Source organism: Mirounga leonina, unplaced genomic scaffold (assembly GCF_011800145.1).
Source record: "Mirounga leonina isolate KUSES-001 unplaced genomic scaffold, KU_Mleo_1.0 Mir_214, whole genome shotgun sequence".
In the NCBI taxonomy this organism is placed as follows: Eukaryota; Metazoa; Chordata; class Mammalia; order Carnivora; family Phocidae; genus Mirounga; species Mirounga leonina.
The window spans coordinates 47,974-171,482 of NW_023270528.1; the positions used below are offsets into that span (position 1 = coordinate 47,974).

At 41.5% G+C, this 123,509-nt stretch overlaps 1 protein-coding gene, 1 pseudogene and 2 gene segments (V, D, J or C); 2 read left to right on the forward strand and 2 right to left on the reverse strand.

Moving 5' to 3' along the window:
• Window positions 1-16,588: 16,588 nt before the first annotated feature.
• LOC118026176 lies at window positions 16,589-18,183 on the forward strand (annotated as a pseudogene).
• A 4,884-nt stretch (window positions 18,184-23,067) lies between these two features.
• ZNF280B (zinc finger protein 280B) lies at window positions 23,068-112,245 on the forward strand. Of its 6 annotated transcripts, none has more exons than XR_004683487.1 (4): window positions 23,068-23,525; window positions 24,330-24,390; window positions 95,850-95,909; window positions 111,213-112,245. XR_004683487.1 is itself a non-coding variant. In XM_035028925.1 (3 exons), the coding sequence occupies exon 3, from the start codon at window positions 43,670-43,672 to the stop codon at window positions 45,302-45,304; it is 1,635 nt and encodes a 544-aa protein (XP_034884816.1). In that variant the 5' UTR covers window positions 23,068-23,525; window positions 24,330-24,390; window positions 43,598-43,669; the 3' UTR covers window positions 45,305-48,452. The 6 variants fall into 6 exon arrangements, 2 of the variants coding, with proteins under 2 accessions (XP_034884816.1, XP_034884817.1); XR_004683489.1 differs by lacking the exon at window positions 111,213-112,245 and adding an exon at window positions 100,558-100,589; XM_035028925.1 differs by lacking the exons at window positions 95,850-95,909; window positions 111,213-112,245 and adding an exon at window positions 43,598-48,452.
• LOC118026180 lies at window positions 91,991-92,779 on the reverse strand. The segment is given in 2 exon segments: window positions 91,991-92,612; window positions 92,734-92,779. Coding segments are annotated over 2 exon segments (434 nt in total).
• A 3,465-nt stretch (window positions 112,246-115,710) lies between the features above and the next one.
• On the reverse strand, window positions 115,711-116,497 carry LOC118026177. The segment is given in 2 exon segments: window positions 115,711-116,240; window positions 116,354-116,497. Coding segments are annotated over 2 exon segments (588 nt in total).
• Between the last annotated feature and the right edge of the window lie 7,012 nt (window positions 116,498-123,509).

Below are 123,509 nucleotides of genomic sequence, written 5' to 3' on the forward strand. Positions count from 1 at the left end.
GGAGACCCCTCGGGCTGAGCTAAATTCTGGTTGGGATTCATTTGCTGCTCCAGAGAGAAAACTTCAGCATTGAGAGGGGACAAACCTGGGGTTCTCACAGGAGGCTGTTGGTCCAGACACCAAAGAGTTGTCAAGATGAATTTAGAAAGAGCGGAAGAACAAGAGGGAGAGGTGACTCAGCATTTGGACAAGCAGAGTTTAATATAATATGATGAATGGAATATTATGCAGCCATCAAAAGGAATGAGATCTTGCCATTTGCAACGATGTGGATGGAACTGGAGGGTATTATGCTGAGCAAAATAAGTCAAACAGAGAAAGACATGTATCATATGACCTTACTGATAAGAGGAATTCTTAATCTCAGCGAATAAACTGAGGGTTGCTGGAGTGGGGGGTGGGGTGGGAGGGATGGGGTGACTGGGTGATAGACACTGGGGAGGGTATGTGCTCTGGTGAGTGCTGTGAATTGTGCAAGACTGTTGAATCCCAGATCTGTACCTCTGAAACAAATAATGCAATATATGTTAAGGAAAAAAAAAGAAGAATGTAGTAGGAGGGGAAGAATGAAGGGGGGGAAATCGGAAGGGGAGACGCACCATGAGAGACGATGGACTCTGAAAAACAAACTGAGGTATCTAGAGGGGAGGAGGGTGGGAGGATGGGTTAGCCTGGTGATGTGTATTAAAGAGGGCACGTTCTGCAAGGAACACTGGGTGTGATGCACAAACAATGAATCATGGAACACTACATCTAAAACTAATGATGTAATGTATGGTGATTAACATAACAATAAAAAAATTAAAAAAAATAATATGATGAGGCAGGACCTCAGAGGGCTGGGGCACAAAGCCACTGTCCACAGGACTTTTCTTCAATGTTTTCTTCAGTAAATCTTCCAGTCTTGAGAAAGAGCAGGGACACGGGTCCCTGCGTCTATGTCCCCTGCACTGTGGAATTGCAGGCCATCAACACTGTGGATCCTAAAGATGTCAGTGTGGATTTCACATGAAATGCACAAGTGCCTGGTGGATCCTGGGGTCTATCAGACCTCTGCAGGTGCCACTCACTCATGGTCATGGTGAGCACCTGCGCAGCCTTATTCTAGTCCACAGGCTATTCAATATTTTGAAAATTAATAAAGAGAAACCTCACTAAAATGGAGTCTGGCGACCAGAAAGGGGACCTCTCCTGCCTACCAAGGAGTCCCGTGCAGACCCAACGGGAAGAGACCTACCTTACGTTCCCAGCAGGAAGAAGAGGATGCTTCACTACCGCAACAGGAGGAAGGAAGATGCTCAGGCAACGAGTGACAGTCCCAACTCAGGTAATGAAAAGCCACTATGCTAGTTTACTCTGATGGACTTTTTGTTTCTAATAACCCCTTCCAGCCCCCAGCCCACCTTTCCTCTGTAAAAGAGCGGTCCTCTGCTTTGTTCTCCAGACTTGCCTAGGGTTTGGCCACAACTTCTTTGTTATGAATTACAGTTCTCTGCTATTCCTGAATAAACCCATTTCACCAGTTAAATAACTGAGGTTTTTTTCTTTCTTTCTTTTTAATTTTTTTTTAAGATTTTATTTATTTATTTGACAGAGAGAGACACAGCGAGAGAGGGAACACAAGCAGGGGGAGTGGGAGAGGGAGAAGCAGGCTTCCCACAGAGCAGGGAGCCCGATGCGGGGCTCGATCCCAGGACCTTGGGACCATGACCTGAGCTGAAGGCAGACGCTTAACGACTGAGCCACCCAGGCGCCCCTCTTTTTAATATTTTTATTTTTTATTGAAGGATAGTTGATGACCAGTGTTATATTAGTTTCAAGGGTAAACATAGTGATTCAAAAACTCTGTTTGTTATGCTGTGCTCATCACACCATCTGGCACCATACACCACTATTACAATACCATTGACTATATTCCCTATGTTGTAACTTTCATCCCTGTGACTTATTCCTTCCATAACTAGAGGCCTGTACTTCCCACTCCCCTTTACCCATTTTCCCTATTCCCTCATCCCCCAAATAACTGACAGTTTTATTTCAAGGTTAACAATATCCTATCTTGCTTTGACGAGATGGATCCATATTTTCTTCATTTTACTCCTAGGTAAAGAATCATACGCTATGCTTGCTTCTTCCTTCCTCCTTGCTCAATCTGGCCAATGCTTTAGCTGAGGGGTAGTCAGCTATATAATCCTTTAAAAAGGCCAAAATGGAACACGACAGAGATGAAATCTGATTGACATATAACTGCTATTGCTTAACAAACCTTCGAGCTCACTGAGCAAGGAGCCCATGCTCCACAGTAGGGTGCCTGTTCTAGTTGGTGGATGTCAAACCATAGGATGTAGAAAGAGTGAATATGAAATGTGATAAAATGTGTGCTGGTTTGCTCGTTTATACAATAACAAATACTAAAAGGTTTATCAACCATTAGCCAAATAAACAAAAGTTCATTAACTATTTCTAATATACCAGATCCTGTGCTAGGTACCAGGGGTACCTAGGATGTAAGGTAATACGGTTGCCTCCTTGGCAGGACTTGGAAGGTCACAATGGCCTCAGGAATGGATTAGTGAGGCTGAAATGTGGGTGTGATTATGAGCCACCATAAGCTGGCCTCCCACCTAAGGTTACCCTCAAGGCTTTCCTTTTCCTGAGACTGCACTATGGCAACTTCTAGAAACACAACCTACACAGCAGAGACCAGGGGATTAAAAGAGAGTCTGAGATACTATCTCCCCTATTCCAGAACTTTTAGTGTGGAGTAAGAGCTACCATTTATTGAGCACAACCTCATTTAATCCCAAGATCATTCCTCTTGAGTATATATGATGTTGTGATTTATAATGAGAAATATAAATCCTTGTTCCTCTTTCTGGCACAGAGCTCTTGAAGCCTTTGGTATTTCCCAAGGGGTGAAAGCAATAAAGGTGTCTTGTGTTATGTTAATGGGGTGACTTTTGGAAAGCATCTAAGGATGGGGGCTGTTTGCCTGTGAAGCCAATCATGTGGTTAGAGGGTTGAAATTTTCAGTCTCACCCCTGACTTCTGGGGAGGGGAAGGGTGGGAGATTGAGTTCAATCACCAATAGCCAATGATTTAATCAATCATGCTTCTGTATGGAAGCCTCTATAAAAACCCAGAAAGATGGAATTCAGAGAGCTTCCGGGTTGGTGAACATGTGGAGATTTGGGGACTGGTGTGCCCCTCGAGGACTTGGAAGCTCCGTGTCCTTCCCGCATGCCTCACCTGATACATTTCTTCCATCTGGCTGTTCCTAAGTAATATCCTTTTATAATAAACCTGCAATCTAGTGAGTAAACTGGCTTCCTGAATTCTCTGGGCCTCTAGCAAATGAACCAAACTCAGGGAGGAGGTCATGGGAACCTCTGATTTATAGCCCGTCAGTCAGAAGCACAGGTGGCAACCTGGACTTGACACTGGCATCTGAAGGGGCAGTCTTGGGGGACCAGACCCTCAACCTGCGGGATCTGATTCTGTTTCCAGGTAGATAGCATCAGAGTTGAGTTGAATGGCAGGACACCCTGCTGGTTTCACAGAAATGTTTGGTGGGAGGGGACAAAACCCCAAATCTATGCATTGTAACTGATGTCCAGATTCTGAATATTATTTCTACTTCGCTGATGAAGAAGGAGACTCCAAGGACAAGTATATGGAGGGTGCATCAAGTAATTTTGTTATTCATGTTCAATATGCCCCCTCTAGTGGTCATCCTATTAAGTGCTCTCTCAGATACGAAGTCAATGAGTGTAGTGTCTCTCGGAGGCTCAAACACTGAGTATTCAGCTTGGATGACAGTGATCTTGACTGGAAGATAAGTTTCCATTCACTCTTCAGCCGCATTCAGCACTAGAAAGTATTTTTTCCTTATTCAGTGCTGCATGGAGATTAGATAGGTATAGAATACACTCTATAATTCACCATTGATTTCATTCTCTGAGGATGAGGAAAATCAAGTATTGGAAGCAGCTGAATTCTGTTAACCAAGCTAGCTGCACAACACTTCAGGCTTTTTTTTTAAGCTTTTTATTTTATTTATTTGAGAGAGAGAGTGAGAGAGAGAGCACAAGAGGGGGGAGGGTCAGAGGGAGGAGCAGGCTCTCCTCTGAGCAGGGAGCCCGATGTGGGACTCGATCCGGGGACTCCAGGATCATGACCTGAGCCGAAGGCAGTCGCTTAACCAACTGAGCCACCCAGGCGCCCCAACACTTCAGGCTTCTTGAGAGAACTTGGTTTTTCATGATAAAAAAAGTGATTAGTCACTTAAGCGAAAAATTAGGCCAGTCTATAATATAAATTACATTGCTGACTTTTTCAAGTTGAATATTCTAATGGGCTGAATTCTGTCCCCTCAAAACTTGTATGTTGAAGTCCTAACCCCTAGTCCCTCCAAATGCAACTCTATTTGAAGATAGGGCCTTTAAAGAGGAAATTAAAGTAAAATGATATCATATGGATAGGACCTAATCCAATAGAACTCGTGTCTTTATGAGAGGAAGAGATTAGGACACAGAACCCCCCCCCCCCCCCCAGGAAAGATCACAAGAGGACACAGCAAGAAGGCAGTCATCCGCAAGCCAAGGACACGGGCCTCAGGGGAAACCGACTCTGCTGACACCTTGATCTTGGACTTCTCGCCTCCAGAACTGTGCAAAAATAATTTTCTGTTGTTTAATTGATCCATTCTGTGATATTTTGTTACAGCAGCCCTGGCAAATCAATACATGATATTTGCCGAAATGATTCCAGTCATTTCAAAAACTCCAGTGGGCACTTTCTCCCTTGACCGCCAGCTTAATTCAGCAGGGGCAAAAAACAGTTCAATGGATAGAATTTGTTTTCTATAACAAGGTACCGATGTGGTGGTGAATAATAATAGTAGCGATGTGGTAGTGATAATAATAATTGAGAACCAAACGTGACAAGCACAGCTGAATTAGTTATTATTGCTATAAAACAAAGTATCCCAGAACTTAGTAGCTTAAAATAACTATAAATATTTCTTATTTCACAATTGCCGTGGCTTAGCTAGGTGTTTCTGTTCTAGAGTCTCTTATGAGGGTGCACTCAAAATATTGGCTTATTCATCTGAAGACTTGATAGGGCTGGAAATTCTTCTTCCAGGATGGCTCTGTCCCTTGGCTGTTGGCAGGAGGCTTCAGTTCCTCGCCATGTGGACCTCTCCAAAGAGCCGCTCCTGTCCTCATGACATGACAGCTGGCTGGCTTCCACAGGAGCAGGTGATTCAAGAAAGCAAGGCACAATGTCTTTTATTACCTAGTCTTGGAAATCACACACCATCATTCTACAATATCCTGCTGGTGCCCTGCTCATAATGAGAAGTCACTCTACAAGGGTTGAATATCAGGGGACAGGGATCCTTGGGGGCCGTCCTGAAAGCTGGCTCTCACAATAGCACAAAAGCTTCTGCTGAGGTGATGAATGTTTATCTAAACTTATTGTGATAATCATTTCTCAAAATGGACACGTATCAAAATCATTACACTGTGCACCTGAAATTTATATAATGTTATATGTAAGTTATATCTCAATGAAACTGGAAAAAAATTAAAATTACAAAAAAAGAAAATTACAAAAAAACCCAACCCTTTTGCATTCATTATTCCTTTTCATAGCCACAACAATCTGGAGGGCAGTTACTATTTACCTCTGTGCCCCAAAACTTGGCATCATGTCTGGCAGATCATAGGCACTTGAGAATGTGTTAAAAGAAAGATGTACCAGAGGAATTAAGAGTTTAGGATCTAGTCTCACTGCCTAGCTTTAAAGCTTGGATGCTATCTATTGTGTGATCTTGATCATTTCCATTTTAAAAAGTCTCTATCTGGCTATCTGGCTAATACTCACTTTCTTGGGATTTGGATTAAATGAAATAAAACACATAGAGCTCCAATAACAGTGCCCAGCTCATAGTCAGTGCTAAATAAACATTAATTGCTATTATTGATACTATTATCTCCAACAATGTCTCCTGCTCCTGATGAGGTTTTTAGTAACTCAGTCATTCTTGAGGGTGTATGTGGGACCTTATGGCACTATAAGCCACTTTTGGAAAAGCCTTGGAACAGAAACTGTTCTTTTTTTTTTTTTTTTTTTTTTAAGATTTTATTTATTTATTTGACAGAGAGAAAGAGCAAGAGCAGGAACACAAGCAGGGGGAGTGGGAGAGGGAGAAGCAGGCTTCCCGCCGAGCAGGGAGCCTGATGTGGGACTCGATCCCAGGACCCTGGGATCATGACCTGAGCCAAAGGCAGACGCTTAATGACTGAGCCACCCCAGTGCCCTAGAAACCGTTCTAATAGAAATATACAACCAGCAAATACAGGTATGTCCAAACAGCATCTTCTGATATTTATACATAAGTTGCTTTGACTTTTGAGTTTGGGACACCCAAGCCTTTGTGTTAATGAAGGATCTCGTGCCTCCTTTTGTAATATTTCCCCACAAACTCCTCAGAAGAGAAGGTGCATTCCTGTTTGCCTCTGAATATTTGAAATCAAATGACAATAATCATCAAGCTCCCTGATGGATTTATCCCCATCCAACTTGAAATCATTCAGTTAAATTATGTTAATAAGACACCATTTCGATGCAGGGTATGCATACTTATTTCCATAAAACATCAGGGGAAGAAGGGACGTATGTGTCCAGATGCAGATAATATGCTTTGAAGGACACATGAGAAATTCCTAACAGTAGTTTATTTTGGAAATGGTGGCAGGTAACTATGGTCTTGGGCAGGAGGGAGACTTTACAATTGATGAATGATCTTTTGTGTTGTTTGATTTTATTTTTAACCATATATAAATATGACTTTTAATTGAAAAGTGGTTCTTAAGGCACACTGCATTATCCCTGAAGACATTGTTGTAAACCTGCTTTTATGCCACCAGGATCCCCCCAACATGTTTTATTTTGTTTTGTATTTAAATTAATAAAAATGTGTACAAGATAAAGTATTTATTCAAAGGCTGACTGAAATCTATTCCCAATCACCAAAGAAAGAGTCACATCCAATTTCAGGATTTCAGTGTTTGATTTAACTTGGAGTTTTTCTCCTTGGCATGATTCATCTATAAGTTGGAGTTTTTTAATTAACCCACCTAGTAAAGACAGCATTTCCCTAGGGGCGCCTGGGTGGCTCAGTTGTTAAGCATCTGCCTTCAGCTCAGGTCATGATCCCAGGGTCCTGGGATCGAGCCCCGCATCGGGCTCCCTGCTCGGCGGGAAGCCTGCTTTTCCCTCTCCCACTCCCCCTGCTGTGTTCCCTCTCTCACGCTCTCTCTCTCTCTGTCAAATAAATAAATAAAATCTAAAAAAAGAAAGACAGCATTTCCCTAAAGCCTGCTTCTCTGCCAACCTTGCAGTGCTAAGACTTAACTAATTCAACCTGCTCATCACAGCACTTTGCTGGGACCAGTTTTCAGGTTCTCTTCCTTGGGGGTACCCATTAGAGGTGGGAACTCCCTCTATCTCCCCCTTTCTTGCAACTGAAGGAGCTGGGGCTAACAGGGGCCACAGTAATTTATCATCTAGGAATGCCCTGGAAATTAATATCTCCCTACTGTTTTGTAAGCATGTGATATAAGTCATCATTTATTAAATTTTTTAGTGTGTCTCTTTCCTGTGCATTTTGATGCCTCTGTGCCCTACCCATGCATTTAAGCTGGGAAACCATCCCTCTGTGATTTCTTATTCCAAGAACAAGACAAAACAGAACTGAGAACAAAAGCATGAGGAAGCCAAAGGCACTGCCGTTGATTATCAAAGTCAAGTCTCTCCAGGGAGAGGGTAGGAGGAAAAAAGTTTGTGAGAACATTGGAGAGCCATGACCTCCTCTGGAGATGGAGAAAGGCAAAAAAGGCTGACCACTCTGTATAGTGTCCTAATGAACAGCGGTGCCTCCCTGGGCCGTGTCCTAGAGACCACTTTCCACATAGCTTTTGTCTGCATGTAAGGAAGCCCCTCAGTCCTGTGGACCTCACCTTCTGGGTACAAAGTTCATAGACTGTCTGAGATGCCCAGCCCTCCCTGGTGGTGGATAATCAAAATGACCATATATCACCCTCACTATCATGACCTTGGGTCCCAGAGACAATGTTAAGGTAAAAGAGCTGCCTCCTTTGATCATGAGCTGGGTTCCTTTAGCTATGGGACTACTTATGGAAGGAAAGGTGGGAGTAGGCAATTTCCTGAGCCCAGCATGCTGCCCAGAAGTATCCTGATGTTGACTGGTGACAGGCATTGGTGACAGGCTTTGATGAAATCAAAACCAGACATTCCTTTCCCTGACTCCAGGGAATCGTTGTGCCCAAGGCTCATTTTTTGGAGGCTCCTGGAGGTAGAGAGAACTAAAGAATAGCATATTCCCTCTTTCTGGCCCTCTCCCTACTCACATTCCTTTATTGCCTACAGGCCCAAATTCCTTCTGATAAGTCGGTCTTCTGTCAACCCAGTCTGCAGAAGGCATCCCGGCTTTCTCCATGGAAACCACTTCGGATAAATAGTCACTTCCCTCAGTGGACTCTCCTAGTGTACACAGAGCAGATTGAACTTAAGCTCTCTTGCTTATTCATAACTTCAGATTTTAAGTTCTTCTGTATGTCAGGTGATTAGATTTGAGACCATTCTGCTATATGGCTTATAGTTTGTTTTTCTTCCTTTTCTTAGCTACAGTAGATGGCTAGAACACAGGTATTTCCCCTCACATTTTTTAGTAGGATCAACAGAACCAACCAGGGCATCAGTACTTTTAAAAGTTCCCTAGTCCTTCCTGTTCAATATTTGGTCTGCAGCCAAGAGGCATGGGCATCATCTCGGAGCTTGTTAGAAATTCACACTCTCAGGCTCCACCCAAAACTACTCAACATGAATCCACACTTTCACAAGACCTGTAGGTGATTCCTTAGATTCATTGACACTTAAGAAGCACAGCCCAGGTTATTCAAAAGTGCTTCTCAAATTTAGAGGTTTGGATCCAGATCCCTGGGCTTTGCTTACATATCCCAGCCTTCCTGAACATTGCTGGACATTCAGAAGCCCCTGAAAAGGAGATGAAGGTCCTTCCTGGAGACTCTGAGGGGCAGAGGAGAAGCTCCTAGCTCAAGCTCCAACTTCAAATTATCTATTAGGTCACCCAACAATATGTTTGTCCTGAAATAGGTGCTCAGTGTGTCAGATCAATGAGGGAAAAAGGAATTCTTGACCCTCAACACACCCTTGGGCTTCCCTTGAAGAAGTGGGTGTATGAATATTTTAATCATGCTGGAGAGATCAAAGCTGCCCAAAGTATTCTCTCTTAAGAATCAAAAGAGGCAAAAATTGAACATGCAGACTCCCAGACCCCTCCCCTGGCCCTGGTGTAAGATGCAGCCTTGGAATCTGTCTGTTTGACTGTGTCCCAGGTGATTCTGAGGTTTGAGAAATCTTTTAGAGGCATGGAACTAAACCTGTAAGTAGTCATTTCTTTTTCTTTTCCCCTAAACTATTTTTGCAAATCTATATTCATCACCAAACATTTTAAAGTAGACATCTAAATTTTTTTCATCCTAAGTTTAACCCTGTAAAGGATGTAATTTCTGGCCTAAAATAAAAATGGACACTTTAAGTAAATCAAACTGTTAATATCACTTTTTTACATGTATCCAAAAGAATGTAAATAATATAGGGTTCTGATATTCACCATCATCCATTTAAAAAATAGGAGAATGAGCTCTTAGTAATGGACAGAACATTTACACTGGTTTCTTTTCTCATTTAATCTTCCTTTCTAGTCCACTTCCCCCATAGGATTTTATAGAACATGGTCTATTTTATGCTTGAAAATCTTTTATTGTTTACCTTCTCTGTATGCTCTTCTATTTCTCATATTTATAAATTGATATTGAAATTTAAAAAATAATTTCCTGGAAGCATAAGGCCCAAATGTTTTTTTATTGATTTATCATATAATTATTAATAATACAGAATTGATAAAACCAGGTAAATATATTATAAGTTTTTACAGGTAATTTTTAGACATAATAAAATCTTTTTTTTTTTTTAAGATTTTATTTATTTATTCATGAGAGACAGAGAGAGAGAGAGAGAGGCAGAGGGAGAAGCAGGCTCCCAAGGAGCAGGGAGCCCGATGCGGGACTCGATCCCAGGACCCTGAGATCATGACCCGAGCCGAAGGCAGACGCCCAACCATCTGAGCCACCCAGGCACCCGACATAATAAAATCTTATTGGAAAAAAATAGCTTTTATTTCTGTTAAAAGAAAAGAAAATCTCAACATGATTTAGAAGCAGGTCTGCCACAAAGACTTGGATATGGGACAAGAATCAAGAGGGTGTCTGTATGAAAAATATCCCAGAAATAAGGAACAAGTGCAAAGGTCCTAATGCAAAAAGGTCAGTGTGGCTGGAACAGAGTGGGACAGGGCAAAGTACTAGGAACCTATGGGGGGTCCAGGAGGAATTTCTCACCATTGAGACTTTCCTACTGTGGAAACCTGTCACTTCATTTAACCCTGCTTTCCTACTGGAAATGCCCGGGGCTACTTGACAAGCCCAAAAGGCAGTTCTTCCACAGCTCCCAGGCAAGATTAAGGACCCTCTGTTCCAATGCCACTTTGAGTTTCATTTGTCACATTTACACATAATGACATTTTATTTATCTATTTATCCAGCTTTATTGACATATAATATTGTGTAAATTTAAGGTATACAATATGTTGGTTTGGTAAGAAAGTATTTTTAAAGTCATATCAGGTTATGGCACTTTAGAACATTTTAATTAGCAAACTGGATTTCTGTTCTAATTCTGTGACTTGGATGCACTGGAAGGAGTGGGAATACAAATATTTTTTGGCTGTCAGGGAAGCTTGAAGCCTTCCCTTCCCCGAAGAAATCGGTAGTCAAAGAGGGCTACAAGGGCATTGGGAGGGATAGCCTGAGATTCAATTTAGAAGATGTTAAGGGAAGGGAGAGTGAAGAGGGTGAGAGGTGACCAGAGCAAACCAGCATATGACCTTTGATCCTTGGAAACGGATTCAGAAAGGAGTGGGCTGATGTCTAGAAAAAGCTCTTGGGATTAAAGTGGGGACTCCTGGGCATCCCCTGGGAGCTGATTCTTCCAGTTCAGACCACCTGAGCAATTGTGGAGTGAGACCAGCTCCCCTTGCTGTCTGTGGGGACAGGGAGAGAGAGGACAGGTTTTTGTTCTCTGTAGCTGGAGTGATCTGTAAGAACTTCTAGTGCCTGGAAGAAGACATGTGCCCTTTTAGGTTCCTTTAGCTTGAGCTCTGTTGGAATAGCTGTGTGGACTCCCTTCCCTTGCCCCTGCTGACCCTGATAGCTCAAGACCCAGCTAAACGGGAGATAAGGTGGTGGGGCTTGGGAGGACAGAGAGAGGAGGGGGCACTCCCACCACCCACCTCCAACCTGGCAGGCAGCCCCTGGACCTGGCCTTGAAGCCCCACCCACATTCTTTCCTTGGTGGGGGCAATTTGTTTTTTTTTAATTTAATTTCATTATGTTATGTTAATCACCATACATTACATCATTAGTTCTAGATGAAGTGTTCCATGATTCATTGTTTGTGCATAACACCCAGTGCTCCATGCAGTACGTGCCCTCTTTAATACCCATCACCAGGCTAGCCTATCCCCCCACCCCCTCCCCTCTAGAACCCTCAGTTTGTTTCTCAGAGTCCATAGTCTCTCATGGTTCGTCTCCCCCTCCAATTCCTCCCTTTATTTTTCCCTTCCTTCTCCTAATGTCCTCCATGCTATTCCTTATGTTCCACAAGTAAGTGAAACCATATGATAATTGACTTTCTCTGCTTAACTTATTTCACTTAGCATAATCTCCTCCAGTCCCATCCATGTTGATGTAAAAGTTGGGTATTTTGATGGCTGAGTAGAAAGAGAAATTAGAGAAACGATTTCATTTACAATAGCACCAAAAACCATAGATACCTCGGAATAAACCTAACCAAAGAGGTAAAGGATCTATACTCTAGGAACTCAGAACACTCATGAAAGAAATTGAAGAAGACACAAAAAGATGGAAAAATATTCCATGCTCATGGATCAGAAGAATAAACACTGTTAAAATGTCTATGCTACCCAGAGCAATCTATACCTTCAACGCCATCCCGATCAAAATTCCAATGACATTTTTCAAAGTGCTGGAACAAACAATCCTAAAATTTGTATGGAATCAGAAAAGACCCCGAATGGCCAAGGAGAAGTTGAAAAAGAAAAACAAAGCTGGGGGCATCACGTTGCCCGATTTCAAGCTATATTACAAAGCTGTGATCACCAAGACAGCATGGTACCGGCACAAAAACAGACATACAGACCAATGGAACAGAATAGAGAACCCAGATATGGACCCTCAACTTCATGGTCAAATAATCTTTGACAAAGCAGGAAAAAACATGCAATGGAAAAAAGACAGTCTCTTCAATAAATGGTGCTGGGAAAATGGGACAGCCACATGCAGAAGAATGAAACTCGACCATTCTCTAACACCATTCACAAAGATAAATTCAAGTTGGTTGAAAGACCTCAATGTGAGACAGGAATCCATCCAAATCCTAGAGGAGAACATAAGCAGTAACCTCTTTGACATCGGCCACAGCAACTTTTCAAGATCTCCAAAAGCTAGTGAAACAAAAGCAAAAATGAACTTTTGGGACTTCATCAAGATAAAAAGCTCCTGCACAGCAAAGGAAATAGTCAACAAAACAAAGATGCAACCCACAGAATGGGAGAAGATATTTACAAGTGACACTACAGATAAAGGGCTGGTATCCAAAATCTATAAAGAACTTCTCAAACTCAACACCCAAAAAACAAATAATCAAGTCAAAAAGTGGGCAGAAGAGATGAACAGACACTTCTCTGAAGAAGACATACAAATGGCTAAGACACATGAAAAAATGTTCATCATCATTAGCCATCAGGGAAATCCAGCTCAAAACCACACTGAGATACCACCTTACACCAGTTAGAATGGCCAAAATGGACAGGGAAAGAAACAACAAATGTTGGAGAGGTTGTGGAGAAAGGGGAATCCTCTTACACTGTTGGTGGGAATGCAAGTTGGTACAGTCACTTTGGAAAACAGTGTGGAGGTTCCTCAAAAATTTAAAAATAGAGCTACCCTATGACCCAGCAATTGCACTCCTGGGTATTTACCCCAAAGACACAGATGTAGTGAAAAGAAGGGCCATATGCACCCCAATGTTCATAGCAGCAATGTCCGCAATAGCCAAACTGTGGAAAGAGCCAAGATGCCCTTCAACAGATGAATGGATAAAGAACATGTGGTCCACATATACAATGGAGTATTACTCAGCCATCAGAAAGGGTGGGGGCGATTTTCATCAAAGGTTTTGGCAATCACTCTGGTCAACAGCCGAAAATCCAAACAGGATGTTCGGAAACCTGACTGGAGCCGCATTTGGATATTATAGATTGGATTTTAATGGTCTTATAAAAGGGGTGGGATCTCCTGATCAGACCTCACTCAGAAAGGCATTTGGAGAGCAAGGTCAGAGCTCCACTGGAGCACGACTTGGTGCAGCTGAATGCTAGGGAAATTTCTCAGGAAAGCAGAAACAAGGATGCTCCAGCTTTTGCCTCCCTTGTGGCCCAGAGTGGGAAATATGGAGGCCCACTGAATCATCTGGAACACTCCTGGGACTGGTGAACTAATAAGATACTAATAAGTATCTTCCACTTTGCTTCTCTTAAACCATGGGTGGACAAACTTTTTCTGTAACATAGTAAATATTATAGGCATTAGGAGACATGCAGGCTCTGTTGCAGGGCTGGACTCTGCCATAGTAGTGCCGAAGCAGCCACCGACAGTAGCCTTAAACCAGTGATCACGGATGTGTCCCAATAAAACTTTATTTGTGGACACTGAAATTTGAATGTCATAATTTTCACATGTCACAAAATATTCCTTTGGGTCTTCCCAGCCCAAGTTTTAAAAAAAAATGTAGTATGTACATAATAAGTGTAATATATATATATATATATATATATATATGACATGATATGTATATATAGAACATATAATGTATATAAAGTAAAATATATATATAAAGTAAAAAAAAAAACAACCTTAAAAATGAGCCATTTTAGCTCACTGGCTATGCAAAAACAGGAGGTGGGCCAATCCCTGGCTTAAACCATTTGCAAAAATGCAGCTAGCATCCTATTAGTGAATTGCAAAATAAATTTAATGGGCCGCAATAAGTTTATGGAAAAAAATTAGAATTTTTCATTGAAGCTAAGATGCCATCAACTGTAAGACACAACATTATTTCTCCTATCACCCTATAATACAAAGAATATATGCTGCCAAACAAACTATTAAATGTCACCGATGAGATGCAGTCTTATTTCAGAAATGGGAAAATGGAAACACTAACTATTCCCTAGCATCGATAAAATTTGTTAATAGCATAGAAGGTTGCATATCCATTACAGGGAAGGTATTGTTTCAGAAAACTTTTGTTACAACTACACATACACAGCCCTACAACTGGCTGGAATGTTTCCCTTGCATGATAATGTTAAATTATTTGGATTTGGATTTCACTAAATGCTTGGAGAGCCTGGAATTAGTGGGTTTGGGCCTATTGTACACATAAGTGATCATACTGATAACAGCTACTAATTATTTGTGTAGCAAATATTTAGCATTGACAGTATGCTAGACATCTAGGATGTCTGGAACTTAGGATACAGCAGTAAAGGAACCACAAGTCCCTTTCCTCCCTCCACCTACTGGGTGGAGATAGAAAACAAAAGCAAGATACATTTATATAGAGTTGACCCTTGACCAGCATGGAAAGGGTTAGGAGCACCAACTCCCTGCACAGTAGAAAATCTGTGTAAACTTTTGACTCCCCCCAAATCTAACTACTATTAGCCTACTGTTGACTGGATGCCTTACTGATAGTATAAACAGTCAACTCACAGATATTTTGTATTTTCATGTATTGTATATTGTATTCTCATAATATAGTAAGCTAACAAAAAGAAAATGTTATTAAGAAAATCATAAGGAGGGGCACCTGGCTGAGTCAGTAGAGCATGTGATTCTTGAACTCGGGGTTGTGAGTTTAAGCCCTACGTTGGGTGTGTAGATTACTTAAAAATAAAATCTTAAAAAAAAAAAAAAAGAAAGAAAATCGCAAGAGAAAATATATTTACAGCACTCTGCCGTATTTATTGAAAAAATTTGCATATAAGTGGACCTGTGCAGTTCCAACCCATGTTGTTCAGGGTCAACTGTATTGGGTGTTAGGCAGGTGATAAGTACTAAGTTGAGAAATAGCGTTGGGGGTGAGTAGGGATGTGAGTTGGGGGAGGTGGTGATTTTTGATAGCATGGTTAGGGAAGCCTTGCTGAGAAGCTGTAGGACCTGAAGGAGGCCAGGAGCCAGGATGGGGATATCTGAGCATTCAAGGCAGGGCGAGCCACAAAAGTCTTGAGGAAGTATGGGGTGTGGTGCCTTGAGACTCACGGAGTAGGTGCAGTGGAGGGAAGCAGAGGCAGAAAAGACAAGGACTGGTGGGTATGGGCCAAAGGCCTAGGGCTCTTTTTGACATTTTGTGTTCATTGACCTTTCTTCTGAGTGAGTTGGGAAGCCATTGGAGTTCTATAAGCAAAAGACTGCCTGCCAGCTCTTTTACATATTTTAACAGGAGCACTGGGGATGCTATGGGGAGATATGACAAAAAAGGTATGAGGTTGGAAACTTCTGCAATGATCCAGGGACAGAACATGGTATCTTCAAACATGATCCAGGGAGAGAATAAGATGCCTGTAGTCATGATCCAGGGAGAGAATGTGGTGTCTTGGATCAGGCAGGGGGCAGTAGGGGTAGAAGAGAGTGGTCAGGTCCTGGATATCTTTGGAAAACAGAGCAGGCAGCGTTTGCTAATTGATTGGCTGTGGGGTATGGGGGAAAGATTGACAAAGGATGTCTCCAAAGTTTGTGAACTGAGTTACTAGGAGTGTTTACTCAGAAAAGGAACACGGCAGGAGGAGCAAGACTTTTTTTAGGGTCTAAGTTTTGGTAAGATTGGCTAGAGATCTTAAATATCCCAGAGGGTACACCTGGGAGTAGGGGGAGGCTAGCGTGATGCCTAGGGTGCTAAAATGCAGGAGGCAGGTGCTCTGAGATGCTGAACCTGTGCCTCTTTAACTCTTGCCCTTAAATATTGTGCCCCAAACCCTCACTTGCCTCACCCTAGTCATGGCCCTGCAAGAGGGCATGTTGAGCTTGCAATTGCTGGAGACCTGGGGGGCTGGAGAGGTAACTCTAGGACTATCTTGTCACCTAAATACTCGGAGCCTGTTTTCTCAGGTGTAAAATAAGGATGCTAATAGTTATCTCAGCATTTCAGGAGAGGATTAAATAGGCAATGATTTTGGTTTTTGGAGTAAATACTATTGGTTTTATTCAGACAGTAATTTACAAAAAGAAAGCACTGGAAGTTGAAGGGACCTCTTCAGGCAAAAAGCAGTTGTAAAATGGCAGGTCTTTCCTTGTCATGTGAGGACAAACAAGTGCCAGAACCACCAGAGAAGAACATAGAATCCAAACACAGGAACAGAGAAAATGAAGATGTTGAGCTGATTTTAGTAGGCGTGGAACATGTAAATGAAGATGCAGAAATTCTCTTTATCAGAGCAATTTCAAATTCCAAACCAGTCATTTCAAACATTTTGAACAGAGTGACCCTGGAATGATATTCCAAAAGAAAGAAAGGCTACTGAAGTCAAGATCCTGCTTGTGCACTGCAGCCCACAAACCACATGACCCATGGGCCCTAATAGTGGCCACCCCAATCTGCATGGAGAGTAATAGATCATCCTATTATTTTTGAGCCTTCATCTAAACCTGATTCTAAAATAAGCTCACCACAAGTCATGCCTCACAGTCCCTCAGATTTGCTCTCTCCCTATCTCACTGTCTAATTGGAGTTATACTTTTTGTAGGAGGCAAGGAGAAGTCCTTGCAATTCAAAGCAACTTCCCGCTTCCAATATAAACAGTGGAAATCCCAGAAGACCTAAACTCAGTGATGGAATCCCAGGAGGACATTCCTCAGCTGTGGCCATTTCTCTCCTACAGTGAGCATGAGCACAACCTCAAAACGTGTCCCATCTTCATTAAGCCATGTTCAGAATGGAGCATTATTTTCTTGGGCTTATGTAAATGATAGGACATATTTCAATCTTATGGATCTAGACACACAAAAAAAATAGTTTGAAAAGCCTGGAAAAAACAGACTTCTTAGTCTAGCAAGTCAAAATTAGACTGTTGATCCTAAGAAAGAAAATCTGATCATGTTACTTCATGACTTTTACTATGGGCAGCATAAAGGAGACAGGCAGCCAAAACAGAAGACTCACACAACCTTTAAATGCCTCAGCTGTTTGGAAGTTCTAAAGAATGTCAAGTTTATGAGCCATGTGAGGAGCCATTTCGAACTTGAGAAGCAGAAGGGCGACAGCTGGGAAAGCCACACCACCTGCCAGCACCGCCACCCCCGATTTCCCACTCCCTTCCAGTTGCAATGTCACACTGAAAATGTACACACCACCCAGAAGCCCTCCGCTGTCTGTAAAGTTTGCGGATTGTCATTCAAAACAGATCAGGTTCTCTTGTAGCACATGAAGGACAATCATAAGCCTGATGCCCTATGTGTGCCAGGTTTGCAATTACAGATCGTCAGCCTTTGCTAATGTGGAAACACGTTCCAGAACATGCCATGAAAACACTAAGAATTTGCTCTGTCCATTCTGTCTCAACATTTTCAGAGCTGTCATACTCTACATGAATCATTTGTGGAGCCACCAAAACAAGAGTCTCTCAGTGTTCCAAATGCCGACTGCGGTTTTTGACTTCAAAGGAGAAAACAGAGCATCAAACCAAGGATCATCGGGCTTTTAAAATGCCAAAACAATTGGAAGGGTTGCCTCCTGAAACAAACTTCAGTTCAACCAAGTTCAAGAGATGCTGCATCCATTCTTGTGAGCAACGCTCACTTCTAGCTGTCACCTGTAAAACCTAAAAAGAGGACTGCCATGAACTCTAGCTATTCCAGATGTTACCACAGCTAGCATTATAGCTCAAATTATGTTCTGCCCACCTCCAGGGATACTGAAAGTCAGAATTGAGGCTAGGCCATCTGTACATCATGTCTGTGGATGATAATAGTCAGTGATAGTCAGGTTTTACAGTGACAATTCTTTTGGTCCCTACTGTCAAGAAGTAGCATAGAAGGCTTCCTTATGCTCCTTCCCAGTCAACCTCTCTCTGCAAAGTAACCACTATTTTGACCTCTACTACCAAAGATTCATTTTTTTCCCTGTTTTTAAGCTTTTTTTTTTAAGATTTTATTTATTTATTTGACAGAGAGAGACACAGCGAGAGAGGGAACACAAGCAGGGGGAGTGGGAGAGGGAGAAGCAGGCTCCCCGCAGAGCAGGGAGCCCGATGTGGGACTCAATCCCAGGACCCTGGGATCATGACCTGAGCTGAAGGCAGTCGCTTAACCAACTGAGCCACCCAGGTGCCCCTCCCTGTTTTTAAGCTTTAAGTAAATGGGAATCACACAACAGATTTTTGTCTTTGTTTTTCTTTAAATAAGTGGGATGCATGCATTCTTGCTGTATGCAAGCATAGGATGTTCTTTTTCATTGCTGGGTAGAATCCCATTGAATGAATATGGTAGAGTTGTATATGTCCATTTTACTCCTGATGGACTTTGAGGCTGATTCTTTTGCTATTTGGAATAAAGCTGCCATGAGTTGGTGCATGTCTTTTGGCAGACATATGTAGTCATTTCTCTAGAATATATGTATACTAATGAGAAATTCCAGAACTACACTGACTTAGCTTTTAGTGCAGATTTTGTCAAACACTTTTTGTCAGAGTGATTGACATAATTTACATTTCCACCAACAGTATTGAGAATTCCAGTGCTGCAGATACAATACTTGGTACTGTCAGTCCTTTCCATTAGTGCCATTCTCTTGAAGTTGTAGAGGTACGACATTGTTGTTTTCATCTACATTTCCCTGATGAGTAATGACCTGGAGAATATTTTTTTTCATATGATCATTGGCCACTTGAATACCATCCTGTTTTATTAAGTACCTATTCAAGTCTTGCCCCCTCTTATTTATTTATTTATTTATTTATTTATTTATTTATTTATTTATTTATTTATTTATTTATTTTAGAGAGAGAAAAAGAGAAAGAGCAGGAGTGGGAGGGGCAGAGAGAGAGAGAGAGGGAGAATCTCAAGCAGACTCTGCAGTGAGTGCGGAGCCCAACTCGAGGCTTGATCCCAGGACCCTGAGATCATGACCTGAGCTGACACCAAGAGTCAGATGCCCAAACAACTGCGCCACCCCAGTGCCCCATCTTTTTTTTTTTTTTTTTTTTTAACTAGACTGTCAGTTGGGAAGGGCATGAGGGAACTGCTGGGGCACTGGAAATGTCCCACATCTTGACCTGGATGGTGGTTTCACGGGTGTATATATGTGCATTAGGATTGGTGCTTCATGGTGCATGATATTTAAGAAATTATTGTCTACTAAGAACGTAAATATATTCCTCCTAAGTTTTCTTCTAGAAGCTTTACTGTTTAGCCTTTTGCATTTGGAGATTAGCATTTGAATCAGCAGACTGAGTAAGCAAGATAAACCCTCAGCAACATGGGTGAGCATTATCCAATCCAATCCATTGAGAGCCCTAAGAGAACAAAAGTGAAAGAAAAGAAATTTTCCCCTCTCCTTTCTTGAGATGGGACATCCATCTCTCCTGCCTTTGGACATCAGAGCTCCTGGTTCTTGAGCCTTCAGACTGAGACTGAATTATGCCACTAGCATTCCTGGTTCTCTAGCTTGCAGACAGCATAAAGTGGGACTTCTTGGTCTCCATAATTGCATAAACCCCATCTCTCTCTCTTTTTATCCTATTGGCTCTTTCTTTGTGGAGAACGCTGACTAATACAAATATCTGGGAGTTTAAATTCTCCAGCATTGTTGTTCAAAGTTGTCTTGGCTATTCAGGTGCTTTGTTAAATTGCAGTGGTTACAATGGCCATCCTTGTCTTGTTCTTAGACTCATATATAATAGTTCATCATTAATCATGGTGTTAGCTGTAGGGCTGTTTGTAGCTACCCACTGACTTTGGGGGAATTGAGCTAGAAATCAATAACAGAAAGACAATTGAGAAAAAAAAAAAACCCAAAGTTCAGAAATGAAGCAATATAATTAAAAACAGGGCTGTAGGGAAGCCAGGGGCCTAAAGAGCAAAGTGCCATTTTTGCACTTTCACAAACCTCTTAAATACTGTTCTCTCTGCTCATTATAAGATGGAGCTAAAGCAATTAGAAGGAATTCATATTTAAACTGCATATATTTGAAAAGAAGAAGGGTTGGGGTGGGCAAAATGGGTGAAGGGGATCCAGAGGTTCGAACTTTCAGTTATAAAATAAGTCATGGGGAGGTAATGTATAACCTGGTGACTATAGTTAATAATACCATAGTGCTTAATCCCATTGGATGAATATGGTAGGGTTGTATATGTCCATTTTATTCCTGATGGACTTTGAGGCTGATTCTTTTGCTATTTAGAATAAAGCTGCCATGAGTTGGTGCATGTCTTTTGGTAGACACATGTAGTCATTTCTCTAGAATATATGTATACTAATGAGAAGAGATTTACTAAGAGAGTAAATCTTAAACGTTCTCATCACAAGAAAAAGAATTTGTAGCTATGTTTGGTGATGGATGGATGTTCACTAGACTTATTGTGATCGTTTCGCAATATATACAGATATTCAAATATTGGATCGTTATGTTGTACACCTGAAACTAATATAATATTTATGTCAATTGTCCCTCAGTGAAGAAAAGGAGGGAAGAGAAGGAGAAGAAAGTTCGGAAAAATAATGATCTAAATCAGTGCTGTCGAGGGTGCCTGTGTTGGTTAAGTGTCTGTCTTCAGCTCAGGTCATGATCCTGGGGTCCTGGGATCAAGTCCTGCTCAGTGGGGAGTCTGCTTCTCCCTCTCCCTCTGCTGCTCTCTCTCTGTCAAATAAATAAATAAAATCTTAAAAAAAAAACCCAGTGCTGTCAACAGAAGTTTCTGCAGTGATGGAAATGTTCTATATCGGCTGTGGCCAGTATGCTACACGTGACTGCTGAGCCATTGAAATGTAGCTAGTATGACTGAGGTACCTGATTTTTAATTTATTTAATTTTGATTAATTTAAAATTAAATTTAAAGGTAAGGTAAACAAATCTTCCTTATAAATGAAGTCCAAATAATTTTTGTACTCTCAATGATTTGTGTATCTCATAGACACTCTCCCCTCAATGAGACTACATGTCCTTTCCTGAGGGTGGGCTAGATTAAGTGACTTGCCTCCAAAGAGTGGAATATGGAAAGGAGAAAAAAGTAACTCTACAGTGGAGAAATTAGTGGTAAGTCACAGTGATACCATGTATCCCTGATGGTAAGTGATAAGGACATATCACCTCTGTAGTATCATTCTAAAAACCTATATCCCCAGTGTAACCATGAGGAAAACATCGAACCCATATTGAGACATTCTGCAAAATATCTGACCCTTAAGGACTCCTTAAAATTGTCAAGGTCATGAAAAACAAGGAAAGTTTAACAAACTGTCATAGACCTGAGTAGGCTAAGGAGACACTATGACTAAGTGCAGTGCAGTATCCTGTATGGGAATCTGGAACAGAAAAAGGACATTAGTAGAAAAACTAGTGAGATTTGAATAAAGCCTGGAGCATAGTTAATAGCAACCTAATGAAGGATATTGAAGTAATTTTGAGGCCTAAAGGAGGTAATTTCCCAAATACACATTTTAGACATTGAAAATGCTTTCTCTGTATCTACATCCTCTTCATTTTGCCCATGGTATACTTCACTGAACAGAAATCCTCAAATGCAAAGGATCAATAATATTTAGACTGTGTGATCTGACCATAATACAACAAGATGAGAAATTTACAAAGGAATTGCTTTTTAAAATCCCACACATTTGGAAAATAAATACCATATTACTATATAACCCTTGCGTTAAAAAGAGAATTACCAGGGAAATTAAGACACACTTAGAATTGAAGGATAATGAACATATTATGAAGCAAAAATTATAGGATACAGTTAAATTGGTACTTAAGTAAATGAAGGTAAATTTATAGCATTACATATAAGAGAAATAACTGGGAGTTTACAAATAAACCACCTATGCATTTACCTCAAAAAATTGTAAAGAGGATAACTTCGTATGGCGACAGATGGTAACCACACTTATGGTGATTACTGTGTAATGTATAGAATGTCATATCGCTACACTGTACACCTGAAACTAATATAACATTGTATATCAACTACACTACAATTTAAAAAAAAACTTAAAAATATTGTAAAGAGGAACCACAGAACCTATAGAGATAATAAGAAAGTAAAGAGTGGAAAATATAAATGAGCTAGAGATGAAAATCGCCTTATAGTTTAACAAACCCAAAAGCTGTCTTTTTTTTTCCCCCCTTTTCGAAACATTACTAAACTAGACAGACCTCTGGCAGAAATGGCAATTTAAAAAAATCTGTAAAGGGCCAGATAGTACATATTTTAGGCTTTTGAATATGATTTCTGGCAATTGACAATACCTAAAGGAATGGGTATGTCTGTCTTCCAATAAAACTTTATTTATGGACACTGCAATTTAAATTTTATATAATTTTCACATGTTACAAAATAATATTCTCTTTGTGGTTTTTCTCAGACATTAACGAATGTAAAATTTATTCTTAGGTCGCTGCAAGCTATACAAAAATAGGTGCCAGGCTATTTTTGTATAGCTTGACTAGATGCAACATCAAGAGTATGGGCGTCAAGACTCAGTTGCGTGGTCAAGTTCTCTTAAACATGGGGCGGGCAGCTAGTGTTTCACGAAAAAGGGACCACACCTGAGGATTATGAGAACTAACCTCCAAGTGGGCAAACATACCCCCTGATGGACTGGGAGCCTGCCCTTATCCTTGAACCCTGGTCGGCTCTGCAACCTTGGACCTCCCAAGACTCTTCCAGGGACTGAGGGTCATTGCGGACGCCCTCACCCCTTTCAGCCTGACCCCGCGCCCAGGGATCGCCACCGGGGGCGCCAGAGCGCGCGCAGGCGCCGGACCGGCCTCGCCGCCAATCAGATCGCAGCGCCCAGAGCCGCGCCGGCCTGGGGCCCCGCACCTGGCAGCCAATCACAGATCGCAGCGGGCGCGCGTGCGGAGGCGGTGGCGTCGGCGGCGCCGTCGGCGGCGCCTGGGGCCTGAGGAGGCGTCGTCCCCTCAGGCTTCGCCTGGGGAGCGCCTCGGGGCGGTGCGCCTCCCGCGGCTCAGGGACTGCTGCGGACCGGGGCCGGTAAGGATGGGGGCGTGGCGCGGCCCCAGTGTTCCCAGAGGGGAGATGGGAGGGATTCCGCGGCCGCAGCCCCGCGGGCCACACCGCTCCTGGTCTCGCTCTGCCTGAGCGGCCTGTGCCTGTTGCTGCGGCCTCCGAAGGGAGTGTAGGGTAAGCGGCCTCTGGCGGGTCCTGAGACCCCCTTCGCGCACACCCCCTTACCCGATCTCCGCAGGCGCCTTTCAGGCAGCATCCCCTCCCCCACCCTGGCGGGCCGCCCCCATCCCCCAAGCCTGGGCCCAGCCTGGGCCTCCTGGAGAAGGGGCCGGCGCTGGCTCCTAGTACCTTCCCCTCCCCCGGCCCGCTGGGGTCTCTTGTGGAACTTAAGGCGTTTAAACGCCCCCAGCCAGCCTCCTCCCCGTTCTGGGCATCTGTCGGCCCAGACCCTTGAAGGCGATTCAAGCATTTGTGAATTCATTTATTGCTTCCTCGCCCCTGCCTCAGCGCCTTGTTAATTTTTCTGGTTTACTGTATCTCTGCCTGGACTCTATTTCAGACTCTTTCACCCTAGTGAAGTCCTCCTGACAGCCAGGACCCGGGGTGGTTTCCAGGCTTTGGATCTGGGCGGTTGGCAGGCATAGTGTTTTCTTTACTGAGAGAGGGTGGATGGGAGGAACAGGTGTGGGGGAAAGGACACCAGTTCTCTTCTGGTTAAGTGGGAGATGCTTAATGAACATCCAGATGGCAATGTCAGGTAGGCAGTGGGGTATAAAATATTCCTGTAATGTGTAAGTAGCCCTAATCCTCCTCTACGGTTGCCTCAAGGATGTGACCTTCTCCTGCCTGGAATAGCTCAAGTTCTTAGAAGTTTCAATGCACACCTGAGGTAAGACGAGAGGTCTTTATAAGGACCAAGACTGTACCACTTTTCTTCAGTTTTCTCTTATTTTCTTCTGTGTTACTGTTCAGACAGTGTTTCCTGAGTGTGTATGACCTGAATATGTCAGATAAATTCAAGCCAATCACTGATTTAGGTAATTCTGGAGCTCTCTATATTGCTTCCTTAAAAACAGGGAGGGTGGCATTCTTTCACCTGCTCTCTTGAAAGGAAAAGGAAAGTAAGAGGATCAGACATTTAAGCTATGTAAAACGGACTTCTTTTACAATGGTAGTAGGAGGCTAAAATGGGCTGTTTTGCATACCTAAGATTTCAGCTAATGTATTAAGTATTAAAGTGGTTCATTCAGGGTAAATGTGTATTGGTTAAAAATGATTACATAGGTTTGCTTTGTTCATTTCTACAACCTTTTCCTAAGGGCTTTATTTCATGAAGTAATTGAATGTGACTGGGTAGGGGAGGCCATATGAATTCATTTCATGCCAGTAGGCAAAACAGTAAGTAAGTTGTATGCCCAGTAACTTGTGTATATAGCGCAGTGAGACCCATTATATAGTTAGTTATCTATTGCTGTGTAACACATTGTCTCAAACTTAATGACCTAAGAAATGTTTATTTCACTGTCCTACTCTAGAATCTAGGACTGGTTTAGCTGGGTGATTCTGGCTCAGGGTATCTTATGAGGTTGTAGTGAAGCTTTTGACAGGATTGGCCGTCTCTGAAGACTTGAGTTTTGTTGGATGATCAGTGTCTGAGCTTGCTCACTTGACTGTAGTTCTTCACTCTGTGGGCCTCTCTATGGGGCTGCTCCTGTCATGGCAGCTGGCTTCCCTCAGAGTGAGTGATTCAAGAGAGAACTTGCTCCCAAGATGAAGTGCAGAGTCTTCTTCAAAAGTTGCATACCGTTACTTCTGTATTTGCTTAGTCACATAGGCTAACCCTGTGATAGTGTGGGAGAGGACTACACAAGAGTGTGAATACCAGGAGGCAAGATTCATTTGGGGCCATCTTGGAGACTGGCTACCACACCCATTTATCCACCATTCCAATTCTTTTCCATATTGTTCTGTTATTATGAGTGAATTATTTGGCTCCAGGCTAAGGGCAAAACCTCCCCTTGTGTACTAAATCCAAGCAGTTTTTGTTTACTCAAGAATATTGTTCCAGCAAGTCTCCTCTTTGTCCTGGATTAAGTTTTCAGTTTCTCTGGATCATTCTCATCAACGAACAGACTGATTGTAATGTCACCTCTCATTAAAAATCCATCTTTTAATTGCACATCCCCCTTCTGCCAATTTTATTTCATATTTGCTTTTCATTAGAGGAAAATTTCTCCAGAGTTGTCCATATTTGCTTCCTCCAGTTCTCCCATTCTCCTTTAAATCCACTCGTGTTAAGATCACCAGTGAATTCCACAGTGCTTAACCCCAATGGTCAGTTGTTACTTTTTTTTAAGATTTTATTTATTTATTTGAGAGAGTGAGAGAGAGAGAGAGAGAGAGTGAGCACCAAGGGAGAGTGAGAGAGAGAAGCAGACTCCCCACGGAGCAGGGAGCCTGTTGCAGAACTTGACCCCAGGACCCCAAGATCATGACCTGAGCCGAAGGCAGATGCTTAACTGACTGAGCCACCAGGCGTTCTGAATTGTTAGCTATTAATTTATGTGATCTATCGCAGCATTTATCAGAGTCACTCATTTCTTCTTCCCTGAAAATAATTTTTCATTTGGATTACAACATGCTTTTTCTCCATTCTCCTTTTATCATTCCCCCCCCCCCCACCCCTAGTTGGCTCTAAGTAACTCTTCCTTCTTCGTATCCTTTTCTGGTTTTTTCTCATGTTTCTGACCTCTAACCAATGGAATGCTCCAGGACTTGGATATCAGACCTTTTTCCCTAGATGACCTCATCCAGTCTTGTGTTTTAAATAACATTACATGCCAAAGACTCCAAAATTTGTGTACTTAGCCCAGGTCTTTCCCTGAGCTCTGGTCTCATATTTACTTGCTCAGCATCACCCCTTATATGTGTCATCCTTTTCTTCCCATCCCAAATCCAATCTATCAACAAATCTTGTGGACCTTCAGGTTTTGATCTAGAATTTGACCCCTTCTCAGTATCCCTGTCTTGTATTATAATAATCTTTTGTCTTTATTATTTCAGTAGCCTCTTAACTTGCCTTCCTGCTTCCAGTTAGTACTTTCTAAAGTCTTATTTTTTCACACAGCAGCCAGAGTAATCCTTTTGAAATGAAAGATCATATCACTCCTCACTCAAAATTCTCAGTGACCTATTATACTCAGAGTAAAAACCAAAGAACTTAGAATGGACTACATTAACATACTACAACAAACTCATTCTTTGATCTCCTCTCCAGTTTCTCTCCCTTTCCATTGGCTTGCCTATGTTAGCCTCTTGACCAGTCCTTAAATTTGGTAAGCATGCTCCAGTCTCAGAGCCTTTGTATTTGTTCTTCCTTCTGCTGGAGAATTCTTCCCCAGATCTCCATAACCATGCCATACAAATATCAGCCTGCCTTCATACTACCTGGCTCATTTTTGCCTTTATTTTCTCTATAGCATTTATAACCATTTGAAATTTTATATATATGTATACACACATATAATAATATAAAATGTTTTATATGTTTTATACTACATTATGTATTGAAATATGTAATATGTGATACTATTAACATTGCACGCAATAACATTATGTGTGTATATTTTCTTAAATGTATTTTCCAGTTACCTCTATTGCAGTGTCAGCTCCCTGAAGAAGGGGTCTTTGTTTCAATCACTACTATATCCCCAGTACCTAGACCAGTACCTGGCATATGTTAGGATCACCAAATACTTCCTAATACTCAAATTCCTCACAAAGACTTCTTTTTTTTTTTTTTTAATTTTTTTTTTTTTTAAGATTTTATTTATTTATTTGAGAGAGAGAGAATGAGAGACAGAGAGCATGAGAGGGAGGAGGGTCAGAGGGAGAAGCAGACTCCCTGCCGAGCAGGGAGCCCGATGCGGGACTCGATCCCGGGACTCCAGGATCATGACCTGAGCTGAAGGCAGTTGCTTAACCAACTGAGCCACCCAGGCGCCCCTCACAAAGACTATCTTGATGTTTCTCCCTCCCCTTTTCTCTGTTAGGGGTTAGGGTTAGGAGATTGTCAAAACTGTATGATTCTTTATGATTATGCTCTTGTGTCATTTCTTTGTTTCTCAGTCTTTTGTGGACAGGAATATGTTCCAATTCTACTAATTTAATATGTTTTATAGTTGTAGTTCATCCAAAATCGTGAACATCAGAACATTACCAACCTTATATGTATGACCACTCATAGAACTTATGATGATCTTTCCATAGAGTAACAATTTCTCCCTAATTTCTTAAAGAAAGGGAGAGAGAGAGAGAGAGAGAGAAAGAAAGAAAGAGAAAGAAAGAAAAAGAAATTCCCCCCTCCTCCTTTTTTTGCACCCAGAAGTTCTAACACAGCATTATTATGTTAGGGTCAATTTGATATGAAAAAAAATAATAGTGACTATCATATTTTGGTTTCATAACACTTAAAAAATTTGGGTACAAGTTATTTTAAGCCATCCTTTGTAAGTTCCGTACACTTATCAACCACAATATTCTTAGGTGCATTCCTTATTCTTTCCTTTAAATGTATAAATTAGTCATTTGATTAAGCATTAGAATTGTATACATTTGAAAACAAACTATGGATGCTTTGTGGAAGTCTTACCAGGATTTTTCCTTTGGGAGCTTTCCAATAGCAGGGAGATATATGTTACATAGAGATTCATGACAGGGCACATCTAGTGTGCATAGAATATGCTCTCACCACTTTCACAACTTCCAGATTCCTTACAAGTAGGTTGATTAATTTATCACTGAAATTGTTTTATTAATGGGGGAGGAAGAGAGAGAAAATAAGCACAACTTCCCTGTGAGCACAGAGCCCGACATGGGGCTTGATCTTACAACCCTGAGATCAGGACCTGAGCTGAAATCAAGATTCGAATGCTTAACTGACTGAGCCACCCAGACGCCCTGAAATCGGGGTATTTTTAAGAGTGAAAAGTGGCACTTTTAAAAAATACATGGGGGGGGGGGCGCCTGGGTGGCTCAGTCATTAAGCGTCTGCCTTCGGCTCAGGTCATGATCCTGGGGTCCTGGGATCGAGCCCTGCATCGGGCTCCCTGCTCAGTGGGAAGCCCGCTTCTTCCTCTCCCACTCCCCTTGCTTGTGTTCCCTCTCTCGCTGTGTCTCTCTCTGTCAAATAAATAAATAAAATCTTTAAAAAAAAATACATAGGGGCAAGAGGTCAAACTCGATTGTCCCGGTCAAATCAGGATATTTAGCAGTCCTAATCATAATTGATACCTTAGTATCAGAGTGGTGTCCACTCTACTATCTATCCAGAAGATATCCATCTATCTAGATGTCCTATCTATCTAGAAGATATCCATCCATCCCTAGGAATGTATACTTCCCCACTACAAATTTGTAAGCTGACCACTTGATACTAGTTTAACTCTCTTTATGGGCTAGATTAGTTTGCCTTGTTACCATAATCCTAATTACCTAATTCTTGTTACATGAATGGAGTCTGTTTAGAGGCTTTGAAAATTTAGTATCAGTTGTTGGGATGTGTGGGGTGGGGGGGGGCGGTCACACCAGCCTATTGCTAGGCATTTTTTTGTTTGAGATATAATTCACATACTATACAGTTCACTCAGTAGAATGCAAAATTGAATGATTTTTAGTATATTCACAAAATAGTGCAGTCTTTACCACTATCTAATTCCTGAACATTTCATCAACCCTAAAACCCTGTATTAGTTTCCTGTGGCTACTATAACAAATTACCACAATCTTGGTGGATTAAAACAACAAAAATTTATTCCCTCTCAATTCTGGAGGCCAGAAGTTAGAAATCAGTTTCACCTGACCTAAATCAGGGTGTTGGCAGGGCCACCCAACCCCAGAGACTCTAGGGCAGAATCCATTGCTTGCCTCTTCCAGCTGGCATTCTTTGGTTGTGGCCATGTCATTCCAGTCTTGTTACAAAGCTTTCTCCTACTGTATATGTGATATCTTCTGCCTCTCTTACTGGGGATACTTATGATGGTATTTTGGGCTCATTTGTATAATCCAGGATAATCTCCCCATCTCAAGATTCTTTTTTTTTTTTTTTTTAAGATTTTATTTATCTGCGAGAGAGAGAATGAGAGACAGAGAGCGTGAGAGGGAGGAGGGTCTGAGGGAGAAGTAGACTCCCTGCTGAGCAGGGAGCCCGATGCGGGACTCGATCCCGGGACTCCAGGATCATGACCTGAGCCGAAGGCAGTCGCTTAACCAACTGAGCCACCCAGGCGCCCCTCCCCATCTCAAGATTCTTAATCACATCTGCAAAGACCCTTTTCCCAAGTCAGATAACATATATATGTTTCAGGGATTAGGATCCAGTATTTTTTTGAGGTCATTATTCAACCTACTACATTTCCTCATTCTCTCCCCACCCCAGCCCATGGCAACCACTAATTTATTTCTGTTTCTGTGGATTTGCCTATTGTAGACATTTTTTGTGAGAGGAATCATACAATATGTGGCCTTTTTGTGTCTGGCTTTATTCACTTAGCATCTTTTCAAGGTTCATCCATGTCATACATGTTCAGCACTACCTTATTTGTTTTCATGGCTGAATAACATTCCGTTGTATGGCTGGCTATACCACAGTTTGTCCATTCATCAGTTAATGGACATTTGGATTGTTTGCCCTTTGTGGCAATTATGAATAATGCTGCTGTGAACATTGTTGAGCAAATTTTTGTATGGACTTAACGTTTTCAACTCTTTGGGGTATATACCTAGGAGTGAAATTGCTGGATCATATACCTCTATATTTAATTTTTGAGATGCTGCCAAACTGTTTTCCGAAGTGGCTGACCGTTTTACAGCAGTTATACTGGCGATATATGAGGATTCTGATTTCTCCACATTCTCTGTGACACTCTTTACTGTTTCTCTTTTTGATTATAGTCAACCCAGTGGATATGAAGTGGTATCTCATTGTGATTTTGATTTACATTTCCCTAATAACTAATTGTGTTGAGCAGCATTTCTTGTGCTTATTGTATTATTTGTATATCTTCTTTGGAGAAATGTCTATTCAAACTTTTTGCTCATTTTTTTATTGTGGTAAAAAACATAAACATAAATTTTACCATCTTAGCCATTTAAGTGTAAATATATTAACATTGTTTTAAAACAGATCTCTAGAACTTCTCATTTTGCAAAATTGAAACTCTGTATCCATCCCATTAAACAACAAAGTCCCTTTTTCCCTCTCTCCCTAGACCCTGGTATCCACCATTCTACTTTTTGTTTCTTTTCTGTTGCTTTGACTACTTTAGATAACTTCACATAAGTGGAATTAATATAGTATTTGTCTTTTTTGTGACTGCTTTTTTAATTTAGCATAATGTGTCCTCAAGATTCATGGGTGTTGTAGTATGTGACAGGACTTCTTATAGCTGGATAATATACCATTGTATGTATATACACATTGTTAAAATTTATTCATCAGTTGATGAGCATTTGGGCCGCTTCCACCTTTTAGTTATCAGAACAGTTCTGCTGTGAACATGGGTGTGCAAATATCTCTTTGAAATCCTGTTTTCATTTCTTTTGGATATATATCCAGAAGTGGGATTGCTGGATCATATGGTAGTTCGATTTTTAATGTTTTGGGGAACCTCTTTTGCTTTGCATAGCAGTTGCACCATTTTACATTCCAGCCACAGCACATAAGGATTCTAATTTCTTCATATCCTTACCAGCAGTTGTTATTTTCTGGTGTATTTATTTATTTTTATATATTTTATAGTAGCCATCCTAAGGGGTGTGAGTGATATATCATTGTGGTTTTGATCCACAATTCTCTGATTACTGTCATGTTGAACATCTTTTCATATAGTTGGCCATTTGTATATCATTTTTGGAGAAATTTCTATATAATTCCCTTGCCCATTTTTTTAGTTTTTATTTAAGTAATCTTCCCTCCCACCCCAATGTGGGGCTCAGACTCACGACCATGAGGTCAAGAGTCACATGCTCTTTAGACTGAGTCCCTTATCACATATATGATTTACAAATATTTTCTCCCATTCTGTGGGTTGTCTTTTTACTTTCATGATGGTATCTTTTGAAGGACAGAAGGTTTTAATTTGATGAAATCTTCTTTTATTAAATTTATTTAAATTTGATTAATTAACATATAGTGTATTACTAGTTTCAGAGATAGAGTTCAGTGATTCATCAGTCTTATATAACACCCAGTGCTCATTACATCCTGTGCCCTCCTTAATGCCCATCATCCAGTTACCCCATCCCCCCACTCCCCTCCCCTCCAGCAACCCTCAGTTTGTTACCTATGATTAAGAGTCTCTTATGGTTTGTCTCCCTGTCTGATTTAGTCTTGTTTTATTTTTCCCTCCCTCTGCCATGCTCCTCTTGTTTTGTTTCTTAAATTCCACATAACAGTGAAGTCATATGATAATTGTCTTTGAATGACTTATTTCGATTAGTATTAAATAGCCTCTAGTTCCATCCATGTCATTGCAAATGGCAAGATTTCTTTTTTTTTTTTTTTTGCTGGCTGAGTAATATTCCATTGTATATATATACCACATCTTCTTTATCCATTCATCTGTCGGTGGACATCTGGGCTCTTCCATAGTTTGACTGTTGTGGACATTGCTGCTATAAACATTGGGGTGCAGGTGCCCCTTCAGATCACTACATTTGTATCTTTGGGGTAAATCCCTAGTAGTGCAATTGCTGAGTCATAGGGTATCTCTATTTTCAACTTTTTGAGAAACCTCCATACTTTTTTCCAGAGTTGCCGTACCAGCTTGCATTCCACCAACAGTGTGAGAGCTTTCCCTTTGATGAAATTCTGTTTATTTTTCTTTTGTCATTATTCTTTTGGTACCTTGTCTAAAAAACCATTTACTTCTATTTTTTTAAAAAAGACTTACAGTTAGCTCTTACATTTAGTTCTACAGTCTATTTTGAGTTACTATTTTTTTTAATATGCTGTAAGTAGGGGTCCAACTTAATTCTTTTGATGTGGATGTTCACTTGTTCCAACATTTTTTGAAAAAACTTACTGTTCCTGACTTAATTATTTTGCTATTCTTACTGAAAATCAATGGACGATTAGTGTATGGGTTTATTTTTGGACTCTGAATTGTATTCTATTGATCTGTGTTTCTGTCTTTTTGCTAGTACCACACTCTTGATTACTGTAGCTTTGTAGTAAGTTTTGAAATCAATGTGAGATTTTCATTTCTTCTTTTTCAAGATTGTTTCGGCTATTCTGAATCTTTTGCATTTCCATCTGAATTTTAATTTCTGTGAAAAAGCTGGGATTTTGACAGATCACTATCGGGAATCTTGCCATTTTAACAATATTAAATCTTATGCATGAACATGGGATGTATGCATTTACTTAGATCTTTTTTAATTGCCTCAGCAATATATTCAGTATAATTCAGTGTTTTCAGTATGAAAGTCTAGCATTTTTTTCTGGAAATTTATTTCTAAGTATTTTACCCTTTTTAATGCTAGTGTACAGAGAACTGCTTGTTTAATTTCATTTTCATAGTGTTTATTGCTAATGTATAGAAATATAATTGATGTTTTATATTGATCCTATATTGTTTATTCTAATACTAATTCCTCAGGATTTTCTATATACGAAATCATGTCCTCTTCAGTATAGTTTTATTTCTTTTTTCCAGTCTGAATGCTTTTTTTTTTTTCCTTGTCTGATTGTCCTGGTTAAACAACTTCCAGTATAATGTTGAATCAGAATGGTAGAAGTAGACATCCTTGTCTTGTTCCTGATCTTAGAGGAGAAGCTTTCAGTCTTTTTTTTTGCTATGAAGGGTAATGCTAGCTGTGGGTCTTTTACAGATGCCCTTTGTCTGAGAAAGTTCCCTTCTCCTGGTTGTTGAGTGTATTTTTATTCCCTCCTTGCAGAAGGGTGCTAGATTTTGTCCAGTGCTTTTTGTGCGGGCCAGATGTGGGTTTTTTTTGGTCCTTTATTCTGTTGAAATGGTATAATGTTGATTGATTTTCATATAATGAACCAACTTTGCATTTCTTACATAAATCTCACTTGGTCATGGTGTATAGCCCTATTTATATGTTATTAAATTGTGTTTGCTAGTATTTTGTTAAGGATTTTTGCCTCTATTCATAAGAGAGATTGGTATCTAGGTTTTGTTTGTTTTTTGGTCTGTGATATCTTTGTTTAATTTTGGTATAAATAGTACTGGCCTCAGAATGAGCTGGAAAGTTTTCTCTCTTCTAATTTTTGGAGAGTTGATTCTTCTTGATTGTTTTGATGGAATTTACCAGGATAGTCATCTGATCTTGGATTTCTCTTTTGGGAATTTTTTTTATTACTAACTTAATCTCTTTACTTGTTTTGGATCTATTCATATTTTCTAGGTTTGTTTTTTCAGTCAGTTTGGTAGTTTGTGTCCTTCTAGAAATTTGTTCATTTCATTGAGGTTATCATATTTGTTGAAATAGAATTGTTCATAGTGTTCCCTTATTTATTTATTTTTTTTAATGAATTTCAGGGGGCTGGATGGCTCAGTTGGTTAAGTGTCTGCCTTTGGCTCAGGTCATGATCTCGGGGTCCTGGGATCCAGCCTGGGGGGCTCCCTGCTCCGTGCTTCGGAATTCCTCTCCCTCTGCCCCTTCCCCTGCTTGTGCACGTGCTCTCTCTCTCTTTCTCAAATAAATAAAATCTTAAAAAACATTAAAAAAAATTTCTGTGTGGTTGGTAGTAATTTCTGTGTGGTTGGTAGTAATACCCCCTCTTTATTTAAAAAAATAATATATTGAGCATGAAATATGCATAACAAAATCAGTCACTTTAAAGTGAAAGATTCAGTGGCATTTAGAGCATTGTACATCTGCTGCTTCTATCTAGTTCCAAAACATCTCAAACATTCCAAAGTAAAATTCTTTACCATTAAGCAGTTTCTCTCCATTTCTCCTCTCCCATCCCTTGGCAACTACCAATCTGTGTTTAGATTCTATGCCTTTATTGAATGAGATCTTGCCATTTGCAATGACATGGATGGAACTGGAGGGTGTTATGCTGAGCGAAATAAGTCAATCAGAGAAAGACATGTATCATATGACCTTACTGATATGAGGAATTCTTTTTTTTTTTTAATTTTTAAATTTATTTTTATTTTTTTTATTCTTATGTTAATCCTCATACATTACATCATTAGTTTTAGATGTAGTGTTCCATGATTCATTGTTTGTGCATAACACCCAGTGCTCCATACAGAATGTGCCCTCTTCAATACCCATCACCAGGCTAACCCATCCTCCCACCCCCCTCCCCTCTAGAACCCTCAGTTTGTGTTTCAAAGTCCATCGTCGATATGAGGAATTCTTAATCTCAGGAAACAAACTGAGGGTTGCTGGAGTGGGGGGTGGGGTGGGAGGGATGGGGTGGCTGGGTGATAGACATTGGGGAGGGTGTGTGCTATGGTGAGCGCTGTAAGTGTGCAAGACTGTTGAATCACAGATCTGTACCTCTGAAACAAATAATGCAGTATATGTTAAGAAAAAAAAAAAGAAGATAGTAGGAGGGGAAGAATGAAGGGGGGGAATCGGAGGGGTAGACGAACCATGAGAGACGATGGACTCTGAAAAACAAACTGAGGGTTCTAGAGGGGAGGGGGGTGGGAGGATGGGTTAGCCTGGTGATGGGTATTAAAGAGGGCACACACTCTCGAAAACTGTATGGAGGTTCCTCAAAAAGTTGAAAATAGAGCTACCATATGATCCAGCAATCGCACTACTGGGTATTTACCCCAAAGATACAAAAGTAGGGATCCGAAGGGGTACGTGCACCCCGATGTTTATAGCAGCAATGTCCACAATAGCCAAACTGTGGAAAGAGCCAAGATGTCCATCGACAGATGAATGGATAAAGAAGAAGTGGTATATATATACAATGGAATATTATGCAGCCATCAAAAGGAATGAGATCTTGCCATTTGCAACGACGTGGATGGAACTGGAGGGTATTATGTTGAGTGAAATAAGTCAAACAGAGAAAGACATGTATCATATGATCTCACTGATATGAGGAATTCTTAATCGCAGGAAACAAACTGAGGGTTGCTGGAGTGGGGGGTGGGGTGGGAGGGATGGCGTGACTGGGTGATAGACACTAGGGAGGGTATGTGCTCTGGTAAGCGCTGTGAATTGTGCAAGACTGTTGAATCTCAGATCTGTACCTCTGAAACAAATAATGCAATATATGTTAAGAAAGGAAAAAAAAAAGAAGAAGAAAAGAATGTAGCAGGAGGGGAAGAATGAAGTGGGGGAAATCAGAGGGGTAGACGAACCATGAGAGACGATGGACTCTGAAAAACAAACTGAGGGTTCTAGAGGGGAGGGGGGTGGGAGGATGGGTTAGCCTGGTGGTGGGTATTGAAGAGGGCACATTCTGCATGGAGCACTGGGTGTTATGTACAAACAATGAATCATGGAACACTACATCTAAAACTAATGATGTAATGTATGGGGATTAACATAAGAATAAAAAAAAAAGAAAAAAATAATAAAGAGGGCACATTCTGCATGGAGCACTGGGTGTTATGCACAGACAATGAATCATGGAACACTACATCAAAAACTAATGATGTAATGTATGGTGATTAACATAACAAAAAATTAAAAAAAAATTCTATGCCTTTATCTATTCGGGATATTTCCTATAGATGAAATCATACAATATGTGAACTTTTCTGTCTGACTTCTTTCACTTTGCATGTTTTTAGAGTTTATTCAGGTTGTAGCATGTATCAATACTTCATTCCACTTTTTAAAAATTAAGTTAATTATTTTTATTGAGGTATAATTGACCTATAACATTATATTAGTTTCAGGTATACAGCATGATTTGGTATTTATATAAATTGTGAAATGCCCACAATAAGTATAGTTAACATCTGTCACCATACATAATTTTTTTTGTCTTGTGATGAGAACTTTTAAGATCTCTCCTAGCAACTTTCAAATATGCAGTACAGTATTATTTACTATAGTCACCATGTTGTGCATTACATCTCCATGACTTATTTATTTTATAACTGGAAGTTTGTACCTTTTGATCCCCTTCATCCATTTTACCCCTCTCCCTTGCCTCTGCAATCACCAGTCTGTTCTCCTTATCTATGAGCTTATTGTTGTTTATGATTCCACATATCAGTGAGATCATACAATATTTGTCTCTCTCTGTTTGATTTATTTCACTTAGCATAATGCCCTCAGGTCCATCATGTTGCAAATGGCAAGATTTCATTTTTTTTTTTTTACTTTTTTTTTTTTTAAGATTTTATTTATTTATTTGACAGAGACAGACATAGCAAGAGAGGGAACCACAAGCAGGGGGAGTGGGAGAGGGAGAAGCAGGCCTCCCACCGAGCAGGGAGCCCGATGCGGGGCTCGATCCCAGGACCCTGGGACCATGACCTGAGCTGAAGGCAGACACTTAATGACTGAGCCACCCAGGCGCCCCAAGATTTCATATTTTTTTGTTTGTTTGTTTTGTTTTTAAAGATTTTATTTATTTATTTGAGAGAGCGAGAGAATGAGAGACAGAGAGCATGAGAGGGAAGAGGGCAGAGGGAGAAGCAGACTCCCCGCCAAGCAGGGAGCCTGATGCGGGACTCGATCCCGGGACTCCAGGATCATGACCTGAGCTGAAGGCAGTCGCCCAACCAACTGAGCCACCCAGGCGCCCAAGATTTCATATTTTTTATAGCTGAATAGTATTCCATTGTTTGTATATACCACATTTTCTTTATCCACCAATCAGTGGACACTTAGGTTGTTTCTATATCTTGGCTATTATAAATAATGCAGCAGTGAACACGGAGGAGCCTTTATTCCCTTTATGGTTGAATAATATTCCAGTGTTTGTATATACTACAATTTGTTTTCTCATCCACTGATGGATATTTGTATTATTTTCACCATAAGGTTCTTGTGAATCATGTTACTATAAACAAGCATGTACTTTACATGTACTTGTCTGAGTACCTGCTTACAGTTCTATCAGGCAATACCTAGAAGTACACTTGTGGGGTCATATGATAATTCAATGTTTAACTTTTTGAGGAGCTGCCATAATGTTTTCCACAGAAATCCTCTGTTTTTTGCAAACCTTTGGTTAATTTCTGGGATGAAAACTTGATTTTGACAATTTTTGCTGTTGTTCTCTTTGCTTTTATGAAGGAGGGAATATTTGTAGTTCCATATTTCACCATTCCCTATGACCTTTTGCTGGCATTTAACAAATTAACATTGTCCTTTTTTTTTTGTAAGTCATCTTTTTTGTGGTTCTCTGCAGCCCCTCTTTAAATCATTCACCAGTCACCTGATACTTCCAAACCCTCTCTAAACACTTGGTCTTAGAGAAAGAACTTGCTTCTGAACTGATAGGCCACTTTTAGGTTGAACTGCCACCCTGCTCATCTCTAGTTTGTGGATTCTTCTAAGATCCTGCTCTTGGGAGGAAAGGAAGGACAAGGGAAAATGGCTAAAAGTGACTGACCGTAGTCATTCTCCTGAGTCCCAGGATTGCAGGGTTCTCACATTTGCTGTAATAGTACACTTCAGTGGCTCCCAGACTTGAAAAAATTGCCTGTTCCTCAGGTTTGAACATTTCCTACTTCTTCCCTCAGCCCACTTTCCTTTGTTAAATTTATTTCTAACTCCTAGATAATCGTTTTCCTTTCACATATATTTAAGATTTATGTGCCAGGGCTGCTCTAGGAATTTGGGAGAAACCAATGAACAAAACAGACAAAAACAAACAAAACAAGCTAAAAAATGAAACAGAATTTCTCCAGTGGAAAGAACTGACAGTCCAGTGGAGAAGAAAGGTATATAATATAATATAACATTATACACACACACACACACACACATATATACATATATTTGTATATACATATAATACATTCTTTGGTGATACAGAAGGTGATGTTATGAAATTAGGAAGAATATAATAGATCAGGGTCATAGGATCGAATGTTGGGTAGGTAGGAGTGTTGTAATTGTAGATCGGGTGATCAGAGCAAGTCTTGTTCGCCATGGAGATATCTGGGAGACAAGAATTTCAGGCAGAGCCTAAAGGGAACAACAGGGAAGCCACTGTGGCTGGATTGCAGGGAATGAGTGTTAGAATAATGGAAAAAGAAGTCAGAGAGGTAGCAAGAGTGAAAATAGGTAGTGAGGGTCTATAAATTGTTAATTTTTCTTAGTTCAATCTACAGAAATAATCCTGTCGTTTGATAAAGAAAAACCTTGGTTTAATAGTTGTTCCCTTTTTAGACTCCCAGGCTAGATTAGACCCCATTTTTACACTCCTCTACCATTCTGAGCTTATTTATGAACAAATATTTATTAAAAAAATATTTATGAAAACATTATTTTAGTTTTTCTTAGTTGTCCTAAAGTGGAATATACATGTTTAATGTAGTTTTAAGGATCCTGTGAGGCTCTCATTTCTCCCAAGGATATGTTCAATGGGCATTAAATTTTAAGGTAGCAAATGTAAGAAGAGTAGTGGGAAAGAGATATGAGTGCTATGGATGGGGAAAGAGTGAGGGGGTAGGGATGGGAATTCGAAGGAGTGGTAGTGGGGTGAAGAGTGAGGATAGGTATCAAAGGAATCCTGTTAGCTTAATCTCAGGAAGCTACTCAAGAAAGACTGATGCCTGAAAAAAAGGTGGTGTGTAGCTATAACAAAGACCCATGGAGAGGGCCATTGTTTAAATGCATAGGAATAACCTGGGAGATGAATTATCACCCACTGCCATCTCAGCTATCTTTGGCATGAAATCTTCTCATTAACTCCTTCCACGGCCCTTGGCAGCTCTGTTGATGGGGGATATGAAGTGGTTTTGAGGATTAACTCCTTAGATCTAGTAGGTCTTTGGCATGTCCAACTTCATGACCCTAAGTATCTTAAGATTCTGGTAAATTGGGCGCCTGGGTGGCTCAGTTGGTTAAGCGACTGCCTTCGGCTCAGGTCATGATCCCGGAGTCCTGGGATCGAGTCCCACATCGGGCTCCCTGCTCAGAGGGGAGTCTGCTTCTCCCTCTGACCCTATCCCCTCTCATGCTGTTTCTCTCTCTCTCTCTCAAATAAATAAATTAAAAAAAAAAAAAAAGATTCTGGTAAATTGTAGAAAATAAAGGTACCAAAAGAGAAGTGATAAGAAAATTCCCGTGGTCTAATGTTATTATTTTTCTAAATGAACTCATTCATTACTCATTCACTTTGGGTTTGATTTTTTCCTTTTTTTCACTTTGAATAATTGGTTGGATGGAAAGTTAATTGGTACGGTCAACAGCTATAAAATCCTACCAAGATAATTTGGGTGAAAAATCTGACAATGTTCTTGGGACCCAGTTTATTTTTTATTTTTTTAAACAACAGAATTTGTTCTCATAGTTTTAGAGGCTGGAAAATTCAAGATCAAGGTGCTGGCTGATTTGCTTGCTTCCTCCTGGCTTGAAGACCTTCGCACTGTGTCTTCACATAGTGGGTGGGAGACAGAGAAGAAGCAAACTCTCGGATATCTCTTCTTGGTACTAATCCCATCATGAGGACCCCACCCTCATGAACTTATCTAAACCTAATTAGATGGGAACCCAAAGTTCCAGCTCCAAATACTATCACGTTGGGGGTTAGGGCTTCAACATACGAAGTTTGAAAGGACACAGTTTGGTCCATAGCATAATATAAAATGTATTCTCTAAAATTGGAGGAGTCATTTAACATGTAGGAATAGTGGAGTGATATAATTACAGGAGTGTTTTAAGATTCATCTAGTGATGGTATGCAGTTGGTGATAATTTGAAGGACAGAGAGACAAGACAATTTGGAGCCTAGTGCAGATGTACAAACATGAAGTAACTGGTGGACTCAAACTTAGAAATTGAGGAAGAAGCTTTAATAGGAATGGAAATGAAAGGTAGTTAGAATGACTAATGCTCTAAAAAGTTATTTAGAACCACTTATAACTTTCTTTGAATAATTTGATGGAGGTTGGGGGAGATTTGAACAGTTTTTATAAAATACAAGGAGATTAAAATTGAATCCAGCGAGACTCTGATCCTTAGAGACTAAGCAATTAATAGCACCATCACCAGAATTTAGACATGCATTAAGTTAGAGTTCTAGTGGAAAGAACACAGAACTAGAATTCAGGAATCGTGAACTTTAGTGCTAACTCTGTCTCCAGACTTTACATGTAAATTTAGATGAATCATAAATTTTTCTAGGCTTGAAAAGTTTATCCTCAGATAATTCTGATGATCATATTAGTTGTCAAATTAGATTTTATTCTATTTTTTATTTAAAATTTTTATTTTTTAACTTCAAGTTTTAAATTTTATTCTGATTTTTATATCAGGGAGAATGTTAATAATTTCAATTTAGAATTATTTCTTGAGAGAGGATATTAGAGCATCATGTAGAATTACCTAGAAGATAGTAACTAGAAATGTGGACGGTGATACTCAGGAGGTTAGATTAGGATAGAAGTTCTCCCATAGAACATTTTTGATGCACATGTAGGGGATTTCTACTAGCATCTCATAAGTAGAGGTCAGGGATACTGCTACCCATCCTAAATGCACCCAACAGCCCCCACAACAAAGAATTATCTGGTCCAGACATGTTAGTGGTACTTATGTTGGGAAACAGTGGACTAGGTGGCATCATGCTGGAGTTAGATGACTGAAATTGTAGAGAGACAGACCAAACCAATTTCGGTGACTCTAAAGAGCAGTGTTTTCAGATGTGCCTTATATGCTTTCTTGCATTGCATATCTCCTAATTATGTACTTGATCTTAATTTTAAGGTTGTAAATCACTATTCATGACACACTAGACTGTAAGCTTCATGCATTCACCACTTTCTACTTAGTACTTGTGTTTAGTGTCATACCAGTGTTGGGCAAGCAAAATATAGTTGTGGAACAAGTGACGAAAATAATAAATTTTTCTGCTTAATATTCTATTTCTTTTTTGACTTCTAAGTTGGTACATACATCTCAGGATTAAATATCTATGTGTTCCAAAATGATATGCTGATGTGCTAATTAAATTAATGGGAGGTACATGGCACATATTAGATGCCAGTTTAATTTTTATAGATGGGGTTTGAAGGGTCTACATTGAGCTACAATGAATTCTAACATTAGGTTTTCAGAAACTGGTGAGTTATGATCCAGAGTTTAAAGTACCTACATCTTGCTAGCCTAAAACCGATGTTTTTCAAACCACTAGTAGTGAGCCATTGATGAGTCATAATTGATTTTGTAGGTCATGGTCAATGTAAGAAAAATGAAATAGAAAATATTAGAATAAGCATCCCATGTAGTAAAGCAATTGCTATTTATATGTTTGTGTAGTGAGACTCCATATACATTGTTTTCTGTTTGTTTGTTTTTACTATGGGTTGTGATAAAAAATGTTTGTGAAAAGCTAGCAGCTTTCAGTCCTTCACAGGCCTACAGAGTATCTGACATGGACAAGGTTCTAAGAGTAAATCATAGAAAATGTGGAATTAATGGAGTACAGTCTATTCTACAAATAAAGGTTCTGATTAATGAAAGTTACTGTTAATTCATTTAACAAATCCTCCCATATTGTGCCAGGCACTGTTCTTTGTGCTGAGGATACAACAGTCAACAAAAGATAATCTCTGTCCTTTGGAGTTTACATTTTACTGGATGGACGGTAGAAAAGAATCAAGATAGATAAAGTTTATAATGTTTTAGGTGGTGATAAGGACTTGAAGGTGAGGGGAAGGGAAGAGAGATTGGGAATGTGAATTAGCAGTTGGTTGGAGTATTTGAGAAGCTCTTTGGGAAGACTTGCAACAGAAGTCTGAAGATGGTGAGGATTCAGCCATGCAGGTATCTGGATGATGAGCATTCATATTAGAAGGACAGCAAATACAGGGCCCTAAACAAGGTAAAATATTTAATGTGTTCAAGAAATAGCAAGGCGGTTAGTGTGGTTAGAGTGAGGTGGATAGGGGAGAGGAGTAGGACATAACTGCAGGGCAGTATGTAGGCTTGGAAGCATGGTCTTAACAGGCATTGAGCTATTTGAAGCACTTGGCCTTTTACTGAGTAAACTAGAAAGCCGTTGGAGGGTTTTGAGCTGAGCAGCGATAGAATGTGATTTGACAGAATTACTTTGCCTGCTATGTGGAAAAGAGACTGAGGTGGGCTGAGGGGGGAAATTCTGTTGGGTTTAAGTTCAGTGGGGAAGTTAGGATTGGAGGGAGAAATTTAGGAGACATCAGTGAATGGACTGTAATTAAAGTCTTGAGTTGGGATGACATTATCAAGAGAGTTTGTTCCCAATTTGCTAGGCATGTGTTAAGCATTTGACATTGAATTATGCTATTTGTTGACAGTGGGTAGGTACTCTTACTCTGTTCTTTGAATTTGACACTTCTTTTCTATATTAATATTACGAAATTAGTATGTATGAATCAATTAGGATATATACATTTACTATAAAATTTTCTGTAATTCAGCTACAAAATAAGGTACCATTGAATTGTTGGTGCTTTTTAAAAAAGAGCTGTTGCCTTAAGTCTAAGAAATAAGAACTTTTGCCTTTAAGATAAAACACATTTAAAAGTTTTAAACTTGCCATAGAAGATGCAGCTGGTTTGTGGCTGACTTAGAATTCCAGCTTAATCTTATCTGACTCCAAAGCCCATGTTTCTAAACACTGCCCAATGATACCTTTGTAAAATAACATATCCTTTACATATGATTTCACCTAGTGATTAGTTATTAGTGTTTCCCTCTTTTTTTAATAGAAGAAATCATAATCAGCTTAAGGCAAAGCTATGATTCTAGAGTTGCACAGACTTATAATAATAGCAGGATTTAAAGCTGTCATTTATCCTCTATGAGTTTTAGTGTCCGTATCTTATAAAATAAGGGTGTTTATAACTACTGTAGAGTTTTGGAGAGAATTAAATAAGATAATGCATTTTTCCATACTTACTGATGTATAGTGTGTTTGTACTTAGGTGGCAGTTTATATAAAGAAAGCACTGGGACTGTGGCCACACCTTCAAGAATAAAAAAAAAAAAATTAGAAAATGGAACAGCCATGTATATTATGTGAGGAAGAACAAGAGCTTGAACCACAGCAGAACATAGAAGAAACCAAAAAAGTAGATGATGAAGATGCTGAGCTGATCTTTGTTGGGGTGGAACATGTAAATGACGATGCTGAGCTGATCTTTGTTGGGGTGACTTCAAATTCAAAACCAGTTGTTTCAAATATTTTGAACAGAGTCACCCCAGGTTCATGTTCAAGGAGAAAAAAGTATGGTCACCTCAGAAAAGGTACTACTCACAAATTTCAGCCTATAAGTCATGTGACCCCTATATCAGAAGCAGTGACTGCCTTGCCAGTTTCTGAATCTGAATCAAGATCAACAGATAGTCCCATTATTATTGAGCCTTTGTCTAAACCTGATTATAAAAATAATTCACCACAAGTCGTGCCTAATAGCTCTTCAGAGTTATGTTCTCCTTTGATTACATTCACAAGTTCATTACAGCATCCAGTAGGAGCAGCACTTTCTGTAGGAGGTATGAATAAAAGTCCTTGCATATCAAAGCAACTTTCCCCTGCTGAAGTAAATGACATAAATCCCAAAAGGCCTAAACTCAGTGATGGAATTATAGAGGGACATGCTTCAGCTTTGTCCCCTTCAGGTATCTTTCATACAATGACTTCGCAGCAAAGCACATTTTCAAACAGTGTTCATACCTCATTAAGCCATGTTCAGAATGGAGCACCTTTTCCAACAGCTTTTCCAAAGGACAGTGTCCATTTTGAGCCTATAAATGCTATTAAGGAAAATAGACCGGCAAAAACAGACTTTTTGAGTCTAGCAAGTCAAAACCAGATTGTTGATCCCAAGAAAGGAAGTCTGGTCATATTACTTCGTGACTTTTATTATGGGCAACATAAAGGAGACGGTCAGCCAGAACAGAAGACTCACACAACTTTTAAATGCCTCAGCTGCTTGAAAGTTCTAAAAAATGTCAAGTTTATGAATCACATGAAGCACCATTTGGAACTTGAGAAGCAGAGGGGTGACAGCTGGGAAAGCCACACCACCTGCCAGCACTGCCACCGACAGTTTCCCACTCCCTTCCAGCTGCAGTGTCACATTGAAAGTGTACACACCACCCAGGAGCCTTCTGCTGTCTGTAAAATTTGTGAATTGTCTTTCAAAACAGATCAGGTTCTCTTACAGCACATGAAGGACAATCATAAGCCTGGCGAAATGCCCTATGTGTGCCAGGTTTGCAATTACAGATCGTCAGCCTTTGCTGATGTAGAAACACATTTCAGAAAATGCCATGAAAACACTAAGAATTTGCTCTGTCCATTCTGTCTCAAAATTTTCAAAACTGCAACACCGTACATGTGTCATTATAGGGGACACTGGGAAAAGAGTGTTCACCAGTGTTCCAAATGCCGGCTACAGTTTTTAACTTTTAAGGAGAAAATGGAGCACAAGACTCAGTGTCATCAAATGTTTAAGAAGCCTAAGCAACTAGAGGGATTGCCCCCTGAAACAAAGGTTGTTATTCAAGTGTCACTGGGACCTCTTCAACCAGGATCAGTGGAAGTAGCATCCATTACTGTGAGCACATCTGATTCTGAACCATCACCCCCCAGGTCTAAAAGCAGAATTTCAAAAAAACCTCATTAATTCTAGTTTCAGTAAATCTAAAGCAGGTATTTCAATCAAAGTCAAAAACCCCATAAAAAAAAAAAAAAAAAAAACCCATACACTATTCAATAGCATCAAAAATAGTGAAACCAATGAGTCATTTATGAATTTCTTTTTAAATTCATGAAATACAGTATTGTCTGATCGGAATTTTGAAATGTTATTTAAAAATTTGCTACCTGGTGTTCATGTACTGTATCTGGCTTAACACATAAAAGATGTTTTGTGTATGTATGTGTGTGAGACAAAAAAGTGGAAACCTATTTATTATTTTGATATTTCATGTTACTTGTAAGTTTGAAAGCTCTCATTTCTGTGTATAGAATCTATATATAGAGTTTTTTCTAAGTACTTAATTTTATCTTCAACTTTTTCCATGCCTTGAAGATTTCAGTATTCACTCTAGTCAGACTTGAATGGCTTTGTTACATTATGGTCCCATTTGCTGCTGAGCTCCCAGAAGTGTCTGTCTTGTGCTCGTCTAAAGTAATCTGACCCTGAGATCCTGAGTGTGGAGAAGTTGAGGGACAAGGTGTGGCATGAATGGGAGCCAGAAACTGGGAGGTTAGTCAGTGGAGAGCAGTGGCTTCTTATTCTGGTTGAGGGCTCACACACACACACACACACACACACACACACACACACTGTCACACTTACTCTTATTCTGGTTGAGGGCTCACACACACACACACACACGCTCTCTCACACTCACTCACTCACTCACTCTAGTCTTGGAGCCCAGGCAGAAGGACTACTGTCTCAGAGTAACTTTTCCTAGCACAAGAAGATCCAAGGAAGCAAAACCATTAAAATAAAATGCTTGGTATTTTGGCAAGGGACTCCTGCAGACATGAAACAATCACTGTACCATTGGCTTCAGATGGAAAAGCAGGGGTAATGAATAGAATGGGGCCTGGTGCCAGTGGGCCTCCTGTTGAGTGATCCAAAGAAGAATTCAGTTTGTTCCCTTCCCTCTCCCTTTTGGCTGGCCTTTGGTCAGAACGAATTAGCTGTATACCTCTAAGTCACATCAGTAAAGCAAGTAAAATTTCTCAAGGGAAAGAAGCCCTGACGTCCATAGTTTGAACTGCACTGGACCCACAGTTTGAACTGAAAAGGGTCAAACAAATGGTATGTCTCCAGTTCAAGGACTAGGCTAAATTTAGTTCTCTTACTATTAAACTGGAATGGGGTTGTCCAAGAATAGTAGGTACAGTGGATAAAAGCAGCCCATGGTGACTTAGTAGAATTAAACCCCTTATAGGGCTTTTCCTTATATTTTTCCATGTACATATATCTTAGCCCAGTTGAACATGTGAAATTTGCAATTTTGTTTCTTGCCTTAGACATGAATGTATTACAGTTAACAGTTACTCTGTTGTGTGTATAGTTTCCCTTATCAAACTAGTTGAGTTTAAAGTCGTCCTTGACACACTCCGATGTGTAAGAAATGTCCCATTTATTTCATTAGGTATTAGGTCTTAGAGTTACTGTCCTTCAACTAATCTATCCAACTGTCTAATCCTTGACTATACTGTTGGGGGGAACCTTTTCCCCTTGCCATTTCCAAGGACTCTCACATAACAGGAGTGCTCTCTGAGTATTGGTTCCTGAACATCACCCGTGGCTGTTCCTATGGGTTCCCAGGATTGAGTCTCCTGGGTATTTTCTAGTGCCATCCCTTCTTTTTCCACCTTGACTCAAGTACCTAGAAGCCTCTGTACATGACTTAAGGAAACTAGGACGCTGTCCATAGACCTGAGCAAGGAGAAATGTCTCCTTTTTATATTTTATATTCCCTTGCTTTCTCCTCCTCTTCTTTAACGGTACCTTATCTCTCCCCACTTCTTTCTTCCCTCCTCAATCTCGTTAAATTCCCTACGCTTTCACAGAAAGCTGGGACGTGATAGTCATTAGGGGCTTAGCATCCCTTATAGAATTGGGAAGGACAGATAACAAGGTAGCTGTGAGTTTATTGTCTATGGTTTAAAGAATTTCCTGAGTGTAGATTCTATTGTATTTATTTGCTCAATGCTTGATTGATTGATTTGCACTTTGAACATTTTACTAGGCCTTTTTATTAGTTTGCTTGGGCCAAGGCACTTTGTTAATATTTTAGCCTGAGCCTATTTCTTTAGGTGGAGTGTGTGTGTGTGTGTGTGTGTGTATGTATGCGCACACTTGTTTTAGTCTCAGGTGGAAACTTGTATATAAATAGATATGCAGACTTTTGCATACTTATCTCCCTTATTCTGTTCCTGTAACAGAAATTCTGTTTTGAAAACAGTAAAAATATGAAATATTTTAGTTCTGTCTTTTTGTGGTTGCTTGGTATTATCAACACTGTTAACTGTTTGCTGTTTAACTGAAGTATGACCCTAAGGAGTACAAATTGTTATTTATTGCCAACTACAGGTTCTGGTGATGTGGCCCCTGTCTACCTCCTCTTGCTTTTCCATTCCCTGCCATGCTACTCAACCATTTTCCCCACTGGTGCACTATTTTTGACACACTGGCCTTGCTTTTCTTTAAGCAAATCACATTTCTTCCTGTTCCAAAGACTTCGCAATTGCTCTTCTCTTAGAATGCTTTTCTCCTAGGCCTGCATGGCTTGCTACCTCGCTTAATTGTTTGATATTTCCTTTAGTTTGTTGAGCTTCACCAATGTTCTTAAAAGATACTGACAATGAAATCTCCATCCTCCTTCTTACCACTCCCCCTTTTAAAGGCACTTTAAGCCTCCCCACTCCCTTTTACCTCTCCAATCTGGTTAAATTTCCTAGGTTTTCATAAAAAGCTGGGAAGATAATCATCAAAAGCTTTGCTTTTTTTAGAATTGAGCTAGCTTGAGTCAATTTCCGTGCCTGTAACCAAAAGAAACTGAATATAGTGAGTTCAGTTTTTTCAGGAGCTTTCTCTGTTTTTCTATTGATACCTCTATATTTTTTTAACGCAATGTCACTTTGTTTTGTTTACAAATATATTGAATATCTGTCAAGATTACTATTTTGTTATTGCCCTTTGTGAATTTCCATGTCTATTTTGCTTGCTTGTTCTTTCAGATGAAATTTATTATTTTGTTAATGTTGCCAAAAATTGTAAGTAAAATAGCAATTGTAATAAAATGTTGTTTTGAAAAAAACCTTTTTGTTTTATTATCTTTTCACCAGTAAAGTTTAAGTTAATTTTTATTTGGTACCACTATGTGGATTCTTTGCCTTCCTGCCAGTTGTGTTTATTTTTAATCATATTGCATTGGCCAAAACTTCAAAACAGTGAGATGTAAATGAGCTTTTCTGTTCTTGGTTTTAGTGAGAATGCCTTACCATTAAAGGTAATGCTCATATTGTTTAATGAATTTCTGCCTTTAGAATTTTTAAAGAAAATTGCTTAGTTTTATTGGATAATTTACAACGTCTGTTGAGAGTCATTTACATTTTCTTTACTATCCTAAAGTTATGCTCAGCCTGATTCATGACTTTTCTATTAGAAACCTTCCTCTCTCTTTTTTTTTTTTTTAACATTTTATTTATTTGAGAGAGAGAGTGAGCAAGAGAGAGCCCAAGTGGTAGGGGAAGAGGCAGAGAGACAAGCAGACTCCGCACTGAGCAGGGAGCCAGGCACAGGGCTGGTCCCAGGACCCTGAGATCATGACCTGAGCCAAAGGCAGATGCTTAACCGACGGAGCCATCCAGGCATCCTGAAACCTTCCTCTCCTGAGGTAATATTTCCACTTCTTCTACTCAGAATCTCATTCCTTTTCTCACTTTTAATTTTGAAATGGATTTCCTTTTCCCTTCATTAGATTTGCCACAGTTTTATCAATGTTTCTGATTTCCTTTTTCCAAGGAGCAACCCTTGATTTATTATCTCAACTAATTCTGTTTTCTCTATTTTTGTCTTGATTCATTATATACCTCTACTTTCTTTAGGATTGTTTTTTTTTTTTATAAAGACCTTTTATTTTAAAAGTTTTATTTTTTGGGGCTCCTGGGTGGCTCAGTCGTTAAGTGTCTGCCTTTGGCTCAGGTCATGATCCTGGGGTCCTGGAATCGAGCCCCACATCGGGCTCCCCACGCGGGGAGCCTGCTTCTCTCTCTCCCACTTCCCCTGCTTTTGTTCCCTCTCTTGCTGTGTCTCTCTCTCTCAAATAAATAAAATCTTAAAAAAAACAAAAGCTTTTTTTTCTTTAATAAAAGATTTAAACTTTGCCTACCTTTGTTTACAGCTTTGAATCCCAAATATTTTGATAGCATATTTTCATTTTTATTAAAGTTTTCATTCTACATACTTTTCTGAGTAAGTTAATCCCAAAGGTATGCAGGCTGAATATTTTAGTCTGAATTTACAGTTTACTGTGAATTAAATTTTCCTTGGAGCTTTGAGGTTATACACTGTGTGTGGGTATACACTAAATGTCTTTATATACACACATCCTTTTCAAATTACTACATGGGTTATTAAAAAATATTTGATAAAAATATGAACTGTTTTAATTCTAGAAATCTGTCCCCCAAAATGAATATAGTATAAAAGGTAAAAGTATGAAAATACTCATTTGAAAGAAATTCCTAATGACAAAACTTGGAAATGTTAAAGAAAAATTATTCATGACATCTAGGGTGTAGAATAAGGGGTTTGATCAGATATCGAGTGTGGTCAGATATCAATGGTGGGGAGTTTTCCCTAAACTGACCCAATAGGATTCTTGCTAAAACTGGACTAAAGGCAGAGCCCAAGGTGGGAGTATATTATCTATTGCTTTATAACAAATTACCACAAAACTAACAGCTTAAAAAAACTCATCTCCCACTGTTTCTGAGAGTTGGGAATCCAGGAGCAACTTAGTTGGGTTGTTGTGGCTCCGAGTTCCATGAGGTACAGTCACCTGTACTGAAGGTGACTGAAGGCCTGACTGAGCCTGGAGGATTTGCTTCCAAGATGGCTCACTCACATGGCTATTGACAGGAAACTCCAGTTCCTTGCTCACTGTTGGGAGAAAGCCTCAGTTCCTCCATATGAGCCTTTCTACTGGGTTACCTATGTGTTCTCAGGACATGCCTAGCTGGCTTATAGAACAAGTATTCCCAGGGAGTGAGCAAGGAGGCTGCACTGTCTTTTATGACCTAGTCTCAGACATTTTACTCTGTTATTTCTACAATATTCTATTCATTTGAAGTGAGCCACAAGTCCAGCCCACATACCAAGGGGAAGGTAATTAGGCTCAACCTTTGAAGGGGGAAAAAAAATATGGGCATAATTTTAAACTACCAGGTTTCATACTTGGGCCACATTATTTATTACATACCTCCTAATGTGCAAAATACATTCACCTGAATCTCATCATCTAAATCAGGTCTAGATGTGGATCAGGTTCTAGGGTGGTATTCCTTATGTGCGGTATCTCAAGAACAGTTCGTCTAGATCTTAAGACCTGTGAACCAAAGGGATGAGTTATCTGCCCACCTACGTCTCCACCCACCACAAAGGTGGGACAGGCATAGGACAACCTTTATAGACATGCCTGTTCATAAAGGGGAAGGGGAGATGGCAGTTATTTGTCAGTAGCAATTCTGAAATCCCACTAAGTACATGTTGGTGTTCATTGATTAGGACTCAAGGCCTGGAAATTCTCTTGGCTTTGATCTCAGGACTCTTGATTCTTCCCTATGACATACTTCCTTTTATATGAAAGGCAGTACGTGGTTATAGCTGAATCGTTTGCTCAGCCTGCTTCCTGCTCATAGCAGGTAGAAGTCCAAAGTTCTCTTTTTATTTTGTACTCTGACCCTTTCAGTGTAAGCTAGAGACATTTCTTCAAGTATATTCTCTTAGAAACTTTGTCTCCTGTTAATCTTACTGGTGTTCATGCTAAAGAAGTCCACTCCAAAGCTACAACCACACATCTCAAGATACAACCTTTTCCATCTTGGTTTTGTGCTGAGACAGCTGAGGGACAACACCCTTAAGCTTAGTAGAAGCCCTATTGTGTGATTGAGGTGATCTTTAGAGGGCCTTGGCCTGACTGGATGGTGCTCTGGCGCATCATCTTTCATCTTTCTGAGCCTTAAAGAATTTTACAGTCATATTTCCAGGAATCTTTAGACCACATTTCTTCAGTGCCCTGGGTATGCTCTTCGCTTGGTAGCCATTAATTTCAGCATCTTTTGCCATCTGAAGAGACTGGAAATTTTCAAACCCTGCAAGTTCTGGCTCTTGTTTTATTTAACAATCCTACCCCTAACTGCACCCACCCCCTTCATACTGTACTATAATCAACAATAAGAAGAAGCCAGGTGGTACTTCCAGCTCTCCGGCTGGAAATCTCCTTAGCTAGATGACTGAATTAGTTAGGTACATTTTCTGCTTCTCATATAACTGAAGGTGTTAATGTTACCAAACTTTCTACCACTACATAACCCCTTTCTCAATTTTCTAATAGCATGTTCCTCATTTTTAAGCCATACTGGAGTGTTCTCAAAGTTCAGTTTTTTTGTTTGTTTGGTTTTTTACTCAGTCTTGAACTAACACTCTCCTCAGAGTCCTTCCAGCTTTTGCCCACTGCCAGTTCCAAAGCCATATTTTAGATATGGGTTATAGCACCATTCCCCTTCCAGGTGCCAAAATCTGTATTAGCAATCTATGACTGTGTAAAATATCAGGGCAAACTTGCCAGTTTAAAACAGTTTTCAAGAGTCAAAAATTTGGAATCTGCTTAGCTGAGTAGCTCTGGCTCAGCTTTTTTTTTTTTTTAAGTATTTATTTATTTGAGACAGAGAGAATGAGAGAGACAGCACATGAGAGGGGGGAGGGTCAGAGGGAGAAGCAGGCTCCCCGCTGAGCAGGGAGCCCGATGCGGGACTCGATCCTGGGACTCCAGGATCATGACCTGAGCTGAAGGCAGTCACTTAACCAACTGAGCCACCCAGGCGCCCTCTGGCTCAGCTTCTTTTCTGAGGTTGCCAGTTAAGGTGTTGGCTAGAGCTCTGGCATCTGAAGGCTTAACTGGGGCTGGAGGATCAGTACTATAGTCTGAATATTTTTGTTCCCCCCAAGTTCATTGAAATCCCAAGCCCCAAAAGTGATGGTATTAGTATATGGGGACTTTGGGAAGTGATTAGGTCATGAGGGTACAGCCCTCTTGAGTGGGATTAGTGTTTTTATAAAAGATCACACAGAACTCCCTAGCCCTTCCCACCATGTGAAGAAACGAGAAGCCTCACCTCACTTGACCATGTTGACACCCTGCTCTTGGACTTCCAGCCTCCAGAACTGTGAGCAGCAAATTTCTCTTGTTTATAAGCTACCCAGTCTATGTATTTTATTACAGTAACTTGAATGGACTAAGGCAATCGACCTCTAAACTTACACGGCTGTTGGCAGGAGGCCTCAGTTACTTGTTACATGTTCCTTGTGTCATGTCGGCTGGCTTCTAGCATAGTTGAGTGCAAGGAAGAGCAAGGAGAGCAAGGAGGAAGCTGCAACCTAGCTGGGAGATGAATAACATCACTTCTGTTAAATACTATTGGTCAAACAGACCAATCTTGGTATAATATGGAAGTTGACCACATGAGGGCAGGAATACCAGGGGGTGGGGAATCCTTGGGGGCAATCTTGGAGCTACCTCGGGGAGAAGGGAATGTTAGAAATTTTTGTGACATTCCATAGGAAATGCAGATAAAATCAAGTTAATGATCATGGTGTTACCTTCTCACTCTCCAGTTTGCTGTTTTGGCTGACACTGACCAGCTTGAGATGAGATTCTTTTAGGAGTAAGTACATTAGTTTAAAAACTTTGAATATGTAATACATTCACATTCTTCAAACATCAAAAAGTGTAACAATTCTCAGATTCTTTTTTAGCTTTCTAGATAATTTATTTTTTCTCCTGCTTTTTTAAGTTTTCCTCACCTTGCTTTTTTGTTTTTGAAAATGTAACAATTTCACAATGTCTTATGGCATATAAATTGGCAAAATCATTACCTAAAAATATGAAAGAACTAATTAAAAACTTTTTTCTGAAGTATTTTTTTTTAAGATTTTTATTTATTTATTAGAGAGAGAGAAAGTGTGTGAGTGAGGGAGCAGAGGGAGAGGGACAAGCAGACTCCACACTGAGTGCAGAGCCTGACACAAGGCTTGATGCGGGGCTTGATGTGGGGCTTGATGCAGGGCTTGGTCTCAGGACCCTGAGATCATGACCTGAGCTGAAATCAAGAGTTGGACGTTCAACCCACTCAGCCACCCAGGTGTCCCTTTTTTGAAGTGTCTCTAAAGATTGCTTAGAGCAATCTCTAATGCACTGATAGGAAATTATTGTAAGGAAAAAAAAAAAAAAACCTGGCTAGCTCACAAAGAAGAAATATAACTACTTAATAAATAAATGCAAAATACTCAATCTCAATGGTAAACATAGAAATGGAAATTAAACAATGGTATCTTATTGATGAATATTCTAGAAAATATAATGTCTATTGCCAATGAGAATATGATGAAAAGTGCCAATTGGTATAAATCATTCTGGAAGTTATTTTAAAATGTGAATTAAAAAGCAATAATGTCACATTCTTTCATAGATAGCATTTACAAATTCAGTAAAAATTCATGGAATAATGTTTATATATCAGAAATGTAGCATACAAGAAACTCCCAAGATTTTAGTTTGTACTTATAGGAAGTGGGAATAATTGCTCAAAAATTGAATGCTTTGGTACTCCTGTTTAATAGCTATATATACACACACATATACACATATTTATTAAAGATAGATTGCAGTAGTATGAAGTAAAACCAGCAGGATACAAAGTTCTGTATACATTGTGATTCGAACTATGGAGAAAATACATGAAGGAAAAAACTAAGAGTAACTTCTGTACTCATCCAACTTCTGAATTATTTAGTCTTTATAGGATACGAACAAGCACTCCTTAAAAATATTTCCAGATTTTATGCAGTGAGCTTGCATTGTTTTGAAAATTTTATTCATATAAAATGAGGAGCTTACTTTCTTTGCTCCAACTAGCAGTTGGAAATATATCTTACATGCTTTTTGGGGGGCAAGGTGGGAGGGCAGGAATTGATTATAAACTCTTCAACTAGTACAGCTTCTATTGTGCCCTATGGGTTGACAAAATAGTTGGGTTCTGTTTTTCCTATATCCACCTTCTCCCAAAATATTCACTGAATCATTTTAGCTTCCTTCCCTTGACTTTTGTCCCATATAAGTAACCAACATTTAAGTTTCCTGGTGAGTTAAAATGTCTGTCCATTTGATAATCAAGTCATATTGATAATATGTAGACCCAGGCTCAGCCAGGTGGCAGGTTCATGCCACCATTCTTCATCTGGGTCTTTCATTGTGCCAAGCACCAGGATAGACCAGCATACAGTAGTACTCAGCTTCCTTCTTGGGCTGGGACCCCAAAAGGGTGAGGGCAGCTTTGACCCCAGGAGGGAGCGTGAGAACTGGGTGGGAGTCCATGAGTGTTTGTTGTGTTTGTCATAAATCAGTGTTGTGGGAGTTTGTCCAGACTTCTGCTGGAATCGGTGAGGATAGTTACCATTAGTGACTATTCCAGTGCTGGACTCAGGTAAGAGTGACTGTCCCTCCTGGGGATGGTCAGAAGGGCTCTTGAGTAACCATAGCCTGAGGACTGGTCTCTGAAACTGAAAACAGACTCAGGAATGCAGAACAGGAGCAGAAGGATCACTCCAAAGACCAGCCTCTGAAATCTCCATGAACCTGGACAATGAATGAGTAGAGGGAGGACAAGGGGATGGACCTAGGCCATGGTGCAAATATCCCAAGGATCTACTGGCTTCTCAGCTAATGCTGAGCTCTCTATTGGCTCTTTTATTCCCTCCTCAATACCCTGGGTGAAGGATATGTGTGTGGTGCATTATGCCAATCTGTTCCCTTTACTGGTCTCTCAACTGTGTCCTCAGCTCGAAAAGCAGCTCCCTTGCCAGGAGACAAGTTTACCTGATGAAGCAACCTTTTATGTGGGCCATTGAGTCCAGAACCCTTGTAATTTGGAGCTCTGAGTTTGTTTCAGAGTGCTTACTTCTGAGGGAATGCATAGTGCCACATGAGGGCTTCATGAGGGCTTCTTCAAGAGAAGGTGAACGCTGAGGTGATGGGAAATAGGGAGAATGAAGGATCATCTGTTCATTCATTCAACTAACAAATATTGTTTTAATTCCTTTGATTTTTTTCCCCCTACAACTTGTAGCTTGCCTTTCACTTTCTTCCTGGTATATTTGGATGAGCAGAAGCTTTTACTTTTTTTTTTTTTTTAAGTAAGTTTTACGCCCAACGTGGGGCTCAAACTCATGACCCTGAGATCAAGAGTCACATCTACTATCTGAGCCAGCCAGGTGCCGGAGAAGCTTTACTTTTTATGAAGTCCAATTTATCATATTTTTCTCTTGTATCCTTGGTATCTTTGTGCCTTGTCCATGGCAAGCTTATAAAAATATTCTCTCTCTCTCTTTTTTCCCTGAATCTTTATTGTTTTGGCTTTCACATTTGGGTCCATAAACCATATTGAATTAATTTTGTGTTTGGTGTGAGGTAGGGAGTCAAAGTTCCTTTTTTCCTTTTCTAATACAAATATCCAGTTGTTCTAGTATCATTTATTAAAAGCACTTTTTTCCTTTGGCTTTCATTGGTAGCTTTGTTGAAAAATCAAGTAGTCACACTTGTAACTTGTAACACTTGTTTAAATGTCTTGGTTTATTTGTTTATTTCTCCAACTTTATTGAGGTATAATTGACAAATAAAATTGTATATATTTAAAGTGTACAGTGTGATGATCTGGCATATGTATACATTGTGAAAAGATGTCCACGATTGAGTTCATTAGTGCATCTATCATCTCACATAATTACCTTTTTGTGTGTATGTGATGAGAACACTTAAGATATATTGTCTTAGCAAATTTAAAGTATACAATACAGTATAAAGTGTTGGTTTATTTTTGAAACACCCATACCACACAGTCTTTTTTTTTTATTGTTTTTTTTATTATTTTGTTATGTTAATCACCATACATTACATCATTAGTTTTTGATGTAGTGCTCCACGATTCAGTGTTTGTGTATAACACCCAGTGCTCCATGCAGAATGTGCCCTCTTTAATACCCATCACCAGGCCAACTCATCCCCCATCTCCCTCCCCTCTAGAACCTTCAGTTTGTTTTTCAGAGTCCATAGTCTCTCATGGTTCCTCTCCCCCTCCAATTTTCCCCCTTTCATTCTTCCCCTCCTGCTATCTTCTTCTTTTTTTTAACATATAATGTATTATTTGTTTCAGAGGTACAGGTCTGTGATTCAACAGTCACAGCGCTCACCATAGCACATACCCTCCCCAATGTCTATCACCCAGCCACCCCATCCCTCCCACCTCCCACCATTCCAGCAACCCTTAGTTTGTTTCCTGAGATTAGGAATTCCTCGTATCAGTGAGGTCATATGATACACGTCTTTCTCTGATTGACTTATTTCGCTCAGCATAGTAACCTCCAGTTCCATCCATGTCATTGCAAATGGCAAGATTTCATTCCTTTTGATGGCTGCATAATATTCCATTGTATATATATACCACTTCTTCTTTATCCATTCATCTGTCGATGGACATCTTGGCTCTTTCCACAGTTTGGCTATTGTGGACATTGCTGCTATAAACATCGGGGTGCACATACCCCTTCGGATCCCTATGTTTGTATCTTTGGGGTAAATACCCAGTAGTGCAATTGCTGGATCATATGGTAGCTCTATTTTCAACTTTTTGAGGAACCTCCATTCTGTTTTCCAGAGTGGCTGCACCAGCTTGCATTCCCACCAACAGTGTAGGAGTGTTCCCCTTTCTCTGCATCCCTGCCAACATCCGTCATTTCCCATACCACAGTCTTGATTACTATAGTTTTATAGAAGGTTTCAAGATTACTAGGGCTATTCTAGGTCCTTTAGATTTCCAGGTAACTTTAAAATCATTTAATAATTTTTGCCAACCCATTGGAATTTTGGAATTGGTTTGAATGTCTATTCCAATTTGGAGATATGTAATATCTTAAAAATATTGAGACAGTTTTTTACTTCTTCCTTCCAAATTTTATGTCTTCCTCACTTTTTTTTTTTTGAACCAAAATGAAATCTCTGATTTAATGCAGGTTTCACCTTGATGAGGAACATAAGGTGAGCTTGGTCCCTTCCATAAAATGTTTCACAGACTTTCATTAGTAACATTTTAATGGCTTTTTAATAAGGAAGTTTCCAGTAACATATATTTTACTTTTTATGTAATAATAAGTCATTAAAATATGACAACACAAGTTGGCACTTTCTGGGAGAGGATGCATATATTTCTGTATGAACAGTAGACATGTGTTAGGTCATCAGGCTTTGGCGTGTCCAAGCTCTGAAAATGAATACTATTTTCTATGTATCAATTAAAACTTCATGAATCATGAAGTTCAGGGAAACATAAAGGATCTTGAAAGCATGCTTGTCATGTTGTTCTTTGACACAGGGCCTACCTCAGGGATTTTTCATGAGGTAAACACATTTCAATGGTACATTCAAGTACTGTGAAACATAATTTTCATATTACTGAAAACATAGTTATCATATAAACAGTGAGTACATGCCTAATTTAAGTATCCCATTAATGAAGGAGCAACCAGAATGGCAAAGCTGATTCAATAAGGACATACAGAGCAACATACATTTATTTATTTATTTATTTATTTATTTATTTATTTATTTATTTATTTATTTATTTTCAGAGTAGCATTTATATAGTCAGTGGGGAAAATGTTGAAATAAGATAGCTAAAGTAGATCTGCTAAATTAAATACAAAGCTGGTTTAAAATCCTAAAACTATAACCCTTGGGATTATCTTTTCTATTTTACTTTAATCTATTTTTTAGATGCTAATGTAAACATACCAGTTATAAAATATCTGGACCCTAATCAATTCTTAGACAAATAAAATTAAACAATTTTTTTTATTCTTATGTTAATCCCCATACATTACATCATTAGTTCTAGATGAAGTGTTCCATGATTCATTGTTTGTGCATAACACCCAGTGCTCCATGCAGAATGTGCCCTCCTCAATACCCACCATCAGGCTAACCCATCCTCCCACCCCCTCCCCTCTAGAACCCTCAGTTTGTTTTTCAGAGTCCATCGTCTCTCATGGTTCGTCTACCCCTCCGATTTCCCCCGCTTCATTCTTCCCCTCCCGCTACCTTCTTCTTCTTCTTTTTTTTTTTCTTAACATATATTGCATTTGTTTCAGAGGTACAGATCTGAGATTCAACAGTCTTGCACAATTCACAGTGCTTACCAGAGCACACACCCTCCCCAGTGTCTATCACCCAGTCACCCCATCCCTCCCACCCCACCCCCCACTCCAACAACACTCAGTTTGTTTCATGAGATTAAGAATTCCTCATATCAGTGAGATCATATGATACATGTCTTTCTCTGAAATTAAACAATTTTTTAAGGTCAGATGGGACCATTAAAAAAATCTCTAGTGTGACATTCTAGAGTCATACAATTACCTTTTTGTTGTATTTCCAAATTTTGGATTATATTTTCTTGAACACTAATTTTAAAAAACCTTTCTATAAAAAATTATTTTAAAATAATCACATAGTCACAGGAAGTTGCAAAAATAGTACATGGAGTCCCAGGTACCCTTCATTCAGCTTCCCACATTGGTGACATCTTATATACATGAAACAATATCAAAACCAGAACTTAATATTGGTATAGTACTGTTAACTAGACTACAGACCTTGTCTACTTTTCACCATATTTTACATGCATACATTTTTGTGTGTGTGGTATGTGTGTGTAGTTAGTTCTACAGAATTTTATCTTAAGTTTAAATCTGTGTAACCATCACCACAGTCAAGATACAGAATTGTTCCAGCATGACAAAGGCATCACCTCATGCTACCCCTTTATATTTGCACACCTCTCCCATCTTTGTTACCTGGCAACCCTAATGTAGTCTCTCCATCTCTATAGTTTTGTCAAAAATTTTTCATCATGGATGGAACACATGTTAATTGCTGACAGTGATGGACATACATAAAGATTAAAGGAATGAAATAAACACTTGGAACCACTCATAGGCCCTGACTACTGTCAATTTTTGATGAGGCCTTTTTAAGACTTGGGTGTTAAGATATTTTGAGGATGGCACAAAAGAAATGTTTTTTTTTCCTAGGCCCAGGACTCACACACCTAGTCCTGGACTCTTTCTTCACCCTTGTATGCAGAGTTTCCCGCTAAAACAACTGATGGGTATATCTTGAGGAGGAACCTTCATTCAAGAATACATTCATGCCTGAGTTCACTCACTGGATGAAAACTCATCAGCTCTTGTACTGGAGACATTTTTCTAGGTACCAGGAGGAATATATCAGAGAGCAGAATGGCAATAGATCCTGTCATGAAAGGGTTTACAGTCTTGTAGCACAACCACCTCTGGACCATATCTGAAATGAGAGGTTATGATTGTTTGGATTTTCCTGGGGTACATCAGGATGATTCCAGTCATGGAGGTGCTGATGTGATAGAGCCTTTGGAAACTAAAGGATTTAAATATTCATTCATCCATGCATTCAACTTCATAAAATTTTTATTACAAACAGAAGATGATTTGAAAACAAATTCCACCCTCTTGGATTTAGAGTCTATTTGAGAAGAGACTGGGAAGAATATATAGCTCAGAAAATATGTTATCATAACTAATGAATAAGTGGGGCAAACCTGTCTGGAGAAGTCGAGGGACACTTTCCAGAGGAGGTAAAAATCTGAATGAAATTCAACCTTTGAGAAAGACCAGCATGGTGACAGACATAACGGGGATGCTGGGCAGAGGGGTGGGGGGTGGTCAGATGGTGCATTCTGAATGACAGATCATCCTACATAAAGTATTAGGGACAAGAAAGAAATGTGTTATCCAAATAATTGAAAGTAACTTGACTTGACTGGACTGAAGGATGGGGCTGAGAATTTGGGTCACAAATGTTGAAAAGGGCTGAGAATATCTCAGTTAGGCTTTTGGACTTGATGTCTTAGATTGTGTATGTGACTTTTGAAGGGAGAAGTGTCAGGAGCATACTTGTAGTTTAGGAAAACAATAAAGGAAAAGATGTTTTCAAGAAGAAAGATGTTTTCAAGAAGGAAGATGTCAGTACTTTTTTTTTTTAAAGATTTTTTTTTTTTTAAGATTTTATTTATTTGACAGTGAGAGAGGGAACACAAGCAGGGGGAGTGGGAGAGGGAGAAGCAGGCTTCCCGCGGAGCAGGGAGCCCGATGCGGGGCTCGATGCGGGGCTCGATCCCAGAACCCTGGGATCATGACCTGAGCCGAAGGCAGACACTTAATGACTGAGCCACCCAGGCACCCCAGTACTTTTAATGGATAGTAAGGGGGCAAGTTAGATGAAAAGTAAAATGTATCCGTGAAGTTGTCAATTAGAAGCTCCTTCCTGACATCATCAATCAGAGCACTTGAGGAGGTAACAGGGAAATCCTTCTTCAGAGGTCTGAAAAATGAATGGGGTGTGTGTGTGTGTGTGTGTGTGTAGAATACCAAGCTACAACCCCCACTCCTCCATGGAAAGAGCTCAGAAGAGAGGAGCAAGCACCAATCTGTGGAAATAATTTTTTTAAAAGGAAGAGGGGGGCGCCTGGGTGGCTCAGTCGTTAAGCGTCTGCCTTTGGCTCAGGTCATGATCCCAGGGTCCTGGGATCGAGCCCCGCATCGGGCTCCCTGCTCCGCGGGAAGCCTGCTTCTCCCTCTCCCACTCCCCCTGCTTGTGTTCCCTCTCTCGCTGTGTCTCTCTCTGTCAAATAAATAAATAAAATCTTTAAAAAAAAAAAAAAAGGAAGAGGGACTGGGAATCAGGACATAGAGATCTTATTTACATCTAGAAAGCATCATCTTGGGGCACAGGACTTAGAGGACCAGGCTTCTTTGTGAGACAAAGAGTTGGCAAAATAGTTTTAGGCTCTTTCTCTCCCCACTTGCTGTCCTGGCTGGATTGCTGCTTGTACTTCACCACTGAGAGATAAGAAACAAAAAACCCAGCTCAGGCCAAACTGAATTTGCAGCCTAACAATGGGGCAGCAGGGATGAGCCGCACAGCAGGTAATGTTTAAGTATTTCTTCCTTCACTGATCCTCCTCTAGGCCCTAAATTTACAAGAAAAAAAGATGAACAGGCTGTAAAAAGCAATCTTAGGAGGAGAGAAATGGAGATAGGGAGTGGTGGGGTCTACATTCACCTAGATGGGACAAAACCAACAGAAGAGAGTGGACTCTACTGCACTATAAGCCCTGGGCTCTGTTCCTGAGCAGATCACTCCTCCTTACTTAAATTGACAGAGGTAACACTTCAGTGCCTTCTCCTGACACCTTTCTAATCTAAATAGCTGATATCCCTGTAGAATGATCACAAAAATAAAAAGACACGTAGAAATGTATACACTATATAAAGAGAGGATCACTATATAAAAAGAGACATCAACTCAACATTTTAACAACATGAGCTAGAATTAATGAAATAGAGCATCAAGATTTTTTTTCATTTTTTTTTTTTTTAATTTAAGTAGGCTCCATGGCCCACATGAGGTTTGAACTCAAGGGTCTGAGATCAAGAGTTGCATGCTCTACCAATTGAGCCAGCTAGGTGCCCCTAGAACATCAAGATTTAAATGTTCTCAAAGATATAATAAGGAAAAATAATGGAAACAAAAGATTGAGAGGATTTGTTACACCAAAAGACTTACAAGGGTCCTCCATGCCCTGCATAGCTTCCTCCCCAACCTCCTCAAATTTTTGCACAAATATCATCTTAATGTGGCCTATTGATCAGGTTATTTTAAAATTATATCCTCATGTCATTCTTTATTCCCATTCTCTGCTTTATTTTTATCCACAGCACTTACCACTTTCTAACATACTACACAATTTATCTTTCTGCTCTCTCTGAAAACATATTCTCCATAAGGTCATTGATCTGTATCCTTAGCACCTAGAACATGGCCTAACTCATAGTGGGTACTCACAAATACTTGTTGAACTAGATCAGTAAGTGAAGAAGTGCAAGAGATATAGGAATAAAGCATAAGGTATTAACTTACGGATTTTCTAATAAAGCAAGGGCAAAAGGTAAAAGGAAGGAAGATAGAAAGGGGGAGAGAGAGGAAGGGAAGAAGGAAGGGAGGGAAGAAAGGAAGAATAAAAGAACATATACCAACCTGGACTAAAATAATAAATGATATCTGTGATGTGAGGATGTTGTGGATTGGGCACTGGGAGTGGAACCAAAAAGAATTGAGAAGTTGCTAAAGCACTGAGTGTTTAGTTGTAGGTGAGCTGTCAGTAGGGGCCACAGACAACTGAAGGCTTGGCTGGAGCACTAGTATCTTCTTTCTCTCATGGCTATTGGCAGGCCTTGGTAGCTTCCCATATGGGCTTCTCCATGAGGTTGTGTTGGGCAGGGTATCTTGCTTCCCACAGGACAAGTGATCCAAGAGAAAGCAAGAGAGAGCAACCAAGACAGGCCACTAGCGTTTTATAACCTAGTATCAGTGTTCCCATCCCATCACTTTTGTGTTCTACTTGTTAGAATCCAGTTTTATACAGATAGGTTAAAGACGGGCTCAGTGTATTGGCCTCTATGTTTTTTTCTTCTTCAGTGCAGACTGTGGCCATTACCTGGCCTGCACCAAAACCCATTTTTTACGCATCCAATTGCTTTAAATATAGACCGAATGAGCATGTATCTCGCCTTTTAGAGCCTGCCTGGTTTGCATGCCCCATGAAACTGCACTTGACATCTGCTAGCCTTGATGAGAAAAATCCTTGCCCTATAAAAGACCCCAAACTGCTTTATAGCTAGCTGTCTGACCTGGAGGCTGTACTGCTGAATGGCCTCTCCTAGACTTGTAAGCCCTTCTCTGATTCTCTTTCTACCTGGGAATTCTTTGCCTTCTTTTTCTGGGTGTTGGCCCTGTGCCACTCTTTCTGGAAGGTTTACAGCTGTGAGGGACCTCCCCGCTCACCTGACCTTTCTAAATGCCACCCAAAGCTCTCTGTGTGTGACTGTCCTCTCCTCACAGCACTTTTTTGCCCTTTTCCTTCATCAGCCTTAGATCCTCAGACTCCCTAACCACGTTTCTTTGATGCTGAATAATTTGAGATTGTAATTGGAACTTTATGAACGTTAGGTTGCATTGATGTCAGATCCATTATAGTCCTCTAAGTAATTTTGATTTTTTTTTAAAGATTTTGTTTATTTATTTGTCCGATATATAGAGAGAGAGCATGAGCAGGGGGAATGGCAGGCAGAGGGAGAAGCAGGCTCCCTGCTGAGCAAGAAGCCTGATGCGGGACTGGATCCCAGGACCCGTGCCAGCTCCTCATGCCCAGGATCCACCCACCAGGACAGTGAGTAAGGTTAAGAACAAAAGGGTCCAAGCCACAGTGGAGATGCCCCAGAACTCTGTTTCTCAAGCCACACAGCAGGGCAAACAGCCCCCAGTCTCTCTTATTCCCTCCCCAGCCACTGGGGTGGGAGAGGATTCTGTAAATATATTCTACTACCCCTGGCTGTGCCTCCTCACATGGGGCATGGAGCTCAGCCATTCATCTTGAGGTGGAGCTGGTTGGAGGTGAGGAGGGCATGGTCAGTGACTCCCTAGTGACTCTGGGAGGACACAGCTGCCGGGTCCCTAAGCACAAAACAGAGGCAGGGCCCCAGGTGTCTGGTTTTCCGGCTGAGAGTTCAACCATCAGACCCTCTTCCCAGGCTGCTCATATCCAAGTTTCTCTTCCTACTTGATTCCTCGTAGATCAGCACCTAGCATGGAGTGGTGAGTATTTGGGAGGATAAATTAACATGTTTGTGTGGTTCACTGCATTCTAGAAGGAGGAAGGAATGTAAGTGTCCACTTCCAAGTAGTAAAGATCTGGACAAATGGCAGTGGCTGTCCTGATATAAGGGCCTTGGTAATTAACTGTGGAGGGACAGGTGAGAAGGGTGGCAGGAAAGGGAGAGAGAGCCATGAACTTAGAAGAGAAGTCTGAATCAGAGATAGGGAAGAGTCTGCACTTCAAAATGGGACTGGAGGAGAAGCCAATAGGGAGATTGGGCAGGAGCCCCAGGGACTTCAGGTTTTTTGGTTTGTTTGTTTTTGTTTTCTGTTAAACAAAGAGGGGCCTCTGTTCTCCTGGCAAGATCCATACATGGAGGGCTGGGGTAGGGGGTGGGATAGTGCTTCTATAATGCAAACTCAGTTCTTTTTTTTTTTTTTTTAAATATTTATTTATTTGACAGAGAGAGACACAGAGAGAGCAGGAACACAAACAGGGGGAGTGGGAGAGGGAGAAGCAGGCCTCCCGCAGAGCAGGGAGCCCGATGCGGGGCTCGATCCCAGGACCCCGGGATCATGTCCTGAGCCGAAGGCAGAGGCTTAACGACTGAGCCACCCAGGCGCCCCGCAAACTCAGTTCTTTATGTCAGAGATTTCTCTTAGGTTCTTGTCTACCAGTGATTCTCCTTATTTATACTATTCATACGGATTTCCTATTATTAAAACATGTATGTGGATTTGTGGGGCAGGAAGCTTTTAGAAATGTGGAGCCTCTGCCCTCACTCCTGGCCCACTGAAACAGAATCCACATTTTACAAGATCCTTGGGTGACTCGCTTACACATTAAAGTTTGAGAGACACTGGTCTAATGCAGGCTCAAAGACAATGGCATGGTTTTGGCTATGCATTGTCCCAAATGTCTCAAACTATTCTGCTTCCAACAAACATGTGCAGCAACTAACTTCCTGTTTTCCTATTTGGTGCATTGTATAGTCAGGAGTAATGACTTGAGGCTTCCTATTGACAATGGCAGGCATCTCCCTCTGATCTCACAAACTCCACAGAAATGACCAAGAATGTTTTATTAATAATAAGATTATGTAACATCACTCCTTTATTTGGCTAGTAAACATTTGGAATTACCTAAATGCTATAATATTGTATCAGTACTCAAATCAAAATAATATCAGGCAGTCTTTCAAATATTTATATATATGTTTTAAAGATTTATTTATTTTAGAGGGGGGAGGGGTAAGGGGAGAGGGAAAGAGAGAATCTCTAGCAGACTCCCTGCTGAGTGAGGAGCCCAACCCACTGCTCCATCCCAGGACCCTGAGCTCAGGACCCGAGCTGAAATCAAGAGTCAGACGCTTAATCTACTGACTGAGCCACTCAGGTGCCCCTTGTATATTTTTTAATAAATGGGAAATTACTACATTTATATGGCAGGAGCTGTATATAAAATGCAGAACTATGAGTGCAAGTTTTGATAACAATTGTGGAAACATTGAGAACAAAAATTAAAGAATGCATTCAAATTCAGAAATATAGTTTATATTGATTTTAGTTATATTGATATTAGTAAAGTTTTGGCATAAAGGACCTTTTTGGAAAACTTGGTAATTTTTAATACTTTTGATTTTATACAATACATGAATGCTGCATTAAATGCAACCCAATTAAATAAATGTTAATATATAGAGAGTGTTTCTTCTCTTTGCACTTAACCAGCAAAGTACATCATGGAGGATGCTCCTTTTAGGAGAAAATGTGTTTGATCTCAGCCCTTAGATCTGATCCAGTTACTATTCCTTTGGGTTATGAAATAATTGGATTTTGCTTTTCCTGAATTAGTTCCTTCCAAATCATTCATTTAGGGCTAAGGTAGTTAGAAGAGTCAATCCAGACCCTTCCCTTTACCTTCAGTACATGGTTCACATTTAGACTGCTTGAGAGTTGGTATGTCTGATCATGTGATCTCTTTACCACAAGGGCTGGGGCATGTTTTTGTCCTGGTTTCTCATCTGAATCTACCACTGTGTCTAACACCATCATATACCAGCCAGCAGTGGTATTCGGCCTCGTCCTCGGGCTGGGCCTCTGTGAGGGTCAAGGCGGCTTTGCCCCCAAGAAGGGAACCTGAGAACCAGGCAGGGGTCCAGGAGTGTTTGCTGTTCGTGTTGAAAATCAATGTCCGGGGGATTGGCCAGGCTTCTGCTGGAACCAGTATGGATAGTGAGCATTGGTGACCGCTCCGGTATTGGAGGCACAGGTGAGAGTGACTGTCCCTCCTGGGAACACGGTCATTGAAGTCTCCTGGGTCACCACGGCCTGAGAACTGGTCCCTGAAATGAAAATAGACCCATGTTAGGAATGAAGAATAAAGGCAGAGGGATCCCTCCAAAGGCTGGCCTCTGAAATCTCCATGAACCTGGGCAGTGGGTGAGGAGAGGGAGGAGGAGGAGAGGAGTCCAGGCCATGGTTTAGATGTTGGAAGGGCTCCTTGCTCCAGAGCTGAGGCTAGACTCTCTGATGGCTCTTTATCTCCTACTGAGCTTCTGTGGGAACAGGGTGTGTTTGAATGTTGCATTATGCAAATCTGAGCCCTCTACCACCCTGTCCACTGCATAGGTCCTCAACCCTGACAGTAGCTACACTGTCAGGGCGGGGTGGTGGGGGGCAGGGTGGTGGGGTGGGGGGGGGGCAGGGCAGGGGTGGCTGTGTGCTGTGGATTGAGTCCTTTGTAGGAAACAGCTGCTCTGAGATTTTACGCAGGCCAGGGAAATGCTGTTCAGGGTCCCTTAAATGGGAACCACTTGAGTTCCTGCCAGTCCTCTGAGAAGATCCACAGTGTCCCCTGCTGGCTTCCTTGTGTTGGGGTATGCAGTCTCATTCATTTAACAAGTAACTATTGATTTACCTTTTTGACATTGCAACTGCATTTGCCAGGCCATTCTACATTCACTGCTTGTCTCTTCTTGGCTCATTCCTGTTTGTACTTCTTTATCCAGTCGTTGAGATGCCATCCCAGTGTCAATTGTAGTGTTACATAGTCTTAATTTCTTATCTGAGTGTTTTGAGTGATTAAAGGAATTGTTTCACGACCAGGTGACTCTACCGAAGTTATGAATTTGAACCTTACATTGAATTAACAGCTGGCTTAAGTCAGGTTTTAGTAATTTACTTTGGAGAACTTTAAGAAAGAAAACCAATGAAGACTGAAGGTTAAAGTTTTTACTGTGAATTTGGGGGAGACTAAGGTCAGCTGAATGAATGGTCAAGCAAGTCTATAGGACTAAGCATACCGTCCCACCCTCCCCACTATGGATACCCAGGTTGGGTGAGCTTTCTTGGTTGGCAGTGCTCCCCACATAGTATCACACATTGGTGCCAGGAGAAGTTAGCATTGTTTATGACTCCACTGGGAGAAGACAACTGGAAGATTTTGCTTGGAATCCTCCTGGCCCCAGCCCATGTTGCCTCTTCCTTTGGTTGATTTTAAAGATGTTTATTTGTTTGTTTGTTTATTTAACAGAGAGAGTGAGCACAAGCAGGGGGAACAGCAGGCAGAGGTAGAGGGAGAAGCAGGCTTCCCGCTGAGCAGGGAGCCCGATGTGGGGCTCGATCCCAGGACCCTGGGATCATGACCCAAGCTGAAGGCAGATGCTAAATGATTGAGCCACCCAGGTGGCTGATTTTGGCTGATTTTAATCTGCATCTTTTTGTTGTAATAAGCCATATCTATGGATGCAACAGGTTTCAGTGAGTTATCTGAGTCCATCTAGGGAATTATCAAAACTGAGGTGGTCTCAGGGACCGTGGAACTTGCAATTAGTGTCAGAATCAAGGGTGTTTTGGGATTCCCTTGGATTTTTCAGGGTCCAGGCTCACATCAGTTTGTCACATCAGTGACATCATTGTGAGTCATAAGGCAAGTCCAAATCTCTTCATTACCTTAATTAAAAAACACTTTGTTGCTAAAAAGTGCTAACCATCATGTGAGCTTTCAGTGAGTCATCATCTTTTTGCTGGTGGAGGGTCTTGCCTCAGTGTTGATGGCTGGTGACTGATAAGGGTGGTGGGTGCTAAAGGTTGGGGTGTGACGGGCGCCTGGGTGGCTCAGTTGGTTAAGCGACTGCCTTCGGCTCAGGTCATGATCCTGGAGTCCTGGGATCGAGTCCCACATCGGGCTTCCTGCTCAGCGGGGAGTCTGCTTCTCCCTCTGACCCTCCCCACTCTCATGCTCTATCTCATTCTCTCTCTCTCAAAAAATAAATAAATAAATAAATAAATAAATAAATAAATTTTAAAAAAAAGGTTGGGGTGTGGCAACTTCTTAAAATAATACAATAATGAAGCTTGCCATGTCAATTGACTTTTTTTTCATGAACGATTTCTCTGTAGCACACAATGCTGTTTATTAGCATTTTACCCTCAGTGGAACTTCTTTCATAGTTGGAGTCAATCTTCTCAAAGCCTGCTACTGCTTTATAAGTAAGTTTGAGTAATATTCTCAATCCTTTGTTGTCATCTCAACAAGCCACATGGCATCTTCACCAGGAGTAGTTTCCCTCTCAAGAAACCAATTTCTTTGCTCATTCATAAGAAGGAACTCATCATCCATTCAAGTCTATCACAAGACTGTAGCAATTCAGTCACATATTCATGCTCCACTTATAATTCTAGTTCTATTGCTATTTCTACCATATCTGCAATTACTTCCTCCACTGAAGTCTTGAACCCTTCAGAATCATGTGTGAAGGTGGGAATCTACTTCTTCCAAACTCCTGTTCATGTTGCTCTTTTGACATCTTCCCATGAATCATAAATGTTTTTGGTGGGATCTAGAATGGTGAATCCCTTTTTAAAGTTGTCTATTTACTTTGCTCAGATTCATCAGAGGAATCACTCTCTATGGCAGCTAATAGCCTTACAAAACATATTTCTTCAATAATGAGACTTGAAAGTCAAAATTACTCCTTGATCCATGGGCTACAGAATGGATGTTGTGCTAGCAGGCATGAAACAACATTAATCTCATTATACACCTCCATTCCAGCTCTTGGGCGACCAGGCTGATTGTCATCGAGCAGTAGCAGTAATATTTTGAAAGGGATCTGTTCTTCTGCACAGTAGGTCTCAACAGTGGGTTTAAAATATTCAGTAAACCATATAGTAAACAGATGAGCTGTCATCCAGGCTTTTGTTGTTCCATTTATAGAGCACAGGTAGAATAGATTTAGCATAACTCTTAAGGGCCATAGGATTTTTGGAATGGTTAATGAGCATTGGCTCCAATTTAAAGTCACCAGCTGCCTTAGCCCTGATGAGAGAGTCAGGCTGGTCTTTGAAGCTTTGAAGCCTGGCATTCACTTCACCTCTCTAGCTATAGAGGTACTAGATGGAATCTTCTTCCAATTGAAGGCTGTTTCATCTACATTGAAAATCATTGTTGGAGTGCCTGGGTGGCTCAGTCATTAAGCGTCTGCCTTTGGCTCAGGTCATGATCCCGGGGTCCTGGGATCGAGCCCCACATTGGGCTCCCTGCTCTGAGGGAAGCCTGCTTCTCCCTCTCCCACTCCCCCTGCTTGTGTTCCCTCTCTCACTGTGTCTCTCTATCAAATAAATAAATAAAATCTTAAAAAAAAAGAAAATTATTGTTTTTTAAAAATTATTTCATGTTTTATTTATTTATTTAAATATTTTATTTATTTGACAGATAGAGACATAGCGAGAGAGGGAACACAAGGAGGGGGAATGGGAGAGGGAGAAACAGGCCTCCCACCCAGCAGGGAGCCCGATGCGGGACTCAATGCAGGGCTCAATCCCAGGACCCTGGGACCATGATCTGAGCTGAAGGCAGACACTTAATGACTGAGCCACTCAGGAGCCACAAGAAAATCATTGTTTAGTGTAGCCACCTTCATGAATTATCTTAGCTAGATCTTCTGGATAACTTGCTGAAACTTCCACATCAAAACTTGATGCTTCACCTTGTGCTTTTATATCATAGAGATGGCTTCTTTCCTTCTAGCTTATGAACTGACCTCTGCTAGCTTTAAACTTTTATTCTGCAGCTTCCCCACCTCTCTTAGCCTTCACAGAATTGAAGAGAGTTAGGGCCTTGCTTTGGATTAAGCTTTAGCTTAAGGGAATGTTGTGGCTGGTTCAATCTCACTCTCACTTTCTCCAGATCAGTGATAAGGCTGTTTTGCTTTCTTATCATTTGTGTATCACTGGAATAGCACTTTTAATTTCCTTCAAGACTTTTTTCCCCCCTCACAACTTTGCTGTTTCGCACAAGAGACCTAGTTTTCGGCCTCTCTTGGCTTTTGGCATGTCTTCCTTACGAAGTTTAATCATTTCTAGTTTTTTCTTTAAAGTGAGAGACGTGCAATTCTTAATTTCACTTGAGCATCATGAAGCCATTGTAAGTTTATTAAGTGACCTAATTTTAATATTGTTCTGAATTAGGAAATGGGGAGGCCCGAGGGGAGTGAGAGAGATGGAGGAATGGCTAGTTGATGGAGCAGTCAAAACACATTTTTCAATTAAGTTTACCATCTGACATGGGCAGGGTTTGTGGTGCACCAGGACAGTTACAATAGCAATATGAGACACCACTGATCACAGATCACCAGAACAAACATAATAATAATGAACAAGTTTGACATATTCTGAGAATTAACAAAATGTGACACAGAGACATGAAGTGAGCAAATGCCGGAAAAAATGGTGCCGATAAGCTTGCTCAGTGCAGGGTTGCCACAAAACTTCATTTGGTAAAAAGGTAATATTTGTGAAGTGCAATAAAGCAAAGTGCAGTAAAACAAGATATGCCTGTACCACTATCCTTTATTAGCTGCAGATATGTTTCATAGGCATTCATGACCCTCCCATAAATAAGCTGAGTGTTTACTATGCACAGGAGCACGGATGGCACATGCCATTCTCTCTGTCCATCAAGCCTCTCATCTCCACCTCCCCTCAGCTGGAGAGTAGATGGAGGAGCCATTCTCTGGCCTCAATTTTCTGAGCTAGCAGATTTTGTCCCAGTAATTTCCTGACTTTGAGATGGCAAGTTTGTCCACAAAGATTATGGGAACTCTCCCAGGGCAACCAGATATGGAGGAGTGAAGGAGGCATGATTGGTCAGAGGCAGAAGGTGATGCAGTTGCAACAAAGTAGACACTCCCATGATGGGCTCTAGAGTTGACAAGCCTCTCCGGGTCCTGAAGTGGGATGACAGGGGTAGAACCTGGTAACTACGTATCATTCAGTCTTTGAATGCAAACTGCTCCTAGAAGAGTTGGTGGGCTTGGATGAACCCATAACCCATAACCCATAACCCATAATCAAGGGTTAGTCTCATAGCATGATTCAGGGGAGACCTGTTGGCTGGTTACACTCATTTGCTGGAGAAGGCATGGTTTAGTCCTAGAGCAGGGCATTATGACAGGGCACCACTACATCCATTACAGTCCACCTCGTGCCCATGCTCGGATCCCCAAGCTTCATACAGTGAGGCTTGGGAGCAATTCCTCCTTGCTGTGGTTTAGTCTCTTTTCCAGATGGAAACTTGAAAGAGGTCATTCACTGGGATGAAATGCAGATCCTGCTGCTGAAGTTGGGCTCAAGAATGTAACCAGTGCTAATTGTCCTCTGTCTCCACCACCCATTTTAGATTTGCCTCAACTGTGATGAGCACCTGGGCAAGTTGAGGTGCCTTCCCTGGTGAGGTTACCCAGATTCTCCTACTTGAGTGTGAGTCCAGTCACCATGTCTTTCTCAGAACTACATTGTTAGATCTATCCACTTATCACCCAAATAAGACAAAGAAGGCATATCAATAGATACCATTCATGTCAGCCACAAAAATTTTCTCTACTCTATCCTGATGATCAGGCTCAACTCTTCCTGCCAATTTGGTAGTTTCTCTCTTTGTCTGTTGTTCTGTTGTCATGAAGGGTGCCAAGTCACCCAATGGAGCTGAAATTAAAGTTTATTGGAACTCTTGCTGTGTCTTCTCATGTATGCATTCATGTATAGAAATCTTGACCTCCAAACCCATACCTTCAGAGTTGTAGGGAATGAACACACAAATTCCCCAAATGGATCACCAGTTGTGATGAATAGAGGGACTTCTCCTATATGTACCCTGTAGTACCAGGAGCCATATGATTTTTTCAATGCAGGGCATAGCACCATCAATTAATTATGCCTTAGGGTGAATATGCATTCTCAAATATGGCTCCCTAAGCAGAAGGGGTGTCTTGGGTTGGTATCTCTGTTGCAATTTCAACCGACTTGGTATTTATACCTTCAAGTCTGTCATTGAATGTGGGATTCCTTGGGATCAGCATGTCACTCTCTGCAGATGAGGTTAACCCTTAAATTGCTGACAGCTTGAAGCTGACCATTGAGCCCTCACAATAGCAGGGGCAAAAAGCATTTATTTGAAGGGGGATCTGAGTTATGTATGCTGACATACCTGTGTCTACCAACTGGGGTGGCTGAGACACAATCACTATAATACATTAATTGAGGCAAGGAACTAAAGGTCCAACTGATCCTTATTAAAACTCTTGACCAGGGGGCCTGTTTTCTTCGTGATTTCTACACAGCCCCTGAGAACCTAACCCTGTGTTCTTTTGGGATGCTATAGTGAAAACTGGCTCATAACTCATGAGGTTTCTCCTTGACAGGCTACCAGATTTCAGAATTTCCATTCTGTCAGATCAGTTTGTAAAGAGGGCCTGCTTATCTACATCCATTGTGTAAAATGATTTGATATCTCCACTCCATATTATTCTTCTGTGCAAAATTTCTTGATAGCTCATTCTTTTATAATTTTAAATATTACCTTGCAAGTCTTTTATAAGATGTTTTTAGGGAAAGGAATAAGGATCAACCATGGGGGAAGGAAACTTGATTTAGAGGGAAATGACACTTGCCTCTCTAATAAACAATCCCCAACCTTCCCATCATCTTGCCTAACCATCACAGCCTTGCAGGAAACGCTGCAGAGTTCTACAGTCTGTGTAGGGAACACACACAGAGGGCAGAGGGGCAAATGCTGGTCTGCTTTTCTTTTCTAAAGTTCTTTTCTGCCTTCAAGACACAGGGAAGATCAGTTTTGTAAATTGGATTAAGATGCAGGGAAAGAAACTGCATTCCTAGAGTATAAATCATCTTATACTTACATTAAAACTTTGTGTTTATTACCATATTTTGGAATTAATCCTATTCTTTTTGGATTGTTTTCATTCTATTTTATTTTAGACTTTCCTGCAAGTCAGTGAGAGGGAAATGTGATTATTTCCCTGGTTCCCCTTAAGTGTCACCTTATATATATTCTGCTGCTAAGTTTATCATTACACATAGAATATCATAGCTGTATAGTATGATACTTTTCTCTTGGTAATTAAATGCTGGCTAACCCAAATCCGGAGTTGGATATGGTAAGTGTGCATGTGTGTATGCGTGTGTGTGCGTTTTTGTGTGTGTATGTGTTTATTTTGCCACTTCTGTTAATAACCAGCCAACTGATGATATATATCTTTGTATTGGCTTTTATGCATGTATTGTTATCAAAAAATAGTGGATTAAAAACAAAACATTTTGAAACCTATAACAATGGATTTAACTGCTTCCTCTGTGACCATGGAGATTAAACTCCCTGGGCCCACAGTAGATAGATGCAGTCTCTGTGATCAGAAGATGGGTGATATTGGGAGCAGAAGGTGAGACTGAGCCTGGTGGTTTGTGTCTCACTTCTCCACCTGCCTCTGTCTTTGTGTCATAGTTGCTGTACCACAGAGCACAGTAATATTGGGCCTCATCCTCTGTCTGGGCCCCAGTGATGGTGAGGGCAGCCTTCTGTCCCACCAGGGAGCTGGAGAATCGGGCAGGTACCCCTGGGTTTAGGTTGCTAGTGCTACTTATCAGACCCTGGGGTACCTGGTAGGGCTTCTGTTGGACCCAGCTAACATGATTACTGGTGGTAACAGCCCTAGTACTGGAACCACAGGTGATTGTGACTGTTCCTCCAGGGCTCATGGACAGTGAAGTTTCCTGAGTCACCATGGCCTGGGAAGTAGCTCCTGAAAACGGGAGAAACCAAAGGTCTGGAGGAAGGACAGGGGCATGAGGGTGCAGTGTGGCCTTTCCCACCCCCCAACCCCCAAAGTCGCCCTGACCTGTGCAGTGAGCCAGAAGTGTGAGCAGGAGAAGAGCCCAGACCATGGTGGAGATGCCCCAGTGCTGAGCTTCTCAACACCCTTCAGCAGAGTCAGCTTGCACAGTTCCCATTATAACTACTACCACCTGCTGGGGCAGGGCTTTCATGCAAATGTGCTCCCCTCCCAGGAGTTCTCAGCAACAACATGGCCAGGTCACAGCTACTGAGCTGTTGCATGTCAGTGGGACCCTGGGCCTGGAAGACCCACGACCAGCCCTCCTCTTACACGTCTGCCTCCCAAACCCCCCGCACTAGTATCCTTTGTTGATGGAAAGATGAACTCCTGCAGGCTTTCCCTTCTTCTCTCCTCTAATTCTCAGGTCTGCCCTTTGTAGTTCTCTGAGAAGGTGACTTTCAGTGCCTGGGGTTCTCCATACAGGAACCTGGTGAAGGAACCTGGGGACATGGTGGCTTAAATGCTCCACTGCCTTTCTTTATTCTTCAGGCCAATTCACACAGCAGCCATGTCTGATGAGTGGGAGAGCCAAGATCTTGGGTGCTGCTGATGTCACAGCTTAGGTCCCCCTTAAACCCAGCTACTCCTGTGTATATCTAGACACATTAATGTGTCAAATATCCCATAGAAGTCTCTTCCAGAGCTCAGGAACATTCCAGAAATTGCATTTGAATATTTTATAGTTTCCTATTGCTCCAGGTCTATAACAGATGGCATGGCAATGATCTTATTAGTGCTTGCCAAATATTCTACCTGATGTTTTTATTATTCTCTTTTTCTCATGGCAGACAGCTATACTAATGCAAGGTCATATGGCTCCAATGGCTGAAGTGTTTGCCTCATACAGAGTATGCAAGACACTCATTTGTCTCTGATTTTTCAAACCTAGTCTCTTTCTTGGTCAGCTGAAAATGGGTCACAGCAATTTCTCCAATTGTAGAGTATGTGCTTCCAGAACCAGAATAAGCCTAGTAAAGTGTTGTGATTCCTTTTTGAGGATGAAAACTGTGAGATATAATGCTTTATTTTATATTTAGAAGTATCTAAAAATGTTCTAGATGAGGGAATCCCTAGGGGACTGGTGGACTCACTGGTGTGGTGGGCACCTGATTCTTTATAGGGTAGGTCCCCCAACCTCAGGAACTTTGGTGTCTTACCAAAGACTTTGATGTACTTCCACCTCTTGCTCATCTTGTTCAATTAAATCAATGTCAGCAATATAAGGCATCATTGTGAAGTTCTGTACAACATGTGGATGGTCCAGTTTTCTTGGAGATATGTTGTCTATGAGGAAAAGTAAAAACAGTTTTTGGGCAACACTTTAAATGTACTATTGTCCACTCTATGTGAGTATTAACAGCATCTGGTACTCCATATGCCAACTGATAAGTATGGAAAAGTGTGCATTCACCAGATTTATGGCTCTTTACCATTTAACTGATTTAGTGCTAATTAATGTACTCTAGAAAATATACCACATCAAGCAGAGCAGCTTCAATTGGGATACTACTTGTCTGAGTTTATAATAGTCCACCTTCATCTGGCAGGATCAATGTGCTTTGATTGTTGTTGGCAGTTTTTGTTTAGAAGCCAGATTGATGAATTGAATGCAGGCATGTTGGGGACTCATACCAATGCATCATTAAGGATAACCCTAATCTCTGCTATTTTCCCACAATAATATTTTGTAAATTTCTATCTTGAAGAAAATGGAACAAGACATGGTTCCAGAGGCTTTGTTTGGCCTTCTCAAATACCCATTGTCTTACTTCTTCGCCTACTTCACCAGGCCAATAAACAAGTATGGAGATTCTGCTGACAGTTATGAATATGTCCCCTGGGTGATTCTATGGACCCAATAGATTTGCTGTAAGCTGTACCTCTAGTAGATGGGATATGCAGTTATCCCCACTGTAATGGAGGGCATGGCGATGCTTTTGGTTCCTGACTAGGAATGTCATTTGAAACGTGTTCAACAATATCAAAATATCTGGATTGTTTCTTTTCTCCAAGCTATGGTCTATTAAATGGCCCAGAGATCACTTTGGGGCAGCAGTGTGAGAGTCATTAGCATGTCTGTTGGCCAAGGGGTGAATTCCTCACAGAGCTCCAGCCTAAATTTCAGTTAAAAACATCAAGGGGGGTGAGTGGGGGCGGGGCAAGATGGCGGAGGAGTGGGAGCCCTGGATTTCGTCTGGTCCCAGGAATTCAGCTGGATAGGGATCAAACCATTCTGAACACCTACAAACTCAACAGGAGATTGAAGAAAAGAATAGCAACAACTCTCTGAACAGAAAAATGACCACTTTCTGGAAGGTAGGACATGCGGAGAAGTGAATCTGAGGTGATATTCGGGAGGATAGATGGCGGGGGAGGGGGCCTCCGTCGGCCACTTCTGGCAAGTGATAGAGCCACGGAGCACAAAATCGGAACTTTTAGAAGTCGGCTCCACTGAGGGACGTCACTCCAGTGGCTAAGCGGGGGGTGGAACCCTCATGGGACAGTGTGGTCTCAGGACCCTCGGGGTCACAGAAAGACTGGGGGTGCCTGAGTGCAGCAGAGCTCCCAGGTATCAGAGTGGGGAAGCTGGCTGCAGACACGGAGCCGAGGAGTGGGCTCTCAGCTCGGGGTTGCCATAAACCGTGATCCGCGCGTGGCACAGTCAGGCCACTGCTGCTCCAGCAGGGACCCAACAAGCGGCAGATCCGGGGAGACTCCCCTTCCTCCCCTGGGAAGAGCGGCGTGGGAGCGCACTGCAGGGATCTGCTGGGTTTGGAGACTCCACATGGGATTAAGTGCCAGAGATAGAAACACACTGTCACAGCTGGGTGAGCATGGAGTGCAGCCGGAGACCGGGGAGACGGCAGTGACTGACGGCTTTTCTCTGGGAGTTCACTGAGGAGTGGGGCTCTGAGTTCTCGGCTCCTCCGGGGCAGAGATTGGGAGGCCGCCATTTTCACTCTCGGCCTCCAAAGCTATACGGAAAACTTGCAGGGAACAAAAGCTCCCGAGAGCAAACCCGAGCAGATTACATAGCCGGGAGGGGGCAAAGGCGGGGCAATTCCGCCTCCAGCAAAGACATTTGGAAACCATGGCAACAGGCCCCTCCCCCAGAAGAGCAGCGAGAACAGCCAGCCAAGACCAATCAATGAGAACGGCAGAACTCCAGCACTAGGGGAATACTGCACATAGAATTCATGGTGTTTTTACCATGATTCTGTAGTCTTTCAAAGTTATTTTTTTTAACTGTCTTTTTTTTTTCTTTTTCAACCAACATCCTATCAATTCCTTTTTTAAAAAACATTTTTATTTTTCATTTTTAGAGTCATATTCTATCCCTTCATAGTAGTTACCTGTATTTTTGGCATATATATGTTGTTCTCTCTTTAAAATTTTGAGATAGTTTCTACTAACAGATCAAAATATACCCTAAATCTCTAGTGTATGGCCTGTTCTAGTCTGCTTGATCACATTCTCTCCCTTTTTTTTTCTTAAATCCACTTTTCTTTTTTCAAACAACTTATCAATTCCTTTTCTAAAATCTTTTATAATTTTCATCTTTACAGTCATGTTCCATCCCTTCATCATATTAACCCTTATTTTTGTACATATATAAGTTTTTCTTTCTTTAAAATTTTGGGAGGTACTTTCTTCTAACAGACCAAAATACACCCAAATCTAGTGTGTGACACCGATCTATGCACCAGCCTGATCATATTTAACCATATTCTGTTTTTTTTTGTTTTGTTCTGTTTTTGTTTGTTTTTATCTTTTTCTTTTTTTTTTTTCTTTTTCTTTTTTCTTTCTTTCCCTTTCTTTCCCCCCATTTCAGGTCTTTTCTGATTTGTTTAGAGTATATTTTCTGGTAACATTGGTACCCTGTTAGCATTTTGTTCTCTCATTCATCTATTCTTCTCTGGACAAAATGACAAGACAGAAAAAAATCACCTCAACAAAAAGAACAAGAGGCAGCACCGACTGCCAGGGACTTACTCAATACGGACATTAGTATGATGTCAAAACTAGAGTTCAGAATGATGATTTTAAAGATACTAGCGGGGCTTGAAAAAAACATGGAAGTTATTAGAGAAACCCTTTCTGGAGAAATAAAAGAACTAAAATCTAACCAAGTTGAAATCAAAAAGGCTATTAATGAGGTGCAATAAAAAATGGAGGTTCTAACTGCTAGGATAAATGAGGCAGAAGAGAGAATTAGCGATATAGAAGACCAAATGATGGAAAATAAAGAAGCTGAGAAAAAGAGAGATAAACAACTACTGGATCATGAAGGCAAAATTCGAGAGATAAGTGATATCATAAGACAAAACAACATTAGGATAATTGGGATCCCACAAGAAGAAGAAAGGGAGAGAGCGGCAGAAGGTATATTGGAGCAAATTATAGCAGAGAACTTCCCTAATTTGGGGAAGGAAACAGGCATCAAAATCCAGGAGGCACAGAGAACCCCTCTCAAAATCAAGAAAAATAGGTCAACACCCCAACATCTAATAGTAAAACTTACGAATCTCAGAGACAAAGAGAAAATCCTGAAAGCAGTTTGGGACAAGAGATCTGTAACCTACAATGGTAGAAACATTAGATTGGCAACAGACCTATCCACAGAGACCTGGCAGGCCAGAAAGGACTGGCAGGATATATTCAGAGCACTAAATGGGAAAAATATGCAGCCAAGAATACTCTATCCAGCTAGCCTGTCATTGAAAATAGAAGGAGAGATAAAAAGCTTCCAGGACAAACAAAAACTAAAGGAATTTGCAAACACGAAACCAGCCCTACAAGAAACCTTGAAAGGGGTCATCTAAGCAAAGAGAGAGCCTAAAAGCAACATAGACCAGAAAGGAACACAGACAATATACAGTAACAGTCACCTTACAGGCAATACAATGGCACTAATTCCATATCTTTCAATAGTTACCCTGAATGTAAATGGGCTAAATGCCCCCATCAAAAGACACAGGCTATCAGATTGGATAAAAAGACAAGACCCATCGATATGCTATCTGCAAGAGACTCATTTTAGACCCAAAGACACCCCCAGATTGAAAGTGAAGGGGTGGAAAACCAATTACCATGCTAATGGACACCAAAAGAAAGTGGGGTGGCAATCCTTATACCAGACAAATTAGATTTTAAACCAAAGACTGTAATAAGAGATGAGGAAGGACACTATATCCTACTTAAAGGGTCTATCCAACAAGAAGATCTAACAATTGTAAATATCTATACCCCTAACATGGGAGCAGCCAATTATACAAGGCAATTAATAATAAAAGCAAAGAAACACATTGACAACAATACAATAATAGTAGGGGACTTTAACACCCCCCTCACTAAAATGGACAGATCATCTAAGCAAAAGATCAACAAGGAAATAAAGACTTTGAATGACACACTGGACCAAATGGACTTCACAGACATATTCAGAACATTCCATCCCAAAGCAACAGAATACACATTCTTCTCTAGTGCCCATGGAACATTCTCCAGAATAGATCACATCCTAGGTCACAAATCAGGTCTCAACTGGTACCAAAAGATTGGGATCATTCCCTGCATATTTTCAGACCACAGTGCTTTGAAACTAGAACTCAGTCACAAGAGGAAAGTTGGAAAGAACTCAAATACATGGAGGCTAAAGAGCATCCTACTAAGAATGAATGGGTCAACCAGGAAATTAAAGAAGAATTTTAAAAATTCATGGAAACCAATGAAAATGAAAACACAACTGTTCAAAATCTTTGGGATGCAGCAAAGGCAATCCTAAGAGGAAAGTATATAGCTATGCAAGCCTTTCTCAAGAAACAAGAAAGGTCTCAAATACACAACCTAACCCTACACCTAAAGGAGCTGGAGAAAGAACAGCAAATAAAGCCTAAACCCAGCAGGAGAAGAGAAATAATAAAGATCAGAGCAGAAATCAATGAAATAGAAACCAAAAGAACAGTAGAACAGATCAATGAAACTAGGAGCTGGTTCTTTGAAAGAATTAACAAGATTGATAAACCCCTGGCCAGACTTATCAAAAAGAAAAGAGAAATGACCCAAATCAACAAAATCATGATGAAAGAGGAGAGATCACAATCAACACCAAAGAAATACAAACAATTTTAAGAACATATTATGAGCAACTATATGCCAGCAGATTAGATAACCTGGAAGAAATGGATGCATTCCTAGAGATGTATCAACTACCAAAACTGAAGCAGGAAGAAATAGAAAACCTGAACAGACCTATAACCACTAAGGAAATTGAAGCAGTCATCAAAAATCTCCCAACAAACAAAAGCCCAGGGCCAGATGGTTTCCCAGGGGAATTCTACCAATCATTTAAAGAAGAATTAATACCTATTCTTCTAAAACTGTTCCAACAAATAGAAATGGAAGGAAAACTTCCCAACTTGTTGTATGAGGCCACCATTACCTTGATCCCAAAACCAGACAAAAACCCCATCAAAAAGGAGAGTTACAGACCCATATCCTTGATGAACATGGATGCAATAATTCTCACGAAAATACCAGCCAATAGGATCCAACAGTACATTAACAGGATTATTCACCACGACCAAGTGGGATTTATCCCTGGGCTGCAAGGTTGGTTCAACATCCACAAATCAGTCAATGTGATACAATACATTAATAAAAGAAAGAACAAGAACCATATGATCCTCTCAATAGGTACAGAAAAAGCATTTGACAAAGTACAGCATCCTTTCTTTTTTTTTTTCTGTCTTTCTTTTTACTTTTATTTTTTTATTGTTATGTTAATCCCCATACATTACATGATTAGTTTTAGATGTAGTGTTCCATGATTCATTGTTTGTGCATAACACCCAGTGCTCCATACAGAATGTGCCCTGCTGAATACCCATCACCAGGCTAACCCATCCTCCCACCCCCCTCCCCTCTAGAACCCTCAGTTTGTTTTTCAGAGTCCATCGTCTCTCATGGTTCGTCTACCCCTCCGATTTCCTCCCCTTCATTCTTCCTCTCCTGCTATCTTCTTCGTCTTCTTCTTTTTTTTTCTTAACATATATTGCATTATTTGTTTCAGAGGTACAGATCTGAGATTGAACAGTCTTGCACAATTCACAGCGCTTACCAGAGCACATACCCTCCCCATTGTCTATCACCCAGTCACCCCATCCCTCCCACCCCACCCCCCACTCCAGCAACCCTCAGTTTGTTTCCTGAGATTACGAATTCCTCATATCAGTGAGGTCATATGATACATGTCTTTCTCTGTTTGACTTATTTCGCTCAGCATAATACCCTCCAGTTCCATCCACGTTGTTGCAAATGGCAAGATCTCATTCCTTTTGATGGCTGCATAATATTCCATTGTATATATATACCACCTCTTCTTTATCCATTCATCTGTCGATGGACATCTTGGCTCTTTCACAGTTTGGCTATTGTGGACATTGCTGCTATAAACATGGGGGTGCACGTACCCTTTCGGATCCCTACTTCTGTATCTTTGGGGTAAATACCCAGTAGTGAAATTACTGGATCATATGGTAGCTCTATTTTCAACTTTTTGAGGAACCTCCATACTGTTTTCCAGAGTGGCTGTACCAGCTTGCATTCCCAACAACAGTGTAGGAGGGTTCCCCTTTCTCCACATCCCCACCAACATCTGTCATTTCCTGACTTGTTAATTTTAGCCATTCTGACTGGTGTGAGGTGAGATCTCATTGAGGTTTGGATTTGGATTTCCCTGATGCCGAGTGATGTTGAGCACTTTTTCATGTGTCTGTTGGCCATTTGGATGTCTTCTTTGGAAAAATGTCTGTTCATGTCTTCTGCCCATTTCTTGATTGGATTTTTTGTTCTTTGGGTGTTGAGTTTGATAAGTTCTTTTTTTTTTTTTTTTAAGATTTTATTTATTTATTTGACAGAGAGAGACAGCGAGAGAGGGAACACAAGCAGGGGGAGTAGGAGAGGGAGAAGCAGGCTTCCCCGCAGAGCAGGGAGCCCGATGTGGGGCTCGATCCCAGGACCCTGGGATCACGACCCGAGCCGAAGGCAGACACTTAACAACTGAGCCACCCAGGCGCCCCGATAAGTTCTTTATAGATTTTGGATATAGCCCTTTACCTGATATGTCATTTGCAAATATCTTCTCCCATTCTGATGGTTGTCTTTTGGTTTTGTTGACTGTTTCCTTTGCTTTGCAAAAGCTTTTTATCTTAATGAAGTCCCAATAGTTCATTTTTGCCCTTGCTTCCCTTGCCTTTGGCAGTGTTTCTAGGAAGAAGTTGCTGCGGCTGAGGTCGAAGAGGTTGCTGCTTGTGTTCTCTTTTAGGATTTTGATGGACTCCTGTCTCACATTGAGGTCTTTCAACCATTTGGAGTCTATTTTTGTGTGTGGTGTAAGGAAATGATCCAGTTTCATTCTTCTGCATGTGGCTGTCCAATTTTCCCAACACCATTTGTTGAAGAGACTGTCTTTTTTCCACTGGACATTCTTTCCTGCTTTGTTGAAGATTAGTTGGCCATAGAGTTGAGGGTCCATTTCTGGGCTCTCTATTCTGTTCCATTGATCTATGTGTCTGTTTTTATGCCAGTACCATACTGTCTTGATGATGACAGCTTTGTAATAGATACAGCATCCTTTCTTGATCAAAACTTTCAGAGTATAGGCATAGAGGGTACATACCTCAATATCATAAAACCCATCTATGAAAAACCTACAGTGAAAATCATTCTCAATGGGGAAAAACTGAGAGCTTTCCCTCTAAGGTCAGGAACGTGGCAGGGATGTCCACTCTCACCACTGCTATTCAACATAGTATTAGAAGTCCTAGCCACAGCAATCAGACAACAAAAAGAAAAAAAAGTCATCCAAATTGGCAAAAAAGAAGTCAAACTCTCACTCTTTGCAGATGATATGATACTTTATGTGGAAAACCCAAAAGAGTCCACCCCAAAACTGCTAGAACTCATATAGGAATTCAGTAAAGTGGCAGGATATAAAATCAATGCACAGAAATCAGTGGCATTCCTATACACCACCAACAAGAGAGAATAAAGAGAAATTAAGGAGTCGATCCCATTTACAATTGCACCCAAAACCATAAGATACCTAGGAATAAATCTAACCAAAGATGCAAGGAATCTGTACTCAGAAAACTATAAAATACTCATGAAAGAAATTAAGGAAGACACAAAGAAATGGAAAAACGTTCCATGCTCATGGATTGGAAGAACAAATATTGTGAAGATGTCAATGCTACCTAGAGCAATCTACACATTCAATGCAATCCCCATCAAAATACCATCCACTTTTTTCAAAGAAATGGAACAAATCATCTTAAATTTGTATGGAACCAGAAAAGACCCTGAATAGCCAGAGGAATGTTGAAAAAGAAAAGCAAAGCTGGCGGCATCACAATTCCGGACTTCAAGCTCTATTACAAAGCTGTCATCATCAAGACAGTATGGTTCTGGCACAAAAACAGACACATAGATCAATGGAACAGAATAGAAAGCCCAGAAATAGACCCTCAACTCTATGGTCAACTCATCTTCAACAAAGCAGGAAAGAATGTCCAATGGAAGTCATTTCAACAAATGGTGTTGGGAAAATTGGACAGCCACATACAGAGGAATGAAACTGGACCATTTCCATACACCACACACAAAAATAGACCCCAAATGGTTGAAGGACCTCAATGTGAGACAGGAGTCCATCAAAATCCTAAAGGAGAACACAGGCAGCATCCTCTTCGACCTCAGCCGCAGCAACTTCTTCCTAGAAACACCACCAAAGGCAAGGGAAGCAAGGGCAAAAATGAACTATTGGGACTTCATCAAGATAAAAAGCTTTTGCACAGCAAAAGAAACAATCAACAAAACCAAAAGACAACCATCAGAATGGGAGAAGATATTTGCAAATGACATATCAGGTAAAGGGCTAATATCCAAAATCTATAAAGAACTTCTTAAGCTCAACACCCAAAGAACAAATGATCCAATCAAGAAATGGGCAGAAGACATGAACAGACATTTTTCCAAAGAAGACATCCAAATGGCCAACAGACATTTGAAAAAGTGCTCAACATCGCTTGGCATCAGGGAAATCCAAATCCAAACCTCAATGAGATCTCACCTCACACCAGTCAAAATGGCTAAAATTAACAAGTCAGGAAATGACAGATGTTGGTGGGGATGTGGAGAAAGGGGAACCCTCCTACACTGTTGGTGGGAATGCAAGCTGGTGCAGCCACTCTGGAAAACAGTATGGAGGTTCTTCAAAAAGTTGAAAATAGAGCTACGTTATGATCCAGTAATTGCACTACTGGGTATTTACCCCAAAGATACAAATGTAGGGATCCGAAGGGGTACATGCACCCTGGTGTTTATAGCAGCAATGTCCACAATAGCCGAACTGTGGAAAGAGCCAAGATGTCCATCGACAGATGAATGGATAAAGAAGAGGTGGTATCTATATTCAATGGAATATTATGCAGCCATCAAAAAGAATGAGATCTTGCCATTTGCAACAACATGATGGAACTGGAGGGTGTTATGCTGGGCAAAATAAGTCAAACAGAGAAAGACATGTATCATATGACCTCACTGATATGAGGAATTCTTAATCTCAGGAAACAAACTGAGGGTTGCTGGAGTGGTGGGGGATGGGAGGGATGGGGTGGCTGGGTGAAAGACATTGGGGAGGGTATGTGTTATGGTGAGCACTGTGAATTGTGCAAGACTGTTGAATCTCAGATCTGTACCTCTGAAGCAAATAATACATTATATGTCAAAAAAAGAAGAAGAAGAAGAAGATAGCAGGGGGGAAGAATGAAGGGGGGGAAATCAGAGGGAGAGATGAACCATGAGAGACTATGGACTTTGAAAAACAAAATGAAGGTTCTAGAGGGGAGGGGGGTGGGAGGATAGGTTAGCCTGGTGATGGGTATTAAAGTGGGCACGTTGTGCGTGGAGCACCGGGTGTTATAGGCAAACAATGAATCATGGAACACTATATCAAAAACTAATGATGTAATGTGTTGGGATTAACATAACATAATAAAAAATTCAAGGTGGGCACTTGGGTAACTCAGTTGATTAAACATTTGCCTTTGGCTCATGTCATGATCCCAGGGTCCTGGGATGGAGACCAGCCTTGGACTCCCAGCTCAGCAGGGAATCTGCTTCTCCCTCTCCCTCTGTCTGCCACTCCCCCTGCGTGTGCTCTCTCTCTTTCTCTCTCTCATAAAAAATTAATAAATAAAATCATTAAAAAAAAAAAAAAAGCTTCCAGGCACTTGAGTGGCTCAGTTGGTTAAGCATCTGCCTTCGGCTCAGGTCATAATCCTGGAGTCCCCAGATCAAGTTCTGCATCGGGGTCCCTGCTCAGTGGGGAGTCTGCTTCTCCCTCTGCCCCTCACCTGGCTTGTGTTCTCTCTCTCTATCAAATAAGTAAGTAAGTAAATAAATAAATCTAAAAAAATAAAATTCTTCAAGGCATGAAAAATGCTTGAATCAATAACCTGCATAATAAGATATATTATTATATTAGGGTGGCTATACCTAGTCCCTTGTACATCCATTCTTTATGTTTTGGTCGTCTAGACTGACAGCATCCTCAGTGGCTACTATCTGCCCTGGGGCCTGGAATGCTGGGGCCCCATAGCCATGCCCACTGCATTCTGTGTGTTAGTCCTCTCTGACCGCTGCTCTTTGCCATAATTTTATCCACCCTCTTTTAATTAAGACGTTTCTCTGTCCTCTAATTTTTGGGGATCATATGATTCTTGTTGCTATCAGAGAGAACAATTCAGTAATGGATTCCTACTATGAGCCCTGGCCAACCAAGAACTACATGAGTGAGCAATGAGGTCAATGGGGACAGAGGAGCTGAGGATGTTGTATGTATTATGAGCACACCTGTGAAAGGCTCAACGTCCTCAAAACTAAAAACCCATCAGGGAGCAGGTGAGTGGCAACAAGGATACCTGTCAACGTATTCACTCTCATGATTCCAGAAGTGCCTGAGAAAATATTTTGCAGTACAAGGCAACATTTGCTGTGGACTGAGACCAGATAGGGCATGCAGAGACAGGATTGTCACAGACAGTTGCTGATTCCCAAAATATCTCAGAAGGTGAACACTCTCAAAGCAGGGAGAGGAGGTGAACAGTGAGTCAGCCAAGGGGAGGAACATGGGTCCCGGCTCAGATCAGCCATGAGGTTTGGTCTCACTCCCCCTGCTGTCACACTGTGGGGAGGGAACCCGCTCCCACCACCGTGGTTTGTTGAACAGTTGGAGTCATTACATCTTCTTCCTGGATATTCGGAACGTTCAGCTCCCAGACTAGGTCAGAGCTGGATGTGAGAAGCACTGATTATGGAGGGAAAGTCCTAGAAATGATACAGTGGAGGAGAGGAGAGAAGGGCAGGAGGGCTTCTGTCTGAACAGGAGGCATCTATCCCTGGGATATGTGGACTGGGGGTTCTTCTGTAATCCAAAGACTTTAGTTCTTTCTGTCAGGGACTTCTCTTCAGTTCTTCTCTGCAGATCACTTCCCTCTTATGCCATTCTCCATGATTTAGAAATGCAGAATCTCAGGCCCCTCTCCAGACTCAGAGGAATCCGAATCCAAATTTTACACGATTCCAGATGATTCATATGCACATTGAAGTGTGAGACTAACTGATCTAACACATGTAGGAAGGCCACACTTTGTTTTTGGTGACTCACTGCTTTTCACGTTTTAATCAATTCTGTTTTCCAATCAGCCTCTCCAGGACATGAACTCTCTGTTTTACCATTTTGTGCATTTTATGTCCAGAGTACTCTACACAGGGTTTCCCACTGAAGGTGGTAGGCATCTCCCTCTTCTCTGACTAGATCCAGATGCATTTTAATAAAAGCAAGATAATCTTCACAACTTCACAACTTCAGAGTCTTTAGCCCTGGTAATCAGTTGGAACCACCTAATGGCTACCTGTATTTTTAATGCAAGTTTTAAGGTATTATTAAGCAGTAATTGTATATTTATAGACTTTTAAGCTCAGGATAAATTACTTGTAGTACCTTTCCATGACACTAGCAGTGCTCAAAACATGAGCAAAAATATGAAATATCAGCAAAACTATGATAACAATTGTGTAACAATTAAAAACCCATTGGGAAGAAAGTGTTTAAATTCAGAAAGATATTGACTGTTTGATATATTAGGTTCCTAGGGCGGCCGTAACAAAGTAGCACAAATGAAGTGCTTCAATTAAAAGTTACTGTCTCACAGTTCTGGAGGCCAAAAGCTCCAGATCCAGAGGGTGGGGCCATGTTCCCTCTGAAGCCTGTAGGGGAATCTTTCCCTGCCTCCCCTGACTTCTAGTGGTTTGAGGGCAATTTTTGGCATTTCCTGGGTGCATCTGCAAACTGCAGACTCTGCCTCCAGCTTCCCGCGGTGTGCTCCTTGTCTCTACGTGGCTGTCCTATTGTAAGTGCACACCTCATACTGGACTAGGAGGCCACCTTCCGCCAGAAGAGCCTCATCTTAACTAATTGCATCTATGACAACCCTATTTGCAGATCAGGTCGCATTCTTGGGTCTTGAGGGCTACAGCTGCAACATATGTTCTTTGGGAGGATGCAATTTATCCCAGAATATTAGGGAAAAAGAATCCTTCCAAAATGTTTATAATTTTTAATATTTAAAAGAAGTATAGATTTGTATCGCATTAAAATGCAACCTAATTTAAAATAAACGTTATGTTAATTATTTTAAAAATTTGGGGAGGTTTATTTATTTACTTAAATAATCTCTGCACCTAACGTGGGGCTTAAACTCAGACCTTAAAATCAAGCATCCCACCCTCTTCCGACTGAGCCAGGCAGGCGCACCGTGAAACTTTAGAAATACTAAATGAGGGTTTCCTCTGTTCTTGGCTGTCAAGGAATATCGGAATTGTTCCTTTTTTCTGGAGGAAATGTGTTTTAGCTCAGGTTTTAGTTCTGATCCAGGCACATACAAATCCTTGCCTAATACAAAAGAACTGAAATCTGTTCTTTGTGGACCAGTTCCTCTCAAGACATTCATACATTTACTGCACTTCAGGACTCAAACAGGAATGGGAAGCAATTCAGACACTGAATCTCTGTGACTCTAAGGATGGTCAACATTTAGGCTGCCCTGAGAGCTCAGGTGTCTGGGCGTGGAATGCCAGCATTTGTACCCACACACTGTGAAACAAAAGTTTATGTCTTACTTCCTCATCTGGGTCTCTCACTGTGCTTACCATCACCATATTGTAGGAAGCAGTAGTACTCAGCCTTGTCCTCGGGCTGGGCCCCTGTGAGGGTCAGGACAGCCTTGCCCCCAAGGAGGGAGCCTGAGAATCGGGCAGGGGTCCAGGAATGTTTACTGTATGCATTATATATCAGTGTCCTAGGGGATTGGCCAGGCTTCTGCTGGAACCAAGCTGGATAGTGTAAATTGCTGACCGCTCCGTAGCTGGAGGCACATGTGAGAGAGACTGTCTCTCCTGGAGACACGGTGAGTGAGGGCTCCTGAGTCACCACAGCCTCAGAACTGGTCCCTGAAATGAAAACAGACCCATGTTAGGAAATGAAGAATAGGCAGAGGGATCCCTCCAAAAGCTGGCCTCTGAAATCTCCATGAACCTGGGCAGTGGGTGAGGAGGGGGAGGAGGAGGAGTGGAGTCCAGGTCATGGTGTGGACTTTCCAGAGGTCCCCTGGCCTTACAGCTGGTGCTTGTCTCTGGGATGTGTCCTTTTATCTCCTCCTGAGCTCCAGGGGTAAAGGGTGTGTTTGGTGGGGTATTATGCAAATATGAGCCACAGTGCCATTTAATTCTGGCTCCTAGGCCCATCTTGTAGCTCAAATCCAAAAAGAAGGGCTGGGGAAGTTAAGAGCTCGGAGTTTGTCCCCTGGGAGGAAGCAGCTGCAGTCACCTTTCACTCAGGCAGTGAGCAAGGATGCAAGGCGCAGTCAGGTGGAACCATTTCAGTTGGTTTCAGGCCTTGGCAGCTCTGAGCAGGTGCACAGCGCCCCCTGGTGACATCCTCAGGAGACTACTCACGGGGGTGGGAATTCAGCAGGCATGCAGCCCATTTGTGCTTTCAACAAATACATAATAAATAGGTGTTACCTACTCTTGAGTCTCTCCAGAGAGTTTTCTTTTTCAGTTTCATCTGTTGTATTTTAAGTTCTATAATTTCAGTTTGGTGTGTTTTAATGACTTGCATTTCAATTGCATATTTCTGTCTTTTCCATTTATTCCAAGACTGTAGCTGCTCCTCAGATGGATTTTCTCGTTGTTGCCTGAAAATATCTGTCCCATAATGTCAGCATGTGAGTGATCTCAGTGTTGGTGGCAGTCGATTCTCCTTTCTCACTCAAGGTTTGATTTTCCTGGTTTTTGACAAGACAAGTGATCATTTTTACTGGATCCTGGATATTTTTGGATATTTATCAAGTAATGCTCGGTACCCAATTACCTTCCTTGAATCATCAGGTGATCCTCCCCTTGAGGATCAGCAGGAGGTCAGGGGTTGTATGTCAGTTTCCCAGTGGCCCCAGGGAAAGTGGAGCGCTCACTCCCACAGTTTTGCTGCTGACTCTTTGCTGGAGAAAGTGTGGCAAGAGAGTCACCTCCCAGTGCCCAACGTGGAGGTGGGTGGTGTTGTGGGATAAGCTCTGAGCTGGGCCCTGCTGACCCCAGAGAGGGATGCCTAGGCCTGAATGGAGGTGCAGAGTTTGCTCAGCAAACTCACTGGGCTCTGTGCCCTCACTGACACCAGGGAGGGGAGGGGTCAAATGCTGGGCCAGCTTCCCTGCCTTCCAGCCCCTTTTTCAGTGTGTTCGTGCCAGGTGGGAGTCCAGGGTCTGCTCTTTACTGGCCCCATAGTCACTAGCAGGGGTATAGGAGTGCAGACCAGCTCTGCCTTATAGCACCCCATTCAGTCTTCCTGCTGAGGGATGGGCTTCAGATGCGCTTCCCGGGACCTGCCAAAATCATGGGTGGGAAGAACTGGAATGCTAAAGTAGCCCACTGGCCCTGCCTTGCCCAGGCTTGTTGATGCTCCCGTGTGATGGAGGCTCAGCTTTCCACTGAGACCAATGACACTACACAAGGTGGGCAATGGGACATTGCCCTTTTCTGCTAGGAGGAGAGGGACACTTAGGTGTCTGCTCAGCACTGCTGTGAGCCTTGCATGAGGGCATAGTTTGGGGATTCATTAGTGTGTGCAGATGGGTGATGGGCAGGTTTGTCGAAATATTTTCTCTGCTCAGGTCAACTCATACCCAGATCCTCTGGCCATGGGGGTTGGCATTTTTGGAGTTTTGGTGGATTTTATTTTCTTTTTCCCATTCTGGCCCTCTTCGTGATTCTTGGTTGGAGGCTCCTGCAGCATCCTGTCTTACATGTTGGGGAGGTGATAGAAGAGAAGAAGCCCAGGGAACTCACTGCTGTGTTTTCCTCAACTGTTGAGGTCTGTAGGAAGTCTTCCTTCTTCCTTCTACCTTCTGGAGTTCCTATACTTGTTTGTATTTTGTCCAGAAACTTTTTGTTTTAAATGAGAGAACCTGGTTGATTGGGAGCACTTCCTCTTGGTCAGAACTGGGAATCCTGGTGGTGCCTGCTCTGAATGGTTTCCTCCAGTGGTAGGATGGTGGAGTTCCTGCTTAGCTCGTGCTGTGGAGGTGATTTATCATGATTCCTAAGCTATAGAAATAAAAGATAGGTAATTTGAATATTATTTTTACATTGTTCTTTACAGAATAATAAAAAGAAAATGTATTACATGACCAAGTGTTGGGTGTGAAAAGTTTTATAGGCAGTGCTGGGACTCAGTACAGCATAAATGTTGAGCTTTGGTCTCTTAAACATGGAGGAGAAAACAGGATATATTTTTATTCTTTTTCTCCCCCATGTGTTTGTGTGTTGAATTTTTTATTCTGTAATAATTTTACGGTGACAGAAAAAATACAAAGATAGTACAGAGATCCCTATATACCTTTCACCCAGATTATTCTAATGATAACATCATGCATGACTATGACATATTTATGAAAACAAGAACTGAATAGTGATCCAATGATATTAAGGAAATTGCAGACTTTATCCCGATTTCACAAGTTTTTGCCACTAATGTCATTCTTTGCTCCTGGATCCGGTCCAAGTAACCACACTGCATTTATTCATCATGACATACGGAAATCCTCCAATGTGTAAGGTTTTCAATCTTTCTTTGTTTTCTTGACCTTGGGAATTTTGCCTAACTGCCCATCCCCAACATCACATCTGAAGGCTCAGGTACCCAGCAAGGGATCCAGGTGAGTGCTGTGCCTGAAGTTCTTCTTTGACCTGCATCTTCACACAGCATCTCACATCCTAGTGCTTTGTCCCTGGACACAGTGAACCTCAGCCAGCCCTGAGCACAGGAGCCTGGGAGGGGTAGGAGGGTCTCTGCTCTGACCCCCTGAATGGAAGAGGCCATGCTGTGGAGGGCTGTCCCCCTGCTGGGATGGTCCTCAGGCTCTGAGCAAGAAACCTAAAAAGGGTGGTTAGCTGTTTCAACAAACAAACAAACAAAATGCCAGCTCAACAGGCTCTGATTATTACAACTTGGACCACCAGGCAAAGTTTCTGTATTATCATGGGTTTTATGTTTGTTTTCCTTTCTCCTGAGTTCACATAGGTTGCATAAGAAGCTGGGAGGAAAGATATTGTGATCCAGAAGTTACTTCCAAGTACAGTCAGTGTGAATTCAAGTTATTTTAAATTGCAAGAGAATCAGCATCCACGGCCCCGAGCAGGCTGAGTTATTTGTCCCACTTCCCCATCTGTGTGTGTCCCTGTGACCACACTGCTGTGCCAGATCTGACAGTAATAATCGGTCCCCTTCTCAGCCTGCAGCCCCAAGATGAGCAGAGGCCCTGCATTGGCTGGGGCATCTTTGGATCCAGAGAAGTGGCTGGGGACACTGGAGCCCTGGTATTTATCTGAGTCTGAGGAGTAGTACAAGGGATACCAAGGAGGGCTCCCTGGCTTCTGCTGGTATCAGTTTTGTAGTAGCTCCCAACACTGATGTCCCTGCTCAGGGTACAGGCGAGTCTGGCTGTTGTTCCAGGAGGAACAGAGAGGGAGGGTGGCTGGGTCAGCACAGGCTGGGACAGGGAACCTGCAAACATAGACACTCACGGGTGATAGAGTAGAGACCAGGGTAAAGCTTCTCAGGATCTGAGCCACAGGGCCAGATACCAGCTGGAGGGCTTCCCTGTGTCCCTGAGGTCTGTCCCTACCTTTGCCGTGAGTGAGGAACATGAGGAGGACAGGAGTCCAGGCCATGGTGACAGAGACACTGGTGCCCACAGTGGGCCGGGCTACCCCAGGCCTCCTTCTCTCCCCCACCCTCTGCCATTGGAGGGGCTCTCCATGCAAATGGGTCCACCCAGTGACTGCCCAGCCCCTCCCTGAGCCCTGGTGCTGGGGCTCAGCTCACAGACACACTGAGGAGGATGGGGGTTGGCTTCAGCCCAGGGGAGAGCCCTGGGAGGATGCACCTGCTGAGACCACCCACAGGTCCCTGCTCAGGGGACTCTGCCAGGCCAGAGAGGACACAGCTGCTGAGTCCCCATCAGGGAGCACAGGATGCAGCCTCCAAGCACAGGCTTCTTTGCTTGAATGGTCCTCATTGAGCAGCTGTGGAGGGACCACAGGGCAGTTCCACAGCACCCCTTGCTGGTCACAGGTTACACACTCACCAAGGCCCTAAGCCCTCAAAGTCCAGTTGGTTTCTGCAGCTCACCAGGTCTGGGTCTATATTCACATCAGTGGTCTGATGCGTAGAAAGTGAGGCCCATGGTGCTGCCCATGAATACTGTTGCATGTTCCACTCTCAGAAGGAGTCCTGGCTTATGGGAGATGCAAACATTTACCTAAATTAAAACTTAAGTTGCTGGCAACCCAGAGAAGATAACTGCACCCATCATCTTCCTCCATTGGTCTGGGATTTAAAATATGCATGTTTTCAGTATTTTAAAACTCCTGTGCATTAAAGCAATGGGTTCCAACTACTCTCTCATGAATTGAGTTTTGTTTTAATCATCTATTTTTCAACTAATTTCATCATCTTACTAATTTACAAAGTAAAGGGAAAACAATGAATTTATTTTGATGAAGTACAATATCATTTTTTATTGTATAGATAGTGCTGTTGGTGTCTTGTCTAACCAAGTTTATACAAACTCTAGATCTTGAAGATTTTCTCCTGTGTTTTCTTCTATGCATATATAGCTTTATGTTATACAGTTATGTCTATGATCCTTTTAGTGCATTTTTTCATGAGGTGAGAATTTTAGGTGAGATTCATTTCCCCCTATGGATAGCCAATAGTTCTGTGGCTATTTCTCCAGGAGACTATCCTCCGTCCTCTGCAAGACTTTTGCAACTTTGTCAAAAGTACTTGTCCATACTTTCTTAGGTCGGTTTCTGGGTTTTCTGTTTTGTTCCATTGACCAATGTGTCTACCTTCCATCCATAACACTCTATCTTGTTGTGATAGGGGTTGAATTAGACTTTTACACAATTTGGGAAGAGTTGACGTCTTTACTATATTGAGTCTTCTCATCCATGAACAGAACATGCCTCTCCATTGTTTTAGTCCACTTCGGTTACATGTATCAGGATTTCAGCATCCATGGCTTGTACACATTTTGTTAAATATGCACCTAAAAATTTTGTCGTTGAGTGGTTTTAATGGTATTTTAAATCAGTTTTCACATGTTTATTGCTAGTCTATACACATTTAAATGATCTTTCTAGGGGTGCCTGGGTGGCTCAGTTGGTTAAGCGTCTGCCTTCAGCTCAGGTCATGATCTCCGGGTCCTGGGATCGGGCCCTGCGTTGGGCTCCCTGCTTAGTGGAGGGTCTGCTTCTCCCTCTCCCTCTGCCTTTCCCCTCCCCTTGTGCTCTCTCTCTCTCTCTCAAATGAATAATGAATAAATAAAATCTTTAAAAAATGATCTTTCTATGTTGATCTTGCATCATATGACTACACCTTCCTGAAATTACTAATTATTCCTCAAGTTCATATTTATATACCTATTTGTAGTTTTCCTTGTATTTTTCTGGTGGACCATTCTCACCCCTGAAAATAGGGACAATGTCTCTTGCTCTTTAGTCTTATGCCTCTCATTAATTTTCTTGCCTCATGGTTCTGTCTGGAGCATCCTGTCCTATGTAGAACAGCAGTGTTGAGATTGAACATCAATGCCTTGGTCCCGACCTGAGGACAGAGCTCTCAGTGATTCATCTTCATGTGTATTAGCTATCAGGACTTTATAGTTTTCTTTATCACACTGAGGCTGTGCTCCTCTAGTTTTCATTCTCTGAGAATTTTTATCCTATTCATTCAATCATTCACACTTATTATCATGAATAGGTTTTGAATTGTGTCATATGCTTTTTTCATATTGATTGATAAGATCATGGGACTTTTCTCCTTTAGCCTGTTAATACAGGAGATTACATTGATTGCTGTTTGAATATAAAACTGTCTGAATATAAAACCTTGCATCCCCACAATAAACCCCATTTGGTCATGGTATATACTCTTGTTATACTATACATAACTCAATTCTATTTTCTAATATTTTCTTTAGAATTTTTGGGCCTCTATTTGTGAGGGATATTCCATTTGTTTCTTTGTTTTGTGGCAGGAAGCTGTTGGTAACAGCTACCAACTGAAAAATTTAAAATCATTGTCTTAGCCAAATTCAGCATTTTGATCCACAAATGAGGAAGACCTAGTCATTTATTCAAGTTTTCTTTATTTCTTTTACAATGTTTTGTAGTTTTCCATGTATAAGACTTGCAGTTTTTCTAAAATATATCCTTAAGAATTTCATTATTATGGAATTATAAATGGCATTGTTTTTATTTTTTATTTTATTTTATTTTTTTAATATATTTTTTTAAAGACCTTCATTTATCTATTTGAGAGAGAGAGAGAGAGAGCACATGAGAGTGGGGAGGGTCAGAGGGAGAAGCAGACTCCCCGCCGAGCAGGGAGCCCGATGCGGGACTCGATCCCAGGACTCCAGGATCATGACCTGAGCCGAAGGCAGCCGCTTAACCAACTGAGCCACCCAGGCACCCCATTGTTTTTATTTTTAAATGTTGATGGCTTACTGCTTCTGTATAGAATACCATTCATCTCTGCATGTTGGTTTTGTAAGTGGAAGCCCAGATTGAAGCCCTTAGACTGGAAACATCTGTGAGCTGCCACCAGACCCAGAACTGGAATCAACACCGTTTGGCCTCTAACACCTCCTTTGAGTAATTTTTATTTCTGAGCAAGTAAATTTTGCCTTTGAAAACATGAACATGATGAGAATGTGTCATCATCTGTTTCCAGGAAAACAAAGGATCTGTTGAAGATCTGACAACTGAAGTCAACCCCTGAGCCACCTGACAGGTAATGTCACCAGACCCAGAGAGTGGAGGGGGATTTTGTCTCACTTCCCTGTGGGTCCAGAACATTGCATTATCTTGGCATATATGACAGTAATAGTCTCCTTGCCCTCATGCTGGAGTCCAGAAATGTCAGAATACCTGAACTGGTTGAAACATCTTTGGATCCAAAAAATGACAGGGAACCTGGCATCCCTGATGTGTATCTGACTCTGAGATGAATCTAGGAGATACTGGGGAGGGCTCCCTGGCTTCTCCTGGTGCCAGTATGCATATATATATATGCATACTGGCATATAAATATATATATTTACCATTAACGATGGACTTCTCAGAGTGTATGTGAGTCTGGCAGATTCTTCCAGGGATGCAGAGGAGGGTGTCTGAATCAGATACACAGGCTGGGAGAAGGAACCTGCAAACACAAACACTCACAGGTGATGGGGCAGGGATGGAGTTGAAGTTGTTTGGGTATCTTATCCAAAGAGGTTGACATAGGCTTGGGGGCTGCCCCAGATCACTGAATATGGTCCTCATCTGTGCAGTGAGAGGGGAACACAAGGAGGAGAAGCGTCCACAGCATGGCAGATACACACCTGCTGACACTCCACAGCAGGATCTGGGCTGCCTCAGGCATATGTCATCCCTTCGGTGGCCTCTGGGAGAAGGGGCTATTCCTCTACACTTGTTTCCCCTACTGGTGATCTGGTGATCTCTGCTCCACTCTGAAAGGAGTTGAGTTATGCACTCAGGTTTTAGACAGAGAGGGCTGGTGGGTGAGCCTCAGAGTTTGTCCCCTGGAGTGACTAGGGAAGAAATGGCTGCTGGGTCCTTCCACAGACCTGTGAACAGCCAGAGAGGACACACCTTCTGAGTTCCCACCAGCACACACAGGTACCTATAACCCAGCCCTGGGGAGTTTGGGTGATTTAAGGGAGATTACAAAGAAGTCACCCCCGTGCACACACTAAGGAAAGACCCACAGTGCCCCTTGCTGCCCACTGGCCAAACTTCAACCTCTCAGTGGATATAATGATAGGGGCACAGGCCTGAGAGCCTGGTCGCTGTGAGTCTTCCAATACCCATGGGCCAGAGTCCCTGCTCTGCCCTCAGGTAACTGATATTAATAAGCAGCCCTTCCCATTGTGGGAATTCCTAGAGTAGCAGAAGGGAGACATAATGGAAATATGACCCTGTACAGGGTGAGTGGGAATGCAGAGGGCTGGGAGCAATGGCCTGATCCCTCCTTCAGCAGGGCCATGTGAGGCGCCACTGGGGACCTGGTCTGAATGCAGGCAGCATGTCCTGCAGCAGGGCAATGAAAGCAACACCACTCCTGGAAAGGGGCAGGGTTCCAGATTAAGTAGCAGAGTGTGCAAATACTCACTAACATAGTAGCAGACACTCATGGTGGGAAAACAATTGCTACCAAGTGGCCCCTGTGTGGAAACAGCTGGACAATGAGGGTATTTGTGGATGGGTAGTAAGGAAGATATTTCTATATTGAAGAGATTGAAAGGTATGTATAATAATTTTATTGAGTGACCTACCATCAACTGCACATATTTAAAGTTTTCAACTGGATACATTTTGAGAGGTATAGAAACACATGAAGCTATCACCACAGTCAAGTTGATGATGTAGGGCTAAGGTCAGGCTGCCAGAGGATGGGCATCTTTGGCATGAACATTGTTTTGTGTTAAAAGCAATCACAACCCAATCAATCCAGGAAAAGCTCTTTACCACCCCTCCTCCTCCACCAGCTGCACATCTGTCAAGAACAAGCTATTAACAGAGATATTGCTTTACCTAAGAAACATATCTGCAACAGGGCAAGTTTTGTTTTCCAAACATCTCCTTTCACCTTCCTGCTGAGGGTCATCCTCTCCTTTGTATATCCAGACCCTACCCACCTTAACTCAGGATGTCAGATAAGCCTCATATTGCCTAACTATCTTTGGAAGTTTGTGTGTGTTTGTGTGTATTCCCCATCAGTATGAAACTAAATTTTTTTTTTTTTCTTGTTAATCTGTCCCATGTCAATCTGATTCTTGGTCCAGCTAGAAGGATCTTTAATGGTAGAGAAAATACTTCCTCCCCGACAGTTGGTGTATGGGCAGGACATGTCAACTGCTGGACATATTTCACCCTGTATGCTACAGCTGAAATCCTGGGACAGCTGACATAGAGCCAGTGGAATGTAAGTCTTCTTACCATGTCAGCCTCCCGGAATCTCTGTCTGTGGAATCTGATGGAGAGGGAGTGGTGAGAAGACTTTTCTCTTTTTCTTAATTTAGATTTCCAGGAGGAAATATTGTGGAATTAGTTCCTTGGGCTTAGTGACAGTTTGGTTGAATTTGCTAGATAACTCTTTGGTTATTGATCCATCTCCTCCCAGAGTTGGTCTTTGTTTTCCTTTGCCTGTGTCTGTATGTCATGTGTCCTGAAAAGGCATTACCATAGGACAGAAGGGAGACTTAGGCCTTAAAAGCCTTCATTTGGGGCTGGTCCCACAGACTGTTGAGTTCCATGTTCTCATCAGACCGGCGTCTGTTTAGACACACTCTGCTGTGGCTCACAGCCTGTTGCTAAGCGACTCCTTGGAAGCCAAAGCCGCAAAAGTGGTGGCAGAGGTCAAGCACTCACAAGCTGTTTGAGTGCTTGCCATATTAAGAAGTCCCTAGTGTTGGTATCAGTTGGTCCAGGAACAGGTTAGGTCGGCACTAGGTCATCTGTCAACCTCAAGAAAACTTCCGTGCAACAAGGAACACTGTAAAGCACCGCACAGTCCCCAACCACAGGGCACATCCCTCCTAAGTATTGGAGCGGCTCCAAGACCAAGGCTGAGCCAGAAGAAAAACAGGAGGGCGATTTTTCTTTTTCTTGTTCTCTGTCCTCAAGGGGCTAGTTTGTGACCAGTAGAACATCCTCTCTGGTGTCCATCGTCCAGAGGGTGCTCTTACTGGGGTGCACTGGGTGGTCAGTTAAACCGACTGGGGACCGCTCCCTTGCCCCGTCTCTGTCTGTCTGTCTGTCTCTATATCTCTGCCATGCCAGCTCTCAGGAGGGTTTGCCATAAGACCTTGCAGCCCATAGGAACCTTATCAACCTCAATATTCATCGCTTCTGTATTGCTTGCCTGGTGTCACAGTTTAGTGGGTCTGTGACTGGAGGCATATGAAGATTTTTTTGGAGACTGGAGATAGCATTATCACTACATTATCTTTACTGTGCAATGAAGACCTTTGCTTTCTTAGATTACCTTGGGAATAAACTTTTAGCTCCTGGGGGCTGCATGCCCTCTCTGGATTCCTCTTTTGACTTTGGTTAAGACATTAAAAGTCTTACTGGTTTGAGTCGCTATTAATAGATCCTACTTGTCAATGTGATGCTGGCAGGCTGGATCCAAGGATCCAGAGTGTGTTCCATAGGACCAGCCAAGAGGGTCTTTGCCTTTGAGAAGGGTGGAAATCAAACATGAGGCAGCAGGATATGGAAGGAGAGTTTATTGAAGATACAGAGAGAGCAGACAACAGACAGAGTGACTGTCTGGGAGACTCAGAAAGGAAAGGAGGAAGACTTGTCTTTTTGGGGTCTGGGTTTTTTTATGGAAGTTGGTGGTCTTGCGCATATGTCCTCTCATCCAGGAACTGGTTAGATCAAGGACAAGAACCCAGGTGTTATTCCTTAGAGCCAGGGGTCTTGGCATGGAGAGGCCTAGCACCTAGGTGGTCTGGAATGAGCATAGGATAGCTTCCTCTTATTTTTTCTCAGCTGGTCCTTCCACAGATGTTACCTATTCTAGAAAAATAATTAACCCCTTGTCCCTGACAAAGAGGACATATGGTATTTGCATTACAAGACATGTGAACAGTGGAGTCCAGGTGCAGGGCCTAGCAGTAATAGAAGCCTGATTAGAAGCAAAGGAAATAACCAACTTTATCTCTCATGATGTCCCTTTGATTTCCCTGTCTCAAATGGCCAGATAATGGATCTTTAATTTGGCTACATTTAAAAGCAAAATTTTCTTTACAGAGATCTCTCAATTGTCTTACTAGTAAAATGCTAAACTTAGGGGACTTCCTTGACGAGAAAAAAAAAAAGAAGAAGAAAGAAAGAAAAGAAGAAAGGAAGAAAGAAAGAAAGAAAGAAAGAAAGAAAGAAAGAAAAAAAGAAAGAAAGAAAGAAAGAAAGAAAAATAAAAGAAAGGAAGGAAGGAAAAGAAGGAAGGAAGGAAGGAAGGAAGGAAGGAAGGAAGGAAGGAAGGAAGGAAGGAAGGAAGAAAGAAAGGAAGGAAGAAAAAAAGAAAGGAAGAAAGAAAGAAAGACCAGAAATTAGACTTAAGACTGGAGTAAATGTTCACATCCAGTGTAAATTCCTTCTTAAGATCCAGCTTCTTCTGCCTGTTTTAATTCCCTTTCCCTACAAGATTTATAGGGAGTGTGTATCATATGACCTCACTGATATGAGGAATTCTTAATCTCAGGAAACAAACTGAGGGTTGCTGGAGTGGGGGGTGGGGTGGGAGGGATGGGGTGAATGGGTGATAGACACTGGGGAGGGTATGTGCTCTGGTAAGCGCTGTGAATTGTGCAAGACTGTTGAATCTCAGATCTGTACCTCTGAAACAAATAATACAATATATGTTAAAGGAGAAGAAGAAGAAGAAAGAAGAAGAAGAAGAAGAAGAAGAAGGAGAAGGAGAAGGAGAAGGAGAAGGAGAAGGAGAAGGAGAAGGAGAAGAAGATGGCAGGAGGGGAAGAATGAAGGGGGGGAATCGGAGGAGGAGACAAACCATGAGAGACGATGGACTCTGAAAAACAAACTGGGGGTTCTAGAGGGGAGGGGGGTGGGGGGATTGGTTAGCCTGGTGATGGATATTAAAGAAGGCACGTTCTGCATGGAGCACTGGGTGTTATGCACAAACAATGAATCATGGAACACTACATCAAAAACTGATGATGTAATGTATGGTGATTAACATAACAATTAAAAAAGATTTATAGGGAGCACTCAGTTCTAATCTCTATATTCCAAGTATACAAATTGCTCATGTAAATGCTAAAAGCCAGGAAATAAATTTAACAAAACTTTCAGAGACTGGGAATAAGACTCTTTGCTCCTACCTTTCAGGGCTCTGTAGTCAGGCTCTGCCAGCCTCGGACAATGCTATGCCAAGTCCTTTGATGGTGTATCTTAGGCCCCTTACCACAAAAGACTCCCCCACCCCCGTAAACAGCTGATCTTTTTAATTATAAAGTCTTTTTATATCTACTTTCAAAAGATCCTCCAAATTTAGAGAGTAATTAAAAAGGTTATTTGACTATTCACAGCTACCCCTTCACAGAGAAAACAGAGGACCCAAACTTCTCCCAGGCCCTCCTCCAAATGATCTGTGAAAGGCCAATATTTAGGGGCTAATACAAGCCAAGGTTAAATTGTGTACTCAGAAAATAGGCTTTTGTTAATGTACTTTATGCAGACATTTCAAAAGCATAAATCTTGTTTTTAAAATTTTTAATTGAATTCCCCCAGTTAATTAACATATAATGTATTGTTGGTTCAGAGGTATAGGCCTGTGATTCATCAGTCTTATATAATACCCAGTCTCATTATATCACATGCCCTTCTTAATGTCCATCACCCAGTTACCCACTCCCCCCACCTACCTCCCCTCCAGTAACCCTCAGTTTGTTTCCTATGATTAAGAATCTCTTATGGTTTGTGTCCCTTTCTGGTTTTGTCTTGTTATATTTTTTCCTTTCTTCCCCTATGATCCTCTGTTTTGTTTCTTAAATTCCTCATATCAGTATGATCATACGATAATTGTCTTTCTCTGATTGATTTATTTTGCTTAGCGTGATACCCTCTAGTTCCATCCACATCATTGCAAATGGCAAGATTCCATTTTTTTGATGGCTGTGTAAAATTCCATATACCATTAACATATCTCACATGTTCCCTATCCATTCATCTGTTTTAGGACATCTGGGCTCGTCCCATAGTTTGGCTATTGTGGACGTTGCTCCTCTAAACATTGGGGTGAAGGTACCCCTTCAGATCACTACATTTGTATCTTGGGGGAAAATACCCAATAGTGCAATTGCTGGGTTGTAAGGTAGCTCTATTTTCAACTTTTTGAGGACCCTTCATACTGTTTTCCAGAGTGACTGCACCAGCTTGCATTCCCACCAACAGTGTAGGAGGGTTCCCTTTTCTCTGCATCCACCCCAACATCTGTTGTTTACTGATTTGTTAATTTTAGCCATTCTGACTGGTGTAAGGTGGTATCTCATTGAGGTTTTGATTTGTATTTCCCTGATGCTGCGTGATGTTGAACATTTTTTCATGTGTCTGTTGGCCATTTGGATGTCTTCTTTGGAGAAATGTCTGTTCATGTCTTCTGCCCATTTCTTGATTGGATTATTTGTTCTTTAAGTGCTGAGTTTCATAAGTTCTTTATAGATCTTCGATACTAACCCTTTATGTGATATGTCATTTGCAAATATCTTCTCCCATTCTTTCAGTGTCTTTTGGCTTTGTCAACTATTTCCTTTTCTGTGCAAAAGCTTTTTATCTTGATGAAGTCCCAATAGTTCATTTTTGCCTTTGCTTGCCTTGCCTTTGAAGACATGTCTAGCAAGAAGTTGCTGCAGCCGAGGTCTAAGAGGTTGCTGCCTGTGTTGTCCTCTAGGATTTTGATGGACTCCTGTCTCACATTTAGGTCTTTCAATCATTTTGGTTCTATTTTTGTGTATGGTGTAAGGAAATGGTGTCTTTTTTTCCATTGGATATTCTTTCCTGCTTTGTCAAAGATTAGTTGACCATAGAGTTGAGGGTCCACTTCTGGGTATTCTATTCTGTTCCATTGATCTATGTGTTTTTGTGCCAGTACCATACTGTCTTGATGATTACAGCTTTCTAATAGAGCTTAAAGCCCAGAATTGTGATGTCACCAGTTTTGATTTTCTTTTTCAACATTCCTTTGGCTATTCAGGGTCTTTTCTGGTTCCATACAAATTTTAGAATTATTTGTTCCAGCTCTGTGACAAATTTGATGGTATTTTGATAAGGGTTGCCTTGAATGTGTGGATTGCTCTAGGTAGCATAGATATTTTAACAATATTTGTTCTTCCAATCCATGAGCATGGAACGTTTTTCCATTTCTTTGTGTCTTCCTCAATGTCTTTTATGAGTGTTCTGTAGTTTTCTGAGTACAGATCTTTTGCCTCTTTGGTTAGGTTTATTCCTAGGTATCTTATAGTTTGAGGTACAATTGTAAATGGGATCAACTCCTTAATTTCTCTTCTATCTCATTGTTAATGTATAGGAATGCAACTGATTTCTGTGCATTGATTTTCTATCCTGCCACTTTGCTGAATTCCTATATGAGTTCTAGCAGTCTTTTGGGTTATCTAGATAGAGTATCATGTCATCTGCAAAGAGTGAGAGTTTGACTTTTTCTTTGTTGATTCAGATGCCTTTTTTTTCTTTTTGTTGTGTGATTGCTGAGGCTAGGACTTCTAGTACTGTGTTGAACAGCAGTGGTGGTAGTGGACATCTCCACTGTGTTCCTTACCTTAGGGGAAAAGCTCTCAGTTTTTCCCCATTGAGAACGATATTTGCTGTGGGCTTTTCATATGTGGCTTTTATGATATTGAGGTATGTTCCCTGTATCTCTACACTGTGAAGGGTTTTAATCTCTTATATGGTGGTGTACTTTGTCAAATGCTTTTTCAGCATCAATTGAGAGGATCATATGGCTCTTTTCCTTTCTTTTATTTATGTATTGTATCACATTGATTAATTTACAGATCATGAACCAAACTTGAAGCCCAGGAATACATTCTACGTGGTCGTGGTGAATAATCTTTTTAATGTACTGTTGGATCCTATTGGCTAGTATTTTGTTGAGAATTTTTGCATCCATGTTCATCAGAGATATTGGTCTGTAATTCTCCTTTTTGGTGGTCTTTGTCTGGTTTTGAGATCAAGTAATGTTGGCCTCATAGAAAAAGTTTGGAAGTTTTCCTTACATTTCTATTTGAAATAGTTTCAGAAGAATAGGTATCAGTTCTTTAAATGTTTGGTTGAATTCCCCAGGGAAGCCATCCGGCACTGGGCTCTTGTTTTTGGGGAGATTTTTGATTACTGCTTCAATTTCCTTGCTGGTTATGGGTCTGTTCAGGTTTTCTATTTCTTCCTGTTTCAATTTTGGTCATTTATACGGCTCTAGGAATGCATCTATTTCTTCCTGATTGCCTAATTTCTTGGCATATAATTCCTCATAATATGTTCTTATAATTGTTTGTATGTCTTCGGTGTTGGTTGTGATCTCTCCTCTTTCATTCATGATTTTGTTGATTTGGGTCATTTCTCTTTTCTTTTTGATAAGTCTGGCCAGGGGTTTATCAGTGTTATTTATTCTTTCAAAGAACCAGCCCCTAGGTTCCTTGATCTGTTCTACTATTCTTTTGGTTTCTATTTCATTGATTTCTGCTCTGATCTTTATTATTTCTCTTCTCCTGCTGGGTTTAGGCTTTCTTTGCTGTTCTTTCTCCAGCTCCTTTAGGTGTAGGGTTAAGTTGTGTGTATGAGACCTTTCTTGTTTCTTGGGAAAGGCTTGCATAGCTATATACTTTCCTCTTAGGACTGCCTTTGCTGCATCCCAAAGATTTTGAAGAGTTGTGTTTTCATTTTCATTTGTTTCCATGAATTTTTTAAATTCTTCTTTAATTTCCTGGTTGACCCATTCATTCTTAGTAGGATGCTCTTTAACCTCCATGTATTTGAGTTCTTTTCAACTTTCCTCTTGTGATTGAGTTCTAGTTTCAAAGCATTGTGGTCCAAAAATATGCAGGGAATGATCCCAATCTTTTGGTACCAGTTGAGACCTGATTTGTGACCTAGGATGTGATCTATTCTGGAGAATGTTCCATGGGCACTAGAGAAGAATGTGTATTCTGTTGCTTTGGGATGGAATGTTCTGAATATATCTATGAAGTCCATTTGGTCCAGTGTGTCATTTAAAGCCTTTATTTCCTTGTTGATCTTTTGCTTAGATGATCTGTCCATTTTAGTGAGGGGAGTGTTGAATATTATTATTGTATTGTTGTCAATGCATTTCTTTGATTTTGTTATTAATTGGCTTATATTATTGGATGCTCACATGTTAGGGGCATAAATATTTACAATTGTTAGATCTTGTTGGGTAGACCCTTCAAGTATGATGTAGTGTCCTTCTGCATCTCTTATTATAGTCCTTGGTTTAAAATCTAATTTGTCTGATATAAGGATTGCCACCCCTGCTTTCTTTTGATGTCCATTAGCATGGTAAATTGTTTTCCACCCCCTCACTTTAAATCTGGACGTGTCTTTTGGTCTAAAATGAGTCTCTTGCAGGCAGCATATCGATGGGTCTTGTTTTTTTATCTAATTTGATACCCTGTGTCTTTTGATTGGGGCATTTACCCCACTTACATTCAGGGTAACTATTGAAAGATATGAATTTAGTGCTATTGTATTGCCTGTAAGGTGACTGTTACTGTATATTCTCTGTGTTCCTTTCTGGTCTATGTTACTTTTAGGTTCTTTTTGCTTAGAGGACCCCCTTCAATATTTCTTGTAGGGTTGGTTTGGTGCTGCAAATTCTTTTAGTTTTTGTTTGTCCTGGAAGCTTTTTATCTCCCTTCTATTTTCAGTGACAGCCTAGCTGGATATAGTATTCTTGGTGGCATGTTTTTCCTGTTTAGTGCTCTGAATATATCATACCAGTCCTTTCTGGCCTGCCAGGTCTCTGTGGATAAGTCTGCTACCACTCTAATCTTTCTACCATTGTAGGTTACAGACCTTTTGTCCCGAGCTGCTTTCAGGATTTTTCTTTGTCTGTGAGACTTGTAAGTTTTACTATTAGATGTTGGGATGTTGACCTATTTCTGTTGATTTAGATGGGAGGTTCTCAGGACCTCCCGGAGTTTCATGCCTGTTTCCTTCCCCAAATTAGGGAAGTTCTCTGCTATAATTTGCTCCAGTATACCTTCTGCCGCTCTCTCTCTTTCTTCTTCTTGTGGGATCCCAATTATTCTAATGTTGTTTCGTCTTATGGTGTCACTTATCTCTTGAATTCTCCCCTCATGATCCAGTAGTTGTTTATCTCTTGTTTTCTCAGCTTCTTTATTCTGCATCATTTGGTCTTCTTTGTCACTAATTCTCTCTTCTGCCTCATTTATCCTAGCAGTTAGAGCCTCCATTTTTTTATTGCACCTCATTAATAGCCTTTTTGATTTCAACTTGGTTAGATTTTAGTTCTTTTATTTCTCCAGAAAGGAATTCTTTAGTGTCTTCTATGCATTTTTTTCAAGCCCAGCTAATATCTTTATAATCGTCATTCTGAACTCTAGTTCCAACATCTTACTAATGTCTGTATTGATTAGGTCCCTGGCAGTCAGTACTGCCTCTTGTTCTCTTTTTTGAGGTGAGTTTTTCTCTCTTATCATTCTGTCCAGAGAAGAATAGATGAACGAGAGAACAAAATACTAAAATGACAACAACTACCCTAGAGAAATATACAGTAAAAAATCAGATGAGACCCAAATGGGGGTGGGGGGGAAGAGAGAGAGAATATAATCAGACAGGCGAGCAGAATAGAGCAATACACTGGATTCTGTGTGTATTTTCATCTGCTTTTTAGAAAACTAGATCCCAAAATTGTAAAGAAAGAAAACCTTATATATGTACAAACATTAAATACAAGGAAAGGATAGTATGTAGCTGTAAAAATGGAAATTAAAAGTGAAGAAAAAAGAGGGGCACCTGGGTGGCTCAGTCATTAAGCATCTGCCTTTGGCTTAGGTCATGATCCCAGGGTTCTGTGATCGAGCCCCACATTGGACTCCCTGCTCTGTGGGAAGCCTGCTTCTCCCTCTCCCACACCCCCTGCTTGTGTTCCCTCTCTCACTGCCTCTTTCTCTGTCAAAGAATAAATAAAATCCTTAAAAAAAAGTGAAGAAAAAAGAGAATAAAAAAAGAAAAACCAACAACAACAAAAAAAGGAAAGAATAAACAGACAGGTGAACAGAACAGAGCAATGCACTATCTCCTGAGTGTATTTTGGTCAGTTTGCTAGAAGAAACTGCATCTCAAAATTGTAAAGAAAGGAAAACATATATATACAAAAATTAAATTAAGTAAATTGAAAGGATAGAATGTAACTGTAAAGATGAAAATTTAAAAAATACTTTAACAAAACAAAAAACAAAAACAAAAAGAGAAAGGAAGAAGAAAAAGAAAAAAAAAAGGAAAAATGACAACAAAAAAGAGAATATGATCAGACAGGTAAGTAAAACAGAGCCATACAGTAGATTTTGTTTGTATTTTGGTCTGTTAGAAGAAACTGCACCCCAAAATTGTAAAGAAAACAAAACTTGCATGTGTGTGTGTGTATATATATATATGATTAAATATATTGAAGGGATAGAGTGTAACTGTAAAAATGAAAACTAAAAAATATTTAAAAAAGGAGTTGATAAAATAAGAAATTGGTTGAAAAGGGAACGAAAAAAATAAAGAATCATGGGGAAAAAGTTGTGATTTCTATGTGCTGTATTCCCCTAGCACTGGAGTTTTGCAGTTCTGTCTTGGCTGGATGTTCTTGCTGACCTTTTGGGGGAGGGGCCTGTTTCATCGATTCTCAAGGGTATTTGCCCTGGGTGGAATTGTACTGCCCTTGCCAGGGGCCAAGCTAAATAATCTGCTTCAGTTTGTTCTATGTGGTTTTGTTCCCTGGAGGCATTCCTTGCAGCTTTAGAGGATGAGAATGAAAATGGCGGCCTCCCAATCTCTGGCCCCAGATTTGAAAGCTCGGGGCCCCACTCTTCAGTGAGCCTTCAGAGAAAAGTAGTCAATCACTCCTGTCTCCCTGGTCTCCGGGTGCACTCCGTGCTCACCTGGCCTGTGATAGAGCATTTCTATCTCAGGCATGCAACCCAGTTTTGAGTCTTCAAACCCTTCAGATTCCTGTAACACATTCTTGTACTGCTCGTCCTGGGGGAGGAAGGGGGGGTCTCATTGGTTCTGTTGCTTGTTAGGCCTGTGCTTGGAGAGCAGTCACCCAACTGTGCCATGGTTTGTGGTTTTTGTTAACCCTGAGCTGAGAGCCCATTCCTGGGCTCACTCTTTTCATCCAGCTTCCCTGTTCCGATCCCTGGGAACTCTGCGGCACTGAGGTACACCTGGTCTTCCTGTGACCCTGGGGATCCTGGGACCACATTGTCCCAGGGAGGGTTCCACCCCCGCTTAGCAGCCTGAGCGATGTCCCTCACAGGGGCAGACTTCCAAAAGTTCTGATTTTGTGCTCCGCTGTTCTATTACTTGCTGGTAGCCGGCTAACAGAGGCTCCCTCCCACCACACTCTATCTTCCCATATATCGCCTCGGATTCATTTCTCCACACTTCCTACCTTGCTGAAAGTGGTCACTTTTATATTCATAGTGTTGAAGCTATTCTTTTCTTAGATCTCTGGTTGAGTTTGCAGGTGTTAAGAATGATTTGATAGCTATCTAGCTGAATTCCTGGGACCACAAGGAGATATCACCCCATACCTGTCAGAATGGCTAATATCAAAAATACAAGAATCAATAATTGTTGCTGAGGATTGAAAAAGGACCCATCATACACCATTGTTGAGAATACAAACTGGTGCAGCCACTGTGGAAAACAGTATGGAGGTTCCTCAAAAAATTAAAAATAAAATTATGAGGGGCACCTGGCTGGCTCATCAGTGCAGCATGAGACTCTTGACCTTGGGGTTGTGAGTTCAAGGCACAGGTTGGGTGTAGAGATTACTTAAAAATAAAATCTCAAGAAATAAAATAAAATTATGATATCATCCAGTAATTCCACTACTGGCTATTTACCCAAAGAATATGAAAACACTAAATCACAAAGATGTATTCACCCCTATGTTTACCACAGCATTACTTACGATAACCAAATTATGGAAGCAACCCAAGTGTCTATTGAGAGATGAATGGATAAAGGATAAGTGGTATATATATAAAATGGAATATTACTCAACCATAAAAGAATGAAATCTTGTCATTTGCAACAACATGGATGGATCCAAAGGTATATTGCTAAGTGAAATAAGCCAGTCAGAGAAAGACAGATACCATATGATTTCATTCATATGTGGATATTAAGAAACAAAACAAATGAGCAAAGAAAAAAGGGAGCAAACAAAAAACCAGACTTTTAAATATAGAGAACAAACTGGTGGTTACCAGAGGGGAGGTGGATAGGGGGATGAACGAAATAGGTGAAGGGGATTAAGAGTACACTTATCATGATGAGCACTGAGGGATATATAGAATTGTTGAATCACTATATTGTACACCTGTAACTAATATATCACTGTATGTTAACTATTGTGGAATTCAAACTAAAAAAATAATAACATGGGACTGAGTAAACTAAGGAAGATAATGATAATTTTATGACTTTTTGTTTAAATCATTGCAGACTCAAAAAACCTTTGTTTTTCCAGATTTAAGAAAGTTTTATCTGAAGCTAACTGATTTACAGCAATTTGACAAATAAACCTTTGTGAATACATATAAACATTTATCTTTTCTCCTTACCGGATCCCTCCAAACTTCAGAAACTCTCAGTAAATATGCTTATATTTTTTATGGCAATGTATTTCTTATTTCAAAAAAGAACATGTTCTCCTTGTAACAGGACACAGTTTGCTGGAATGTCACATTTGAGAGAGACACACATAGACTCAGATATGACCAGATAGCTTTAAGAAATAAGGCTGACCTTATGAAGCCAACAAAGCCCTTGGAAATATCAGCCTCATACCTTGTTTACAGGGATCCCAGCAGACTCACCAGGGAGTAAAGAAGGTCACTCCTGACAGGTGCAGGAACCTCAAGATATTTTGAGAACCTCAAGAAGGGAGGAATTCACCCAAATATATGGGTATCAAAGAGGAAGTCTGATGGCAAGTATTTGGCCTTAAGAGGCTATGAAACATTTATTTAATCTAGATATTCCTTATAAAAGTTCTAGCAAAGCAGGTTTTAAGGAACATATATGGTCAACTACTATTCTTGTTGGAGTTATGTAAATCATCAGCCTGTTTTTTTTTTTTTTAATTAGACTTATTTTACAAACACTTGGGTATTAATTTGGCTATCTTTGGTAAAAATAAGGGCAATTATAAAGAAAAATATGCTTCAATAACACACCTTTGTAAATATTATATTTTAATATTGATCATTATAAACTGGACTAGATCCTGCATTCTCCTAGTGTCCCCCAGTGCCTGACTACAACACTTCAAGATAACATTTTTTAATTGTTCTCTCCCTTTCTGACAATTGGAATCATTTGATACACCAAACGTCCCCTTTTTCCTGAAGCCCTGCAAAATGAATAGAAATGACTTGATGTAAACTTCAGAGAAATCCCCACAAAAGTTCATGTATAGACAATTTTCCTGCTTGTTGCTCTGTGGGCCCCTCAAAAAGATCACTAGACCACTACTGGCTAGAGACAACTGAACTGAAGCTAGGGAAATCCATCACATTGCCACCGCATGCCCTATGCCATCTGAAGATGCCTCCAGCCCAACATCAAGAAATCTCACTGGCAGCACTCCGGACTTAGACACTGGGTTTAGGATTAGCTCCAACCATTCACCTACACTTTTCCTTGGTTTCCATAAGAAATGCCACTTCTCAATTACCATAGGGCTTAATTTTGAGAGCCCACCTGCATCACTGCCTCCTGAAATAAGCTTAACCGAACGACCTATTGTCAGATTAAGAGACAGGTTCCCCAAGAGGGAACGATCTACTGTGGTGAATGGGTTAGTGAATCATATAAAAAATATAAGAATACTTATGGAGAGTTTCTGAGTTTGGAGGGAATCCAGTAGGGAAAAAAGATAAAAGTTTTAATTTGTTTACAAATGTGTATTGCTCTAAGTCAGTTAGTTTCATATAAACAATTTTCTTAAATCTGGAAAAACAAAATATTTTTAAGAGTCTGCAATGTTTTAAACAAAAAGTCATAAAAATGGTCATCATCTTCCTTAGTTTATTAGTCGCATGTCATTAATTCTTCTGCTAGAAGCCAGTGTTCCCACAAGCTCCGGGAATTCTTACCTAGCTCAGTTCTATGATCTTAAAGTCATCAGAATCTGCACTCAGAACTCTTTCTGCTCATGGCCTCTGATGGCTCAGAATCCCTTGCTGTGCCTCTCACTGAAGACTGTCTCTTACTGTCTCCACTGCTCAAGGCCCTACCGGAGTGAAGCGGGGTGTCAGCAGCATCCCCAGTGCACGGAGCAAAAGGACAAAGGACCCAGTGCACCTGCGCCCATGGACTCTCAGTGTGGGACCTGAGAAAGTTGGTCTCTCCCTGTCTGTCTGTGTATCTCTGTCCCTGACTCTCATCCCCACCTCCTTCCTCTGTCAGCTGAGCCTATGTCCACACTCCTGGTGGGGAAGGGCACAGGCTCACTCTACCCATGACTTTGGTCTGTAGCTCAGGTGTGCTGTGTAATTACTAGGTCTTATAAGTAGAAAACCTTTATTTTCCAAAGTTTCCTGTGTTGTTCCTGAAAGGTGTCTTGCAGTCATAATAACAACCACAAGGGTGGGTCTAACATTGCTTATGGAGCGGCTGAGACCTGCACAAAACATGAACGTTCCTGAAGGGAGAATGCTGGTTCCTGCCATCTGTGACCATTGACTTCATTGTTCAATTGCAGTGTGTGGCCCAGAAACATCACATTACTGACCACTCACCCCATGGGACACAGATCAATCAACTGGAGTATAGGGCTCATGCGTGGTTTTCTTTGTCTCTGGACTTACAGGCTCCCCTCCTTTTCAAAGTCCCTGGGGTCAGCACCTTTCTGCCCCACCCCTTCAGTGAGGTGGGTCCAAACCTCTGTAGAGCAGCAGATGGGATAATGTCACACTGTGCACTCCATCATGGACCCCAGACTTCCTAGATGACTTTATAGGCATGCAGTAATGTGCTATCCCTTTGCTGTAGCGTTTACCGACCTGTGGCAACACAGCAGTGTGCTGTGACTGCCTTCACAGTGTCCTGTACAAGAGTGACACCACCATAAATATAATCACTATGATTCACACATTCACCCTCCTCCTCCTCCCTCCACCTCCTGTCAGTCACTAACCTCATTACCACCTCTCAATTCTGGCCTCTTCCAAAATGTAATACAATTGCAACTTTATGGAATGCAGCCTTTTAGAGCTTCTTCTTTCCTAATATGCATTAAAAATTTATTTATATTACTGTGACTTCAGAGGTCCTTACTATTAAATTCGGACTAATATCCTAGTGTACAGATGCACAACATATTGGAGAACACCTGTGGCAAGGCAATCTTTGGGGATTATGTAAAAAGCTGTTATAAACATCCATGTGCAGAATTTTGATTGCTGTTGGGTTTGGTGATTCAAAATAAAGCTGCTATAAGCACTCACAAGCAGGATTTTCTCTGGAGAGAAATGTTTTTATTTATCTGTTATAATTTGTAGTCTGAAATCTTTTCATGTATTCCCTACAAATATCAGAAAATAAATAAAACCAGTCCTCTGGTTAAAGTTAAGCAAATAATAATGTAAAACGCAAAGAGAACTGATGAATCCATCAAGCACAAGGTTTGGTCCCTGGGAGATGGCACCAGACCTCCCCTGACCCAGCCCCTCTCTGCTGGTTGACCAGTTCCCATTCCCTCCTCCAGCCTCAAGCATCTCCCCGACCTCCTCACTAGAGCCTGATTTCTCCTTCTTTGAGAAGTTCAATGACATCAAAAGAGAATCCCTCAAGCTTTGACACCCACCTTGGGCTATTGGATTATTTGAGGTTGGACGAAAAACAATTTACTCTACTCCATTTATTTATGCCCTCTTTTTTATTTATACCTGAATTGTGCAGATATTAACCTATAAGTTTCTGACTATAAATTCCTTCTCGATATTTATGTTTTTTATTTTGTGGATTCATATGATCTATTACTGAAATATTTTCAATTACATTTTTACAAGTTATAGAAATTATCGGGTATTTATTCTCCTTATTAAGAGCCAGAAATTCAGGCGCCTGGGTGGCTCAGTTGGTTAAGTGACTGCCTTCAGCTCAGGTCATGATCCCAGGGTCCTGGGATCGAGTCACGCATTGGGCTCCCTGCTCTGTGGGGAGCCTGCTTCTCCCTCTCCCACTCCCCCTGCTTGTGTTCCCTCTCTCGGTGTGTCTCTCTCTGTCAAATAAATAAATAAAATCTTTTTTTTAAAAAAAAAAGAGCCAGAAATTCATAAAATGTATCATTTCCCATTGCAGGAAGGTGCTGCAAATGTTTGTTACTATCTGAAAGAGCACATGTTAAAGGAATCAGTAGGATGTGACCAGTGCACTAACAAAAGTCAGGGATATTGACCAGAGGATAATTCTTGTTGAGTGGTTAGGGGACAATCTAAGTGAATCCTTAGGGAAGAAGCTTGCCAAAGACCATCAGTCCTCCCCAAGATATGTGGGTCTACACCACCTCTGAGCTCCCTGTGTGAGGAAGGAACTCAGTGAGGATGCTTGGGAAGACACATGGACCTTTAACAGGACATCTGTTTTCTTGGGATGAAGCACCTTGTCTCTATGAGGGCGTTATTTCCATACATCTACTATACATGTGTCCCCTCTCTGCTTCTGGTCTTGGACAAAAGCATGTATGAGGAGAAGGTGAGGACAGGAATAAGGAACAGATTCTCAGGAAGGACTTAGAGGAATGTGGTCCAGCAAAGGGCTCTACATGGGCAGGTAATTTAAAGGGAACGGTTCCCTTGCAGAATCCAAAATAAAGGGTGGGATTTCCTCCCTCTCTTCTGAGAATGACAAGTGTAATAGAGTGGGGAGAAATAGATCAATTACCGTGATGTGCAGGAGCTCAAGGTTTTGGGGACGCCCTGGAGAGGAGAGAAGGTGAAGCAAAGGACAGGGGGAGGGAGGAGAATCTGAGTCAGAAAGAAAGGACCCCATCTGCCAGTTTTACCATGGATTCCCCATACAGAACCCCTGCCCCTCTACAGAGGAACTGTCTGAGGAAGCTAATAAATGTGGTGGAATGAATGGCTGAGGGTTTGATGAAGCTGAATGGGCACAGAGAACCTGTGGGAAGATTAGTCCAGTTTTAGCTCAGGCCACTCAGCTCAGAGAAGGTCTTGTGAGCTCAAGCACCTGTTGACTGTCCCCCACATCATGAGTTCCAGTTTGGGGGAGATCCACCTCCTCAATCCTCTCAGGATACCCCACAGAACTTCTTCTCATCAGAAGAGCCCTTCCCCCCAGGGTCCCTGACATTTGGTCACCTGGACAGGAGCCTTCCATGGTGATGACCTTTCTGCTACTGCTCCTCCTGCCTCCAGAGTGGGAACAGGTGACAGTTCTGGAATCCCACATGGAGTGGGGCTGGGTGGGTGGCAACTCTTGCAGGTGGGCACAGGGACTCCTCTCTGAGCTGCACATGGGTAGCAGGCAGAGTTCTCACATGGATTGTATGTTGCAAATTAACATGGAACCATGTTTGAAACAGGACAACATAGCCTCCGGAGGGCCTTTATGGAACCTGGGGATACTGAGTCTTGCTCACTCTTCCCCCTTCATTCTTGAGAATAGAATCAATCATGCAAACATGATGCTGCCATTCCCTGTGTCCATTCCCCACCTACCTCTGGGTGGATGATGGTTCTGGTCACAGGGTGAAGGAGGACACAACCAGTGTTCCCTGCTGACTGAGGGAGGACATGCATCCATCCAGGTTCTCCATATGGTCAAAAGGGTCATAGTGCAGGAGAATCATACCTGGCTTGGGGGATCATTGCTCCTTGTCCCACTAGAGCCGGCTCCGGGCCCTGGAGGGGTGGGCATCAGTGTCCACACTCTTGTTAGGCACACAGCACACCCTTGTGGCCAAAGCATCACAACCTGTATTTACATTACACAGCTGGCACTAGAAGCAGGTAACCTGCTTCTGATATCTTCTCTTACACCTGCAGAGGGAAGACTGGGTGTTGGGACCAGGGATTCCCCAGATCTCCTTCCTTCTGTCCTGCTTCATCCACACCGGACCTGCCACTCCCAGTGCATGAACTTCAGAGCAAAGACACTCTGTGTCCTAACCTGATGGGGGATGTCCTTTCTGTGTGTTTTTGGACACATTGTCTAGGGAAGGGCTGCTGTAAGTGACTTTGAGGACAGGAGGGAAGGAGGAGCCCTGACTCCCAGGTGGTGCCCTGGATGGACTTGGCCCCATGATGGCAGCAGCAGGAGCACCAGAAGCAGAAGCCACAGGCCAAACTCCTCCTCCCCGCAGATGAGAAAGGGGTTCTGCTCCCAATAATCACAGGTCTGGGGTTCTGTGTGAGCCCTGAGAATGTTGTCACAGGAAGGGCTGTGACGAGCAGCCCCCTCCTCAGACCACAGCCCAGTGATGATCAGGAAGCCAGAGTCACCAGACATGGAGCCAGAGAATGGACCAGGATATCCAAAGGGTCCAACCATTATAATAGGTGAGGATTTGGGATTCCATTCATGGGAGCTGTTGGTACCAGGACACATATTGTACACCCCTGATGTGTCATGTCTCAGACAAGCCTCGATTCTGCATGCCTGTCTCAGTCTTGACCTGTCACGAACTCTTCACCCCATGGTAGCCTGACCCTGACACAAAGGAATGTCTGCTTAATTTGAGAAAATCATATAATATATTCACGTCAAGGACAGACATTGGAAGCTGAATTTAAGAGAATGGGAACAGGTTTTGTAGACAGAGGCCATAGAATGTGTTTCAGACTGCAGCTTATACCAGCAAACAAAGGAATCAGCTGACAGCCAAGATGTAGGGGTTTCACAGGAAACCCTATTGCCAAGGGGACACCAAGTTTTTGTCTCACTTCCCCACAGGCCTGGAGCACTGTGTGAGTATTGAGATTGCTATCATAGGACTGGCAATAATACTCAGCCTCGTCCTCAGCCTGAAGGCCGGTGATGGTCAGGGTGGCTGAGCTTTCTGACTTGGAACCAGAGAATCGATCAGGGACCCCAGAGTTTCTGCTATCATCATCATAGATGAGGAGAATGGGTGCCTTTCCTAGGAGCTGTTGGTACCAGTTCACATAATGGTATGTGAACTCTCCATCATAATCCGTGCTGGTGGGGATTCCAGTGCAGGAGATGGTGACCCTCTGGCCCAGAGCCCCAGACACGGAGGGCGGCTGAGTCAGCACAGACTGGGCCCAGGACCCTGCAAGGGGGAGAGACACAGACAGGGTGATGCTGGGTTCTAGAGACAAGAAGAGGAAGGAGGGCCCTTCATGTCCTCCCAGGGCCCCTTCCCCTGTCCCTGCATCCACTCACCTGTGCAGTGAGCGAGGAAGCTGAGGAGGAGAGGGGACCAGGCCATGGTGGAGGTCATCACCGATCCTGCCTTCTGTGGCCCCACAGCTGAGCAGAGCCTCCCCTAATCTCTCCCTTCCCCTCTTCATCCTCTGCGAGAGGGAGGGCCTGTCCATGCAAATGAGAGCCCCAGCTCTTTAACACCTCATTGGTCCTGGGTCAGGTTCCTCTCCCTGAAGATGTCGGGGGATAGGCAGAGGAAGGACTCTGTGGGGCCAGGGGGTAAGGAGGTCACAGTTCTGAGGCCTGAGCAGAGGGCACAGAAGTGTCAGGTGGCAAGTCTCAGCTCTGATCACCCCTGACCCCACAGAAACTGGCTTTGATCACCCCCTGGTGTCAGATCCAGACATACTTTTGTGTGAAATGGTGACCAGAGCCCATCAGCCACGACTCTTGCCTCCCCACTGCTCTGATCACTGTCCCGTGCATTAGAGCCACGTTAGATGTCCCCTTATGTGTCCTCACGTCATATCAGGGCAGTCTTTATGCTCTACTCAGACTCCTCAGGGTGAGTGTGTCCACAGCTCCTTGTCTATTCTTGGGTCAGAACTGAGATGGTGTCTCTACAGAAACTCCTCTAGATCAGGATCCAGTGCAATGCAATGACAGACCCCAGGGACACATGGTCCCTTCTGTGCAGGATGCTGGGTCTTTCTTATAATGTGACTCCTCCCTTGTTTCTGGAGCTCTCCCTCCTGAAGGTTCCCACAGCACTGAGGAGACAGGGAATGATTCTCTCCAGGTTGTGTGTAGACGTCCTTGTGTGCATCACTATAGGGTTACACACTGAAATTATTTGTCACCTGTCACTGTTTCCACCTCTTAGGCTCTGATCTCCTAGCACACAGACACAAGTCAGCAGGATCCCTGCCACTTGAGGCTCTGTGTGGCACTGACCTCAGAGCACCAAACGCTGGAAGTTCTAGGAGGGAAGGAGTGACAACTACAGATGCTGTGACAGGGACCCAGTGACAGAGCTTATGTATCAGTCATGCTTTAGCCTACAGTGTACTTGAAGTGGATGCATGTTATTGAAACAAAATTCAGCTCAGTAACACTGTTTTAAAGTCAATGGCAATGTCAAGTTGAAGTTGCAAGTACAATCACTTGTATACTTTTCCAGATCTTTTCTTATTGTAGACAGAGTATGGGTAGAAGTTGTGGTTAAAAGATGGAGGTAAAAACAATGGAAATGAATGCCTTTCATTTTTGGTGGATAGGTTTTTATAAACTTCTGTCTTCATCATTTGATATAATAATAATTATTATTATTATCTTATTCATGAATTTTGTATCATGGGTCTAGGCCTGCAGTTAGAAAAGCATGACATGTTGCCCAGTGGACTTCATGAGGGGCCCGTTCCTATGATCCTCAGAGCCCTTACACTGATGGAATTACCAAACACAGACAGACTTTCCAGGATGGAGCCAATTTTCAGTCACACTTTCAAGGGTGGGGGGGCACAACTCTGGTTCTTGTGCCTTGCGTCCAGCATGTTCAGGATAGAGCAAGTGCTCATTCAACCACCCGTAAGAAGAGGATGATTTTTTTTTTCATTATTACCCAAGGCCGACTGGATCCAGAAGATTCTGTCAAAGTCCCACACGTGAGAGGTGGAGAGGTGGAGATACGGGGGAGGTGGAGATAAGGGGTCACAGCCCTGTGGCCCTCAGGACAGAATTTTCAGCAGAGGCTCATCCTAGCAGGACCGGTCACAGTGGTGAGTGAAGGAGTGACAGTCCAGCCTTGAGAACACAGGGAGGTTTTGTTCTTCTTCTCCATGAGCCTTGAGCTCTGTGGTATTAGAGCCATGTCCGGTATCCCCTTATGTGTCCTCCCATCACATAAGGACAGACTTTATGCTCTACTCAGACTCCTCAGGGTTAGTCTGTCCATGGCTCCCTTGTCTGTTTTTGAGTCAGGACTGAGATGGTGTCTTTACACAAACTCCTCTAAATCAGGATCCAGTCCAAGACAGTGACAGGACCCCAGGGACACATGGTCCCTTCTGTGCAGGATGCTGTGTCTTTCCTATGATGTGACTCCTCCCTTGTTTCTGGAGCTCTCCCTCCTGAAGGTTCCCACAGCACTGAGGAGACAGGGAATGATTCTCTCCAGACTGTGGGTAGAAGCCCTCCCATGCATTCCTAGAGGGTCACACACTGCACATCTTTGTCACCTGTCACTGTTTCCACCTGCTTGAAACAACAGTGCTCCACACACTGTGGGCAGCGATTCCCTCCTAGGCTCTGTCCTCCAAGCACACAGACACAAGTCAGCAGGAGTCCAGCCACGTGAGGCTGCATATGCCAATGACCTCAGAGCACAAGGGGCAAATGTTGGAAGGTCCAGGAGGGAAGGAGTGACAGCTGCAGATGTTCTGACAGGGATCCAGTGACAGAGCTTATGTATCAGTCATGCCTTAGTCTACAGTGTACTTGAAATGGATGCATGTTATTGAAACAAAATTCAGCTCAGTAAGACTGTTTTAAAGTCAATGGCAATGTCAAGTTGAAGTTGCAAGTACAATCACTTGTATACTTTTTCAAATCTGTGCTTATTGTAGACAGAGTATGGGTAGAAGCTGTGGATAAAAAGATGGGTGGAAAAACAATGGAAAGAAATGCCTTCCATTTTTAGTTGGATAAGTTTTTATAAACTTCTGTCTGAATCATTTGATTTTTTATTATTATTATTATTATTATTATTATTATTATTATTATTATTATTTCAAATTTCAAGTGTTTTGTATTGTGGGTCTGGACCTGAAGATAGAAAAGCATGACGTGGTTCCCAGTGGATCCCACATGGGGCCTGTTCCTATGAACTTCAGTGCCGTCTCACTGATGGGATTATCAAACACAGAATTTTTTCATTACCCAAGGCCAACTGGATCCAGAAGATGCCGTCAAATGTCCCACATCTGAGTATTTGGGAGGTGGAGATAAGAGGGACTGTGTCCCTGAGGTCAGAACACTGTGGCCCTCAGGGCAGACTTTTCAGTAGAGGTCCAGCCTAGCAGGAGGGGTGACAGTGGTGAATGAAAGAGTGACAGCCCAGCCTTGAGAGCACAGGGAGGTTTTATTCCACATCCCTGTGAGTCTTGAGCTCCATGCAAGCATCCTGAGGCTGCTGTCCCAGAATTAATGTACTGATCAGCCTCAGGTGCTGCCTGGACCTTGGAGATGGTTGGGGTCTGAGCTGCCCTCGGGGACAGAGACTCCCCCTGGGATTCCTAAGCATCAGCATCTTCCCAGAGAAGCAGGTGCTCAGGGCACATCCTGGCTGCCCTGGTGACAGGACCCCAGTCACACTTGATGTCACCAGTCTTCCCTGCTGATGGGAATTCTGCCTCCTGAGGATTGTGACACTGAGGATGGCTGCATGAGCACAGGTTGAGCCTGACTTCTGGAAGGACAGAGAAGCCTGAAAACTTCAGAGGCCAATAAAATATACACTCAGAGAAATGAGAGCTGTGTGTGTGTGTGTGTGTGTGTGTGACCAAAAATGAGACCAAATATCCCTCTGTTCATCTTATGACTTCTCCTGAGAGATGGTTCTCCATGAAGGTGATTCTGGATTTAAAGGGCAGGTATCTCAAAGACCTCTTCCCATGGGGGGACTTGTATTAGGCAGGAGGATTAACATGAGAGCCAACCTGTTAGCAATTTACTGAATCAGAAGTCAAGGTCTTGTTGAGTGACATAAATCTGTCTATTTTATCTCATCTGACCTTCCATCCAGTGAATGGTGTAAGCATAACTTAAAGCAAAAGATGCCTAATAGTGAAGAATCTATCTATCATCTATCTATCTGTCTATCTATCTATCATCTATCTATCTATCTATCTATTTATCATCTATCTATCATCTATCATCTATCATCTATATATTGATGCAGTGGATCACAAACTGGTATTATTTTGTCCCTTATGGGAATTTGGAAATTACCTGTGTGGTGAGCAAGCAAGGTGAGGATAGGGGAATACAGGCCCTGGTACAGATGCCCCATACTCTTGCTCTTGAGCCCCAGAAATAAGCCTGAGGCCATTAACCCTTCTTATGTGTCCCTCTGATCCTTATTTTGGGGGTTCTCCATGCAAATATTTCCCTCCCTATTTAGACCTATGGCTGGGCTCCAGCTGAACAAAACAGAGTGTAGGAGTGGAGAGTACTTCATCCAGGGATGATGCAGGAGCACCAGCTAGAGGCAGGGAGACAGGAGCTCCCAGCTGAGGACTGGGTTGCACCAGCTCCCTCCAGTGGATACAGGAGACATGTTAACCCTGGGCTACAGATGGTACCCAGGGCTCCTGTATTCCCGTCCCACTGCTCATTGTTCCAGCCTCTTCAGGTTGGATTCTTTCATTTAGAAATACCTGTGGGACGGGCGCCTGGGTGGCTCAGATGGTTAAGCGTCTGCCTTCGGCTCAGGTCATGATCCCAGGGTCCTGGGATCGAGTCCCGCATCGGGCTCTCTGCTCCTTGGGAGCCTGCTTCTCCCTCTGCCTCTCTCTCTCTGTCTCTCATGAATAAATAAATAAAATCTTAAAAAAAAAAAAAAGAAATACCTGTGGGAGTGTCCTTCATATGTTTCTGTGACTTGATAACTCAGTCTTTTCATCACTGAATTATATTCAGAGTATGTATGTGCTAGAGTTTGTTTACCCATTCACCTATGAAGGACCTGTTAGTTTCTTTCAAGTTTTGACAATCAAATAAATGAGCAATAAACATTTATGTGTATATTCTGTGTGGACACAAGTAACTCATTTTGGGAAATATGTGGGAGTATGAATTCTGTATTGCATCATACATAAGTTCATCTTTTTAAGGAACTGCCAAGGCATCTTCCAAAGTTCTGGGGCATTTGACATTCCCACCAGCAATGAATGAGAGTTCCTCTTGCCACGTGTCCTTAGCAGCATCTGATGCTGCCGTTCTATCTAATTTTATCTACGTTAATAAGAATCTGGTGGTACTTCATAGATGGATTTTATGAATTTGAGGAATGTTCCCTCTATCCCTATATTCTGAAGAGTTTTAATCAGGAAAGGATGTTGTATTTTGTCAAATGCTTTTTCTGCATCAATTGAGAGGACCATATGGTTCTTCTCCCTCCTCTTATTAATGTGTTCTATCACATTGATTGATTTGCGAATGTTGAACCACCCTTGCATCCCAGGGATAAATCCCACTTGGTCGTGGTGGATGATCCTTTTAATGTATTGTTGGATCTTCTTAGCTAGGATTCTGTAGAGGGTTTTGGAATCCATATTCATCAGGGATATTGGTCTGAAATTCTCCTTTTTGATGGGGTCTTTGCCTGGTTTGGGGGTTAAGGTAATGCTGGCCTCATAGAATGAATCTGGAAGCTTTCCTTCTGTTTCTATTGTTTGAAACAGCTTCAGGAGAATAAGTAGTATTTCTTCTTTGAATGTTGGTAAAATTCCCCAGGGAATCTATCAGGCCCTGGACTCTTGTTTTTGGGGAAGTTTTTGATCACTGCTTCCATCTCGTTACTGGTTATTGGCCTATTCAGGTTGTCAATTTCTTCCTGTTTCAGTCTTGGGAGCTTATAGGTTTCCAGGAAGGCCTCCATTTCATCCGGGTTGCTCAGCTTATTGGCATATAGTTGTTGATAATAATTTCTAATAATTGTTTCTATTTCCTTGGTGTTAGTTGTGATCTCTCCCCTTTCATTCATACTTTTATTAATTTGGGTCCTTTCTCTTTTCTTTTGGATAAATCTGGCCAGTGGTTTATCGTTCTTATTAATTCTTTCAAAGAACCAGCTTCTAGTTTCGTTGATCTGATCTACTGTGTTTCTGGTTTCTATTTCATTGATCTCTGCTCTAATCTTAATTATTTCTCTTCTAATGCATGGCTTAGGTATTGTTTGTTGCTTTTTTTCTAGTTCTTTAAAGTGTAAAGTTAGTTGGTGAATTCGGGATTTTTCCATTTTTTTGAGTGAGGCTTGGATGGCTATGTATTTCCCCCTTAGGACTGCCTTTGCAGTATCCCATAGGTTTTTGGACCGATGTGTTTTCGTTCTCATTGGTTTCCATGAATTGTTTAAGTTCTTCTTTGATTTCCTGGTTGACCCAAACATTCTTGAGCAGAGTGGTCTTTAGCTTCCAAGTGTTTGAATTTCTGCCAATATTTTTCTTGTGATTGAGTTCCAGTTTTAAAGCATTATGGTCTGAGAATATGCAGGGAATCATCTCAATCTTTTGGTATTGGTTGAGACCTGATTTATGACCCAGTATGTAGTCTATTCTGGAGAAAGTTCCATGTGCACTCGAGCAGAATGACTATTCTGTTGTTTTAGGGTAGAATGTTCTATGTATATCTATGAGGTCCATCTGGTCCAGTGTATCATTCAAAGCTCTTGTTTCTTTGTTGATTTTCTGCTTAGATGATCTGTCTATTGCTGAGAGTGGCGTATTGAGGTCTCCTACAATTAATGTATTGTTATCAATATGACTATTTATTTTGGCCAGCAGTTGGCTTATGTAGATGGCTGCTCCCATGTTGGGGACATAGATATTTACAATTGTTAGGTCTTCTTGTTGGATAGACCCTTTAAAGAACTTCTCAAACTCAACACCCCAAAAACAAATAATCAAGTTAAAAAATGGGCAGAAGACATGAACAGACACTTCTCTGAAGAAGACATACAAATGGCTAAGAGACACATGAAAAAATGTTCATCATCATTAGCCATCAGAGAAATTCAAATCAAAAACCACATTGAGATACCACCTTACACCAGTTAGAATGGCCAAAATGGACAGGGAAAGAAACAACAAATGTTGGAGAGGTCGTGGAGAAAGGGGAACACTCTTACACTGTTGGTGGGAATGCAAGTTGGTACAGTTACTTTGGAAAACAGTGTGGAGGTTCCTCAAAAATTTAAAAATAGAGCTACCCTATGACCCAGCAATTGCACTCCTGGGTATTTACCCCAAAGACACAGATGTGGTGAAAAGAAGGGCCATATGCACCCCAATGTTCATAGCAGCAATGTCCGCAATAGCCAAACTGTGGAAAGAGCCGAGATGCCCTTCAACAGATGAATGGATAAAGAAGATGTGGTCCATATATACAATGGAAT

Coding starts and splice junctions, on each gene's coding strand:
- ZNF280B (XM_035028925.1), top strand. CDS start 43,670: ATGGAACAGCCATGTATATTATGTGAGGAAGAACAAGAGCTTGAACCA.